The sequence below is a fragment of the Struthio camelus genome, chromosome 18, assembly GCF_040807025.1.
Source record: "Struthio camelus isolate bStrCam1 chromosome 18, bStrCam1.hap1, whole genome shotgun sequence".
NCBI lineage: Eukaryota > Metazoa > Chordata > Aves > Struthioniformes > Struthionidae > Struthio > Struthio camelus.
Genome location: NC_090959.1, coordinates 12,380,108 through 12,522,214, shown reverse-complemented (window position 1 = coordinate 12,522,214; position 142,107 = coordinate 12,380,108). Strand labels below are relative to the sequence as shown.

Genomic DNA, 142,107 nt, shown 5'->3' with positions numbered 1-142,107 from the left:
TTGAAATGTAAGATTAGAAGGTTGAAATATAAGATTAGAAGGACAGGTGGTAAAAAGTGCAGAGTAAGCAGAAAGTATAAGTAATGTTCTCAGCTGCAGGAGGAGTTGTCTACTCACTGACTGTTTTGAAACCCATGACAAAGTGTCCTATATACTACAGCATTGTCCATGTTATGCATCTCCAAAGCCTACAGTTAAACGTAACAAGAAAAAAGACTTAACCATAAGAAGCCACATAAACATTAAGAGCAGGTAGCACGTGTTTCAGAGTTAGCCCCTTGGCTCTCTAAAACAAGGATTTTCATAAATGCAGATTCCTAACGTTCAGGAAAAGACACAGCACTGCTTTGACAACTGTCCTCCCATGCCATCAGGCACAACACATCACAAAGGTGACGTGCTCACGTCCTGCTGCCAAATTTACCACTGGCAATGTAACTACTAACAAAGTAGTTTTTCAAAATAAAACAATATATGACAGGTTGGGTCATTTGCTTAGGAAATGTCACTATTCCCATTTGACAGCTGAGAACTGATCCCACATGCAAAGGGAAGCCAATTGCTCAACCAAGCACCCACTGTGGCAATTTCAGCATAATTAGCAGAATACATTTAGTCTTAACCTTCTTCTGATGAATTTGGTCACACCTGTTTATGTGAAATCAATTAAGACACCTTAATCTTCTTAGACAGTTTCCAACACTCCATCCACAGGTTCAGGCCTGTTTCTTGTATTGCAAAGTTTAAATTATATTTAAAAAGAAACAATTATCCTATAAACATGAAGAACTAAATTACGTTTTCATAATTAAAGCCAGTTACACTTAGTCTGCAGCCTTTTGGTGGCCAGATGCATATCAAACAGCGCTCTCTGCTTTGGTTTAAACAAGTGGAGGGGTGAACAGAATAACCCTAAAGAAAGGTCAGCACGAATGCGTCTATATACACTCCCTCTTGCAGTCCTATGCCCATAGGCACATGGTTCCTGTGCCAGGATCTACTGAGGATTTGTAGAGTGACGTAAGGATAAAGTCTGGTAATGGGATCATCTGAGCAAAGGGAGCCCAGACTGTCTCCCCACCGCTTCTAGAATCCCCCTTTCTTACAGGAGACCTTATGGGAAGGATTGAATTTCACCTTACCTCAGGCATGCCCCTTAAGGAGACATCTACAGCAAGTCAGATGAATCAAACTGAAGAGAAATGTAGATTTCTCCATTGATTGCAAAGGGAGCCTCTAAGAAGCTCAGCTGTAGGCACCTAGGGTTTGATGGGATGAATCCCACCATTAGTGGAGATGTACAAACAGCACTGAGATATAGTGAAATAACAAGATGTATTTATACTGCAGTTCACCTATGAGGTCAGAAGCTATCCTATTAAAACTGGAAAAAAAAAAAAAAGTGTTACTGGTCTCCATTGCTCCATTGGGCATGGTTTGTGGTTTACAGCATAAGAAGTCCTGGCAGTGTTTTGTGCCAAAGAAAAATTTGAATCTCACATCTGTGTTTGTTTCTTGGATCTACTATTCTGGCAAATGAGTCATCCTTAGAAACCTTAAATTACTTTTTAGTCATACATCAAACATCATAAAAAGCACTGAATTAGTTTAAACTGAAGTCAAAATCGGGTCTTAGGACTTTCACGAAACTATCTAGTGGGACATACATGAAACGTGCTAGCACCTTGGAGTTTTTGGAGCCAAATCTGTTTGATGTACAGAGCTGCACAAGACTCCACTGTGGTTAGACAAAAGCAATCAAAATCAGTGATATTAACTGAGAAATCCCTGCTATTTAGTATGCGTCAAGCATGGAAAATGATCCACTCCACAAGGCCTCCTTAGACATTAAGATCCTGGTCAACGTAGATAAGTATGACCAGTTCCAAATCTGCTAGCAGAGGAGGTGTGCAGGTTTCTTCTGTGGTAGCACACATGCAATCTTTAAAGCTGTACTCGTTATGTTCTTTTAAAAGGTAGATTGAAGGGGGCGGGGGGGACCACACACACACACACGTACACCATACAACACACTTTTCCCCCACAACCTCCAGAAATGGAAAATATCAAGTAGCAGCTAAAAAATCTATTTGAGATCAACTTTTGTTTTATAAACTTTCGGTTTCATTCTAATTGTTAGGGAGACACATAATAACTGGCTTTAATATGATTTTCTTCGGACTATCTCTCCAAAGCCACAATTAATATAAATACCAGCAATCTCGTTAGTAATTTCTTTTCATTGGTAAACACTGAAATGCAACGATCTGACCACAAATCACAAAGCAGATAAGCTAGCAGTGCTCTTTCAGTCTACACCGTTATTATCAACTCTGTAGAGTATGAACTGCATAAGGGAGATGTTCTGTGAAAAGGACTACTTGGAAAACTTTCATTATGTGAGAAAGCAGTAGATCTCTTATCCTTCCAAACACAGGAATACCTGTTTCTAGGGCCACTTACAGGCAAGCCTGCACTAAGGAGTGGAAGCAGAGCCAGCTCTCCTGAAGTCGGGAGAGCTGTGCCGTGAAGGGCATATCAGAGACCAAATTACAGTCATTGTCATTTATGTGCATGCACCAGAAAGGATTTAATCGAGCTCATGCATTTTTTCCAGTTGCTTTTGAGGAGCTTGCAGTGATGGGCTACACTTGCCCACAGCACGAGATGACTCCTACTTTTTATCTGCGATGTGCAGCAGGAGATGGATGGGTAAGGAGGAAGGACCCCCTCAGCACGCACAACTGACTCTCTAGTTTGCTATTGCTACGCATCTCCTACTCCAGCATTCACCTGCTGGTACGCAAAATACTGGAATTTCGTGTCCTATTTTCATTTTATAACTGCACATAGATTTGACAGCCAAAAATAGTATCTCCAGTCAAAGAAAAGAGTGAACATCCAAATAACTGAAATAGGCTTTGATGTCCCACCAGCCAAGAGCCCTCTTTGCCAAATCACCTCTCCTCTGCCACTCAGTCACAAACTCCATGCTCATCTAAGCATCACCTCCTGGGCTGTGCCAGACCCAGACTCCTTCCTGGGGAGGAGTGAAACACAAGCCAGAGGGCCTTCACCCATGCTCTTCTAGCAGAGGAGAGAGAAAGGGAGATAATGGGAAGGAGGGAAGAGAGAAGATGAACAGTGAGACAGTCTTACACAATGGTACAAGACAGCTTTACAGGGAAAAAATGAAAACCCTTGCTTGAAATACAATTGGCACACACATGCATGACCAGAGCACCAAATTCTGCAGCAGGACTATTCTCTGCAAAGGGCACCAGGGACAGAAAGGCTGGTTTGTGGACAGTTGCAGCTGATATTGCTTTGAGCAAGGAGAAATCTCAGCTTTTAGCCTTTTATAAAGGCAATAGTTCCATCCCTGTCCTTCCATGCACCTCTATCAATTGGTCTCTCAAGAGCGGCTACAGATCAGTGACTTACCAGTAAGCAGAGTTGTCATTCTCCCAACTGGGCCCCAGGATCCCATTCTCAGGCAGGACTGGTTGCCAGTAATAGCTGTGAGGAAGAAGATGGATGGATAATGAAACCAATCCCCTTGCCTTTCTAAGCAGAAGCAACTAAGTAACATCCTTCCATATCTGGGCATCTTGCAGTTCAGAGTGTGCCTCTTTTCAGGGCAACCGTGCAAGATGACATGATAACTTGTTTTCAATGATAAGAAATACAGATGCCAAAAGGAGGAATAACTTGCTCATGGACAGCAAGAAAACTGGACAAGAGGAAACAGGATGCGCAGAAGTATTGTAGATTACGATGTTCTGCTGAGATACCTTCTGCTTTCTGAACTCACTTGCGCAGGTCCCTGCATGGGTTAGCTTACTCTGCTGAGAGAGGGAAATTTGCTTCCAGTACCCCAGAAGTGCAGAGCCAAGTTACTTTGCCAAATAAGCTAGTCCCAACCAGCTCAGGTATCTCTGGGCTGCAGTACAGTCTGCAGTGTAGACATTCATCAGATCTTCTCAGGTCACAGATTAGCGCCTAATCTCTTGGCCACGTTTCCTTGTAGGAATTTAGCAGTACTGGGGCTTTGCTCATCTCTACAGTCAATGGTTTTGCAAGGCCCAAACTAGTTTGCAAGGATTGCAAAACTTGTTTGAACTCGTATATATTCCCAGTCACAAAGGGTTGCTCAGCCCCTCCCCCAGTCCCACAGCATGGCAGCGTAAGGTCTAGAAATTGAGCTGAAAAGATGACTGCCTTGGAAATCAATAATCCCAAAAATGGAGCAGACATGTCTGGATGTAGAAACAGTAGAAAGAATATATCATCCTTGTGAACTCTTACGTTCCTTCTCCATCTTTTTCCCTCTTGACTATTTCAGTATTCCAGCTCCCACCCCTGATTTCCATTCTCTGTTCAGGTTTTCATTACCCTCCTGGTTTAAAAGGTGCACATCCCTTTCCATCTTGTTCTTGCCATGTGGTTAGCAGTGCCTATAGATTATTTGCGAAGGCATGCAACCTCGCTGCAGTACATTTCTAAACATTAAGCTCCTCCAGCTCCCTGTTGATCCAAATCACTCCTTTTTTATTACCCTCCTTTATACTGCCCGACTCCCCAACCCTGTAGTTTATGGTTAGCCCAATCCTTGTCTTGCCATCAGAAGACACTTCTCAGCTAACGTTAGAATCAAGCCTTTCAGAGATGCTGATATAAGAGAAAGCCCTAAGAAATTCCAAAGGGTGGAACTGGGGGATATGAACAACACAGAAGCAATAAGCTTGTTCCCTAGCAAGCATGATCAAAATGATGGATCTTGCCAGAAGTGTCAGTTGCCCAATTTTTGTTCTTACTAAACCTATAGGGTTTCCTTCACACCCTATAATTACTCAAACCTTGCTTAAGGAGCGTGGTTCAAACAAACAAACATAAAAAAAAAAGTTACAACAACGTAGCATGATCTTGACATACAAGATGTCAGAACCATTATAAACCCCTTTATTCCAGAATGATGTCTTTTGTGCTTCGAGGCATGCTTGCTATTCATAGATCTACTGCTCAGCTGTTCCAGTTTTTAGTTCTGCATAAATGCCCACTCATTATGTCCAGAGGGTTTTGCCTGTAGCTTTGTGTTTGTAGCCTTGAGGCAAATGTCTTGATGGCTTAGGGAACTCGTAGCGAATGACCAAATAACATCGGATTTTCCACAGCAACGAAGCCATTATGGGACAGCATTTCTATGTAACAGCACCCTTCAGTGTGCAATCATTATAACTAAGGATTTAACCAGGCTCTGGGGACATAACAAAATCACTTTGAAGCCAAAAAATGCACAGTGAAATGTTAAGCATTAGATTTCTGAAATGCTTCTCAGAACTGCTTGAGTCAGGCAGCTTCATCAGTTACAGTAAAACCAAATGAGGGGAAAGGAGTTTTGTGAACATCTTAAGAATGAATCCAAGTATTCAGACCTGTGCACACAAATCTGCAGTTGCACACCATTACTGCATTTGCATATGGAGCCATCATAAACAATAGACACTAGAGCCCTATTTAGCTTTAATATTTTTAAATGCAAAATCTTAGCTTTTGCAGAATTTCTAAACATGTTGCTCAGAGTTTTGAGAAAATCCATAGTTAGGCTGTAGATTACAAAAGCCCATGGAAAGGTTCCGCACATATTTTATTACAAGAGCTACCAACCTCCTAGCTAAAGGATTTTACTATTCATTTTATAACATGCACCAAACCTGGCTCTTGTACCTACCTTCTTGTTGCAAAAATGACTCCTGGTTTCAAGAGTCATGAATGGCTGCTAAGATACACCCCAGCTTTCAAAGAATAAATCATTCATCGAGGAATCCTGATACTGCCTGAGCTACAACAATGCTGTATCCCTGTGCGTATATTATTACTTAGCAAATATTACTTTGTTACTATTACTACCTTACTGTATTAGTAGTAAATATTACTATTACAGGAATCCAGCAGGTGAACAAGCACCATCATACGCTGCTCATGAGCTAGCCACAAAGCTGAGAGCTTCGCAGTAGTATCTCCTGCTTCTCCATGAGACTCCTTGCTTGGGTTCGACATCTCAGATAGCTCAGAATTATAACGAGGGAGATGCATGTACCGAAGGGGTTTGTGAAAGGAGCTTCAAATACAGGGAGAATGTGCTGATGGAACCAAGAACTTATATATGCAATATCTATCGAATCCCCCATGTCTTCCACCATTAGGTTGTTGAATGGTAAGTTTGGCTGTGGAGGCACCTAGTCATTTTAACAACCTCCTGTCCTGGATACCAGGTTGCCTGGTCAAATCCCTGCTCTATCCATCTCCCTGATATACTTAAAATGGGATAAGATCTTCCCAGCTGTACAAGTAATGAACTGCCCAAGTGTTCCGTGACCTTCACGAGTAGAGCTGGGCAAACACTATAAGAAAGACCGTAAACAAATATTAGTTCATGATTTAGAATGAATCAATTTTTGTTGTGCTCACATCACTCTTCACCTTCACTTGCTGGTTTCCTCACCAAAGTAATTTTGCCAAAATACATGTACAGAACGTAGTTTTCAAAACATCCAAGCTTGTTTTGTGTATGTTTAAAAAAAAAAAAAAAAACAGGAAGAGACTATCTTTAAGTCCATGCACCCACCCGAAGTCACAGTTTGCCTGTCCATGGAGGTAACTGGAACACGATATGACTTTCAAACCATACATAGCTGAATAACACATTTCAAGTTTCAAAAACTTACAATTAAAACTATTCTTTTGGAATTGCATCTGAATGAAATCAGTGTGAATTATAGATGCTACACCCCACAAATACAGGATCTGCTCTACAGCTGCCTCTCAATCTACTCCTTTGGTCTCCTTTCTCACCATTAATAAATGTTCCGAGTGAGTTGTTTGCAGAATGTCAGCCTTTAGCAACCTGCCTCATTACCCAGAAGATGCAGGACCCCAAGCCTGGGCCATGGCAGCTGTGATAGTCCTCACCAGCAGTTTAGACAATTGCTCTAGTGAGCTTTCTGCTGAATTAAAGGTCTATGCAGACCATATCTGCAACAGAAGCAGAAGGAAGGTTTGCGATGAAAGAAAATAACAATAAACTGTAAGTGACGGGTAAAGAAATAAGGTCACGTAAAGTGAAAGACTGATTTTTGAGAAGCAATAAAGGAAGTCAGGGTCTCTCCAATGAAGGAATCTCTTAGACCGGAAGGGCAATGATGACATAGGAGAAGTAGAAACCTATCAAACCTTTTCCCCGCTATCTGCTCTGCAAGGATCAGATTTCACATACCGAGACATATATATGTACGATAGCTTGCACCAGGAGAGTCCTCCTGTGTTAACCTCTGTGCCTTGCCTTCCTTGCCATCCATCCAGGCTGCCCTTGGTGCTGAAAACTGGAAGAGGAGATCATCAGAAAGACAGGCTGTTTTGCTAGGAAGAGGGATGGAAATAATCATATGCAGGCCAATCTGTGCAAGGCGACCTGCACTCATCAGGCCCAGATTTCATATGGGGCCTTCGTTAATGAGCTCCCAGTCATGACATATGAGAAACTCCACCGGTGCTTCGAAGAGAGCGGGCAGGCTGGCAGGACACCTGCCTTCTGGACATATGGTCACTTTCTCCTAACAAAGACTGGAAATGCAATTCAGCTGTGGACAGAGCGTGGAACAGCATGGTTCAGACAGCACAATGCCCTCAACTCCACCAATACTTGGAGAGCAAGAAGAATAAGGCATGAGAACCTGGTTGGTTCCTTCCATCCTTCAAAATAAAGCATCCCAGATAAGCTATCATTTTACTCAGAGCAAACGTCTGCAGATGAGAAGCTGTGCTTTAATAAATCTGCAGAGTTGTTAAAGGTTTGATAAGAGAGAGTGGCGTTTATGAGGCAGAAAGTTGAAGCATCAGAAGTGCATTACTGCATGTGAAAAATTAGAGGTGAAAGATCTTTTGTACTGAAGCAAATGACCCTGTTGTATAACAAGGTAGTGCAGCCCAGCACACGATCACTATGGAAAAGGGGCTCCCAGTCACTTCTCTCCCCAGTTGGCAACCCTAACACACAAGAGCTATCTATTTTAACGCAGCTCAAAAAAATCTAACTTCAGAGCAGTGAATTAATCTGCCCGTCTTGCCCCAGATACAGCATGATTTTTACATCTCCAAGAAGGCTGAATTTATAGCAGCAGCCAGCAACATCACTGTCACACCAGGTTAGTGCTGCCAAGAGAAGTAGCAGGAAAAATAACCTCTGTACTACACAGCCTTACAAAATGGTTCAAGCCAGTGGCATTGCTGGACAGTATTTTGGTCCAGCAGTGACTCACCATAAATGCTCACATGCTCATCGCGTGCTGGAAAATACTGCAGAAGTCTGCCTTCGGTGAGGTCCTGCAATAGCCCTACTAAGGCCAGGCTGCTGTAGATGCAACCTAGAAGAGTAGTTCTACGTTTTACCCCAAGCTTCTTCCCTCCCAGGGGTGCAATTTCTTAGCTGCCCTGGTGACACTGGATTTTAACCTTGATGGAAGAAAGAGTCCTGGCCTCAGCTTTTCACGTACATATTTTTGAGGATGAAGTATGTTCTTTGGTACCTTTCCCTTGTATCATAAGGGTCAGCTAACACTGGCCAGAGAGAGCACTCTCTATTAGTAATGATTAAAAGAACAGAGAAAGAAGTTGAGTTGTTTTCATTATTTGCCTTATTCAAGGTTCATGAGTTTTCAGGTTTCTTCCTCAAAATACAGAGCTGATCTTTTGAGTAAAATAGGAATCACAGCTCCTACACGTTATCTACACAGCTCTATGTTATCTACAAAGTACATAGGACACAGTCCCAAAGTTGCCTGCATATGACTATCTTTTAAGCCTCAGAAATAAGTTCAGGACAGAAGTCAGCTAAGGGATTTGCAACAGCCAGACATCAAATGGTCACATCCAGGGATCAGCAATCATGCCCAGCAGAGCAGATTGGTTTGCTTGACTCATTACTGTAATGGGCTTATTAAACTCTCTCTCGAGAGGATATTCCACAACACCGAGGCTGCGATGCATCATATAATAAGCATTTCCACCTTTCTGAGTGAAGTTTTGTTGACAACTCTAAATACACACAGATCTAGGCTGTATTTACGGCTCAAGAAACTGCACGTAGGAATCACACAAGTAGGTAGCTTTTCCTGTGTCATCTCAACAACAGCAGTACAATCACACTGCCCATCCTGGATCTGCACAGGGAGACACCTTTAAAGGCAGGGTTAAAAACCCCAGAGAAGAAGGTAAGGGAAGAATGAGAGGAAAGAGGCAGAAAACATACAGCATTTTGGAAATTAAGTGAGCCACATTATACAGACTGGGAGCTGCTGTCTCCATGCAATCCTCTTTCATCAAGCCTGTGTATTTCCTCCTCCCCTCCCCCCACCCCATTTTTGAGCTTGCACCCTGGTGCAAGGCCAGGGAAGACTTTTATTTTTCCCCTCTGAGCCAGTAGTTTTTTGAGGCTTCTTTCAAAAGTGATGCAAGTGGGAAGGGAAGAGAAGAAATGCAATAAACACGCGGAAAAAAAAGTTACATTTTTTCACCAACTGCAAGTCCAGTTCCTTGTACAGTCAGTTTATATTATGCATGCTAAGCTGAAAGCATAGTTTTCCAACTGGGGACACTTTTCACCCCAGGACTGCAGCGTGGGACCATTTGCCTTCCTCTCAGCTCTCCTCTCCGTCCCTGTCAGAGGCATGCGCTTGAGGCACAGGAGGACCTTGTCCTTGATCTGCAAAGGCACCTAGGTACGTCACTGCTATTTATTTCAGCCACAGTTAGGGGCCCTAAACATGTGCGTGAGCCAGCCATAGGTGACATAGGATGGAAGTCAGTGTAGCAAAACACAAATTCATGCGTCTGATAGCCAGAACAAGCAGCTGCCATTGACTTTCCTGGTGCACAAATACACGAATACCCCGTGGGCATGAGCATACCCGTCACACAGTCACACATTGCCAGGCCCTGGGCAGAAGCAGAGGACCACAGCTGCAGGAGTCTTGCAGGGAGTGGTTCAGCGAGAGATTAACCAGACAAACCCTGTGAAAACAAAAACTCCCGGGAAATCCAGCACTGCCTCCCATCCAGGTCTCCTCATCACCTATGGCAACTCCAGAGCTGTGCTGGAAGCAGTTTGGTTGGTTCAGTTAAACCGGCTGTTAAAATCACGGTCAGTTCTTTAAGCAACAGCCGAAAACAACTTCCCAGCAGCTCTGCTGCCCACCACCACTCCCAGAGAGGGGGCTGAAGAACCTGACCCAGCACCGACCAGGGCCCCTTGTTCCCCAGAGCCTCTTTATGGGACAGCATGCATAAGACCACGCTTCCGCCCAGTCAGAAGGCGTATTTTGAAGCTCAACTTTGCCTCGTGCCCTTCCCGGAGCAGTGAATTGAATTTCTCCACTCTGTTTTCGGATGTGGCAGCTGTAGGTAACAAGGCCCACGGCTGGAGGTACACTTCAGGGCACTTAGGAAACGTTATCTAGGGTTTATGAAAGTCTGCTAATACATCAGAACAGAGACAATGTCCAAACTTTGCGGTTTCCTAGCATTTTTTTCCATCATCTCCACATATTTTCCCACTAACGAACTAGGTCCTACAGGAAGGAACGCTTCTGGTGCGGGATGCCCAGGCAGCTGGGCACCAAGTCACTCATGGATTAGCTCAATGTGGCCTTTGCACAAGTTTCAGTCACTTGTACTGGCTAAGCCTCAGAACAAGGTGAATTTCTAGGGCTCATAGGCCATTTTCTGACCTCCACATTGGCATCCAAGTCACCCGCTGTAATTAAGCAAAATAAGCACGCCTCGGTTTTGTGACTTGACAGGCTTTTGCAAACCACACAATACTATAGCCTTGCTGCAGAGAAAGGTTCTTCTCCAAAATGCAGCATCCAACTGGTTTGGGGAATGGAAAGGGCTCTTTCAAAAGGGATAATTTCCCACGACATCGGTCCGCTGTTCACTTTTTCTCTGTGGTCCCACTCACCTCTGGTTTTGTTTTGCCCGCGTGCTGCACCAATTTTCCAAACAAGATAAAAATCGACCTTGAAACAGTTTCAAGTCCAATTACAGACACTGTTACGTTGGAAGCCCAGGGTTTCCCGATATCCCATTTTGTAAAGATCTTTCACCTATTTTTCCCCTTTTATGAAGAAAGGGAAAAAAGAAAGGATTCCTCAGTTTTAATCTTGTAAAACACATTATGCAAATTTATGGGTTTTATGTAAGATTATGGCCTGTGGCCATATCACCCCTGGCCTTGGCTATGATCTTGTTAGATCTCCCAGTCGGAGCAGGCTGGGGCCTGTTGGGCCCTGGCTGGGAGACCTCCGACGGGAGCCAGGTGCTGCCGGCAGCCGAGCCGGTGAGGCGGTAGGTGCCCCTGTTCCTGTGAGTCAGCACCGACGCGGCGTTCGAGCACGACCGACGGCATCCGCGGTGCAGCGGCGCACGACGGAGGAGAGGTAAACCCCAGGTCCCAGCTCCTGCACGCCACGTACACTCTGCAGCTCCAAAACGCAAAGCGGCTCCAACAGAAAAATCTGGAGCTTTGTCTGAGGAGAGCATCTGGGATGCCCTGGACAAGCCAGGCAAACAGTGCTGTTTGGAGCAATCCAAACAGCTGACCGTGCTTCCTCGCTCTTATTTCGAGTGACGTGAGAAAAACAACAACCTTATAATTGATTCAACATATTTCACCCACTCTCAAACCCACCTTTTAACTAACACCCAGCAATTCATTCTCATCTTTACCTTCTCCTCCCTCTCTGGGGCAATTTACTTCCCCACACCTCGCCAGTAAATAATAAAGAAGTCTAGAGAAATCATCATTTCAGCTGCACCTCCATTGCTCTATAACACTGGTATCAGTCATGCAAGTCCTCAGAAACATCAAGTAGAGATCATTTTTACTTCAAACACTAACAAAGATCACTCCAGCCTTTTCACCTCACCCAATGATTTTTCTAGAGCGAATCTCTGGAAACACCCTCTTCAGCAAAGTTAAGAGGAGTTGTCTCAAAATGGCCCTCCTAGGATCTTATCACCTTTTATCTTCCACCAGATAAAGCCACTAAGTACAGGCATTTGTTTGCCGGGACAATACAAAGATTTCCTATTGTCAGAGTCAGAAAACAGTACTTGAGGCTCTGCAGGGGAGACCCCACCATTTACCTAGAAACATGCATAATTTTTCTCCTCCCTTAACGTCCTCACAAGCACTTCATACACATGTAGATGTGGCCTGTCTGCAGCACGAGCACCCACTGTAGGGCCGCCTACACCCCTGAGAAGCATTACCTGAGCCTGGGGAAGACACTAGCACGTCCCAGGGAAGGAGCTCAGCCGAGCAGTGCTCAGAAAGAAGCGTCTGAGGCAGGTGCCTATAGCACAGCTGATCTCAATCACCCAAAACCCAGCCGATCCCCCTCACTTAATCAGATGACCTCACAGCCTAATTCCTAAATGTGCTTCAGCCTGAGCTTCTAGGAACGTACCCATGAGGCAACTGCTGGAAAACCAGTAACCTCTGCAGCAAGAGAGAAATGGTGGCTCTAATTAATGCTTCTGTCTGCATTACCCTTGTACCTGAGTCATGTTACCTGGTTAGAGTCTAGTTAGCAGCTATAAAATTTTAACCTAATATGGTAAGACCTGAAGAGTCTAAGGGCGCTTCCTCTTATGCGGGCAGGGCAGTGTCATTCGGCGCTGACATTTCAGTAATATTCACACCAGAGTTTCTCATTCAGAGTTACTGTAAAGAACTTGAAACTTGTCCAATGCACTTCTGATTTAGAAATATTCAAGAGGTGAGTTTAAGTCATCCAGGCTGCTTAGTTTGAGTTCTCCAGTGCAATGCTCTGCTGCAAGGATTGGGAGTCATTACTTTCTAGAAAATGGGCCCTTACAAGACACCCAAGGATACAGGCCCAAATATCAGGCGATCGCTTCGGCAGTTTAGGCCCTGCCCTTGGTCTCACTGACGCAGTGAACCATCTGGCTTCCTTTGCACTTACGTGCACCTTTTTTCCTGAACGCCATCCCTGAACGTCCTCCAGCTTCTCTTGCGTTTTTGCTGTATTCCACCACATCTTAGCATCAAGTAGAGAGCACCATTTCGGGGTAATTAGAGATTCTTAATCAATTAGAGTTACAGGTTTAAGGATTCAAAGCTTGACAAATGAGCTCAAGTAAATTTTGCTGCAAGAACTGAAGAAAATTACTGGCCCCAGCAACCTGCCCTACCCCTGCTGGAGGTTAATTACCATTCCTACTGCACAGCCAAAAGCAGAGCACGTGCCTCCAGCCCAGCCGCTCCAGCTCATCGTCCAGCTCAGCCCCAGCGTCACCGGTGACCGAGGCGTGCGCTGCCACGTCCACGGCCTCCCGCGGCAGGGCTGCAGCACGCCGGCTTTTTCGTGACCGTTTCAGGTCTGCGTCCTTCGAGGCACAAGCAAAGATGCAAGAGCCTGACATAATCTCAAGGGCATCTTAGTATCTTACAGTAGGCAAAACCATGCATTTCACTCAAGAGGCCTCAAAGCCTGCATTTCTTTTTTTTTTTTTTTTAATTTGAGTTGATAAAAAGAGCGAAGGAGGGCACGAGGACTTGGCCGAGGTAGGTGTCATTCCCAAACGGGCACTGTCCTGCCAGAAGGCTGCAATTAAACCACTCCCCTTTTCCCTGCTGTAGTGTCCCACCTGCAATAAGGATGCCGGCAGCCTTTTAGGCCACTTTGAGTTCCGTTACTGAGAAATTCCTTCAATTAAGTAGGAATTAGTTCTGGGTTGCAGGTATCACCTGAAGAACTCGACCTTGCAGCTCCTCTTAGCTTTCAGTGATAGTCCTATCACATATGGGCACCCTGAATTACCACTTCTCCTTTAGTTTTATGCTGATTGACCTGAAAATATAAGCACGACTCTGAAATATAAGCTCTACAGCTCACCTAAAGGCATGGTCTGTTATTTCGGTGATCTCAGATCTCCGAACAGGCTGCTCTATTAGTAAACAAATGTCCGAGTTTCAAGGCAAAGGGAGTGCCTGTATGATTACATGGTTTGAATTTAAGAATACGGGCAAAAACGTAGATCAAATGGAATATTCAGAGAATGTGTCACGGAATAGCCTGCGAGCAAGGCCTTCACGCAAACCAGCTAAAAAGGGCTGTTTCGCCAACAGAGAGGAAAAATAGAATATTTGTGGCCAGACCTTACACAATAACGGCCCATGGAAAGCAGCTGGAACATCCTTGCAAGACATACAAGGACATCCAGTGAACGCGAAACGGCATCTGAGGCTGGGAGACAGCTTATTTTTATAATCCTACAAAAGCGAAAATGAAAGAGAGAGAAAGCAGCAAGCGATACCGAACGGGCTTTAACAATTTGCTAACAATACCGTTCCCGCGTCGGCCCCGTGTAATTTCTGGCGACGGTCACGCAGGCTGCTACGTGTATAGCGTGACACCACGTACCAGGCAGCAGAAACAGGCACCATAGAAACGTTACGACAGACCACGAGCGATCTGGATAGCATGCAGATTTTACAGAGACATGGCGTATCTGCTGCGGCCAAGGTTTAGGAGCAAATTCCCATTTACACGGCTCCCTGTGCGTTGCCCGCGGCTCACCGCCAGGTCGAGGTCAAATCCCCCCCGAGGCACCCCGAGGCACTTGCCGAAAGGGGCTCCAGGTTGTCCTTTGCAAGGACCTGTAAGCACTGATGAGCAGAAACATATTCCAGTGTGGGAACTTACTATTTTTCTTTTCCTGGGAGGGAAGCGTCTTTGTCCCCAACTTCCTAATGTCCTTTTAACAAACTTAAGTTTTGGACATAAATTTTAGGAGCGCCCTAAGAAAATAAGGAAGCAGTTACCACGGAGCGGGTCCCCGCATGCAGCCCAAGGCCCCTGCCAGGACCGGGACTCCACACCGTTAGGACAAAATATCTACTAAATATCTACTACATAAACAGCACTCGCAAGGAAAAAACAGGGAAGAAAGGGCTGCCACGAGCAAGCGGAGCAGGCTGAGGCACGGGTGCTCGCGCGCTGCAGCCCGCCGGGGAGCCGGGGAACGGGCAGCGGCGGCGGGAAGACGAACCAGCTGCAAACCGCAGCCGGCACGGCAGGCGCAAAGCAAAACTCCAGAGTGGAAACCAAAGGGACTTTAGCCTCACTTACTAAATTAAGCCACAGTTCTTATTTTTTCCCCCTCCTTCTCTCTGCTAGCTTGGTGTGATTTTTCCTCTTTGGAGCCTTGACAATCAGAAACGTTTCTTCTTGAAGCTACTGTTCACAAGGTCAGACGACTCCAGGAGCTGGGCCCTCGGGTATTAATCAGATTAGGAATTAACGATCAGGACTAATGGGGTTGCCAACAGCATGCCCCCAGCAGCTGCGGGGGCAACGGAGGCAGCAGCAGCTCGGGACAGGCCCCGACGCGGGGCTGCTGCTCTCGGCCAAGCCGGAGCTGGCCAAAATCGTTTTCACAAGCCATTTTTGTGTTAAGTAACACCAACAGCACATAAGCAAAGTATTTTGTGGGCATATATCAAATAACATACCTTGCCAAGAGGTTATTCTTTATAACGGTTCTTTTCAACTTCAGAATTTTTACTTTCAAACCCTTGGTAGTTTGAAATCCTATTTTCCCATGTCAACACCAAAAAAACACGTTTTTCTGAGTGAAAACAGGAATGAGATAGGGGTGCCTGAGTAATGGAGATATTTAATTTTTAAAGAAAACAAAACATGTAATTTCAGAACAGCCCCACAGAATTTATTTTATTTTAGCCAGCTCGTGGCTGTTCCATGTTTAGCAGCAACAAGCATAAAAGTTTGAGGAACAGAAAAAAAAAAAAAAGAAAAAAAAAAAAGATTTCCCTGCACGTTCAGATTGCCCCGTGCTGTTTGGTTTTCCCCAGAAGTCACTAACCTATCACATTTTCCTTAGATTAATCATTTCAGATGACAAATAAGCTCAGGTCGGAGTTTAACCGTTCTCTTCAGTGAAAGGAGCAGAAGACACTGTTCTTGTTTCATATTGCTAGGACAGCTTAGGAGGTAGCTAAGCCTCAAAATGAGGCATCTAAAATATGCAGTAGAGGAGAAGCATTAAGGTAATGGAAACTCAACATGTCTAATGTTCCAAATATACCACTAGAACCCGAGTCAGTACATTAGACAACTGACTGGCTTTGCTTGAACGCATGCAGGAATAAATGGAAACATCCCTACTTCCTATCCCAAGGGGCTACTATTTCAGAGCCTGGTTTCGTGCATTAATAAAAAGTAAGATTCCATTGTCTGGCAGCTAAAACATCTGACTATCGTACGCTGCAGAAGCGGCCCAGCAGCAGAAACAGCACCCGTCCCCAAAAAACTTCGGCATCTCATTCTCTGAGCAGCAATTGTTCTCATCATACCTACCGTTTTGCTGTACCCATATGATGTATTTTAACAAGTTCTGTTGGTCGTGACAAGTCCTGGCTGCGTTCGTGCCTACAGATGGTCCCAAATGCTTATTGCCCAAACGCTACAATGGGTCTAACAAATGCAAAGACTGGAATTTCACACCTCTCCAGGGGAGGACAGGGACTGGAGGGCAAATCAAAAACCAGGTTTGTTCCAGCTCACCACTGGAATAGCAATTTCATTTGTGTCTTTGAACTTCCCTTTCGTCTCCCTGCACACCTTCAGCAGGTTTGCCTTTATTTTAGGGGAAAAACAATGAAAACAAAAAGAATTTATAAATCAAGTTTTCAGAAATTGTACATATTACTCCATCCCCACATCTCTCAACAAAGCAGCACACCACAGTAATGCTAACCAAACGCTTACTTGTAGCTATGCACGTCCAGCTGATCGTTTGTAACTTTTGCCCTCGCCACAGCCTAGGCAGAGATTTAACGGACGTGGAAATGCCAGCTGCAGAATAACGCCCAGGTTAGTGTCACCGCTGGTTTGTGAAGTGCTTAGAAAAAGTTTCTTTGCAGGAACGCTTGTTCGGCTATTTAGCATCCGGGACACTGAACGCCACTGAAGGCCTCAAATCCATTGTCACCACCACAGCACAAGATGTTTCTGTGCAGTAAATTAGCACAAAAAGCTGTAAATTTCCACAACTCAGTAAAATGAGGCTAAAACCAGATGGGAGATACATTAGCTTTCATATACCAGGATTTTGCAAAGATTAATCATTACAGATGCAGATTCTAATATAGTCAGATTCACTACAGAACAAAGCGGGCAGGATTAATTTTTATTAAAAGGAAGCCTTGAAATTTGTCTTGAGCTGCCTATTTAAACAGGCAGCTAGCATGATAATGACATCTGAGGGGGAAAAAAAAAAGATTCTTGGAGATACATAGCAAGTTTAATTGAAACCATTAGTTTTACTGGCAAACAGCTTCATATTTCTGTTCTGTTAATCTGAACAAAGTGCTGCAATTATGACTCAATACATAATGTCCTCTAGTGCTACTCACCCTACATTCCTCAAGTATAGAAAGAAAACAAAACCGTTTTCGCTTAACAAAACATTCCATGCTTCTATCCAGAATACTTTTATTATATGGTTATCATATACATCAGAATTATAGTGGGAACATTTACAAATATGTAAAGATAGGTCAAAACCTCCATTATTCACATACACACTAACTCACACACTCGTTTCGCATGTCTAGTCAGTTATCAGGTGAATGATGCACAAAATTATTGCTTTGTGAACATACACCTCAGATTAAATCTAATCTTCAGTGGCAAGAATCGAGATTTAAAAAAAAAAAAACAAAAAAAACAAGTCTTAAATACCCTGTATAACATACCTGTGCATAAATCTAAAGATATGTTTAGCTTACCCATTACCTTTGAAATACTTACCAAAATTAAAATTTGAAACCCATTTATAAAAAAAAGTATTAAAAAGTTCACCATTATTTACAAATCCGATTAAATTACACATAAATAAATATTTACATTCAACATACTGCTTCCCTTAATACACATAAAGCCTCCCTGGAAATATTTTTTGGCCTTAATAGGCAAAAACAAAAGTTTAAAAAAAAAAAGTTATGTGCCTATTCTTTCAAGTCCCACCCCCCCAATTTAAAAAACAAGACACAATATAAATATGTGAATAAAGCTGCAATATCCTTAGACACAAAAAAATTCATTTTCTAAAAGCATTTTCATTTTGAACTATTCCTTGTTAAAAAAATATCAAGATAACATCCCACTGCAGCCACCATTACTGCAGTTTTTGAAAGCCTGAATATTTCCATAAAAATAAGCATGTCAAATGCCATCAGATAACTTTTTATCTACCAGGATTTTAGTACTCTCCTATGGTAATTTGAAAATAAAGCAAAGAACAGAATAATCTTACTATTTTCAGGCGTTCATAAAAAAATTTGTAACGTACATAAATCTATATACCATTGTTTAATACTGCTTTATTGTTACTGCTGCATTTAGAGAGAACAAAACCCTGAAATTTTGTCAGATATCAAATAGGCTCCCATCTAAAATCTGCATTTTAAAAACTATACGTGAAGTTGGTCACCACCGGGTACTTAGATGTGGAAAAATCTAAATATATCTCTTTGTATATTTCCATCAAAACCCTCATATAGCACCACTTTTACAGCAAAAGATCTCAATACACTTGTACCAAGTACTTATCTTCTGGTAATTGCTTCCACAGATAAGGGATACTGCAGCTTTTAGAAAGACTTGTCTCATGAATCCAGGGGGAGTGAAGATCCTGAATAAGATGGGGTTTTTGTTCCTCTTTTTCCTCCTTTCTTTAAAAAAAAAAAAAAAAAAAAACAAATTTCTACATTCCCCCCGGCAAGAAGATCCCAGTCTGTGTTTAGGAGGAAGAGTTTGAAGTCTGGTTTCTCTCCTTTTACTTCCTGTGCTTATCCATTTTATCCATGGTTTTGTTGGTTTCTGCGGGGCTCTGGTCGCCAGCGTTCATGTACGTTTTGTCTGCTATTTTTAATGCTTCATTTAGGTAGTTCTGGACGGATGTCATGGCAGCACAGATGGCAGCGCTCCCAAAGCCATGTGTGATCAGGCTAAAATGAGTCAAACAGCCCTGGATGCCAGGGTCCAAGATGGGGCTGGGGCGCGTGTTCCCGAGAGGGGTTCTGTCCTGAGTGAGGAGGTCGGTGAATTCCTTGCAGATCTGCCTGCAAGACACAGAGCCGGCACGCTTTACACCGCCGTGGGCTTTCATGCACACGCAGGCGAGAAACCTCGCAGAAAATCATTTAACACTCAAAAAGAAGAAGGGAAAAAAAGTCCCCAGTATCAAACATTTGGCAGTTCAATACATGGGAACTGCTGAGAGTTTTCAGAAATTCATTACTCCAGCAAAAGCAATAGAGCGGTGTCCTTCATAGTCCAATTTTAAACTTAAAGCTTATTTATTAGTATCAGCTTCTGACAAGCCTTCTGTTTGATCTGCACGTCACACAAACACATCCGCACTCTGCAGAATCGTCTCCCCTTCTCTGGTGTCTGGCTAGCGCTGCATCGTTTGCTCCAGATTTTAAGGAGGGGAGCTGGGGATTTAGGGCTAGTTTCTATGAGAACTTCCACAGCTGCAGTTCAGTGATTTAGAAAGAAATAAGCAGCTGAATAGGAGACTCAGTTCAGCTGTGCGTATTATATGTATGTGCCCTCTTTAACAGAGACCGGGGCCCTGATCCTGCAAACACCAACACATGTGCCTGGCAAAACACGGACGGTTAATAACGCCCAAGCATATGTTGTTTGCGGCTTGCAAACCTGTCCCCTCGATGTGGCTTCGCGTGAGCCGAGCAATCCCAACCGAATCATCGCTTTAGCGGGATTTCTCAGTCACAAACATCTTCTAAAGAGAACGTGACTGGTACTGAGCGCTGATAGCGCTAACCGCGTCAGTGCCGCACCAGAGGTACAGGGTTCAAGTTATGGGGAGGACAGATGGCGTTATGTCTAAGAGACATATTCCTATAAAGTAAGATCTCTTTGCAGGGAGAGCAGGATGCTTGAGCGGGGCAGAGCAGCTGCCGCACGCCTCGTCCGAGCCCGCCCGGGTCAGGGCAACGCTTCCTGCCCCTTTCAAGAGCCCTTCTTTCCTCAGCCCCTCTGCAGAGGGACGGACGGTGCCTTCAGCAGTGAGGAATCGGCCCAACCTCAGCCCCAGCCATCGCGGACCAGAGGCCCAGTTAAACTTGGCTTGGGGAGGCTGGGCAGCAGCAAGCACATCAGCCACCCCTTTAAGGCAAGCAACTGAAAACATGGATTTCCTCCCATGGCCACGGTTTATTTGCACGTACAAGGGTCTGCGGCACAGCGACCCCAAAGCTTCCCCTCTACCTCTCCATCAGCATTTGCAGAAGGCGTTCAATGAAGCACAGGGACTTCTCCTATCTGCCACGGGCTACCCTGAACTGCAGCGATGCTCTTCAGGTATCAGCGCAAAGGGACTATGCGCGCCTCGGGGCTCCTGCTCTGCCCCGGCCGAGGACCGGGCGCTGCTCCTGTCCCCAACAGGGACACGGTGGCGGAGCTCCCCTCGCGCCCAGCGCGCCCGCCAGCAGCGCTCCGGGGCCACCCGCGCGCCGCACCAGGCCTGGGGACGTCCTCCGCTGCTTAGAGATCTCGTTGCCCTGGCACGCGACTTCTTCTTTAGTCTCCCCCCCCCCCCCATGTGAATCGGTTCAGACTGGTTTAGAGTTATCTTACTATTATTATTGGTTCAAACTAAAATAATTGCTGTCATAACTGAATTAAAACCAGAACCGGATCAAAAGAGTAGCTTCACCTCCCCAGTTCAAGTTGCACAAGAAAACGCACGCGACTCTGTACACAACCACAGATACGCAGGGTCAAAACAAAAGCATCTTTGAAAAGAAAAAAAGAAAAAGGGAAAAGAAAAATGCAACCCTCAAAACTTACTTTGCTGCAAGAAGCATATTCTTCCTGTTGGCCATTTCGTTGCGGCCCATGTGCGGTCTAGTTAAATATTCGGCCACTGCTTTGGACGGAAACTCTGTCTCACATACGTAGCCAAAGTCACGAGCAAGATGTACAGCTTCACCTGGCACAGGGAAAAGGGAATGCTTATTAAACGTAATTACATCTATTTATTATAAGGACACCAGGGAATTACACAAGGTACTTTGAATTCTTGAAGTATGCTCTTATTTTTAATATAAACAAACACTGGTATTTTTCCATCATACTATTTGTTACTGGTTTCTAATCAGTAGATATACAGTCTTTCTTTGTAAATTTACATCAAGAAAAAAAAAAATCACTCCTACAAAATATATCTAATTTTCCTTTGTCCTTATACTGGAAATAAAAAAATCTTGCCTCTCTCCAGACAAACTGCACAATGAAGGCTATAACTTATAACTTAGTCTCAAAAAAAAAAAAAAAAGCACTGATATTTTAAAAATTGGTAACTAAACTCCACCCATGTAATAAAGGACTTTTTTTGTTTAATTTATTAATTTATTTTCTAACAACTTTTCCAATAATCTTACAGAAATAACACAGAAAGATGTATAGTTAGGCCACTCTTTCAGCCTGAAAACACTGCCGCGATGAAGAACTGCCAGGCACGATCAGTCCGTGCGCTCCTCTACCATGCGCGTGTCCACGTGCACGCACACAGGCACTCTTCCCTTTCACGTTACTTCTACTCTTTTAACACTAACTTCCAAAAAAGGTTTCTAGTGGAAGTTGGTGTTTTAAGAGACAATGCAGAAGTGCAATAGAAATACAGTATCGTACCATTTTCCCACGTTTAAATTGTTGCTTCTTGTCCTATTAAATTGTACCACTACCAGGAGCTGCCTTAAACAGAACCACATAGCGTAACCACACACAGGCATAAATACACCGATACCCACATCTGTCAAGCTCAGCTAAACTGAGAGAGGGTCTACACAACATGCTGCAGATTAAAGGGGCTCCAGTTTCCTATCAGGAAGTCAAGAGCTATAAATCTCACTTTATATGCTCATTTATTAGGAAAGCTGCTGCGGAGGCCGCTGAGGTAGGGCCAGGCACCGGGGCCGCCTGCCCCCGGACCCGAGCGCTTCCCGGGAGGGAACCCAACCCGCCGACAGGCCGAGTTTCACCCCTTCTGCCTGCCCTGCCGGCACCTTTCCGAAAGGCGGCCGGGAGGAGGAGGGTGCCCAACGGCCGGGCGGAGGGGAGCCGCTCGGGGCTGCCCGAGGCCGAGGGCTGCGACAGCCCGCTGCAAGGGGGAAGGAGGAGCCCCGACCCGCAACGCGGCAGTTACGAGCTGCAGTGTCGCCAACGCGCCCGTTTTTAAAAGAAATAAAATAAAAATGGTGCCTGCTGATGTGCCAGCCTTCCTGTGCTTTGCCTGCAGTATATAAGCTGTACACAAGGAGGGGAAAGCAAAAAAGTTTATTTTTAAGAGACATTCAAGACTGACCTTCCACCAAAGATGTCAATAACGTCACATTTGCAGCTTTCCTTCTACCAGCTGGAAGATTCAAGCCAATTTTATCCAGTTTTTCCCTTAATGATCTGCCACCATTTTTAGATTTGGCTCTGTAATTAGAGGAAAAAAAGGGGCCTTATTTATCTTCAAGGGGACTTTTTTTTTTTTTTTTAAAAGATGAGAAATTCCAGTTGCTGACATTCAGTAAGGTTCTACTGGGGGAAAGATGAAAAACAGGCTCCCTTTTCAAGCGACCTACATTTGAAATAATCTACTACAAACCAGCCAGCATGAAACACAACAGAGGTCAAAAATCAAAAACATTTAAAATTGCAACATCGAAACCAACAGTTGTACAATGATAGCAACCTAAATTAAAATTGTATGCAAAAAGGGATATAGAAAGCATCCTTTTAAATGCTGAGTCAAAAATCAGGAGATTTAATCTAAAATCACTTCCTGGGGAGACAACTTGTCATGGGAACAAGAAAGCTCCATAAGCAACGCTTAGAGCCAGAAAAATCAGACTTTTAGACAGAGTACGAGAGCTGCTGTCAGAACTGTTAATAGCACTTCTCTTGGAAAAGTGGCAGAAGTGCAAAGAAGTTTTATTTCCAAAGCCTATTAGGATTCAGTGTTGTTGGGCTTAAAAAAAATAAAATAAATTAAAAAAATCAGCAGTTGGATAAAAGACTTTGGATCCGCTATTTCTTAGCTCCTCGTTGTGCTAAAATCTGGCGCACACAGGCACGGAGGGGAAAAAATAATAAAACTAGAGATCAGTACCAGTAGACGCACGGAGCGTGGCTGCGGGCCGTAGCCTACCTTCGGAGCACTCCTCCCAGCAGGGAGGCGTTGAGGCATTCGGGGGGCGAAAGCCTTCTCTGAACCTCTGCTACTGTCACTTTGTATTTGGACGTGGAGCTCAGGAGGGAAAGTCTTCCCGGAACAGAGCAAAATACTTCATTGGGGTTTATGACCACTCCGATTAATCCATCTTTCTGGCAGGGCAGACTGAGAGCACTGTTTTTCGTTAAAGAAATGGGACCTGCAGGAGGAAGAGGGAGAGCAGGTATTTTATAAAAGACAAAAATAAATAGGAAGTGGCAAGTGATTTTCCTTTGTGCAAATAAAGAGCAGGAGAGGGGATTTCATTTTGTGCTACATGCTCAGCACTGACTCTCAACCGCTCTGCAGCGCGGCGCTAACTGCAGAGGGAAGGTCCCCACAACTGGCCCTGAACAATAGCTATCTTTTGTCACACTCACTTTCAAGGAGTTGCTGACTGTAATTAAGAATACTCTTAAAAAATAAAATGCACCCCCCTCCAAAAAAAAAGCCATTCTGCATACAGCCCAGTGAAACAGTATGCCACAAGTTAACAAATTCTTACTTATAAGCAGCCTGATACAACTACCGAGTACAAATTAGCATCCCTCAGCTACTGCCAAAACCTCTTCTCGCGCAGGGAGAGGTCTCCTAGCCTCCCACGAGCGCAAGAGGCGGCTTCCAGCTACCACTGCGCCTCACCTCCCTCCCACCCTTGCCAACACGGACACTCGGGAAACCGCCCTGGGAATTGGATCCCAACAAACTCGGATCAGAAAGCGCAACAGAGACAACTGAAGCCCAGAAAAGAACTGAAAGTAAAACTTCAGGTTTAGGTGAACGGGGACAACAAAAGCTTTGCAAAGAAACCAACCACACATCCAGCTTTTCCACCCTTTGTAAATCCACCCAGTCCGGTCGGAAAGGGTTAAGGAGCGAGGCTGGCCTCGCTTCCCGGAGGGGGGAAGACTTTTCAGTGGTGCATCTGACAGCAAAATAATTCTCCCATGAGCTAAATGCAGCAATCAGTGCTCTGACAACACTCCTGCTTTTCCTCAGCTAGCTTATTTGTTTGAAGTCTTTAGAGGAAACTTCCACCGATTTTTTTTTGAAGCACAAATTTGTTTAAAAACAAAAGCAGAAAAAAAAAAACCCTGAACGACTGTACTCTCAAATTGAGTCAATACGCCTCTTGCCTTCCGTAAAGCCTCAACTGCAAAACCATTTCGATTAGGATAACGCCAAACAGGCTTACGCCAGGGAGCTCATTCACTCCTCAAGTGTTTCTTGTAAAGAAGTTGAAGGAAAAAGCAAACTGCCTTCGAGTGCTAGCAACAAAACCAGAAGAGCCCTGTGTCACTCGGCATGCATGAATTCCAGGGCAGCATTAAATTCGGCCCGAGATCCCGGTTTCGATTAAAGGCACACAGAACAGCAAGGGCACCCCTGCGGGGGCCGTCGGAAACGCCCCCCAGGCTTCCCCGTCCAGGATGCCCTGCCATCGGCACCGTTTGCAAACCCAAGGACTTCTCCCACCCAGCACACGATGGGGACGGGGACAGAGGGTCTGGTGCGGGTCTTCCCCTCCGCCCTCCCAATCCTAAAGGATCTTTCTCCTAAGGATTATAAGGCATCAATCCACCTCCGGGCACCACGCACAAATTAAAATTTAACTACTGACAAGGGAAAGTAAACCGTAATGCCAGCTTACTGACCTTTTCTAATGACTGTCTGGTCATGCATTAATAAGTGTTGATCTTCCACGTTCTGGAAAGAGAAAGGGGAGAGAGTTTCGCACCTTGTAAAGTTTTTAGAGGACACGACTCAGGTGGCTCTCGCTAAACCCAGCCCTACCCGTGCTGCCGGGGAGAGCGTCGGTCGATGCAAAGGGAGGGTTTTGCCCCAAGGCTGGGGCGAGCCGAGCGCTTACCTGCACCTCCTCCATCTGGTGAGCCATGTCGTGCAGCCCCAGGTTGTCGGCCAGCGCCGAGGCGTCCAGCCCGTGGCCGTGGGGCAGCAGGAGCTCGGAGCGGCGGTAGGTGTCGCGGCGGCCGCCGGCCGAGCCGCTCTCCAGCGCCGAGAGGTGCGGGACGAGGCCGGGCCGGGCGTGGGGGGCGAGTCCGGCCGCCTCCTGGCTCTGCCGGCCGGGCCAGGCGCTCTGCTGCTGGCTGGGCGGCGGCGGCGGCGGCTGGTGCAGCGGGTTGATGGAGAAGGGGTCGCCCAGGTGGGAGTAGGGGTCGCTGGACTGGGAGTAAGGCAGAGGCTGGTAGGGCGGCGGGAAGTAGGGCGGCTGGAAGTCGGAGGCGCCCGAGTGCGAGAGCGGAGGAGCCGGGCTGTAGAGGTGCTGGCTGACCGCCGAGAGGTGCGGCAGCCGCGGGTTGCCGTTGCTGCTCCCATCGTGCCGGTCCTGCAAGCACAGGGGTGGGGGGAGAGGGCCGGCCGGTCAGCGCGGGCCCCCGCGACGGGGCGGCCCGGCCGGGCTGAGCGAGAGGCGGCGGCGCGGAGGGGCTGGACCGGACGGGGCCGCCCCGCTCCGCGCCCCACCGCCGGGCTCTCTCCGCAGGCGCGGAACTGAGGAAGGCAGCCCCCAAGCGCAGGGAAAGGGCTTACAAACCAGTGCCCGCTCGTCTCGTCCTCCTCACAAATACAACGGCATTACCCGCAGGCTTGCATTAAAAAGTTCTTGGAAGACTCAAAAAAAAAAAAAAGTCACCGACGCAGCCGGGTTTCACCCAAACCTGGGCTGCCGCGGCCGGGAGCGGGAGGCAGGGCGGGCGGAGGGCACCCGGGGGCCGGCGGGGTGCGCGGCTGCCGCCGCGGCCCGGCAGCGAAGGACCGCGTTTCTCCAGCCACGCCGTCCTCGTCCTCCCAAAACTCCGCAGGCAACACTTAAAACGTCTACACCGAGCTGATCCAGGGATTTAGCGAGCTTCTGGCTTCACGGTCATTAAAATAACAAGGCTGGTTAATAAGAGGTGAATGGGGTCCCAATGGAGCGTGAAGCGGGGGCTGCAGCTCATCTGCAGCAGCCAAACACGCAGACCGCGACCGGCGGCGCCCGGCGCGGGGGGAGCGAGAAGCGGGGCGCAGCCCGCGGGGCGGGGGGAGACGTGCCAAGGGCCGCTAGCGGCGGCGCCGAGCACGGGCCGGCTCATCGCAGCGGTGGGCTGCTCCGCGGCCCTCTCCCCGGCGCGCAGGGCCGGCGGCCGGACCGGTCCGACAGGCTGGGCCGCTCGGCACCGCGCTGCGCCCCCGCGCTCGCCCCCCGCCCGGCCGCTCAGCCGCGCTCTTACTCTTCCCACCCGCTCCGCGGGGGCATCCCTCTGCCGTACGGCCGCGGGGGGGGGCACCGGCGTTTGCACTCCGGCTCTTCCTTAAGGAGTTATCGAGAGACTAAAAAAAAAGTGAATTAATAATAATAATAAAAATCGCACCTCCAAAAAAAACGGAGGGGGGGAAGCGGGGTGTTTTCGGGCGGGCGCGGGGGGGGGAGCCGGTGCCGGCTGGCCGCGGCCAGGAGCGGGCAAGGCCGGGCGGCCCCCTCGGCGGCCCCCCACCCCTCCGGCCGCGGCCCCGCCGCTCACCTCGCAGTCCTCTTCGTACTTGACATTATCGGCTAGTTTCCACAACATGGCGTCCAGCGTCCAGACCAGGTGCGCGGGCGGGCGCGGAGAGCGGCGCAGGTCCTCGCCCCGCCACGGGCGGTAAATCCACGTCGGCGCGGGGGAGAGGAGCTGCCGCGCACGGGCCTCAGCGGGCAGGCATGAAGGCTGCGGACGGACTCGTCTCCGCGCTCACTGGTCACTCGGGTTTTTCCCTGCCTAGACGCCCTTAATGGCAATAGTATTATCATAACTCCTCCCCAGGGACGGCTCGGCAGCCGCGGCGCTCCTCACGGGCGGCTCCGCGCCAGCCACTCAGGAGGCAGCGCGCAGCCCCCAAGCCCCTCCTTCCGCGCCGCTCTCCGCGCCCGCGGAGGGGAGGGCGCGGCCTCCTCCCCCCCGCCGCCGCGCTCCTGCGGCCGCGGGGAGTGGGGTCTCGCGTGGGTGCTGCTCCTCTGCCCAGTGCAAAGCAAACGGGTCGAGGCCGCCCCGAAAATTCCCCCCTCCCCCGGCTTGGGGGGGGGGGGCGGCTCGGGGAGCTCGCTCCCCACGCGCGGAGGGGCTGCGCGGCCCCCACCGGCACCGAAACGCACCGCTGCGGCTGCTGCCCGCCCGCGCCGAACAGCCGCACCGCTCCGCGTTGCAAAAGCGAGAAAGTATGAGCGCCAGTATGAAATCAATTTGCATAATTGTCGGGAGTTTGAATTACTGATTACAACTTGTAAGCTACCAATGTTTAAGGTATAATTTACTTAATTATCCGACAAGATTATTGCAGTTGTGTCGAATCCGTCTTAGGTAAAGCAGACGTGATTGAGCGTCCCGATTCGAGGCGGTGTGAATTGTGCCACTGGTTCATCGTGTTAGGGCTTTTTTTTTTTTTTTTTAAACGAAAATCCAATCGGTCTAATCTTTTTCGCGCGAATTTGGCGCTGGGGAAGCAGGTGGGAAGTGAGACAGGCGTTTGTGGACGCTGTAAGCACACTTTCATCTAAGCTTAGAAAATACTGCCCTGCAAAATTGCTACCTTTCTGCAGGCATTTGATCTATGCAGTTACGTGCGTCAGACAAAATGAACATCGTTTTCAAAAGCAACGACTTCTCCCAGTGTTTTAAGGTGCATCCGGATCACTGCTCATTTACATGAGAGGAGCAAGTGTTTGTTTATTGTGGCAGGGACAAAAGATGACCCTGGACAGTGCTGGCTGCGGAGATCTCCACGGCTATCTCTGAGCCCGCGGACGAGCCGCTCGGGAGCTGTTACTGAAGGCCCGAGATAGACCCACGTCTCAAGATTTAAACCAGTTCACAGCTTCCCTTACTTTTTTCCTAAGGATCAGGGAAGGAGGAGAGGGGGGAAAAAAAAAACCCTCAAGCCGAATAAATGAAGGATCTAAAAATAAAAACGAGGAGGATAGTGGTGCTGGAACTAACTGTTGGAGGTGTTATCTGCCTTATCTAACATGCAGGTGCTGATGTGCAGCACTTGCATTAAGCCCCATCAGCAGGGACTCCGCATTATCATTTTTGGTGGAGTCTCTATTTATTTTTTTAAACGACGGTGTTTTTCTTCCAGGGATGTTTCTTTGAAATGCAGTTCGCGACGATTAATAGCAAGTGTGCTCGCGCTGCTCCTGGCGTCATTAAGACTAGGAATCTAAATAATAAAAGACAGGGGGAGCTTAAAGTTCATTTGTATTAAAGGGACAAGATGGATTTAAAAAGAAACGAGGAAAGGAACCGTCGAGCTTCTCAGGTTTGGGATCAGTTCACCTTCTTTCAAGGGACCCTGCATCGTAGTAATTCTGGTCATTTTTATCATAACCTCAGAAGCCTGATTTTCTTTTTACTCAGAAACGTCACACTAAAGGATGATCCTGATTTTTTCATTCTTTAGAATTTTTCAAGGTCTCAACATCTTCATTTTGTTTATTTTGGTGGCCAAAAGCAAAAAGTTGAATTCAGTTCCCTCCTATTTATTTGATAAATTAACCAAAAAAAGTGGAAGAGGATGAAGCATTTAGAAGAAATTATCCAAACAAGAGGCTCGAAATAGCCGCTTATCTTCCTAGAAAACAAACCAATCTCTGCAAGCAGAGAAAAGGCTAGTTAGGGCGAAGTCTAAGGCAAGCTTTCTAAAACATCCACTTGCTCCTCGATCTCTATACTCGCAGAACCGACGGTTCCCAGGGAAAGGCGCTCGCGCTTGGACTCCGCGGGGCGCTGCGTAAGGAAGCGGCTGCCGGGGTTTGCCGTGCCCCGGCCCCCGAGCGGAGCTGCCTGCGCGCCCCGGCCGCCGCCGCGCAGGTGCCGCCGCCCGGGGCCGCCCCGACGGCCTGCGCCGGGCCGCGGAGGAGCGAGGCTGCTGCCCGCCGCGGCGCTCCCCTGCCATCCCCAGGGCCACTGCAGAGCCGTCGAGGGATGCTTTGACTAAACGCCAACGCAAACGGCCAGAGAACTGGGCAAATCCTCACCTTCTCGGGCCTTTCCGAGGTGGGGGCGGGGGGTAACGCTTTCTGAAATTCTCTCCGAGGCGCGGCTTTCTGCAGTCCTGCACATCCATAACGCGACCACAACTCTGCCAGACCTCGGCCAGGCAGGTCCAGGTAGCCGGCCAGGCGTCGCCACCACCTGCAGCAGGACCCGGGTGTCCCCCTCCTGCGCTTGGCCAAACTCTCCCGATCGAAACTCTCCCTTTGCAGGAGATCCCGGGCTCAGGAAAGGCGAAGGAGCAGGTAACAAGGGCTTGGCAAGGGCACGGCCCCTTCCAGGACATCCCACCAGAGAGCCGGTCGGAGCTGTGCAGGAACCGAGTAGCAGCCAGGGGGGTGGCTGCTGACAGGTGGCAGCTTTATTCACTTACGTTTTTTTAAAATTGGCGCCCGTACTTTGGGGGCATCACCTGCTTCCAAGAGAAACGCTTGCTTCCCGCAAGTTTCGTGCCCCCCGCACGCACGTCTCTTTTTACGAGGATGCAGTTTCCTATATGGGGCTGTAAAGCATCCCCAGGTGTGAACGCTCTCCTAGGAGGGGAGCCAAAGCCTACTGCTGAGCCTCTGTCACATTCAGTAGTTTTCCTATTTGGCAGCAATTAAAAGAGAGCTTGGGGATGCTAATTTGTTACATCCCTCTTCCTCTTAAAATTATTTAAACATATACATATCTGTATCAGTAATGAGACGGCAGCAACCTGTCTGGATTTTCGCCTCGGCTCCTGCAGAGCTTTGCAAAGGGAGCTGCTGGCCCCGCTGCCTGGCAGCCCCGGGACACTTTCCGTGCAACTTCCACACCAAGCACGCGACGAGGAGCGGGAAAGCGGGGTGCCCTCCCCTAGCTCGCCGCCTCCCCGCGACGGGCAGCAGAGCCAGCCGGGGCGGCGGCGGGGCGCGCGGAGCCCCCGCGGGCCGGGGCCGGGGCCGCTCCCCGTGCCCGGGTACCTACTTGCCAGTCGATCCTGCCCAGCAGAGCCATGAGCCGCGCGGAGCCGGCAGCTCCCGCCGCCTCCGCCTCGGCCGCCGCGTACACCTGGGCGCGGGAGGAGCGCGCCTGCGCGCCGGCCCCCGGCGCGGCCCCGCTGCGCGCACGGCGGAGCGCTACCAGGCTTAAAGGAGAGAAAAAAAAATCCGCTCCCGAGGGCCGCGCGGGGTTTTCCGCGCCGGGCTGCCAGCACTGATTTTTTTTATTCTCTTTTACGGCCTTTTTTTGTTGTTGTTTCCCGCTGCTGGATGCGGATTCCGCCGGGGCGTAGCCGAGCGGGGACGTTTTAAGGAAGTTTTGCCGCCGAGCGGCCGCTTTACCGCGCCCGCGGCGGGGCGGGGGGGGGGGTGTTATTCGCCGTGGCAGCTCGCACCGCTGCCCGCTGGAAGGGGAGAGCATCCCTGACCCACGGGGCGTCCCGGGGAGCCTCTTCCTCGCCCCCCCGCCCCGGGGGAGGGCAGCGGCCGTCCCAGGGAGGCGCTTGGCTTAATTGCACCGTCCCGGCGGCGGCCCGCACTCTCCCTCCTCCTCCCGCACCCCCGGGGTGGGGGCGGCCCTGGCACCTCCCGCCGCCCCTCGAGGCCCCGGACTGCCGGCCGGGGAGGTGAAGCCACCGAGGAGCCAGCGGCGACGCGCCGTCGAGCGCTGCTCGCCAGCCCCGCTCCCGGTATCGCTCCCGGCCCCGCTTCTGCAGGAGGCGAGGGGGAAGTGTGCCTGCAACCCGTGTACTTTTTTCCCTAGCCTATTAATTTTCTTAATAAATACAACTCTAGCTATGTTTCCTTGCTGCTCGTTCCTGATGGAGACGGAGAGACAGTGTCCCCTGGCAGTAGCGTGCGGTGAGCCCGCAGCAGAAAGGGTGTGTTGTTTAGCAGTTCACGGGAATGAGCACAAGACTTTGACACGGGGCTCTCTCAGGCCCTAGGTCAGATGCTTCATGGCAGGAGGCAGAGGCTCAGCAGCGACGTGCAGCTGCCTCGGGCTCCAGCAAGGAGCATCTCTGGCTTTCGCTCACAACGTCCGCTGGGCTGGATGGTCGTGGCAGGAGAGCGATACCTGTGAGGGAGCTAGCCCAAGCTCTCCTGCAGCCACAGTACAGGACAGGAGTTGGAAAGACCTGAATTTTCAGCCTGTCTGCCTCTTAGGACAGGGGTTGACCATGTGGCACTGCATCTGTATTTATCTCAGTCTCCTCATCCATAACATGATGGTAGTAATCCCTGTGCTGGGTAGGGCTGGGCTCTGTTGGGTGAGACCAAGGAAGAGGTGGGTGGCATGGTCCCCTAGACCCCTGTAGCTCTACCTGATGATCCCGAGACACCTCCTCAGCGCTGTGACACTGTGCCCGCAGTGATCCTCTGATTTTTATATTCCCTCCATTTCATTTCCAGTGGGAGCAGCAATGGGATGAACTTCATTGCTATTAGCCAGAATTTTGCTTCAAAGGAAGCTGTTGCTGGACTATGTGTCTAATAAAACCCAGTTCATTAGCACAGGAAGCAGACTCCGCATCAAAAAACACAATCAAAAACCAAAAACACAGTCAAAACACCACAACGCTAAATGTGAAATCAGAATTCATGTATTCAGTTAGGCTCTTTTCTGAAAGCAAAAAGATAAACTCTTGGCACAAATTCATACTTTAAAAAATATAGCCTTGATGGATCACACAGGCTATGGATGTATCCTACATGGATCTTACAGCTAGTTCCATATACTACAATCAGAGTAAAAGCTGCAGTACCAAAAAAGGGAGAAATCCACAGGCTAAAATGACAGAAAAGCAAATATTTCATATGCAGGCATAGAAGTGAGCTCTAAAAACATTGCTCAGCCCAGTTCAGGCTGAAGCTAATATAAGTCTTTCAGCATCAGCCTCCTAATTCTTTTGCTCTTTTAGAAGAAGAAGAGTGCACCATCCCTATATTGAGCTGCACTTGTACTGTAGCAACATCTTTCATTAGAAACTCTTTTTATCCATTCCTCTGCTTTCATAGCACATACAGCCAAATGGTAACTTAAACAATGCACCATGTTTTAAGAAAAAAACTGCCGGGGAACTACCATGGCTGCTTCGGGAAGGTTTCTCCACTGACAGAGTGATGGGTCCAGGAACAGTCTTTTCCACCTCAGCCTTGAGAAGTCCTGCAGTGTGCTCACCTTCAGGGAATCTTATCCAACAAGTGTTTTTTTTTTTTTAAACTATCTTCTTCTGCATGCATGCATATGCACACACACACACACACACACACACACACACACGCACGCACACACACACACACATATACATGCATCAGGTTTAAAATCCTAACAAAGAAATTATCTGAACATTTACTTTCAAAGATGATTTTGAACATAATGTAAAGGAATTTAGAAGAGATGCAGATAGTACCTATAGAATAACAAAGAAACCTACAGAACGGTGAGATACCTTTTTTCTAATCACCTTTCATTCTTCAGTCATGTCAAAGGCATGATGAAATCAGAAAACTGACCTCAATGTCAAGAAAATGGGTCATGTGCATTGAAGTTGAGGATTTTCCCTGTAGGCAACTGAAGTAAATAAAGAAAATAAAATCACTTACTCTTTTACTTCCATAGTCCAGTTTCTTGAAAACTTGTAATCTCTCTAAATAGCCAATCTTCCTTAGAGTCTTCCATCAAACCTTTGCTGGACAAAATCTGAAAGGTATCACATATGGGGGAAAAAGCTTGGAAGAAAAAAAAAACATTTAGCGATAAATACAAAATCCCCAAACTCTTTGACCTTTTTATCACTTAGCAAGCAAAGACGAGCACAAGAACATTGTTTTTCCTTGCATGGTACCTTTAATAGATTACCACAGATGTTTGCTTAATTGCGATGCATTGGAAAAACACAGTTTTTGGTGGCACCGTTCTTCTTCCTTTGTAATCTTGCTCCATTAGTGATACACTGGTGAGCTGCAATGCTCTTAAATGGCAAGAAGAAGCAGAGCTGTATGAAAAAAATAATGTTTTGCACTGCTGGCAAAAATTACATCAGTCAAAACTCTACACCTAATGCACTCTGTCATTTATAATCACACTAATAAGGCAACAGTGAATGGCTGTCAGCATTATAAAATATCAGGTGCTAGCAAAATCCTCCAAATTCTTCCAAACCTGCTCCAAGCCGCATTCTCAAGAACCTGATTTTGCAGGTGTATCTGCAGAGACAGAGGTCCATTGATAACGTTGCACAGTTATGCTAACAAATATATTTAAGATCTGGGTTTTTTTATAACTCCATTTTTCCATGCAAAATTATTTGCCTAGCTTGATGAAGCACTGTTGCTGCAAAGGCACAGAGGAGATTCTCAGGAGTGCAAGAATTCACACTACTTAGAAATCTACTATCTACGATCCCTGAATTGCATGCAAATGAGATCACAGAAGGGCACAGACTTGGGATGCTCAGATGATTCTCCCTGCACTGATAACCTGCACTCTTTAATATTCAGTAATAAACTGGAGGCAATACATTCCAGGGTGCTTCAGTTCAAATCTGAATTCAGGCATTCCTTCAGATATCCTCGTTTCTAGGCTTAAAACTTTTTTTCTGTCACTCTCCTTTCCTCTCCATCTGCACACACGCTCACATGCTCCGGGATTTCCCAGCATTGCTATTATCAACACAGGTGTGCACAGGAACATTACCGCAGTCAGGTGTACATGGTATGGCTCGCCCTGCCTGACCCCTCACTCTCTATTTGCCTATGTTAAATTTTCATCTGCTGCAGCAGTGAAAACTGCCCAGAAAAATCAGCCTCGAGAAGCTTAAGTACAGAGGTATTTGCAGCCTTCAATATAGCAGCTTCAGGAAAGAGCTGAGTGTTGCCATCTTGTTGGGATTTAGGAGCCATAGTGCAGCCGCCGCTGGACAATACAGTAAATCTAGCTTTAAATGTCATACTACTAGTACAAAAATGCATTACTGGAAAGCGCTAAAGTGCTATAAAGTCATATCTAGCATTTATACATTCTAGCATAAATATATCAAAGAAGAGGCTGACACGTTAACTTGGTACCACTGGTTTTACGCTGCATAAGCCGCCATTTGCCCTCACCATTGCCAGACGCTGTTGATCACCCTGTAGCCAACACAAACTCACAGCAAAGGTGATTCCAAAGCTGAACGTAACTACGTACTTTGGCTAATTCAGCAGAAAGGCTCACACCTGATCTAAATCATATTTGTACTGTTGGATGACCCTGGAAGCACGGCCTCGGAGAGCCACTGAGGGAAGCCTACAAGGGACCGTGCGTGGGCAGCAGAGCTGCGTCCTGTCTCCAGGGACAGGAAAGTTTTGCTTCAGGGAATCATGGGGCAAGGGTCCATCGAGGAACAAGGAGGAGCTCTGAGAGCAGCAAAGATGGTTCTCATAACCGAGAGTCATATCAGCACAAGGTGGATGGTTGCTTTTCAAAGCCAGGTCTGATGCTTAGAGGAGGAGAGCAAGGCCACCACTTCCTTGTGCTGCATCACATTAGAACTGAAAACAATCAGAGCAGTGAAACGAAACCAGCTCAGCTGAATGGATGCAAATCGAGCATCAGACATGGGCTCAAACCAGGTCACGCTGCACCCATGCAAATTGTGGGTTACCCCACAGCACACCGCGTCGACACGTAGGGTGTGTGCTGGTGCACTGCCAGAATGACCTGAACCTCCAGATTCAGTCCATGCTGCTAGGCACTGCCTGCTCCAAACAGGAGGCTGACAAACTCTCCCGTGCAGGCGCGGCTAGGCTATCCAGGAGTCCCCCCACCGACTGCCAAATGTGTCTCTGTTTGGAGACTTTGCCCATGCAGCTAAACGACAGTCACAGGGAGAAGAGTAGCCCAAGGGGAGATTTGCCAATATAGCGAGACCGATAAAGCACTCTTCTTGTGTAAACACAGAATACACCAGCTAAAGTGCTCTTCTGTCAGCATAGCTTATCCCAACATAACTTTGCCAAAGGAAGCCTTGCTTGTGTTTCAACAGGACCGTAAATCTGCTTGTAGCGTGGTTAGTAGCAGCTCAGAGCAACATCGCCGCAAACAGCACAAATCTCTTCACTAGTTCAAGTTTGCTCCAGTGTTTCTAAGGCACTGCTTTGCTCTGGCTAGGCAGGTATTGCATGTCCTTTGCTAGCCAGCCATGAAGCCAATGTAGCTACCACAGCACTCAGACAAACACAGCCATGAGACCAGAGCACACCAGAGACCCCAGCTCCCTGGGATGACCTGGACTCCTGCTCGTGCCCAGAGAACCAGCTGCCACTTATGCCTGTGCCTTTTTCCAGCAAAGAAAGCCAAACCTCATCAGCCTCGCTGTGCCTTCCAAAGTCTGAACCTGGCCTTGCTTGATAATGGTGGCATGTAAATAGTCACAGGGAGGCTTTGCAATGGATAGGAGGGAAGGATGAGTTCACACTTCTGCTATCGCAGCTGATGGCTTTCTGGGCCCGTGGGTGAAAGAGTCACAATTCATTGACTTGTCTATATTGAACTCTGCAGTGACTGGGGTGGGGAAGGGTCTATGTATTTACTTTCCTAAATCTCCAGCCCTCCTTTCCTAAAAGCCGTATTTTCTCTGGAGAGCATGTTGCCAATAACGAGGGTTGCACCTGCACACAAGCAAGGGAGAATTTGCATCTCTAGGAGCAGGTGTCAAACCAGCTCAATATCTGACTGTCCCTCTGCTAGCTTTCTTGGTCTTCATCAGCCTCGCATTACCCAAGCGTGTCTTCCATCTTCTTGCCCCTAAAGTTTGGGGATGGTAATATTGTTTATCTTTGGGAAGCCGGAAACATAAAGAGATGTAAAGCATATCTGCAAGCTGCAAAACATCTCCAGCTTGCTCTGCCCCTGCCCTAAGCTGGCTAGATGTGGTGTAGGAGCTGCACAAGCCCTCACTGCACCTGAGAAACTAATTCCCCACAGGGGCAGGCCTATTGGCTCCAGTAGAACTGGCTGGCAGCCTCCCAAACCCTGCTGACACATCTAGCCAGCTCAGGCTGGATGAAAAAGAGAAAGCTCAGGTCTTTGCAGACATGCCCAAAGGGTCTTGCTCAACACAGGAAGTCTGTGATGGCAGCGAGGCGATATTCGCTCTGCTGAAAGCCACCACCACGTCGTGTCCTGCTCTTGGCATTAGCCATCCGTCTAAAATGGAAAGTCCCTGGGCACGCGCTGTTGGCCCTCATGCCCTGTTTAAGTTTGGAAAGAGGGTTGTGGACATGGCTCACAACACACACGCCTCGTTGGCAGGGTTGGACCGTGCCCGAGACCTTCAGGCTCCAGTCTCAGGACAGTCTACCTGAGGCATGCGATTGATGCTCCTTGTAATTTTACCAGAGCTGGTGCCATTGCAAATGCCATTCTCTTATCTGCCTGAGTACAGATCCTCTCTTGAATTGTTAACAGTGCGATGTAGCAATTTGTTACATAAGCTCATTAGGTTGTATAATGTATCTATGTTAATAGGAACATAAATATGGAAATGTTAATTTCAAACCTGTTTCCAAAAGCATTAGCTGGGAAACTAGTCTGAGAAAAAGCAAACATGACCTGAGAATACCCAGGGATTTATTCTGGCGTTAGGTATAGGATGGATAGAGCAGGAACAGGGACATTAGGATGCCCAGTTTACATTCCTGGCTGATTAGCTTTGAGAACTTTTTAAAGGACACTGCTAGCATAAAAACTTCTGTTACCTCACACAGTTCTTTCAGTCCTTAGACCTCCTACAGTGACAATCTAATTTTATTTCTACTTCCCCCCTTTACTGCGGATAGGTGACTTAACAAATAAAAGGATTCTGGCTACGCAAAGGAAACAGTGACATTGACTGAAGCCCAAGTGTCCGCAATGAACAAATTAAAATTGCAAAATGTATTTAAAAACAGTCCATTTGTATTTAATTCATTTTCATTTTCAGCATCGTTTACAGTAGTAAATGCTTTTCAGGAGTATTTGTTTTTGGCTTGATCCCCTTAACATTGTGGTGTAATACGGGAGACATTTTCACACCCTGTTACTCGTTCCTGAAAGGACTTGGCCGGTTGCTGAGCTCTTAGGCCAGTGGCTCATCTGCTTTGGTCGCTCCACAATAGCTTTAACAGGAGCAGCGGTGTAAGCTACATTTATTACACAGCATGTGCAACACATTTGTATAGCTATACAGACACATCACCACAACACTTTTAGTGCCCACAGATGGAAGTTAACGTTAAATTACAAGGGTATTGAAGTTAGGTGCTCCATATTAATTCTCTGTGTAAGGCTGCGCTTCCAGAAGATGCCAAATCCAGTTTTAAGGCATCTGGGTGCCAGATGAACAATTTCATGTTCACACTGGCATCAATCCCCTCTGCTGGTTCAATAGATATGTATTTTTTTAAGGGATGAATTGGCCACGGCACCGGTGGACTCGGTCCTGCAGCAGGACAAAGCACCACACTGGTATACGTGCTACCACTTGTGCACCATCTCAGTAGGGATAACTGCGACCTTGCACTGCTGGAGCCCGTCAGATGTGCGCTGCTGGGTGCTGCGGCAGTGCCCAGACTCACTTATAGTGAACACGGCCTAAGGCTGCATTTCCATGGGCAGCTGAACCAACTCATGGCTCGCTAGTGCCAAAAGGGGAGGGGATTTTTCTCATTTCCTCTACTCCTTGCCCTTTTTGTGCTCCCAGCAGCATGACGCAGCCCCTGGCGCTTGTTGGACCCTTCCATACATTGATTCCGTTGCATGAACTTTCTGCCAGATTAGTGACTTGAAGTGGCCCATGGAGGATTCGCACAGAGGCTGGACACTGAGGTGCTAGCTCGAGCCTTTGCTCCCACTTACGCCACAGCAAGGTCTCCGCTGTTTTCACCTTAGCCAACCAGGCTGTTAACGTGTATTTCCCTCTCCCATTACCTTCCTCTTCAGTTAGAAGGGGAGGCTGTTCCTAAAACTTGCCTTTTTTAACAAACCTGTCAATTTGCGACAAGCCTTGCTGTAAAATCCCTTGGACAGGGACTGCTCCTCGTGAAAAATCTGAGAATTGCTGAGAATTGCTCCTGCTCCCTGGCAGCCCCTGCGAGGCCACCGGCGCCGGGGGCTCTGCCCGGCCTGCTGCGGGCTCAAGCCATCGTCCCACGAGAGCCCGTAAAAGGGAGAGAATGGGCCCTTCTGAGCCGATATCGTTATTCCTCGTTTTTAGAATCCGTTTCTGATGTCGTGGCATTGGCTGGAAATAGCTGGCCTTAAGAACAGTCATTTCTAAGTTTCTGCATTTGTGAAAACTCTTCCCGGTGCAAGTCTGGGCCAGAAGCAGCACTCGGAGCCTGGAGCCCAGACAGAGGGAGACATTAGCGACAGTTGAGGCGCCCGCTCAGCCCTCTGCATCTCACTGGGGGGCTTTTAAATGCAAATGCCGCCAAGTGATGGCAGCCCCCACCCCTCGGAATGGCCATCTTGTGTCATTGACATTTATTGTGAAATATTTCGAGCTGTTAATTAGGCAATAATGACCAATGGGAAGGGCATTTCCTGGCTGTTAACTGGAGTCTCCTGACCTCAAGGTCAGTATCAGTCACCCAGGAATTATTAAAACGTGGAGGAGGAGGACAAAAGCAGGCCGAGCAGAGCAAAACCCTTCCCTTTTAAGGTGGCAAGTGATTTTCCATTGCACAAGGCCTGCAAGGAAAGGCAGGTTCCTGGGCCTTACCTGGGCCCAGGCTCCAAGCGGCTCCTTGCTTTAGCTCTCTGCTCCTCTCTTTCAGTTACTTACATTTCCCAATTAATCTCTGTGATCATGAAGAAATGGGACATTAAATATTCAAGGACTATCTTTTCTTATATGGTTAAAATGTGAACACGCAATTAGCAATAAACCGGGCTCCTGCTGGGCCTGTATGCACTAATCCCTCCCCACTTCTAAGGGGAAGGTTTACACCTACTCCTCTGGTTTAAAATTGGAACCTTTCTGCCGTTTCGCCCCGTGCGTGCTCTGCTCTCCCTCACAGGTGGCTGCATTTCAGTACAATGGACTCTCTGGGTTAATTAAACTAATGTGAATTACTGAATTTCCTAAGGGGTGACCATATGAAACACCGTGTTTGTTTTTCTACAGAGAGAAGCACCCAAGAGCAAACTACCTATGGTTAGAGTATTGCCAGCAATACATTAACCTCTTCAGTTTGGCCTTGGGCCAGAACTCTCTGGCCTTGTCTGAAGGACAAGTAGCAACAAAAATCAACATCCCCATGCCCTACTTATCCACACAGAATTTGGCAAATAAACACCACTTCAAATGTTACTTAAAAGTGTCTCCAAGTGAACAAGGAGCGAGAAGAGAGCCCAGAACCAGTCAAACTGAGAGGGGGTGGGAACTCCCCTTGCTTCTCCTTGCAGGGATGTTGCTATTGCTTTCTGGGTGGTGGCCCAGGCACCTTTATTGATCCCTGAGTCACCAGCTCATCCACCACCAAAAGGCCAGAAGCCTGACCCTGTGACTAGTAATTTCACTCTCTCCCTCCTCCAAATCCTGCATATATTTCTTCCAGACTTTTCCAGGCAAATCCTTTTATGATTGCTCCTTTGTAAATGCAGAAATTGCAAATAAAATAAATAAGAAATGCTTATGAGAATGCACGCAATTGTTAAAGGTAGAGACGCTGTAGCTGCTATACAGTTTGCTCAGGTATGATGTTATCCAGAAAGAAGATTTATCATTTCCTGAAGGACTCCATAAATGACCACTGTGATTCCCCTTCATATCTGTTTTTCTGCTAAGTGATCATGCCTAGGTTATTAAGGACTAGATACGGTGCTTCGTTTCACATCCTTAATCCAAAGTAACTTGCATGGCTAAGATCAGCTTTTGGCTAAAGAAATAGTGGTGAGAAATGCTGACACGGAGGAGAACGCCAGCTTGAGAGCTCCGAATGTTCATCCTTTTGGAAAAGCTCTGCTCAAAAATTGCAGTCTTTTTGGCTGCCCTGTCCTTGGCAGATCTGCAAGCAGACGAGAATTACTGTGCCCTTCTAGAAGGAGGTAGAGCAAGGCCACACGGAAAGCAGAGTCAGCCCAGTGCGGGCCTCTAGCTGTGCTTTCACGTTCAGCTGACAGGCAGCGTACCGGCCGACTTGAGCGAAGCTCTGAACAGCGCTGTTTAATACCATATCCAAATGATCCGTCAGAGCGTTAAACCCGGATCCAGGCGCGAGTCAGGGTGTTCCTCTCCTTTCCTGTCCAGCTTCATCTCCCTTTCTCAGAAAGAGCAGGTAAGTCCTGTTATCCTGTCTGGTAAACTCTGATTATTTATTGTGATTTTTCAAGCTGATCATGATACGTTGGCCCCAGAAGCAGTCGAATATGAGTGGTTTTTCTAGAACACTTCTTGGAGATCAAAATTCACTTGCTTTTTTTTCCCTAGGTGATATTATTCCCTTGGGTGGGTGTGTTAAACCAGCAGCACCAGCAGGGGAATGAAAAGACCTGTTAAATTTTGTTGCAAGGAGGCTTTCCCATTCTTCAAGTGAAGCATAAAGCTCTTGAAACATATTAGGACTCATACAAAGCAGGGTTTATTTGCAGCCTAGATTGATGAGCTATGTTATGCTACCTTTTAAAAAAAATCACAGAGTGATCCACACCCAGCACAAATCAGAGAGGAATAAAGGCTTTTAACAGACAGTTGCTGCTTGTGAATTCTTTAAAAAATATTCCATCCTGTCTCTACAAAAGGTTGGTGAGGAATTTACAAACGTCTTAATCCCCCTCTAATCCCTTAAAATGCTGAGCTGTGATCGCACATGCTGTTTTGTGATTATATGTCTTCAAGGGCTTGTTTGGATACTTATTAAGAGATACCAACTCACTTTTGTCATAGAAAGCCAAAATTGCTTGATATGTTTTGGTTGCATTTTACATTCTTCCGGAAATAAACCTCAGTTCAGTTTGAGGCTTGGAAACGCAACCCACCCTGTCTCATGCCAGCGGCACAGCTTTCTGGGGCAACCAGAGCTCTTTCCCATGGATGAGGCGAGATACTTTGCGTTTTTGGAGACGCAAGCAGGGACAAAATGTTATCAACAGTAGGAAGCAGTGTTACAGCTCTGGGGCGATGTGAAATAATTTGGAAGGGGGGAACACCCCACAGGCCGATGGGCAATGACTACACAAGGCAGTAGGAGTCGGGGTCCCCAGGTCTGCTCCTGGTGCCCAATCGTAGAAACTTTGGCAAAACGCTCCTCTCCTTTCTGCCTCAGTTTCTTCTCCTTTATAGGTGGGGGTAGCGATGGCTCATCTAATTTTTGAAAACATTTTAGAAACCCCTATATGAAAAGCTCTATAGAAATGCACAGCATATTACCTTGTTTGGTGGTGTCTTTAGCGAGCACTTAATGGAGACTCTGGCTGTTTTAAGTTGTGTGTGATATTTCTATGTGCACAGATAACCAGGGCAGAGCCAGCTCTTAACTGCTCATATGTGTTTAATTAGAGCTGTATTTTTAATCCTTTTAATTTGTATCTTTCTTAATAACCTCAGCTTGGCAAAGGTTGAAAAGGAATAAGTTTCATTTGAATATTGGGTAAAACTCGGTAACAGCAGAGCAGATTGTTTAGCGAAAAGGTTACAGCATGTTCTTTAAAGACTATGGGTAACAGTTTGGCTCCATTAAACTCTGTAGCAAGCTAAGTCTAGGTTTTTACCCTTTGAAAATCATCTCAGAGAAGCTTAATAAAAATACATTGGAGTACAGTATATCATACAAGCTTGCTATGGGAAGTTTAAATACATTAGCGGGGTGTTCATTTGCCTACAATATCAAGACAAGTGAGATCACAGCAATATCAGTTAAATTTTTGGCAGCACACGTCTTAGTGCGTTAATCATGATACAAATTTATGTTTAAGTTTTGCCTGTAAGGAGCAAAAGTCACTGCAAACTACAGCAGCACCTACTGATGAAAGGCGAAGTCCTCAGAGATTAAAAAAACCTACAGGAGTGCTCCAAGCTGAATTAACCAAAATAGTTTCAATAATCTCCAGATCTTGAATCTAGAGCTAATAGCGAGGAATGAACCTATTTCTCAAGCACTTGCTGCTTTGTTTCAGATAAATTTGAAACTTCATTTCTGAATAAGAGCTCTCATTGAATACTGCATAACTTCAGAAGATAAGCAGAAAAAAACCCCAGTAGATGCTAGCTGTAAATATTGTTATGAATTTTACCTAGCGTACAAGTGGACCTCACCCCCAAAGAATATAATAGCAAGAGACAATAAATTTCACAGCCAGACGGCTTCTGATTTGGAAGAAACAAAGCAAAGAGATCACATAAAAATATGGTGATTTTCAAAACAGTATTTGAGATGTACCCTGTGGCACAACCTGCTTCTTGAAAGTTTTGCTCTGCCACCAAAATCCAATATTTTTGTATTAAAAATGACCACACTGGAGAACTGTCTGTGGCCCTCAGAAGATAACCATTCAAACTCCATTTAGAAGACAAAATCAGGTGCTTGCTGATTTTGGTGTATCCAACTAACTATTAGTGGAAATCACTTGTTTTCAGCCTGTTGAATATGGGGGCTCTCTAGACACTTTTCAGTGGAATCACTGTAGAGTGAACATAAGTTTGTTGCTTTTCCTTGTTATCATTCACAGGTTGCTTGGCCATTGCCCATGAATCCCCGGGGCTGCTGTAACTGGCTGAAAGCAGCAGTGTAGATTAAAAAAAAAAAGGTCAGGTGTAAAAGGAATGACTTAATTTGTGCTCTGGCAAATCATAGCATCCTTATCCTCAGGACAGCTCTCTTGCAGACAGCAAAATGCAAGTGTACAGACAACCTCATTTTCCTTTTCTGGAGGTGTAAGAAGGCAGCCCAATTCATGATTATTCCTCAACTTCTGCTGTTACTACCCAAGTCGCTGCAATGAAGATACCTATTAGGCTGCTCGCAGCCTCTTCACTTTTGATACGATTTAGTATGAATTCTGGTTCCAGCTGCAGAAGGTTTGATATGACTTTCAGACAGCATTCCTTCCCCTTGCGAGTGCCGATTCCTACGCTTAAATTAAATATGAAGGCATGTCTCCGCAAGAAACTTGTTGCAGCTGTTGCATATCTGCATTAAGTGATCTTCAACAGAAGTTGTGTGAGCAGCGTGTCTACCCTACTTTGATTCTTTCTGACTACTCCAATTTTGTCTCAGATTGTTGTGGCCACATAACACTGGGATGTTTTGAAATCAATAATCGGTGCTCTGGTCAAACTTCTTGCTCAATATTGCTCCATGTCTGTGCTGTCCGTGTTTGATGGGATATTTCATGCTGTGTATTATATACTACTTCCCAGAAGGCATCAGAGTTCTCGGACCAAATTATATAGTTTTCATAACTCCTTTTGTTCATCCCATCACTCAGCTGTTTTCATATGGATCATTTTCTAACATCACTGAAGAGAGTAATCCTTGTGATCATGAAATGCCACCATCCCAGAAAAGCACACAAAGCTTACCACACCAGCAAAAAATGGCAATGTCTCGGTGCAGATGGACATCAGGCTCTTGATAGTTGCAAATATATGGCTTCCAGTTCTGCCAGACAATCGCTAACTAATGCAATACTGAGAGTTTAGCTTTGAAGGAGAATCTGTTGTTGAAGAGCTGCTGCTCCACAGGGCCCAGGAGGGCAAACAGCTAAAAAGTTCGAATTTCTACAATGGGGCTTCTTAATTTGTATTAGGGCCCCTGATAAGACCCATGACTATTTTTTCACCAGGTACCAGGTGTCATCATTCTTCAGGTGTGAGGAACAGACCTGTTTGGTCACAGAAGGTCTAACTGACCAGGGACGAGATACGTCAGCAGTAACACGGGAAGTGGAGGAGAGTCCGTAACGCCAAGACAGTTAAAGACTCGGAGAAGGTTTTTCCACAATGAGACATACAACTACACGTGGGTAGGGACTGGGCCAAAGAACATGCTTTTTTAGAAGGAATTAACGCATGTGGTGTAAACCTATCTGATGTATGTGCAGCAGTGCAAAATACTGTGCAATGAACACAGTACCTTCAAGGTTACACACTCGCATGTGCAGGGAGCTCCAAATTATTTAGTGCCTTTCAAGGCACAGATGGTGGCAGACTTTCTGATCCTTCTGGAGTGAAAGAATGACAGGAATTGCCTGGATTTTCCTGGTCTGGTTGTTCCACAGTGAGAAGAAATCCATCTCAGGCACAGTTGTAATGAGGAACACATCGCAGAGTGAGGCAGTATCTGGTGCAGAGCTGAAACCAACAGCACTGTGGGCCGACTCTCTGCCATACCAAGCGGTCACACACACCTGACTATCATTACACTCTTTCTGCTGCTCTTCTCTTTGGCTGTATTTCCAAAATCTTTATTGCAACTGTCTATCCTTGTTAGTGATGCAGATAATTCGTTTGACTACATCCCTGCCTTTTCTAGCAATATTGATTGGATGAGCATTCAAGTCACCTTATTGACTACCTGAGTCAGAGCACTATAGCAGCTATTAGGGAAGAAATATAAGAGGATGGCATCTACTCACTGGTCCTGCCAATAGTGACAAAACTTTGTCTTGTCTTAGTTTTTGAGTATTCACCCACCCCTCCAAAAGAACAAAAAACCCCACCAACAGTAACCCAGCGCTGAGTGCTGGAATACTTCACAGGCACAGGCCAGATTCTCTTGGTAACAGCAAATTCTGCAAACTTCCCCAAGATTTGACCAGGAACTGTAAAGAGCTGCACCTGACCGTGCACCACCTCTACCTGGAGCGGTGGCATTGCCTCAGGACCGCCCCAGCGCAGGGGAAGGCACACAGAGCACACCCAGACCCTCCAGCAAACTGGGGCAGAACCAACACAGGAAGGGATCTGCAAGCGCTCCTCAGCTCTAAGATATACACACACTCCTATTTTACTGCCAAGTCAACCCAACTGAAGCCTATTTCCAAAACAGGTTAAATAACACACACTGAAATACCAGAGAGTTCACGAAAAGTACTGCTTGCAGATACAAATGTCTTCAGAGAACACAGATTAACCTACAGTGACGTGAGTAGAGGTAGTCCTGGCCAAACTACGATCTGCTTTCAATGGCAGCATGACTTCCACCAGGACAGCACGCTCCTAGAAACGACCGACCTGCCAGCACTACTCTAGGCAGCTGGTCGCCCACCAGAAGGCTGCTTGTTGGGACCTCTTAACGCCAACAGCAGACAGGAGCAAAATTTACCTGGCTGTACCGTGACCAGCTGTGTTACCTGCACTCAGCATGAAGGAGCATGGGAAAAGACAGATCAAGTGCCTCTCTAACGCCCTACTGCCTGGAAAAGTCCGAAATCCTGCTCTGATGCCAACATTGCCAGGATGCCAGCCTTGCAAGTATTGTGCCATCTTCTCAAAAAATCCTTCTATGCCTTTGATATGTTAATTCCGTATAAGGCAAATTCTGCCATTAGAATATAGTCCATTCTGGTCTGCATGCAATCTGCACTATCCAGTTCAAAGTTAAATTAAAAATCCTGACCTGTGAGAATGTTGCAATCACATTATGAAATCTGTAAATCTATTTTTAATGTCTTAATGCTGAGTTGAACAAGGCGAATAGACTTGTTGCATTGCATTTGCTTTACACTTTTTTAGATTCTCATGCACTAGTTAAATATTCACTCTGCAGTGTTTGCATTTCCAGTAGTGCAGGACCCTAAAATAGAAGACGAGTTTTTCTTTTCCTCTTTTCTTTGTAAAATTCCAACTACAGGCAACTTGACTTGCGGATCTCTCTAAATCAAACATGAGGTACTAAACATTGCAAAGAGAGTTGCTGAAAACTTTTCAATGAAATAGAAGTGGCAGAAAATAGGATTTAAATCCCAAATGCACTATTTACAGCATTTTTAGGTAATGAAGGGACAACATATTTTATTTCATTTCAACTCTGAGATACACTAAAATGCTAGTTCCATCAGTAGCTCATTTTTATGAGAGAGAATATTTGAATATAGTTGGAATGACTCAAGCAAGGAGCCCAGCCCAGCTAGTCCAAATCAGCATTTTACTGACCATTACTTTAGGGGGTAGTTTGTGCTTTTCTTTTTGATTTGGACTGGAAACAAGTTCTGAAGCACTGGAATTTTCTGTGGAACAAATATTCTATTTTCTAACTAATTTGCTTTGAAAAATCAGTGTATTAAACAGACAAATCCTGCTGTTTTCACTTGAGAGTCATCCTATTAAAAGATAGGCACTGTTTTTCCGCTGTCTTCTCCCACTAGGGATATTTTTCCCCTTTTTGAAGTCCATCTCTTTATTACTACTGCCATTTCTCCCCTTATAATTAACACACATTCCCTGTTATTAAGAGCTTACCAACTGCATACACATGAAAACAACTGAAAAAGAGGGAAAGAACAACAAGAGACAGTGGATTTATCCTGTAGCCAGTCTTCAGGGCAGGCATCATAGCAAACTTCTGTTGTACCCAGCTTGCATGCAGTAGCACTTTCTGCATTCTGGACCCTTATGTAATGCTATAACAACATCTATTTATTATTATATGGAGTTACAGGAGATTAGTTCACATTTTTGTAGGTGACAGAAAGGAAAGCTTTAGCAATGCTGTTGTTATCTAGAGCCAGTTATGAAGCTTGAAAAATTGCAACGACTTACATACAGCTTGGTTAGGGAGTTTCAGAAACTGTGGGCAGCAGAGAAAGCAAACGAGAGGGTTTAGAAGGGAAAAAGTTCAGCTTTGGATTTGCGAAGCTATCACACTGCGATGTGCAGAGCAGCGGGGAGAGGGACAACGCAGTCACTGCTTTACAAATAGTCACCATCCAACTGGGAACATGCAGCATCCATTGGGCAGTGCACATCTACTCCGTGAGCACACGCTTTGAGTGCGTCCTGATGCTCCGCTCAATTCCTTCACTACTCGACTAGGGAAGGGTTCCCTCTATTTTTATGTGCTTCTCTCCTGCTCTTGTAACTTAATAATTACCAGCTATCAGCCGCAACCTTCCTGGGCTGTACTTTTGGTGCCACCACATGGATAATGTGACCAAGTGCAGCTTGTATGTATTCATTGCAATATTTTGGCACAAAGCTGAAGAGTTAAAAAAAAAAAAAAGTACTAAGGAATAGATATGGTTTAGTGACCCAATGTACGGAGTTTTTGGCTCAGGGAGCCGTATCTCAGTTTGGAGCAGATGCCTGCTCCAGCACCCACCGGTGACGTTGCAGATGCACCTCTGCCCAGTTCCTGCCTTGGAAACTTCAGGCACTGGGAATACACCCTTGTGCACATTTTTGGGTACTAGATCAAAAGTACTTGGTATGTGTGACTAAATCTTCACCCATTCAGTCAAAATTCCAATTCTCTTTTGCAATTTTTAAACATGGCAATGCTAAGATGGTTCTGACTATCGACCTTAGTCTTTGCAGCTGGCTGCAGATGCTGCAGCTAGTCCAACAAGTATGCTTGAGACTGTTTAAAGATTCCTTAAAGAATGGAAACATGCAAATAGAATGAGCAAGGAGTAGCATAAATCTCAATGGGGAGGTAAATGGCTACACCTTAAGAGATCCAACCGGCCCAGCATGCAGGCTGCTGATGGCAATTCAAAGGCAAGCAGATTCTATTTCACTGAATTAAACAAGAGTGCTTGTTCAATATTAGGAAAGTAAAGGAAAAATATTCTTGTAGAAACAAATCTTGCTGTGCTGGATCAGTTCCATGGACTAACTGATCCAGGATTGTCTCAGGAATCTCCAGCATCAAATATCTCAAAGAAAGGTGCAAGATAGAGAAATCCCATTGCATGTCCGAATTAGAGATGTTAAGGGAAACATTAGCAATAAGGCTACCTAGCTCTTATATATCCAAGTAGACACTATGCAAGATTAGAGTTCAACTTTATAAGCTTGAACAGACAATGCAGTTTTAATGACTTGGTTCTCATCTTTGTTAGTATAATTTATTGATCTCAATCAGATCCCAGCAGGGAATAGGAGGGCCAGCTTCAAAGAGCAGTTACGGGCATACTGACACTGCATGTGATCGTATTAGGAATACCATGTTCTCATAAGTAATGTATAAAGCAAAGCCTGACAGCTGCAGCTCATGCAAGACTGCAGCGCTCGAACCAGCAGGATGGGAGCTAGGAGATGGCACTCACAAAACTGGACGTAAAAGGGGAGTTGTTGAAGGGGGGTGAGAAGAGCATATGCATGTATTGTGGTTGGCCTCAGTCAGTGCTAATAATCTTTTCCATTCACAAGCATAAAAGAGTCAAGTATTCCCACCCCCCATTGCCATTTAAAAAAAAGTATCTGACCTAATTATTACTATCCCTGTTGTGTAAATTCAGCACTTTGTCAGTCTGAATAAATGTACATTAGCCTTAACATGAGTTAAACAAGTTTAAACAATGAAGCGAGCTTTATAAAGCTCCCTTGCTTTTAAACTTATTTGACACCACACTAAAGAGCCCGTTTAGACTAAAGAGTTCAGCACATTTTGGGACCCATTAAATATCCAGGTTGAGACTAGATATTCTCTTTTTCTTTTTTTAATTTGTCCTACTGAGTTTGCTAAAGTCAGCAGAATTGAGCAATAAGCTGCTTTGCATTTCTTTAGCGTTGTAGGCAAGTTGAAGAAAGCTACACCCATCCTGTTCAATGCTGCCTTTTCAAAGCTAATGACAAAAACCACTTATCACTGCAAACTGGATGTGAAGTGATTCCACAGAATTACTTTCAATTAAAAAAAAAAAAAAAAAGGAAACTCATGGCATAAAAATGTGACATTAGGAAAACTTGCACTGTTAAATTGTTTCTATTTTAAGCTTAATCTAACAACATATTCCATTCCAGAGTCAACATTCAACAGCCCACGGAAAAGCATTCCTCCTCGTGACTTCTGTTTACAAATTATACGGTACACTAATATGGTTATCTTGTGTCCGCCAAACATTATAAGATTAAGTCTTCAGACATTCTCATACAGTGGGGAAATATTTACATGGGAGAGAAGGGACCGAAAGACTGAACCATCTGTGCAAGGTCACAGGAGGAAGAGGGAAACATGTTCTTCACAGTAACATGGAAAAGAAACATACAGCTTGAGCGCTTTATGATCTCTGCTGTGGATAAAGCTCTTCTCTTTACCAGCTGCCCCATAGGTAGCAAAATAGCAATCCACTCACCTACAAGCTGAGGCTCCCGAGTCCATCCTGACTCACGCTGCCACCAGATGCTGGACTTGGCCTGGAAGACGAGGAAGGGTCAGTCAGGCGAGCCGGCCTGACGTAGCCCACGCAAACGACCTCAAAACCGGCACAGAGCAAGAGGACTGCAAAACCAGAGCGCTGGTCACCCTGATCATTCGGTGCTCTCTGCTATCCTGCTAATCGTTAGGTAACGTACTGACAGATTTCCATAAGCAGCAGAAATGAAGGAGACAAATGAGAGGGAATAAGGGAAAAAATTGAAAAAAAGTTGTGGTGAAGCCTGACAGATGAATGCTTCAGCATGGAAAGCATGTTTTTCAGCACGTTTTTCACTAACTTATGTACTTAACTTTCGAGAAAAGCCTCTTAGAGAGGTCATGCTAACAAGCATTACACAAAGGTTGAATGGATGCTGGATCTGCTATGAAGAGCTGAATAGAAATGCTAGGGCAAAACTTTGAAAAGAGAATATCATTTTATGCAATGTCATGGGGAAATCGGTTCGTCCCTGAAAAAAATCTGTGGTCAATTTGCAAATTGAATTCTGTCACTGACCTGTAAGAGATATTTGAATCCACGTGAAGTTAAAAGCTTGACAAAACCACAGCTATGAAGTTGCTGGCAGTACCTCCGCAGTAACTGGGCAGGTGGATGGGTTTTTAGATTAAAATCCTGGCTTACAGACAAAATTCCCATCAACTACAGACGGATTGCAACTCGATCCTTTTGCTCATTTTGAAAGTTGGTCAAGTCGAAAACAGATAAAAACCCAACCCAATTCTAATTTCTAGCCGTCAGGAAGGAATTACATCAGCTCCATCTTACAGAAGGAAATCCGCGCTGCTAGCAGTAATCAGTTCCATGTTTGTGAAGCCTTCCAACAAAACATTTTTTGTCTGTGATTCGTATTCATCTTAGGACACACTGATTTCAGACCCTCTGTGGATTGTAATGTATAAACAGCCCTTTTATTTTTAGATGCAGCTAAGAAACTATTTGGCAGGGTCACCACAGTTCTGAATCTTGAGCAAAATATACCAACTGCAACTGGCGTCTAGGCTGCAAAGCAAGCAGGACAAGAGGACGCTTAAAGACAATGTTGTTCGTTCAGTTTTGCTAAGAATAGGACATTAATAAGAGATTTTTAATCTAACAAACATCATTTTTTAAAGGGAAAAACACTTTAAGCTTTTTTTGGTCAATCTGATAGGCATGTGATGATCTCACGGCATGGAAGTGGGAGACTGAAGCAGAGAAGTCGGGAAATTCCAATAAAATCTCCTAATCTTTTTAGCAAACCGGATGTATTTTCCCACTGTATGCCTCTCAAACTTTATTGCCGTTAGAGAGAAGTTGATTCTATGATGAGTGCTGAAAAGGCTGAGGGAGATGAAAACCTAAAACACCCTTACAGAATGAATTGTGTCCCTTGAAGTTTATTATTCACTCATTGAGTTTTACCAGCCAGCACGTTGTTAAATTCTAATCTCCCCAAAACAGAGACTGGTTCCTCTTGTTCACCTCTGCCTTCCCCTGGATGCTGGATGCGCTTCATCTTCTCTGAAGGATTTTATTCTCATATGCTAAAACATCAGGGCTGCTACCCCACCACGTGTCTCAGCAACGTTACAAGCCATTGTCTAATTTCAACCAAGATTCAGAGACGTAGAAGTCTTGAAGACACAACATTTTTAGAGAACTTGTGCCAAAAAAAAATGGCCAGGGATGAGACCTCCAACAGCAATGCCATTACAGAAGGATAGGTTGCTTCTCGAGTTCTGCAGCTACCTGCCAGCCGGCTGATCAGCACACACCTGCAGCTCAGCTCCTAGTTAAAAGACTCAGGAAGGAGCTGACAGTACCAGGAATGAGGTGAGTCAGGAGATGTGTAATAAAAGGAGATACTGGGAGGGACTAGGCATTAAAGCAGAGAGGTCACCTTTACTGCAATGCGTGGGAACCAAGAGAGAAATCCACCCCAAACTCACCTTTGCTAGCTCCAGGACTCCTGAGTATTCGGTGTGCAAGGTTCATTGTCCACCAGGAAGGGAAAAGCCATACAGTGTCAGCACCTCCAGTCATCTTCCCACTGAAGATGGCACAGGCCACCACCAATTGGTTTATCAGCTGCAGCAGTGCATCATAGCTGCTCGACAAGATCAGAGGCTAGGCAGCCTCACCAGGTCACCATGCCACATGCATCACCACAGGGGACAAGGAGAAAGCAAGAGCTTTCAGGATCTCCTATGAGGTTGCCTGAAATATCCTAAGTCTGTTTTGGTGTGATCAAGGAGTAAAACTGTAGTACTGACAACCAATACCAGGCTCACGTCCACTAAGTTTTAATGTATGGACATCCTGAATTTTTCAGTTTTACAGGTACAAATATTGAAAGTACTGAAAGCTGTGCAAGCGTGCAAAAGGACAAAAAGACAGATAATCTGCAGGACTGTAAAACAAAGTATATGGCTTTGCAATCCCTTTTCACTGGTGCATATCTGGGCCAGGTTTCATGACCAGCATCTGATTATTGGGCTAGGCGAAGGAAGCTGTTGAATTTCAGTCCAGTTCCCAGTGGGCAGGTTCCACATCACAAAAAAAATCTCACTATTATACAACTGACATTAATTGGATCCTTTTTATACTCTTCAGAAGAGAAGCCAAGGCTTCAGCTTCATGGAAACAGAACTAACTGTTCTGTGAACTCCTCAGACAGACACATGGATAACATGCTGTGGAGACTTATGGGGCATCTCAGAAATACAGAAACTTCTGTAACTTCTGCAGTCTTCAACTTTCACCAGCATTCAAATTCACCTACATTAAAATAAAATTGCTCTCCCCCACAAAAAGAAAACCACAACAAAGCAAGCATCCTCAAGCAAACTATTGCTTGAATCTATTAAAACTCGCCAAGTCAACGTTCCAGTCTCAACTGCCTAACCCAGGCTGCCAACAACAGAAGCGTCATTTTTTTGCTCTTCTATTTTACCCTAACAAAAGCCAATTGTGGTGCTGAATTGCATCACATGCCAACAGTATATCACATTCCTTCACAGCTGTTTTTTGCAAAGGGAAGGAAAAGACCTCATCCGCACTGACAACACTTCTATAAACCATAAACATTTTAAGAAATCCATCCACAAAGTCAGGATGGTAAACTGCCAAACAAAACCTTTCCTAACGAAGTGGCGTAGCAGAAACTATCAATTCCAGATAAAAACGTTACGTGTATATGAAGAATCAGTTCGCTAATAAAATCACAACAGTCATGAACTGATTTTAAAGGTCAAAAAAAGAGGCGCTACTGTGCACCAGTGACCAGGAAAGGCTGTTACCAAGTGAGCAAACTGGATTTTACCTAACATATTATCAAGGAAAGGGAAGTAATATTGTGTATTATATTTCCTCATATTCTTTAGTAAAGTAACAACTGAGCCAAAAGCATTAAGTTAATTCCCCTTAAGATTTATAAGTGATCTAAATAAAAGAAAAATGCACTCCTACAAAATACTATTAGAAATTTAACATGTACTGTCAAAACAGAATTACACTTCAAATAAAGGCACTGCCACTGTATATCTTTTATTGCAGTAATTCATTATCTGTAACTAACAAATAATAAAGAATAATAATAAAGAAAAAAGAAATACAAGACAGGGAGAACAAAGCCGATTACTAGACATGCATATAAAATGTGACTAAGTGCTTCCTGGAAGCTCAAGTAAACCTCAAACTGTTTGATGTGATGTGTAGGTGCATTCACATCTTTGGAAAACAAAAATGCTTACCACCACATAAATTCTACAACAAGCCAATTTTTAATTATATCTATCAAAATAATAATAAAATCCCCACAGTTTCATTCAACATTTGAATCATGAAGACCACCCACGCAAGTATAAACACATTTGAATTTCCAATTAACTATTGCCAATTATAAATTGGGACACTTTTTTAAAAATAAATTATGAGGATAATTAATCATTTTCACACAAAAAAGTAACAATGTAACATCATGCAGTGGTTTTGAAAGCCTCCTTTTTTTGCCCTTCTATTCTGGTTAGTTTGAATCAAGATTATAAAAGCAGATTTTAATTTAAAAAGAGGAAGAAAGGAAGGTGAAAAGCTCCCAGCCTCCCCTCTGATCATGTCATGCAGATATTACTGGATTCAAATATTATTAGCCTCAAAACTATTGCAATGCAACACTAACACTTTAAAAGGATTTCTGTGTTTGAAAAAGTCTAAGAACAAAAGGGCCAAAAAAAGTCCACGATAACACATGATGACTAAAATTAAGAAGTTATTCTGTTCTAATACTGGCAAAATGAACATTTGTATATCTGTTCAGCTTAACATGAAGTGTTATGGTTATATGACAACAGTAAATTTTATGCAACTCAAAGTTGCAAGGATAACAGGCATCAATATAGAAGCAAAACTGGTACTGTAGGAAAATATAACACACTTTGCATCTTTCTGTAACAAGAAATTAAGTCAAATAGTTGTTTTCTGTTAAGAATTTTATGTCAGAAAATAAAAAAATGTGTACTACAGATGTTCTGAAAGCAGCACATTTCAGTTGCCTGCAGAATGAGAGAAACGTTCACAGAAGCTAATTTCAGCCTTGAAGGGTTCCCTCCATCAGCTGCCAGTGGGTTTCTGACTCCTGTGACACTCATGCCAAATCCTTTCTCCTTAAGAAGCCAGTTCAGATCTGCCTGCCATTCTGTTCTGTTACAAGACATAATTTTCCCTCCCCCGTGCAAATGTTCATACTCTTCATTTAAGCTGAAAAGCCTGAATTCAGGTCAGAATGGCAAATTCCTCCTCTGACATGCACACAGAACCTCACTGTTTCAGCAGAAGAGGAAGGAAGCTCATGCTTTTGTTCTTCTCTATTATGAACCTCTAACAAAAGTAGGACAGCTTAGACCTGATGCTTTCAACTTTAAAACAAACAAATATCACTAACAACAAAATCCCTAAGCTTTTTGGGGAAAAATAGCCATGTAATTATGGACCCATATTTATATATAATGATCTACAAGTATATATCCTGTTAGTAAAAGCAAACTACAATAATATGTACAATAAGAATATTTTACAAACATTTCGAAGATGGCTACGCTTTCCTATATTCCATCAAGAGGTACATTACTTGAAAATGTACCTCCAGAACGTTTAAGAAATGCATACTCGTTCTATTGAGGGCCCAGGTAGCTAGCAAAACAAACAAAGTATTATTGCTCTTCTTATTGTCAGAAAGTTTCAAAAAGTTTAGATTTCTGGACTACCAGAATGAAAACTGCAATTACAGCTTCAGCAAATATCAATAGCAGGTAACATTAGGCAGATCCTCCTAGCCTCTCTCTCCACTACTGAGGACACTGTCTAGTGTCCTCACTAGAGTGACAGCATCAACCCAGGGGAGAAAAAAAAAAAATCAATTTTATGTAAATAATCTCTCATTTTACAATGAGGTTTCCTCATAGAACACAGATTTTGATCATCTATCTCTTATTTAATAGAAGCTGCAACTGACACAAGCTCATTAGCTATTCACAGGTTTATAAACAACTTGCAAACTGAATAATTCCAGATAACATCAGATTACAACAGATGTTCTTTATCAGAGTTGTACAGAAAAAGCCTTGGGGAAGGAAAGTAGTAATGAACGTTACAATCAGGCACATCATTGTTTCAGAAATAGTATGCTGTGTGAGTAATCCAGTTGGAACACTCTTCCTTTGAGCGTTTTGCTGAGCTGTGTGATGTAAAAATAGATTTGTACGCCTCAGATTTCTCCTCACTGTCTGCAATGGATCTCTTCGTGGTACTGGAAGAACCTTTACTGACTTTTCCTGGTACAGATGAACTTCCATTATCTGCTAAAGAAAAAGCAATAAAATGAAGCATGCATAACAACCTACAATTGACAAATGCATTTAAATCAAAATTGATAAATCAAAGTAGTTAAAAAATAATGTGTACAGGAATGAAGTATATAAATTTATTCAAGACTGACTCTCACAAACATTTCTCATAATGGAACTAAAAAGAAAACATGTTCCTAGCTTAGAGAATTTGCTCTCAAAATGCATTATGGAAATCTTGGCGAGATTCTTTCCTGCTTGTGGAAACTCCTTGCACTGCAATTCAGTACTGACAACATTTATTCCTTTATGTCAGAAATGGCTCCGAACTCCAGTCTTAAGAAAGAAACATGAAAGCATTCCACCACCCTGAACTATTGTTTGAAAATTAGCTAGCAAATGACAAAAGCTAAACTTGTGACATGCTATCCTCAGGGAATCTATCTACTCCCTTTATTCTTTGCAAAGTCATTTATAAGCAATAACAATGGTCTCCATCATTTTATATTTGGGACAGGAAAATGCCCATCCCATTGTTTCTGATGCCATCTCTCTCAGTGTTTTTATCTACTGCTATATAAAAAAGAAACCCTGTTTCTTACCAACTACTTAATCTTCTCCAAAGTAAAAGGACAGTATTTTTAAAAGTACATGCCATGTCTCTTGAGCAAAGACACAAATACACAGAAGTCTGCAGAAACTCTATACATTTAGCATAATTCAGGCACAACTGCATGGAAATAGCTAGTAGGGGGCCTGTCTGAAAATGCACTTAACTGATTTGTGCACGCAGTCATGGGAATTGCATGCATAATCGTTAAGTCATAAAGAATCATAACCTTTTTTATCTTTGGAGAATGTTGTTCTTAATGCCACTTATCTGTGTCTGTAAAGAATTATCAAACTTTGGATTAGAAAGAATTAATATGTGTACTGGAAGCCCAGAAACCTTAGGGTGCCATGTTCACAAATTAATTCCTATGCTACTTGCATTCCACTGCCCATCTCCTCCTCTCTCCATGGATTTTTCTTTATTTCCCCTCTCTCCTCCTTTTTCCCTGCCAGTTTAGCAACACAACAGCTGTCAGAAACATAAGCCAATGACCTGACATGTCAAAAGGGATATTTTTTCCTTCACATAACACTCTTGTAAAAGAAAAATGTCAAGCATTACTAGAATCACTATGTTCCTAAGCACCTATAAGCAATTATAATAATCTTGAATGAAATATTTTTAAAATAAAAAGACAGACAAGTTTTATTGTATTTTTTAAATAAAACCAGACAGTAGGTGGAAGGTAAGACATTTCTAATGGAAATTCTCTCAGCTTCTCAGATAGTTTATAGGAAGTTTATCATTTTACTATTCTTAAACTCTTCAAATAAATTGTATAGCCTTTTTCTGTGCTTATAACGCACACAATTGAGTACTTCACCATGAAACTCTGACTGACCTTAAAAAACTATTTTTACTGCTCTGGACGAAAGCGTCAGTAGGAATTGGAGACACGCAGATATTACGTAATATGTATTACCTAAAGAGATGGCACCATCATTAGACTAAAAGACAGCCATGTTTAATCATAGTTGCATGACTACTGTAGATATATCAGCACATCCTGCAGTTATATTCCACTGCTAACAGTGACACACAGCACATCAGTAGCTAAAATGGTGCACTAAAAATAAAGTCATTAGCTTGGGACGTTTTAACGCACTTCATTGAACTAGACTGCCAAAAAAGATTTTTTGCCCATCCTCATTTGTACTTAAAAGAAACTACTAATTCTCCTAATCTACCTTCTTACCAATAAAACAAATACACCAACCCCCTGACTATCGGTACCAGTAAAAATCTCTTTCCCCATCAACTTAAAGCACAGCAGTACTGGAATGACAGATAAACAAGTCTGCCTTGTCTCACAGTGGAAGAAAATGCTGTACTGAGAAGTGTCTATGGTTTTTATTAGTTTTCTCTGATACTGCAGCATTTGCAAGTTATAAACAGGAGCAAATATCCTGTTTTAAGTGTTTTATGAAAGGAAAACAAAAAGGCAGTCCCTACTCTGTGCAGCATTTAATCAAAGTATAGGACAAAGGATACCAGCTGGGACACAGGCAAACAGGGGGAGAATATGGAATATCTGACAAAAAGTATTCCTTGCACACTTCCAGCATAATCAATTTTGTTGATTTTGGAGATACTAAAGCAAAGCTCTTTTTTTAAGAGAAAGTTAAAGCTGAAAGGATACACTAAAAGCAAAAGAATACACAAGGAACAGTAATGTGGTTAAAATGAAAAGCAGCCTTTAACTTCTTTTTTAAGTGGGAGAGACTAAAGCAAATAATTTAAAAAAAACTCTTAAATGTTAGTGTTCTCCAGACCCAATTCATGGTGTTTAATCAGTTTCAGAATGAAGTTATGTAAGTCAGTAAATAAGAATCAAAAAGGAAATTCCTTCTGTGTTCTCATAGCTGTGCTCATGTGTACAAAGATTACACTCAAAACATACCTATGCATTTGCAAAGTTCTAGCCTGAGAAGTTCTTCACGCAAACTGTGGTACCATAACACAATTTTGGTCATAAAGAGAGAGAGTGATAGGGTAGCTTCTGAAAATTCTAGTATACAGTAGCCAGAAAAGGATCTTTCTTACAATATTTTTCAAAGCAGAACCATTTGTTAACTTTTTCACAGTTAGATCGAAGTATAAACACCAACCTGAGCTTTTGGTGAATATAATCTGCCTCTTTTCTCTAGAAGTGGAATTGATACAATCTTTTCCATTCTTAACCTTTGATGGACCTGGAGACTCTATAAGAGAAAAAAGTGAAATCATGAATCTGTTTAATGACTCAGAAGGGCACACATAATTTGCAGCTGTGAAATTACCTTCACTGGTATCTTGCTGAGAAGTTGATTCTGCTGACTTGCATTTCTTTGATTTCTGAAACAATACAAGCAGAAAACTGGTAATATACTGAAAAGATACACAATGCCAAAATTGGAGCTGCGTGTCTATCAAATACATTTGCTGCTTTTTGTTTTTTATGCAGTGGAACTATATCTTCCATAATACTTCTCCACACATTTGAAACTATTTCCCTGTGGAAAGATAATAACCTTGGAAACAATGAAGACACCTTAAAGACAAGCGCCCAGGCTGAAATTAAGCTGTCTGAACGCGATATTTTGGTCTGTACCCCTCTTTTTTTTTTTTAATCGTTAAGATAATCTGATATTCTGAACTGACGTGGCAGGACACTAAACTGTAAGACATTAAACAGGACACAGATACCTGTAGTCAATAAAGACAGTTTAAAATAAAAATCTTTTGCTTGCTTGCTTGTGAAGAAAAGGTGCATAGAATAGTTAATGTGGATTTTTTAAAACCATCTGCGGACCAGATTTTCCAAGTCCATTTATGTGTGTCCAAGTTAAAACAAACAAACACACACACACACACACACACACACATATATATATATATATAAAATAACCAGCAGCAACAACAGGAATCCCATTACTGCCCTTGATTATGTAAAACACCTTATTGAAAAAGATGTATTAAAACAGCCACTGGCATTATCATCACAAAAGCTGATTCAGTACACATGCAGAATGGTGTACATATTTCAAAAAGGCTGCACAAATTCAATGAAAATAAATATCTTAAATATCTTTTATGAACTAGAGGAATCCATGCTGTCAAGAGTATGATTAATCCTGAGGAAACAAATGCTATATCATGTTATTGCAGAGCTTAGCCAGAAGATGGTGGTAGAGGGTTACTAGTCTAAAAGCAGACTTGGCTCTCCTGGTGTTCTTGAGCGTATATGAAAAACCTGTTGGTACCATGGACAGGTTTGTTAAGAAAAGTTACCTTCTAGCATCTAGTATCTGAATTATGAGGCATTTGCAGACACATATATATATATATGTATGTATGCATGCATATATTATATCTATTTAACTACATGGAATATATAACACATTTGAACTTGAATAATTTTTTTATGCTAGTGATGGCTATACCGTCCTTATGCTTTGTCTCATGGTCATAAAGAAAAGGAATTTGCATTTCCTGCTCCAGCTACAGTAGGTCCACTTAGACTGTTCCCCTAGTTGAAAGGGGAAGATGAGGAAGAAGTCTGAACAGCAGCACCAGCAGAGCCAAAACCAGAGATTGTCCTCTGGTACGGGGGCTGGAGCTGACAGATCTCAGATTAGAACAAATCGTGGCACTGACAGCAGTGAAGACTGGTTCTAGTTGCACAAAGATCACTTGGTGCAGCAAGGGAAGGCAGTACTGCAAAAGGCACCAGAACTTGAGGACAAAATACACAAGTCCTGCTAAGAGATTAACCAAAAAAAGGTTCCCCCCCCCCCCCCCCCCAATAAAGGCAGATAAAAGTCCAAAGACCAGAGCATAATCTCCTCTGGTGTGCCACCACAAACAACTGTGCTGTCACATTAAGACGCAGAAGTGCTCAGCAATCTTTGGTACTTCTTCTCTATCTTGTAGATAGAGAAGGAGCTGGGAACTAAATCACCTTTCAGACTATTCCAGATCATTCTAGCCAAAGCCACAGGCAGACCTAATCTACAGCAAGGGCTACCTTCCTAACAAAAATGGAGTGCAGTGATCACTATTTTTGGGGTTGATTACTCATCTCCTGGGATCTGCAGTATTTTATCTCCAAATCATCTTTAAAGCCCTTTTACATATTCAGTTACAAAGTACTGAAAAGAAGAATGAGAAAACCATCTGAAAAGACAGCATAAGATTTACAGTATTGTCCTCCCATTCTTAAACCAGAAGTAGCAGGGCAATCTTGTGAGAGTGAATTTTACTTTTAAAACTAGCACTGAAGGACAGTGCAGGTTACTGAGTAAATCCTGCAGTCTATATGTAAAGGTTAGCAAAAAAGGCTATGTGATCTAATAGAAGTTTTCATTACAGATAAGAAGTACTGCAATTGTTTTCAAACAATATAAAAAGATTACCTTTTCTAGTTTACTTTTAAGTCTTCTATCCTCCATCCTTTTCTTCAATATTTCCACATCTTCTTTATTACCATTAAGGATAATCACATCTTCCTCTTGAAAAGGAACCCCACACTTCAAGGCAAAAAAAGACAAAATCAGTAATTTTTCAAGATCTTTATGTTGGTGAACCTTTGTTAAAAGTAATCCTGTGTTTAAAATCTCCAAGGAGTTCTCCATACCTTCCCTTTGCCCTTTTCTTCATCTTTTTCAACAGTAGTTCTTTTTTAATACAGTCTAATACAGCTGCTCACTTAAAATATCAGGGGGAAAATCTCAGTAGTTTTTATCACTGAGCACAGTAATTCCGAATGATAGTATTCCTCTTCGAGGAAAGGAGAAACACTTATTTTAGTAATGAATCGTGAGCTTTGGTAACCACATTTACAAGCAGCTCACATATCCATCTGCATAGCACAGTCTAAAAGAAGTTCAGAAGCATTCCGGGCAAAAAGGCTATGGAAATTGCATATTTATTTCACACAGTCCTTCGTGAATGACATTCTTAACTGATTCTTTTTCTTTAGGCTCTTCAGGTTCCACTGTATATTTTCTGCTCATGGGTTCTTAATTCTTCTAGCATAAGAAGTACAGTGATGAGATCAAAAAAAGTAGTCCTAACTAGGAACTACTCAAGTTTGCTGAGTAGTTCCCTAGCTGAAAACTGAAACTAAAAAAACTAAATAAAGTATTTTGTCTTTTTTTTTTTAATTTATGAATGCATGTGATTAAAATGCAAACATTATGCTACTGTGTTCTAGAATTTGTCTTTCAGCTTGGTAATAGCCATAGAAGAAACAACACCTGAAAGCAGTAATTCCTTTATATTGACTAGGAACAAGACTAAAGATGTCATTTCGCTAAGTGTAAAATAGGCAGAACTAAAAAAAAATGTTCCCCTCAACAATTAAACAGGCAAACTTAATATTTTTAGAAGATGACTGTGGGAATAAAAGTGAGTCACAAAAGTAGTATTCAGAGGGCCTTAATCCAGCCTGACCATCTCACTCTCCTTCATCTGATTTATTAAACACTATACACAATTTTACAATTTCAAAGTACATTCATTTAATTAATCTGGATTATATATGTACTCTTTTAATGTAATTTCATATTTGTTTGTTGGTTGAATACCCAGAGGCTTCACTGCACATATTTTCAATTATCTGGTAAACCCAGCAAATTGAGTATGATGATATTTTCTTATCTAAGATCTCAACTTCCCTTTTTCTAGTTCTTTTAGTAAATCCAAAAGCTTTCTGTTAATCTGCAAAATAAGATTATGCTGCCTGTGTTGCTACTCTTCCGTTTTCTAAACGAAGGTTTAGAAAGGTTGTAGTTTATTTATTTGTACATTTATTTGTAGCAGGAATTAAACAAATAAAAGGATATGTGTATGAATACAAGTGGTCAGAGATGCTATGAAAGAAAAGCAGTGGTTATAGAGATTAAAATACTAAATAAATCGGGCAAAATAGTAAGTTTTACACAAAACAGGAGAGTAGACCAAATTTTTCTATTACTACCCAATAGGCTACTGTTAGAAATACCAACCTTGCGAGCAAGAAGACTAGAAAATCAAGACAATTAGTCTTCAAGCAAAAGTAGGACTGACTGGTAGTCTTCTTGATTCTAAAGAAGCCCTAGGCTTTCATTTCTAATTGGATGTTTTCTGAATACAGATTCAAACACAGACATCCTCCTATGGGCCACTGACTTAAAGTCAATATTTGCAATAGTTTTTTAAAACCTATTCTGTCAGGCACTTGAAAATAAGTGGACATTTCCTGCAAGTAAAAGTTTATGTAAGAGGACTTGAACAAATATTACATGTAAAACAAACAAACAAACAACTTGTCTTAATTTATGCTTTTAGATGAAAACCACCCAGGGTTGCCATCTGGAAAACACAGGTGGAACAGTTCTGAAATGGAAAGTATTTAGAAGAAAGGAGGAAATGAAGACAGTGTCCTATTTTCATTCACTGGAACAGATAATTTCTTGCCATGACAACAGCCAAATTATGTTACAGGGAATGACCAAGCCCTTCCAAACATTTTAATTATAGCAAATTATACACACAGAACCCACTCCATTTTCCCATGTTTCACTAACTGCAGTAGGTACTATTTATTATTTGGATGAACATCAAATATTTTTTAATTATCAGCACTGTTGAATGCAAAGTTTTAATTCCGATTTAAAAAAACCCAACTTTCCCTTTATGCAAAAAAGGGATTTTATCTCAACATTTTGGAATGCTGAGATAAAAAGCAAAAAGTAATTCAAGTTTTGCAAACTGAGAAAGGTTGCATTTTCAGATGAAGTTCTTCTGGGGCAGATGTTTGTCTTAAGATATCACGCGGTCTTCTTTTCTGTACCTAGTTTATACTGCGCAGTAGTTCTTGTCTTTGCAGCGTCTTCACCAGAAGACATCCCTATATCAGACTACATTTGAACACTATTTGCAATGGATAAAAGCACTAAAACAGCAGCTGGCAAATCTTTATGCACGATTCAAGCTGTAACTGTAGAAAAGTAGGATGCTGACTGAAGCAGACAATGGAAAAACTGTATAATTTTTGTGCAAAAGCCTTTTCAAGATCCAATTATAAAAGCCTATTCAAAATGGCTTAACATACTTGCATCAAGGAATTAAAGGGTGTGCATGCATAGGAGGATTAATCAAAAAGTCTTCAAAATCTGATAATCATACGTTTACGTATCCTACATATAGGTATCAACTTTACAGAAGAAAAAACAGCAAACTCTTCTAATGGTTTAAGAGCTGTAAAAGGCATATTAGCTTAGGCACAGATGACATCTTTCGCAGTTAAACTAGTAAAAGTAATAGAGAAATTACTTTTTAGAATAATTACAATCTTTTAAATTTCAAGTCATTTTAACACGGGGAAGAGTTTTTCTCTTTCTTAGAGGATAAAATACTTTTAGTAATAATGAAATTTTACTTTATGAAGATTTCTCTGATTCTAAAACTTTTTTTCTACTCTAAATTTCAGCAACATAAGACAAAGTCTGTACCTTATTTCTTACCGCAAACTACTTTTTACAGACAATAGATTTGTGTGTATAGCGTCTAAGATGATGTAGTCCCATCCATGACTACTGAAGTTCTAACACAAATAAATAACAGCTAAATTATGCTTTCATATCTAGGTTTTTACCTCCTTACTGTTTAATGTCCTACAAGAAACGTGAAATCCTATTCCCAAATCATAAATAGTAAGCTAATTCCTCCAGGCCTCTTAAATATGAGCATTACTAGGAAATGCATAAAAACACAAATAATTTTCCAAAACAGCTCCCACCAGATTACAGAACATATATCACGACAACCTGATTGTCCTTCTTTAAACAGGGCAGTATTTAGAAAGGCAAATTGAACAGATGCCCTATTCAATCAGGGACCAAATCGCTGTTCATTTGCCAGCCCATCCACCACAAGCTGATATATTAACAGGGAGATACAAAACACAACAATCTTTAACTAAACATATGTTCTGGGAGAGATGCTTTTCCAGTTTGCTCATTGGAAGTTCGGTAGCGTAAGCTTTGATGAGCATCATTTTCTACGTCTGAGTAGGGTGGCAATGGGGCAAAGGGGGAATGATGACTTCGGAAGAGGAGAAAAAGTCTTCTCTGTACTAGTTCACAGAACGTTAACTTTTCACTCAAAAGTTAGAGCATCCATATAAAAATACTGCTTAAGATGAGGAATGATTTACAGAACTTCCTTTGAAGTCAATGGTAATTTTGCATCTGCAGTACCTGCAGTTGTGCCTTAATTCACTTCTAGGTTCTCTCTGTATTTTTTTCTGACCAGCTTTCTATTTCTATCTGTGAAGGTACAAAACATACCAACTTTCTTACTAGCATTTCTAGCACCCCAAAGCTTCATAAATCCAGTAAATTTAAACTGTTAACTTTTCACTTACTACCCCTCCCAAACCTTTATCAGAGTAATAACGTAGTAAACAGTCAGTCTAAGACGACTTGTTCATTCGTTTTCTTCTTAGATTCCAGACACCAGAAAGGCCCCGAGGCAATTCTTTGCTATACTTATTTGCAGCAAGTTGGAAAGTTTCAGCAGGCAAAGAGTTAAGAAGAATGGGAGGAGGAGGAGGAGAGAGGGTTAGTTTCCTTTCCAGTTCTCAGCATCTAGCACACTCTCTTAGCAGCACAGAGGTTAAAGCCTCTGAGGTAAAGCAATACTATTTATAATCACAGCAATGTACTCCCTACATATTTGAAAGACTGATTTCAGTCCTTTAAAGGCTGTCTCAGAACAGTGGCTACAAAAATTTGGAGAAGCTCAAGTTTTCTCTCATTATTGTGAAGCAGAGGACATTTCTTCTGAGGCTAAACAGCATTACTGCAGAATAAATATGCTAAGCATTGCGGGAAGCCAGATGAAGCCTTAAATGAAAACATTCATGTTAATATTTAACCCCTTTCACTTATGCGAGATCTCTACACAAGCAACAGAATGAAGAATGCTGTCTGAATTTTGCTGAAGGACAATGGGCTTTTTATTTATTAAATTATGCTGCCTTCTCCTGGCTAATTTTGTGCAAGGTAAGATCGACTAAATTAGATTTCAGAACTGCAAATTTCGGGCATTTGCTTTTTCTTTATTAAAGCTCAATATGTTCTAACTTTTGTAGAGCAACAAATATTTTCTCTTCCGATATTTTCACTTTTGAAAATATCTGAATTTGTAGTAAGGCTAATAACCATATTTTTTCACTTTGTAGGTCTGCGGTAGTCATATTACTACAAGTGTTATTAGTGTCATAAAAATCACAGTACTTACAAATACCTGTTATGCTCTTTTGCAAGGAACTTAATTTTTTTACAAAGCTATAAGTTAATATAACTTAACTGTTTAAATAGCTATCATAGTACTTGTTTTAAATTCTTATGAGGTCAATATGCCATACAGCAAAGAAAAAACTGCAAACAGAAACGAAGAAAAAGAAGAAAGCACATGAAAAGGTACACCTTCATAAATTTGCTTCACATTTATGCGTAAATGTTGATCCAGTATTTTTTAAGTAAGAATGATTTCAAATTTCTATGGCAGTATTAATTGGGTTTAACGAATAAATTTTTTTCTTTTACTCAATGGTCGTCATAACACAGAAGGAGACTCAGCAGACTTACCCAGGCAGAAGGAAAAAGCAAATCAAAGTAAAAAGCAGCAAAAAGTGCCAATTTTAACACGTAAGTTTTTAGAGGACTGAATTAGTATTCACTTAATTATAAAATGTCTACCCTAAGCCCTGCATGAATATTTTGTCATCCTTAGATTAAAAACAGACTTATAAAAATATATGGAAATACAGGAGCTAATGCCTTCTAACCATTTAATTATTAGAAGATGAAGTATTCTTAAGCCATTTGTTTCACTGAATTATGAAGTCATTTGAACTGAGGTTTATCTGAACATTAATATTAAGCAAATACAAAGACTGTAGACAAAATAGAAGATTTAGAGATGCAATGATACAGTACAAAATTCAATGGTAGGAACAAACAGTGAACTGTAAAATGATTTGCTGCAAATTACAAAACACACTGCAAGCTAATGGGGTCTTGATGAACTAACTTGATTATTTCACAGGCATATTTGCAGGCATAAACATAATTCCGCTTTTCTTTTGAGTTCACCTTTTTAATTGAGATGGAGCAGCTTAGGTTTAAGCCAACAATTTTCCATTACATAATACTCACAAAAGCTGTTATAAAGATGCTTGAAAATCCCTACAAACGGGCTATTTTTTGAAGAATGTCTAACGCTAATCTCTGCATTTCTGTAAATTAAGACAACTTCCTACTCTAGATTTAGAGCACCTATCCATACCATAGAAAAGGTTCTTTGAGTTTCAAAGACATATTTTATTACCACTAAATACCTACAGGGGCGCTCTAGCAAAATAATAACAATTTAAATATAGTCATAGACTAGGTTATGCCTGGACAGAGGACCATCTTAACAGTAAGATCTTCAAGGGCAGGAGAAAATATGGCAGCACGGTCCTCAACATCAGAAAACAGTGTAGTGTATTATATAACCCCAGGCTGAAAGATGTGTAACACTGTTCTTGAAGGCAAGTCTTCATCATTCAGTCATTTCCCCCCAAATATTTTAACACTGAGGAAGGACATGTTTCTTCCTACCTGATGGTGGAGCGCTTGCATACATTTACACTGCTATATAGAACACGCCAACTAGATGCTATGGAGTTCAAGAGGAAAAATCCACAGCAAATACTTCACCTGAAACATCCCTGGCAGCTATTATTTGATGGATAATAAAAAAGTAATTGTAACACACAAACAGGTTATAGCTGGGTTCCCTAGGGGACTATCCTTTGCAAGCTATCCGCAGAGATGTTTTTAATGAAAAAACAAGAGACAGCATTCATCCTGCACAGATGCTCTATTTTCTAAGCAGTCTAAAGCCCCAAATATTTTTTATAACTGCCCGCGGTCTTCAGTGTAATTTGTATGCAAAGAATGAACTTTCCATGTGATATGGACCATAAAGATCTCATCACATTCACTAATTCAGAGTGACCTCAATGCCTTTCTGTAATTATTCACTCACAATAAAATAGTTTTGCTGGCTCCAGCTCCACAAAAATCAGTGCTTCCCTAACAGACACTCCCTCTTCCTAACCTCTGCCATTGGGCACATAACAGCCATTATGCTAATCTATTCTGGGCTCTGTTAGTCAGCTGGTAGCAGGCTACAGCACTGGCGAATTTCATTTTTACTGTGGAAATCCTTGCTTCCACCTTTCAAAGGCATTTTTTTTTCTCCTGCTTTCTGCACAATATTGAAAGGTTGATGTGGATGCGAGTGCTTAAGTTTTTAGTTAAAATGGATGAAAGACTCAAAATCAAGCTTGTTTACAAAGTAAATGTATCCCTTAGGAGCTGCTAAGAAAAAAATATTCTTCTGGGACCTGATTTCATAATGTTTTTCTTTGGCCTATGCATTCAATGCAGACTGAAGAGCGCTGTTGACAGGACATAGAAGCAAAATGGATGAATCTTCCACCTAACATACAAATCCACCTTCTGGAACGCTAAGTGGAAAAGAGGCATTCTTCTAGCATGAAATCCAGTGCATACCAGTAAGGACAGTAAGATAAATATATTTTTTCCCAACAGCCTAATAAGTTCTTAAAATTTTAGTATTACAGAGTATCTGGTCTCCTGGTTCAAATTTTCTACTTTCAAACTTTTTAAATTCTGTGTCTCAGAATTTAAATGTCTTCTTTATTTTCAAGCTTCTAAATCAGGCATACACTGAATTTTCATTTAAAAAAAAGAAAGAAAGAAAAAAGTATCTTTGCTTCTTTCTAGCCTTCAAACCACAGTAGTATTCATATAAAGAAACAAGCTTTATAAGAATTTGGTTGTTTTCTGTTCCTAGCCAATACCAAATATGTTGTGATGTTGACAGCTGCAAAGCACAAAATATTTACAAGTGAAATACAATTTTTTCTACTAACAGTTAACTTGTATAAAGTACAAGAGAACATGAATACTCTCTAAAACTACAAATAAAAGCTTTCTTAACGTAACTATTAAGTATACTGACAGCTGATGGAATCTTTTCTCTCCCCTTTCCAGGAATTTTGTCTAGGAAGTTCTACATCAAATGCTTCAAGGAAAAGACTTCATGTAATAGCTCCAGGATTCAGGACTTCTGTGTTGTCATGCTTCTGACTTTTCAACAAGAAAGGTATTTGTAAGAAAAAGATAATCATGAAAAAACAAAATTGAACCCTCCAATGCTGATACCGACATAAATTATACACTTCTCTGTGAATGTTAATGCTGGTAGTAGCATACTTTCTATCTCAGGATATGCAAGTCTGATAAAAATAAGGAATGAGTGTTGTCCACATGGTTTGTTTTCAAAATCACTAATATAAAGATGCTGGAGACTAAAAAATATCTCAAGTGAGTTAGAAAGCGGTGCTGACTTTATAATGATAACAAAGGACGTATTTTGTGAATTACAATTTCGCCTTTTCAGTTTGTTTATTCAATAATTTTTCTGCTGCTAAGTACCAGCTGGTCATAGTGAACTGGAACATAATGTTGCCAAACATTTACCATTATACCATTTAATGTTGCCAAACATTTACCATTAATATTTACCATTCCTGAACCAACACTAGAGAACAAGGTAAAAAAATAACATGCACGTAATCTTCCAAACCTGTGGATGCTACAGCTGCAGCTGACAGCAGTAAGGCTGAGGCTAATAAGAATAACCCTTATCTGGGAACATCACTTGTATTAGCTCCTCCCCCAAGTATCTGCTTCTGTAGAACCTCTTTGTGCTTGCAAGCAGTATGGGAAGTACATTGGCTCTGAATACACGTAAAGCACATACTCAGTATATGACTAATGCAGCAAGTCAAAATGCTTTTATTTTTATATATAGGCAGATATACAATATACCTAAACATATAGATATACAAATGTATATGCCTCACTTATCTAGAAACCAGATACACTCTACAGTCCAACTCAAGGACCGTGGAATGTACGGAGCAACTACGTTCTTCAGATGAGGATCCCAAAAACAGAGATTTAGTATACTAAAATGTGCTCCTCTGGCAGAATCTTATGTTTTCCAGGCCTCAAACAAGTCTCAGCAGTGGCTGTCCTTTAGCTGTGTACTGCTCACACATCTTCCCTAATCCGAGAGCTGGACCTTGGCCAACATATGACACTGGACTTACCTATTGGAGCACACATTGACTCAAGATAGAATAAGTTTTATCTGATGGGCTAGGCACCACTTGCTCAAGCAGTGAAGTAGACAAGGCCATGCCTGGTTCTTTGGCTAATTAGTTCATCTTACGAAAGTTGCTTTATTGTCTTGCAAGTACCATTTCCAGTGGTTGAGTATACTACAGCATAAGCATGCATATGGGCACACAGTCCCTCCTAGTAACTGGAAAGAGGGTACCTGCAACATTTATAGATGCATCACTGTCATATTCTTTTTTTTTTTTTTTTTTTTTTAAAGTCAAGAAGGTTCTCTTCCTCTCTTTACCTCACTTTTCCTTTCAGATAATCTCCATGCTTAATTAAACTATGACCAAAAGACAGTATCTGGAAAATAAAAAATGAGCCCACTTGATGCAACAAAATCAGGATTTTTAGTGTGCATTGCCATCTGCATGTTCATCTACACTTTTATCTATCTAAAGAACACACTTTCTGAAGAGCCACATGAACAAAAATTTACTGCAGATACAGCAGAGTGTGGCTTTTACCCAGATGAACTTTGTTCAGCTCTTTTTGTGGGGAAAAATGTTGCCTCTCAAATTGGAAACTTTTGTCAGAACACCTACCAACCGGAAACACTCAGCTGCATTCAGACTTCTTGCAACTGCTCCACGGTTTTGAAGAGTCTGCATTTTATAACAAGACCACTGTCTGAAGAGGAAGGAAATTTCTCATTGGCGTACATTATCACAATTCACAAGGAGCTGCAAATGTTTGTAAAGCTACTAAGAGCTATTTATATGCCTCAGAATATTTACTGCATACACATTGATGAAAAGTCACCAAAAGATTACAAAGCTGCTGTACAAAACATTGTTAACTGCTTTGAAAATATTTTTATTTCCTCAAAAAGAGAAAATGTTGTTTATGCAGGATTTTCAAGATTACAAGCTGATATTAATTGCATGAGAGATCTAGTCCATTCCAAAGTTCAGTGGAATTATGTTATTAATTTATGTGGTCAAGATTATCCCATCAAAACAAACAAAGACATTATACAATACATCAAAAGCAAATGGAACGGTAAAAACATGACTCCTGGGGTAGTCCAACCACTTCACATGAAACACAGGACACAGGTTAGTTACAGAGAATATGTACATTCTGGAATGTCATACGTGTATCCAACAAAGAATATAAAAGCCAAACCACCCTATAATTTGACCATATATTTTGGTAGTGCCTATTACATACTCACTAAACAATTTGTAGAGTTTACATTGACTGATGCACGTGCAAAAGAATTGCTTGACTGGTCAAGAGACACATACAGTCCGGATGAACACTACTGGGTCACACTGAATCGTTTAAATGGTAAGATGTATCTTATTTATACTATGAATAATCCCCCAGAACAACAGTATTGGAAGGTCTATGATATGGAGATCTAGTGACTTCTGTTTTAGAGCCTAACAACACCCTTAAGGGGATGCATTGCATAGATAAAGTCATTTCTTCAGCCTTGATGCTGACCCTTCAACAGTCAGGTCTCGTGATGGTTTAAGAAAGGCTTGATTCCAGTAAAGTAATATTATGGTGCAGACGATTAGCTACAAGGCTAACAAAAATGTTGATTAAACAGAGTAAATATTTAGCTACATGAAAGCTCACGCTCTCAAAAATAATAATAAAAAGCAATAAAACTGAGAATTATATCTGTTCTTATGATTTAAATATCTGAATAAATACTTAACATGGCTACACTTAAAAAAAAAAAAAAAATCTTCAGCCACTGAAAATTATCCCTGTAATAAACAGAAACAAATCTTATCAGAATCTTATGTTTTTAAAGATGCTCCAGGTGCTACACCAAACGCAGACTGGGAAGGAAACATACGAGCCATTAAATGGAAAGATCAAGAAGGAACCACACACAAAGGCTGCAAAGGTAAGGCAAATTTTGATCATGAAACTAGAATTTGATTAACTGACTAGCATTCACTGCAAATTACATATTATGCTTTAAACCACCCATTACGTGTGCCTCCACAGTCATGCATATTTTATTTTGAAAATATGAAATAAAACAGCAAGCAATTCTACTAAATTACTCCACTGTATCAAATCCAAAAATCTTCTGACATATTCTTGCCAAGATCATCACAGTATCCACACACTGACAACAATATTTTCAGGGACTTAAGGATTTGTAAGTTTCTGTACATTTGCTTATTTTCCTCTATTACATTAACCAGTGCATTAACTTGACTAGTCATTTTTCAGTGAAAAGAAGGGGATTTATTTGAAGAGCATGTTTATCAGATACTTCGGTCTATTTTAAAATGATTCAATTCAGCTTTCTGCTGCTTTCATATACCCTCAATTTGTCTTTGCAGGTCATTACATCAGAGACATTTGTGTTTATGGACTAGGGGATTTACAGTGGATCATTGAATCACCTCACCTATTTGCCAACAAATTTGAACCTGCAACATATCCACTTGTTATGGACTGTCTAGAGAGACGCTACAGGCTTAAGGTACTGCAGCAAGCAGAAGTCTCAATTGAAGATCACTGGCGTTTTCAGGAAAATAACTACTTTAATATGAAACTGAATGTTTGAGCTTAAGTAACATTTAACCAGTGCTCAAAATATTGAAAGAAATCATCAAGATTTTTAGCCATAGTCTTCACTCTGTGCATTATATCATAAGGATATGCACAATACTGTACTACTCTTCACCAGTGAAATAAGCAATCAATTTTACTTATTATAGTAAAATAAAGAACAACAACTGTTAATGGGTTAACTCTAAAAATAAAAAGGAAAACGACACGGTCAATATGTCAATAGTCCAGTAGCTCTATAATCTACTAAAGACAAGGGCGGAGTTCTTACTCCTCCTTTAAGTGAATTAATTAATTACTTCGGAAAAAAAAACCATGTTCCTTATTGCCTGCAGCTGCAGAAAGAACTAACTGGAATAAAAGTAATAAAGCAGAAGCACAGACTGGACATATTAAGAAGAAATATTAAGAGCACAAGTTAAAGTGGTGTCTACTGTATGCCTTATGAGTAGCTTATTTTGAATAACGAAATTTACACTACAATTTCAGAGCTGGTAGAGAAGCAAGTGACAGCCGGTTGCAAACACAGTCCATTTCACTGTTTAGGCTCATGGCCAGTTGCACCTCTAACTTAATTGTGTAGCATGGTAACATCACTCGTGCACTGCCTACGCTTTGCTCCTGATAAAAAGGGTGTCTGCAACAATAACAGTAATAGAGATCCTGCTAGGCAAATAGTCAAGATCCCCATTTTCTGGGTGTTTGCGTAAGTTTAGCACAAGAAAACACGAGAAATGTGCTGGGGAACAAATGGAAACTACACGAGAAGCCACCTTTCAACCCTAGCATACCTAGCCTGAGGAAAATGAACTTCCCTGAACCTGGCAACCATCTGCACAGATTGGAGATAACACCTAGCAGCAGCCAGGACACGTATCTCATTTTCCAGACCCTCTGTAGACCAAACACAGCACTAGCGCGCTGTAAGAAAGTGGCTTTCCACACAGTGCATGAGCAAAACCAGGGAACAGCACAGCAGTAAAAAAGAACTAGGATCTAGCCCTCTTCTAGGCAAGAGTTGGTCTTTCCTCTTCAGCACGCACAAATTAATCTCTTCAGTTGTACGACTGAAAAGACTGGGGCAACACGGGGAAACAAACAGGATACAGGCGGTGGCGTTTTCTGTAGCATGGCAACCCTTCCGGTGTCACTGGATTAGAAGTCTTACAAGATCACTCTTACACCCTTTCCCCAAACGCGGATGGAAAGCAAAGACAGAAAAAGACTAGGCGAAAGCTGAATTTTGCTAAGTCATTTCAAGCTACTGGTCTTCTCGTACTAACTTTTGGCAGGAGTACAGCCAAAAATTTTATTCCAGTAAATCCACATAAACTCCCATTTTTGGGGATGAACTTTGATGGGACCTAATAAAATGCATGTTGTTACATGATTAGAAACTACAAATTATAAAGAAATGTCTATGAGCAGTTTAGATGTAAACTTCAGTATGAACCTAGCATTCCCTTTCTACAGGAAAACTGACTTACAGATTAAGCATCTTTCCAAAAATCAAAACAAATCAGTGAATGAGTCAGCAGTAGAACCCAAAAAGTCTAGTTTTTTATTCCAAACTTATTCCCAGGTTCTTCAAACTGTAGTGTGTATTTTCCCACACAAGTTTCCTGGAAGCATAATTTATTTTAAATGAACTTTCACCTAAGGAAAGACCATCTGGTCCCTATTTATTTACAGAAATTCACAAACTCAGTCCAAAGGCCTGTACTCAGTCTCATGTATATTCTATGACTTATTTTGTAGCCAATTACTGCTGAATATGCTTTTTCACAGAGAAAAAAAAACCATGCAGCCCGTTCACACTGGGCTTGTTGAGAGTTCCTCTGAAAGCCATTACTGAAGCTAATGTGTTTCTAGCAGGTATTAACGATGACAATATTAGCAATGAATCTCTCCTTAAGCCACACTCAACCCACTGTAAGGCACTGCCAGCTTCCACTTTGTGTTGTTTTAATGTTCATCTTCTTATTCTCTTTGTAGCAAACCCAATATTTAGTTTACACCTTTTGTTGCTATCATACAGAACAATTGTTGCATATCTTTGTTCTGAATTGAATCAAAAGAATAAAGGCACAATAAAACCATGGGCTTGATTTGCAGAATCAGACTAGTCAAACTAGAAAAACCCTTCTTAAAATATAATTTAGGTATGACTTTACACCTGTCAATCCAGGAAATTCACTGGAGTGTGATCCGACTTCTTTACATAATTTTATATTTTAACAGAAAATGTCTACTGGTGCAAAAACTCCAAAAACTCCTAATTTAACCACCCCGTTCTCAAACATTAAGAAACAATATTTCTCTCATTAATCTAACTACCATAGTCTCATTAAATTCTTAAAGTATTACTTCCTTCTAGCAGCAGTTAGAGAAAGTCATAATGCAACTGTGATAGCTGACCAGAGCATTAAATATACTTCAAACTTTTAAACCTTTAATCACTTTTTTTTTTTTAAACAGGTAGATTACTCAAAACTCTTAGATCTTAGCAACCTATGTTTACTAACTTTTGATAACTGCTGATCTAAGAGCATATAGTGTCAACGTGACCTTGTTCAAGGAAACAATTTGCCCTATAACATATTGTAAACGCACAAACTCTGCATCTGTAAGATGCATGCATAGTTTCTGTTTCAGAAAACCTGAGGCACACGTACAAGAGTTCTATATCTAAGTTAAACCTTTGAGTATGTGTTTTGTATAGCACAAAGTATTAGCCTGTTGAATTTGAAAACATTTCTAAAATAAATTTGAAAGATATGCAAGAGATCACATTTTAAAAAGCAGGTAAAAAAGGCAGGGTTCATGATGATCGTAAGCAAGGTATTAATTGTATGAACTACAGATTAGAAAAGAACCATAACAGGCTTGGAAATTGAATTTGCAAATCACTACTGTTTAAAGCACTAAATCAATGAAACTGAAGAGTACTGCCTAATGGACATATGAATTACTACAGCAACATCACAATTGTATTGACTACAACAGTCTGTAGTCAACTACAGCCTAACGCCTGTTAGCACTAGCACAAAGCTTGACTTGGTCAAGATACCATCAAACGCATAAAAGAGATTAGAAACTTTCTTGCTGTTCTTTTTAACTTTAGTACTCTACTGAAGAATTAAAAATTAAAATTAAAAACAACAGTAGGTAAAAACTTTCCATTTACAAGTGCAAATTTTAAAAGGAGAGCCTCCATTTCACATACAATTCTTCCCAAAGATCAGCAAACAGGAAGCAGGGGACAGCAGAAAGATGGCTGTTCCTCAGGGCTTCCTGCTATGGAAGCATCTTGTGACACAAAGCAAAGTCGTTTCTCTTCCTGCCTACTGAAGTCATATCCTGTACATTTCAGCTTATGGCTTCCCACTGGCAGTTTCAATTTTCTCCCTTCGCTGTACAAAACTTCAAACACATAGCTCAAGCAAACACATTTCCATGTAAAAAGATACTGTAAGTTTTATTTGTGTGCATAAGTTGCTCTGTTTTAGACGAAGCCCCTTTTCAACCCTTTTTAGTGGAAATGGCTAGAATGTTCAAAATTTGCACCCGACCCTTCATCTAATGAGCTCTCTCCTCAGTATAAACCACAACAAAAATTCTCATTGCTCTTCCAAAAATTTTTGGCCAGGAAGAGTTTTAGCAAGATAGTTCAGAACATTTACTACTGAGGTCATAAAAGACAATCTCACTCTCTTTCAACACTGCTACTCAGACTCTGACTAATCATTTGCCCTAGAGCGCTCACATTTTTATACTATTTTTAATTCGGATGCTCCAGTATATTGCAACTTGGATGCGAAATCCTCACACATCAGTTAGAGTTTCTTCACTAGACGTCCTCCAACCATGACAATTCATCCTACCTTTTTGCATCTTTGCCTTGCACCAATATAGTCTTCTTAACATTTCCAGTAAGAGTAGATAAATACATACGTTTAATATTGCCAGCTCTTCGTGTAAACTTTCTCTCAAGAAAAAAGAAATGTCTTTTTTTTTCAGAGAATTCAAACTGATCCACCTTCCATGTACAGAGACCCTAACCCTACAAAGCCTTTCAGGTCTAGCCCAACAGTAAGCATGACCGAGATAAGTTGAGGGAGGCTGAATTCTTATCTCAGGTTTTTCCCATTTGCTTGAGTTAGTCCAAATCTCAATAGCTATTCCATTTTTCTGAACGGATTGCTCTTTTCCTTGTATGAGCTGATGAGCTGCCCAAGGGGGAGAAAAAAAAAAAAAAAGAAGAAAAATGAGCAGTGAGACAACTGTGGGAATTTCCACAGAGTGGTGAGCATTCCTATGAGCCAAGCCAGGAGGCGGGAAAAGAGGTAACCCCCTCCTGCTCTGACCAGAGGAAAATCACTTCCTATAGCTTTATGAAGCACAACGCTTTGTGATGTGTATTTTGTAGCATGTAAATATATGCCAATTACCTAGTTTGGATGATCTAGTTCAAAGTATATTAGTATGAAGGTGAGGACTGCAGAAGTATTGTTTGGGCTGCCGGATATCTGTGTTCTGTAGTGAATGTTTTTTAATGCATCATTAGAGCATCTGTTTGACAAAGTCCTTTGGGAAACCATCACTGTTTACAAATTAGCAGACTAACAGGACTGCTCTGCTCTGTAAGCTCATAGATTAAGGCATAGAATAGTTTTTTTTGAATGCACTTTTTTGGATTTTACAGGAGTGGGAAAAGAATTGCCATACAGTTCCCAGATTGACAGTTCCCAGCATGGTATATCCATGCTATATACCTTGTCCCCTGGGATAAAGAGAAAATACAGCTTCCACTAACTGAAAAAGAAAGACTGGATACTAAGAATACACAAGAGAAAACAAGATTATTCTTCTTGAACTACTTTCATGTGTAACTCTCCAAAGCTACTTCCTGACGAATCCTTATCATACGCAGATGGGGCAGTGGCTTACAAAGCAAGGCATCTGGGCGTATACAGACAGACCAAAAAGTTGGCAAGGCCATGAAAGAAAAAGTTGTGGCCCACATGGATTCCATAGGTTGGATTTTGGTTCAGAAAGCCTGTTATCACCCTTAAAATAGCAGTTAGCACAAGCCCAGATAATGTATGTGCCAATTTATAACATGCAAACATTCAGTACTTCAGAAGATTTTTGCGCTTTGAAAGAACATGTAAAAAAGGATTTTATCTGTTAATAAGAAATTCCTAATCATAGAATATATACAATACACACATTTTCATTTTTTGCATAAAGACAGCATGTGCTGGGGGAACGCAGCAAAGCAGTGCTTTGGATAAAAAAGGTAGCTGCTAAAAAAGACAGAAACCAGCTCCCCATGATCCTGTTTTGAAAAATTCTATTTCCCCTTCTTGATTATGAATATAGAATGAGAATTACTCTTTAATCTTAATCAAAGAGAATGGAGACTAAAACATTATATGCTCACAGAGCAATAATCTCCAACATGCTCAGGTCACCAGCATAAATTTTCTTGAAAATTAAAAATACATGTTTTTTGCAAGATACCAAAAAATAGTATTTTTTCAAAGCTTGACTCAGTAGAGCTAGCTAATATAATCTGCTTCTTAATCTTGAATTTTTGAAATTTTGGCTAGAGACATCTATATTGCATATCATTGACACTGTACTGTAGAATGTATAATTCTAGATGTTGAAAATGCTTTAAAAACCTTAATGTATGATGTCTAGCAACTATAGGAAGTCACATAACTTTCTGAATAAAAAAATAAGTAACAAAAATCATATAAAAACACTGTCTTGTTCTCTGCGCTGACAACTCTGTTACGCTTTAACTAAAGGGAAAAGTGCAAAGGACAGGGAGTCGAGATTCTGTCTCAGAGTTGTCTAACTAGTGCTAATTTCAGACAGAACCAGCAGAAAACTTATTAACTGCTGACAGAAGTTAAAATATAGGCATAAGGATACTTAGCATGATACGGAAACGGGTAAAAGTCCTTTTTAGGGCATAAGGCATACCGCTGACACTGCTGAAGTAGCTGGGTGACTCAGGTACAGCACTAACAGGCATAACTAACAGCTGTCACACTTTGTTTCCTTGTACTTCTACCCTAAAGAGCGAGCATGAAGTCCCAGTCTCACTTTATTGTAGCCCAGCAAGATTTCAAGATAGAGATATTTCTGTGCACTAACCCAGGCAGTGTTAGTCAAACCCCACAGAAGTCCATTTTCTAGGACCAGTCCCTGAAATCCTGCTGCGCATAGAAAATTATCTGTTGCTGGAAGCAATAGTCCAGAAAGAATGTGCTTCCAGAGAGGTATTTGCCTTTGTGCAAAGTCCAATAACAAAAGAATAGATTACATTATTCCTATTTAAATATTTCTAGAAGCATCTCTCTGAATATTGTGAAGAATTCATACGCTCATACAAATGCTTGCATTCAAATATGAGATTGTGATCAACAGTTTCTGATTACTAAAAAAAACCCCAGAAAACATAAAGAAATCATTTTTTAAAAAATTACTACACTGGACAAACTGTGACTAAAACGTCTAATATCTATATTTACTAATCACACAACATCCATCTATCAACAGCAAAGTTAGAAACAAACAAAAACCTCACTACAACTAAAGTGGTATCTGGCAACAGGAAAGCAGAGAGCTGTTACCAGGACTAAACCAGCCTTGAATAGTAATATGAGACTAAACTTAATTAACAACATTCCACATCATCTGCAACAATTTACCAAGAAAACATTTGTTTCACAGTTCTTTTTTGTTTAGTACAAATACAACGTACACGGTATCAAATACCAGGATGTTTGCTGAAAAGTAACTCCCCTTATAAGTGGCAACCATAGTCACCATAGTCAAATATCACTGACTACAAAAGTAGTGATGTGAAAAAGAATATTTGCAACTTACATCATTGCCCCTAGCTAAAGAAATCTATGAGATCCAATTAGCACCATAAAATGAAATGCAGTCAATATTGTCTACAGTAATCCATATACCTCTCAAAAATAGGAAGAGCTGCTCCCCAAAAGGCAATGGCAAACTTCCTTTAAAAATATACGGACCAAAACATAACTTGAAAGTGTAATCAGTTCCAACACAAAGCAGACAGTGATCAGCACAAACCAGAAGTATTCAGTAATAAAAACAATTGCTCCAAAGCCTTTAAACTGAAATTAATGATTAAACCTTTGAAAAATAGAACAAAAAGTGTTAATTTGAAAGTAGTTATTGTAAAATCAAACTCTCTTGAGAACAAAAATGTTTATTGTGACAGTTATTTATTTATTATTAAATTATTCATTTATCATCATTATTAGTCAATTATTAATTATTTACAAACACGTTTCCATTATGCAAGGCCATACATACAGAATTATTTCGGGCCACCAGAAAATAGAACTTTACGAGTTTTATTTCAATCTGGATATTCAGATTAAGGAAAAAAATAACACTTTAAAATAAAATAGGAGGTGTGAACGCAATTGTATGTATTTATCACTTTGGGTCATATGTGACCTTACTGTTACTAAATCTGAAGAAAAACTTACCCGGTGGCAAACTTCTGTTTTAATTTCTTTGAGTGCACGTTCAGAGAATACACAGCCACAGTTCCGCAAGAAGCAAAACCTTTAAAGAAAAGAAGACAAGTCATACAGTTATCTTAAGAAATTTTATGTATCTACAATATAGATCTGCAGTGCTGATTTAACATGAAACTAATATTACAATAGGCTAATAGTAAACAGCTAACTTTCACTTTAGACATTCTTATGGCTAACCAAGATATCAGCACCTTAAATACATTAAATGACAATATGTATTTTGTTATCTCATTCTATGTATATGACAATCTCCTAAAGAGATCTTAGAAAAAAGAATTCTCTTGAGATGTTTTCACACATTTGCTACTGAACTACGTAGGTTCCCCGTGAATCCTCATAGCGTGGTTACCTACTGCTTACTGCCCTAATGAGCGACAGACCATCTCCACCATGGCTCTTACTGTGTCTGATCATAGAACTTCACTAAATATTCATTTTTGGAAGTTGATAAACGATAAGCAGATTAAAAACTGCCTTAAAAAGATCAAAATATTGAATTTAGAGGTTTGACTACAACTAATTCTGTATAAATTAATAACCGGTTTGATATAAAAATAGGTGATAATTGTTTTGCTTTCTATAAAGTTATACCTTTTAAGTGGTTCCACCATTTAAGCATATACCATAGCTGTAGATATTACTAATGACTAAATGAGCAAGACAGAGAAAGGAAGCTTTTCAACACAGTTGTGGTGGTATTGAGTGCTGGTGTACATCCTTACGCCTATATCTGGACAATAAATTAAATATCCAAAGAAAAGAAAGGGAAAAGAGAAAAAGAAACATGTGGTGAAACAATTCACAATTCCAAGTACCATTTACAGGCTTGGGGATACAACTATCTCTTCAAATACAAAACAGAGCAAAATATTTTTCTAGAGTTTTTAAGCATTTACCTTTTCCCCTCCTCTAGTGTAACGTCTGCCGTTATTAAAAAGAAAGGTGCCAGAGGAAAGCTGAGCACTTAAGCATTCTTGTCTGATAATTTTGAAAAGTAACATGATACTCTGTTCATCCCCTTTAAGTACAGGGACGAAGAGACTTCACGCCTGAGCTGAAATATTTCAAGGGTTGCTTCACAAATTTGCCAGTACTCTACTTCCCTGCAATCAGTCACACTGCCATGCAGCGCTCCACGTGCGTTCTGCCACACTTTAAGCCTGCTGGTTTCACTCGCTCTCAGACTCCAGCCCTCTAGTGAAGCTGTAACGAGTGACCCTAGCCAATGACCTGCTCCCCGAGGTCTGTCCTGTCTACATAAAAGATTCATTCAAGAAAATCTAAAGCAATTAAGCATGTGGTTCCTGTCATCTTCCTTTCCTTTTCACACCAAATTCTTTGATGAGAGCTACCGTTACTCCCCTCTTCTTCAACCTCATTTCAGTCCATCATCCTCCTCTGATTAAAAAAATTAAGAGGGCTTTGGTGAAAGTGGTTTCACTCTTCAGGGTGTCTCTTTAATTCCATTTGAATATCTACAGACTAACTGACCACTGAAGGAAGAAACACTTGTCAACTATCAAGTGTGAACCTGACCTCCCTTACCCACTAGGGTTAACGCAGAAAAAGAAATTGCTTATTTACCCAAACTAGGATGCAAGGGAAGCATCCTTCCTCAGCCCAGTAAAAAACAGATACTAGCACAATGTTAGAATAGATACACAGTCCATCTCCATTCTGATCCTAACATAAGGACAGGTGGGAATACCAGATCTCATGCAAAGGAAGGTCTCATCCAACCTTCCTCCACTTGTTCACACAAACCTCCCATAGCTTGACCTTCAAACAACTGTACACCACTTTTCTCTGCAAACATTGCCCTCTGCTCCTTTCATTTATATATATAATCTGATTTGGGAAAAGGAGTACATTTCCTCTCTCCCTCTTGAACTGGGAGTGAAAAAAGGACAGATATTTTTTTCTTGATTTTTTTCTGAACTCCCTTCTCCTGACAGGAAGGCAAAGATTCTCCAAAAAGGCTGGGTAAGTACATGAGTTTCTACGTTATTGATTTAAATACTCCATACTCAGTTCTGAATAACTCATTTTTGAAAACTAAATCCAGAAACATAAATACTGACCTATGTCTTCCGTTCATTTCCAAACCCACCACAGGGCATATAAAGCGTGCACACTGGATGTCATCATATTTATCACCTTTTATACTCTCTTTGTCACCACTCCAAGCTGGATTATCTGCAAGGTTTAGCTCTGTAACATTCTGCAAGATACAAATGCAAACCTTAAGTTGTTTACTGATGATTTCTGAACCATCACATTTCTGAAGATACTTTTTTCTTAGTGGTTTACTGTATTACAGCTTTTTTTTGATAGCAGACTTATAAATGTGTTGTTTCTAGTTACTTAAAAGGTTTTTTCTTTCTGTTCTGTTAGAGATTATTTAATACAGGTTCAACAACAGAGAATGTTTGTATATTTACAAATACGTAACTGCACATTTGAAAGACATTTGAAAATACATGTTTGAGTTCTACTTCTGACTGCCACCATGGTAAATGATCAACTTGCATTCAGAAAGAAAATTTACTAGTTTGCTCAACGTTAATTAGACTCTTTCCTGATTCAAACCGTCAATGCCTCACTTTTATTTACTCAAAAAAAAAAACCCCTCATTATGTCCATGACACAGTGCATTTTCCACACTTGTGTCTTCAGAGCAAAACCAAATAACTAAAATCTACTAGCACAAACTTTGCCGCCCAGAAAATTAAGAAAGCTATGCCAAGATACTGTCTGTGGTTACTCCTGCCGTACGGTATATACAGCAGGCAGCTTTCAGCCTATCACGTTTGCTCCTCTAGCACTGGAAAGCAAACACATCCTGCATGTTAATTTAAAAAAGAGATACTGGATTTAATACTGTTTTACAACTGTATTTTTTAAATTTTAGTACAAACTGAAAACACAAACTGAATTATCATAGGATGTTTTAACTTTTATGTTGCTCTTTAAAATCAGACACAACCTTTTTACCTTAATGCTCCTGATATGCGACGCAGCTTCCACAAGAGCTTTATCAGATGACTTGTCCAACAGAAACTCAATGACGGCATCTTTATTATACATCCTACAACAATAAATTTGTAGAAATAATATTTGATTCCTGTAACATTCTTTTATTTAGCAATTGGTATCTTTTAACAAGGAACTCTACATGGAAACATTCGTACCTGCCTAGCTCACAGGCTACAATGGGTCGACATAATTTCTCTTGACTCAGAGTACAGTAGTACCATCGTGCCACCAATTCGGCAATTTTGTCAACCTGAAAAAAAGATTTTTGATTTTGAAATAATTTTTTGTTATGCAAATTATTTCAATATAAATCCGAATAATAACTGAAGTATTAATCAAATCCCCAGCCACCTCACCAATCCTACTTTCCGCATTCAAAGGTATTCCACAAAATATTTATCGAAAACCTTATCGTGCAAGTCAAACTCAGTTTCAAGGATCCACCTCTGTATATAACTCTACCAAATACCTTTCTGCGTCTGACCTAGGACCTATCTTCCTCACTCTAACTCACTTTTCTTACTCTTTGCCCTTGCTGTCCTCTTCTCTTTTTTTTTTTTGGCCCGTCATATGTTCTCCAGTACCCTCTTCTCCTTTGTCTTACTCTCGATCCTACATCTCAGATCTGCTAGGGCTAGTTACCAGTACTACTCATGGTTTATGTATGTTTACATAAACAGGTCGGGCTTTTCCGGGGATGTCAGGATGTCACCTGAAGTTCCAGCATGAAAAGGCCAAAGCTGTATGGCTCATTACGCCATAAATGAAAGGAAAAATTGAAAGCTACTGAATTGTCCCGTGTGGCAGTACAGCCGCAGTGGGGTGTGGGGATGAAACGCATTTTATTTATTTATTTTACATCAATAAACGCGAACTCGCACGAGTTTTTTTTCGCCTCCTCAGTGATTTTTTCCCCCTGAACTTCACCTCCTACAGAGAGCTCTGCTGGCGCCGGCAGGCCCCGCGCCAGGCAGCACCGGCGGCGCCCGGCCTCCCAGCCCCAGCGCGGCCCCGCCGCCCTCCCGCGGCCCCCTCCGACCTTCTCGGCCTTCCGCGGCCCCTTCACCAGCTCGTGCCGCTTGGGGATGGTGCCGCCATCGCAACCCATCGCGGGCGCCGCTCGCCGCCCCGCTTCCGCGTTCGCCCTCCCGCAGGCAACGCACTTGCGCGGCGGGGAGCACCACTTCCGGCGGGCACTGATGGCGTCATCGCCGTGCCATGGCAACCGCCCGGCTGGGGGCGGGGCTAGCAGCAAAGCAACGGCCGGAGGGGCGGGGCTGCGGGTGCGGCGAGAGAGTCCATTCGGAAGAGGCTGGGGGGGGGGAGGTGTAGGACGTACCACGATGCCCCGGCGGGCCCCGGGGACTGACGGGCGCCGCCCCCTCTCACGCCTCTCTCCGAGGCGTCGGGCCGCATTTAGCCCTTTCATGTGAGAAACCATCCTCAGAAACCACAGTTTGCACATCTGAGGTGCCCGAGCTCCCCCCACTGACAGGAGCCGGGTTGGGACCTCCCCTCCCCCCCGCCCCCACGAGCGGGCTGCCGCCGCCGCCGTTGGGGTGAGGAAAGTCAGTGAGGCTCGGGAGTGAGTTTAATAGAAAACGTGCAAAGACAGCGTAAACTGCGCCTAGGCATTGCCCTGTTGGACCGCAGTACTATTTACGTGTGCCTACATTTAAATACATATAACATGGCGACTAAAAAATGAAAATAAAACTGATAAGAGGATAAAATTAATCCGCCTGTCGGCCCCCCGCCCGCCCTCGGCACCAATTGCATGTGTCTGTTTTGGCATTACAAAGTAGCTGTAGCTGCACGTAGTAGCAAAACTAATTGTCCGTTTTTGGAGAGAGAAAAGAAGAAAACCGGTACAACTTTGCCAAGAAAGGCCAGACTTCAGATACAACTGTTAAATAAATTAATGAGAAAGATACAAACAACACCCACATACCACCTACCCAATGTTTACCGGGCCTTCATCATTGTTCTAGCTCAGATCCTGCAAATTTTAGGATAAAATTAATGAAATATGGGAATTAGCCCACTAAATATACAGTTGCAAAGCCCGTGGGAGTGGTGTTCCCCCCCTCCCTCGTGAGCGCTGTTGCTGTAGGTGTCAAGGGAGAAATCATGTCATACTTCCAGTCTGTAGGAATAACTTTTCCAAAGTCGCTGTGTTTTTAGTGACTGCAGTTAATGCTTTTTTTTTTTCCTTCACTTCTTTGAAATGCTTCAGCCTGTAAATGAAGACCCCAGAGGCACTTTCCTCACGTATTTATCTTTATCGGGAGTCACAACTCCTTCAAGTCTGTTTCCTTCTGTGCTCAGCTGGAGCATTTCTGATTAATATCTCTTCTTTGCCTAGTACCTGCCAGATTTTGTCCTGTAATACACTCATTGCATTTATACATTAAACAGCTGCAAAGTGGTTTTTTTAAGCATAATTACAAAATTTGAGTACAGTGCGCTAGAACTCACCATCAGTTGATGATGGTTTCACACATCAACGTGTCATAACTTATGGATCAATATGCCGCAAAGTTTAAAGAGATCTTACATACACAAATACGAAAAGAAAAGAAAAGAAGAGAAAAGAAAAGAAAAGAAAAGAAAAGAAAAGAAAAGAAAAGAAAAGAAAAGAAAAGAAAAGAGAAAAGAAAAGAGAAAAGAAAAGAGAAAAGAAAAGAGAAAAGAAAAGAGAAAAGAAAAGATTTATCTGCTGTTTTTGGAAATTTTAAAGAATCAGCGAGATGATAGTAAAATAAATTTGCTCTAATACATGGCAAATATTCTTGTCAGGACACTAAGAAGAAGAGGTTTCCAGGCAGCGTCTGAAGTACAGAAGAGAAGAAAGTACAGATTTAATTGTACAAATCCTCTTCTGGGGCACAGAATCTGCTGCCCCAGGGGTCTTCACCTGCTGAAAGTGCATCAGTACCCGAGAAAGCTGCCCAACAGCCCAATGCCAAAGGACTGAAGAGAGAATCCTAACAATGGAGAAATTCAAGTTGTCACCAATATATTTCTAAAAATAGTGACGTTTCTTTCATTCCATCATTGCTCTGAACTGCTGCGCGTATTTAGAGAGCTCATCAGTTTGGTTCTGAAGTTCCCGCATTGCGTCTGCATTTGGATATTGTATTGCAGCATTTTTGGTGGCAAGAGCCAGATTCTTCAGTAGGCTACAAAATTGGCTGCTGCTGTGGAGAATGTCATTACGAGCATCTTTTTCTTGAGTTTCCTGGCAGAGAGAATCTACTAACTTCTGTCCCACCATAATGATCAATTTGCTGTGTGATATGAAGATTTCAGGCGGCTGGTTATTACTGAGACTATTTGTAAAGACACCAATTGCCTTGTGAAGTGCACCAAAACACAGCCTACAGTGTTCTGAAAGAGTGATTTTCTTTGCAGAGTCCTGCTTGCTTTGAATTATATTCCTTTTTGCAGATGGCAAAACCTAGAAAAAGGAGAAAAAAAAAAAGATTCAGCTTGGTAGCACCCTAATTGTTTCTTTATTTGCTCTACCCTATATTCTTCACCTTCCTTTACTTCCATGGAGTTTTGTTAGTTAAGAGACTCCAAAGTGCCACAGCCCAGAGGCCTTTTGCAATTGTTTCTCTTTTGTTAAAGTACTCAACTTCAAAATAGTATTTTCCCCCAATTACCTTTTCCCCAAACAGGTTTCACTAATAACACAATTTTAATAAGGGATAGCACACGAAGTGCTGTAGTTAAACATCAATCCTTTATACATTTGGGACTTCCAACTAGCAGATAATACAAATACGTCGACTTGACTTTTAATGGTACTGACTTCATGAGGGTAATCGATGATGAAAAATATAGAAAAATGTAGAAAACCAAGATAGTCCTTAACGAGTGCATTATAAGATATTTTGAAATATTAACTCCCATCATTATGTTTATTACATATGAGGAAAATAAACCTTTTGCACAGGTTTTCAGCAGTAATTCTGAGAACTAGTCCTAGGAAAATAATCAAAGAGAAAACAAATAGCTCTCTATGCATCAATATAGGTGTCCAAACCCAAGCTATTTTGAATTTTAACAAGCACAGAAACCAGGGACAACGAGTCCTTATAAACGATAGTTTTCAAAATCAAGAAAACCTATACCTTTGTTTTTGAATCTGTATTCTTCTTTGCTACCTCTGTAGTTGAAAGGATTTTCTGTGCCTGTTATAAATCAAAATGAAAACAAAGTTGAAATGGTTTACAGAAGATATTCCAACATAGATTTGGTTTTCCCTTATTTCGGGGAAAATGTCTGCTTGCTTTGCAGCCTTTATGTGCTACGATGATATGCAGCCTACATGGACTACAATGGCGCTTTTATTAGAAGCAGCTGTAGCTTTTTTCTACTAAAAATGTAGTGTCTGATCCTGCAAGATCTAAGACTGAAACCAACATCGACATAACGTAACTTATCCTAAACACTAAGGACAAGCTACCATTTCTTTGCGAAATCAATTACAAGAGTTAGATGCTTAGCAGGCAGTTTGGTACTTCTAAGGAGAACCATTCCTCTGACAATCTTCCAGAAACTTTCTAACAAATAAATTTGATACAGCCTAAGTCAGAAAGTTACATTTCCTGTATCATGGTGTCAGAGTCAACACACAAAATATACTGGCAAGAAAAGAAAATCTACAGAGAGGAAATATACAGCTTAAATCCCAGCTAAAAAACTAGGTATCAAATAAATTCAAATGGGTAAGCTAAAATGTTTTCTCAGTGTTGTCTGGCTACCTCACTAAATTCTGTGACTCCGGTTCTCTTTATAGTTACTGATTATAGTTACTCTTTATAGTACCTGCGCCCTCTAGCACTCTAATAAAATCCTGAGTTCGCATAGAGTTCGGAAGAAAAGTTTGTACTAATGCGCAGTTAAAACAATGCTAATAGTTTAATATCTGCAAACAATCAAGAAGAATATAGGTATTATACTAACCTGTAGCTGAACATAATCACAGTCCTCAATGGCTATTTCTTTTGATTTGTCAGAAGAGACTTGACTGTGGTTTGGTTTATCAGGAACATTTCTTTGAAGTGAGTCTAATTCTATTCTTCTGGGCGCTGTGATTTGGTCTGCCATTTTATATGCTATGTTCATTTTTGATTGCTTCATTTCTTGTTCCTTGTCACTCTTTCTGAAGAGAAGCTTTCCGTTGGCAATGATGATGGATACAAATCTCTTAATATCATCTGGAATTGTGCGAGCTACCATAACAAAGCGATCAAGATCATCTGGGTTGTTCTGAGGTTTCTTAATAACCAACACCTCTAGCAACCACTTGCAGTTGTTTAAAGCTTCTCTTGTTTCTTTTAAGATTTGGAATGAGTTCACAAGAATTTCTAACTGTTTTTTAATTCTGGTCTGAAGGTTATTATCAGTGAGGTAAGAGGCATTTACTTTTATGGCTTGAGCAAAGGCCAAGAATTCTCCCAGTGATACTTTTATGTGATCGACTGCTCTATGGATTTCTTCAATGTTTTTCTCTAGGTGTTCTTGTAATCTCCATTTACTACTCACAAAGATCATTAAACTCGCCACTGAGCTAGAAACACTGTGCTGCAATCTAGTCAGTGTCTCTATGGCTACGTCAAGGTCCAGTTTAATTTCTTTGCCAGCCTCTTCTGGTACTGACACAGAAAAGGCCTCTGCAAAAGAGTCTGAGGATGTAGAGGTGGTGCTGGTTCTGCTGTCCACACTAGAAAGAGATGATCTGTCTCGTTCTAATTTTACATCTCTTGAGAGCTGTGGAGGAACATGGTATGCTTGGTCTCCAGAGCTGCTGTTGTTTTTTCCCACCTCCTTTCTGCACTGCAAAGCAGTGGGCATACCTTTCGGAATATCATAAACATTCACTTCGGAAGTCTGATTCTCAACCTTTGGAGCCAGCAGACTTGGGGGTACATCGTGGCTACTGTTTTGTCGCAAAAGGAGCATGTCCCGTGAGGATGGAACGTCATAAAGAGGGACATCTGGAAACGTAGCTTTGTTCTGTAGTGGTGGAATATCATATAATTGTGGATTTACAACTTTGGCTTCAGTATTTGTTGTCGGTGCCCTGTACCTGGTGGGTGGTATATCATACAACACCTGGTTCTCCCAGGAATGGCCAGGAGGGCTCTGTTTTAATCCTTTTTTTTCTGGTGACACTGGAATATCATAAATCCATTCTGACTTTCGAGGATTTGGCAAGGTATTGTAATGGCCCCAGCACTTTTTCTGAGATCCATTTTCTGAAACATCACGTTCTCTTTTGGGAGGGACGTCATATAACTGCAAGAGAGCACACAGGATTTATAAGCAGTGTTTATAAACAAGAGAAATGAGAAACAAGGCTGAGTTCTCAGAGGGTAAATGTATACATCTCCAGTAATATCAATGGAACTGTACCTCTGAAAAGTATAGCTCATAATTCTCATTTTGTTTTCTTTATAAAAAGTACAAGCTGCACAGATGAAGAATAAAATAGTTTGAGCACAGGTAATGAAATCATACAGCATTGTTCCCAACCAATGACATCTGTGGGATCTTTCCTGGCTCCTTTGGGGTGGGAAGCGGTCATAATTCTCTGAAATGGCTACCCCCCAAAAAAGTGGAATGCCAATTTATTACCAGATAAAACCCTCAGTTTTACAAAATCTTACTTGCTTCATTCTGTAAGTCTCTCAATAAGAGGAAAGCACTTGATTTTCCAGTATCTCCCCCACCTCACATTCATATGCATACACTCACAGCATAAATCACAAAAAGGCACAACGGACCATTCTTAAATAGTTGCGATGAATTTACATTTTTACATAACACAGGTTTGCTAAGACGAATATAGATCTTATTTAGTGCCTTAAAATAAATGCTTGTGCACAGCTGAAATCTGTAAGCTGGAAAATGTGCGTGCAAGAATTCTTCTTGCATAAGAAAATCTAGAGTAATAGTAATAGGCACTTTGGGACAGATCACACCTGGATGCCTCACAAGCATGAGCAGGAGAGAGTGCAAGGAACTACGGGAGTGTTCAGCCACAAGAAACTACTGGAGAGACTGCTGCCTGACAGAAATTGTAGAGAGACTTGGTAAAGTCAAGCTTCACAATCTGCAGAAAATGAGACTGAGACGAGTGTTTGAGACCACAGCCAGAATTTTCTGAATTTCCCATGAATAAAGAATTTTAAGAAAATTTGATTTTGGAAGCAACGATAGACCGTGTCTCCAAAAGCAAATCTGCTCCCAGGCTGTTGCAGCTGGCCAGTATAATCGTTAACAGCCGTGCAGCTACCAAGAATGCCAGCTTCAATGGGCGCTTGCCTAATACGCCAGGTGCCAGGTTGGGGGTAGAGCCAATCCTACTGGTGCCTCTGAAGCCACACTTAATGCACGACTAGTCATGGGGCAGCTGTGAACCTGTGGCAGTTCTCTTCAAAGCCACAAAACCAGAAGGCACCAGACTCCCTGTGCAGGGAGGGTCAGCCCTGGGATCAAGGACCACCACCTGCAAAGGAGGCTGTCAGAATCCTCTTGGATCCTAAAACTGTTCAGGAAACCTGAGATGTTTCACACTCAGCTAAGTGTGTTTCACACACACTAATCAGGAGTTCCCATCCAGACATTTGTTTGTCATGAAATTTCAGACCAGTCATTTTCTCCAAGGATGGCGCTTCTCACACAGTGGGAAACAGCTGGGAAGGCTGATTCCTCCCTCATGGTTGTTGCCCAGAGCCAGGTATGCTGCACTTCCAAAGGAGGCAGCAGGAGACTGCCTGCACAAAGTGGTGGAGAAACAGACCCCTTGACTCCCCTCCGGCTTTATCCCGGGATGATGCAGCTTCACATTGCACTTCTGGGTCTATGAGCCTTTGCTGCCCTGACAATGCTTCACAAATTCAAACGCCCTTTCACAAATATTAATGGGGAAGGATAGCATTCATCTCAGGAAAGCTAATACCCCGGTGTTTGGGAAACCACTGTGGCATGGAGGACGGCAAACTGAAGCAAGCAAAGCAAGGATTTAAGCCTGAATCATTTATCTTCCAGGTAGTCTAGTGTGAGTCTTTGTTATATCCTGATATGGTACAGTAATGCATTTCAAATCTCAAAAAGGATTAATGAGATGGGAGAACTGTGTTCAGCCAAACTATAGGTTGAGTACACATTTTCTGCTCTATAGTTATAATAATAATAATGCTATTTTAAAGCAGGCAAACTGGAAGTGAGTTTCTTGTCTGAATTTTTGCAGCGACTCAGTGGCAGATCATGGTACAATTGAGTTATAGCTCACCATTGGAATGTGAACAGTTTGCTTCTGTCTGCTTAAATATTACAAACAGTCAGACATGCAAGAATGTAGGACACTGAATTTGCTTTTCACATTGTCATAGAAAGATAACAAGGCAAGAATTTTTTTTCCTAAAAAGCAAATACAAATACAGTAGTAGTCCTAGTCCTGCTAGGTTCCCTGACTACCAGAAGCCAGATAGTATTTGTTCCTTTAATACGAAGTACGAAGTACTGTGCTGAAGACGTGCTGGTCCTATCACTGGCATCCTCACCTACAAACACACCTCAAGGGAGGTAATACACCCAACATTACAGTACTAGAGCGTTATTATTCTCTGATGTCCGATGATTCTTACTTACGTTGCTCACTGGAGAGTCTTTCTGGATAACGGTCCCTGCCTTTTCTGGGCTGGATGGGATGTCGTAAAGCTGGTTTGGCTCTTCCCGGAAACACTCAGTGGACCCCAGCAGCGCAGACCGCTTTCTTCTTGTGGGTGGAGTGGCACCAGTCTAGTCAAAGGAAAATACAGAGGTTGGCTTCAGTGGTTTTTAGAGCCCACTGAAGACTTTAATGGTATCAAAGGCTTTCTGGCCATATGCTGCGTAGCTCCTGGTTCCTACAGCTTGGGTCAGGATACAATGTGCTGGAGAGCGGCTGAGGTGCTTTGGCACACTGCTGTATGGGAGGGAGATGGGCGCTAGGTGGTGCAAGGAACCTGGCACCAACACGCCTGGCTTTCCATCTGAACAGAGCTCACCCCACTTAAACAGAGTGGGCAAAACAAGACATCTGCTGATAACCTGACAATAAGTCAATCAAATTGGTCTGAATCCTGCGCTGCCGGGTGCTGTCAGGGAGCGTCGGGTGCGCGGGGAGGCTCTGTAGACTTGCTCCGCTGCTGCACGCGCATCTTCCCATCACGGGCAGGAGGGAGCTGGGCTGCGGGGCCTGGCGACCCTGACACACTGCAGAGGGGAGGTGGGGGAACTGTGGTGACATTCAGTCTCCCCAGGGAAGCACGGGCTCAGGAAAAAGATCATATGACAGGTTGCTTCAAGACGTAGATGCTAAAGGCATGTTGTCCTTCTTACCCTGAATGTATCAGGGTTACGTAATCTAATCCCTTGCATTTTGTTGCCCAGAGAGGGTGGTGTGGGTGACCTTTTAGTTTCCATTTGTACATGCGCTAGCACCTCTTCTGTAAACATGTCATTTCAGTTTATAGAAAACACTCTAATCTTCCCAGTCAACACAGGAGACAAAGAGACAAGTCCCACTTCCTGACAGGGCAAACCAAGCAGCTGGCCACTCTGTCTGACGCTGGGAATTCATCTGCGAAAAAGTGCCTTATGCCTGAATTAAGGCAGAACTAAAAGTGCTCGTTAGAAGCATAACCAGATTTAAGACTTATCTAACAAATTCAAAAGAGAACTGCAGATTTAAGACTAATCTAACAAATTCAAAAGAGAACTGCTTTAGGTTTTGAACTTCCTTAAAAAAAGCATAGGTTTCTGACAAATTTTACAGAAGAATTCAAAACAAATAGGAAAATGGTAGAATTTACTTCAAAATGTGTTCTAAGGTCTCCTGAGAGGGACACGGGACGTGGCTCCCGCTGCCCCAGGGGTACCATGACAGGACTCACCTGTGGGCATAAGGACTCTCGGCGCTGCGTTGATGGAACATCATATACCTCGCGTCTGATATTTGGGACTGAAGCCCGGCACGCTCTTGGAAGAGTAAGCAGGTGCTTAGAGGGGAAAAAAAATCATGAGTGAGCTCAGGACCTCTTTTAAAACTGGATTAGTTAAATAAGTGATTTAGAGGAAACTCTCCTAAGTGACTAAAAACCTTTCAGCTGTTCACTGATGCTAGTAGACAGGAACGAACTTTAAAAGTAGGTCTAGTATTTTTTCCTTTAATTCCCCTTTGCCAGTATTTCTACTTTATTTCAGATAGGAATTGACACATACAAATTAAGGGCAATCTGCCTTATTAAGCAAGGGAGGGAAAAGATTCAGAGAAAATCCAGCTTTAGATATCGTCTAAATCTTTTGACTACCCAAAAGCAGAACCGCTAAAAAAAGAAATCAGGGGAATTTCTACTTCTCCAGTCTCACAGAGCCATTAGTTCAAGCCACATTTATTGGGAGCAGGAGCAGCGAGAAGGTCTAGGCTGAGATGCGTTATTTTCTGGTAACGAAAGATTTACTCTCTCAGAAGGAGCATACTTAGTTATTTCAATGTCCTGTCCAGCTCCATAACCAGAGAAGTCTGATAAAGCAATTCCATTGTCTAGGTCAGTTACAGATTAAGTTTCTTATTTGCCTTATACATCCTTTTAAGAGCTACAATCAGATATGTAGGACAATTAGTTAAGATGCCAAAATATGAGTGTTGGAAAAGGACTTTTTATTGACCCCCCAAACCATTATGAGTTACGTTCATTCAGCATGGGTTCAGCCTGGCTCTCTGTAGCTGGTTTATAAGTGGACTGTAGCAACACCAAACTACTGACCCACGGCAACGCCATTGGAGATGAGATGTTACAGTAAACTATTTAAAAATTGGAGGAAGTGTTCTCCATCACGTAAGAGTGGTAGCCACTAAGTTTAGGGGAAATGTGGTAGAGGAACAGGACTCTGACTTATGTCTGCTTGCCTCTTATTCATGAAAGCACTCAGCTTTTCTCTGAAGAAAGGAAATGAAAAATTAACACAAATCCCCTCTGTGCTCTGCAGTAGGAGCCATCCTGTTTGCAAAACAGCACTAACAGGCACAAAAGAGACTTTCCTGAGAAGGCAGGATAAAAGATAAACGGTATCCTTAGCCCAAGCCTATTTTCCGGTGGACGAACCTTATTCAGTGTGTAACAAAAAGGAAACTCACTAAATATCACATCTGAGGCGAATAAATTATTTTAAAGTACTTTCAGTCACAATAGAGCAAGAAACTGCACTGCATGTCAGGCGACAAGTAAAGAAGTGACAACACTTTTAGGTAGGCTGAAAGCGGCATTTTGTTTTGCTTTCTTGCTTTCAATCAGCTCCCTCAAAGACCTACAGGAGCTTTACCCAGCTGCTCAGAGGACAGCTGAGTATGTCAGGAGCTTCGCCAGTTGTCCCGTAGGATCTGCGTGGGGCGATCCAGAGCGCCTCGGTTTGCGTCCTGCGCTCGCGTAGGCTGCTCGCCTCTTGTGCCTTCGCCTGCATCTGTGCGCGGCTTCTGACCGCGCCGGTGCAGTTGTTGTAGTAACAGCTGTGACGTTGTGCAAGGGGCAGCTCAGGCAAATCCGAACTTCTAAATAGTAAAAGCAGGCTAGGATATTCTTTGTTGTTGTTGTTCTTTGTTAAAGAAAACATCCGTATAAGGTCATGAAATGACAGAGGGACAGAAAAGGCCAATTACCTTGTACCACTCATTCTGATAAAAAATAAATAGATGACAATTTCAGGGTCTGATTTGCTGACACAACATGGAAAATGTGCATCAATATCCCATTCTATTTGTGAATGCCTTCTTTCGGGTTAGGAACGAGGAGAAATCAGATCACACCAAGTGCAAAAGGCTTTTTTGCCGATGACACCCAATTTGAGCTTGAAGTTATGGCAATTGCACATGGAGTTTGGATGTGCAACTGAAACACTGAAAATGTAGATTTTGGTCACCAAAAATACACTGAATTCTCTGCTTTCTAGCACCCATTTGCCACTTAAACAGGGAGCCAGCACCTCAGCTGCTGTAACTTGCCTTTTGACACTGTAGAATGAAAGCTGGCTAAATAAGTTCCATAAATGCAATGATCATTAAATCATTAAATCAACTCCAAAGGCCTGATTCAGGGCTGAATTTCTTTTCTTTGCCCTACTGTCAACTAGCATTTATAACATGATTTTCATACAGAGAATAGTTAGTTTAAAAGAGCTAGTGAGAGCTGAAGAGCTCATGGGACTGAACATGGGACTCCCTCCCCACCTGACACATTATTCTCCTATTATAAAAGATTCCCCATGATTTTTTTTTGCTGAATAAATCACAATTAATGTTAAGATACTTGATGATCCATTTAATCAAATTATGTTTTCCACTTACGTGTTTCATTTGAATGCCAAACGCAAGGAATAGGGAGGAAAAAAAGGTCCAGGTCAGGTCAGGCCAGGCCAGGAAGCTGGAGGATTGGGGCTTGCAACATCCCCTGCAGCTGAGGGGGCTGGTGACTACTGATGACTGCTGGTAACTGCTCTCATCCCGTGCAAACACAGACTGGCGGAGCAACTTGCGTGTGCTGTTGAGCAATCAATCCCTGTCTCTTCCAGCGTGTCTAAAACAGGTAGCTCTCTATTTTATGCAAGTCTAATGATAACCTTGAATAGCAGGAGAAGAGAGAGACAGCAGCAGCACTCTGAGCTTGCTGAGGAGCTGGAAATAGGAGAAACTAGCTCAAAGACAGCTATCTCAGCAAAGGGTGATTTATTTATTACAAACCATCTTCCTGCGTGGATGATTGCAAAGACCCCACATCTGCCCAGAGGACTCTATGCTGTAGACCATCAGAGGAGAAAGTTCTGTATCTTGCTACTTTAAATTTGGGAATGTGCTTGTAAACTGTTTCTAGATTTCCCCAAAGAAATGGTATATTCTTTACTTACTATCCTATTCTACAGCTGCTCTAAACTGTCAAAAAATGTGAGGGACTACAGAATAACGGAGACTATCGTATGTTGCCCAGAGCAGCACTTCTTACATAACACTATGCACTGCAATAGAATTTATAGGAATTTTCTGAACATCATTTATTTGAATAACTTTGCTGCAAATTTAGCTGAATTTTTCAGACCAATAGCCTTTATTATTTTCCATCTCCCAATAATTGTTTTATTTATAGCACTTGTTATTTTGTTATCCGTGCATATTCTTACCTGATTGGTTGAGCTCTGGGTCCTTTCACTGAGCAGCTGTGCAGCCAAGGCTGGTACCTGATACATTCCGTGGGCAGGTAGAGTAGAGGTCCTACCTGGTGATTTAACCCACCCGTCCATCTTTTCATATGTAGACGACAATGTGGCAGACTTGGGAATGGAAGGAACTTGGTAAATGTTTTGTTGGCCAGCTGGCAGTTCGGTGGCGGCGTCGCTCTGCGTGGAAGAAGGTGGCAGGTCTGCCTGAGAGCCATCAAGGAGCTGGAGGCGATTAGCAGGAGCCAGGCCCTGCCTGCCGTGAAGGGAACATTTCCACCAACCCTCACTGCCAATGACATTTTGGTCAAGAACCGTCAGGATGTCTCCTTTGCGGAAGGCCAGCTCATCTGAACACTCCGCTTTGTTGTCATATAGTGCTTTCGCCAGAGTGTTCTGGAGAGAAAAAATCAAAATGTGGGCATTGCATTGTTCATAGCAATAGAAATGCTACACTAGTTGCCAGTTTAGCATTTATCTCCACCTTAATTTCAATGTAATTCAGACTCACCAGTTTTTATACTAAAGAACATCTCTCAAAGTGTTGGTTTCATAGTGTTAAGCATTTTCAGCATGCATCTGCCATGTTCAGTGCAGTACAGAAATAAATCATATAATACTGTTATATATTTCCTCATCCTCTTTCCCCCGAGATTCTTGAAGAGCACTGCTAACATTCATTACTTTGACCTTATTAACATCCCTATATGAAAAATAGGTACTTTTTTTCCAATGGTATTCTAAAAATTATTTGTCAGAGCTCACACAGGAAATGTATCACCAAGCCAAAAAAAACCTCACACCTCTCTGACTGCTAACTAATTTATCTGAGGGCTTCAGCTGCACATAAACAAGGCTAATTGTTTCTTATTTGAAAAAAACATTGCTTACTTTCCCTTAACATTCTTTCTTTTCTCAAAACCTTGTGAAGACAGACCTCTCAGTAATGTCAACCCTAAAGAATTTAATAAGTGTCCAGTGGTAACTCCAGTGGCAGAAATACTAGAAAAGAGCAGTATTTGGTGTTTTGAATGCTGCATCTTCTAACCCTTTATCATGGCTCCTAACCCTAGAAGCCATTATAAGGAGAATATGTTTTGAATTACCTACAGAAACATTTCCATGATTCCCAGCACTGGGAGACTAACAGAGCTCACACAACAAAGTGATATTTACTTCCTTAACATCTTTGCTGTAGTGTCACATTCTGCAAATGACACAGGCAAAGTGCCCGTGATCGATGGTGTCCACGCAAGGCATCTTCGAGTTGCCACAGGACTTGTGAAGACACAGACTTCAGCTAGCTGTGCCCACGCAGCCCCGAACAGGACAGCTGGATAGATACTACCTACTACAGAGAATCCCACACTAATCACTTATGTGACACATCAGCTCAGGGACAAATCTAAATATATTTGTGCATTGTGATGCCAAACCAATTAGCTCGGCTAGCAGCTGCCTGGCATGGCAGTGCACTCACTGGCTTATCTTCAAGCAAACACACCTGAAGCAGTGTCTGTGTTTCTCTCCACAATACAGATACCACCGATATCCGAATATGTTGATCTTTAATATATCATTCAGCATCCTCATGCAGTGCTGTTATTGTCATTTTTTAGACAGAAAACCAAGGAAGAAGAGAGTAAGTGACTTTCCTAAAGTTGCAGAAAATCTGTGAGATAACAAATATTCGTATTTCCCAAGGATCTAATGAGCAACTTCGACCACAGAGCAGCCCTACCTGCCTCACCTGAAGCCTATAAATTTATGGCAATTACAAGTGTGTGGATAACCGTTTTCCATTTTTTAGCATATTTAGGATCTTGGTATTTGCTTAATCATTACAAGACGACAGTTAAAAGAAGGAAAAGTAGTAGCAGAAGGCAACCTTACTCATCTGAGGCGTTTGTACAAAGGGTAGAAAGAACTGTGGACATAGTGTTTTTCAGTACAACAACATCATATTTGCCTTCAGCTTTAAAATGAAACTGACTGCTTCCCACTGGATGTGTTCTAGCATTAATTTGTTATCAGAAGGAGCAAGCAATGTCCAAAGAGATAGCGCCCAAACAGGAAACATGATGCCTCATATTTGTGTCCAGAGCATTTGCTGTAAAGCAACAGCTGGCTTGAATTAACAGCAGAAGAAAATCAATTTGTCTGCTCAGCTGATGAAAGTGGCTTGTTGTTAGTAGCATACATTTCTTCGTAAGAATGACCGTGAACAATGGCCTTTTTATGATACATGGATTTGTCCATCAGCAGCTGTCCGAGATGGACAACAACAGTCCCTTTTACCTTACGCCACAGTTTGATTAAAACAATCTTCTTGCCTTAGACATGGTAGCCCACTTTCTAATTGGACAGCGGCAAATGCTCTGAACCACTGATGTTTAAGTCAGGTCTTCAGGAGTCTCATCACAGAGTGCAGCCTGGGGTGGGTTTGGGCTTCATATATTGTTGCAATTGTGATTAAAATGAAAAAGAGAGAAAGATAACTTTTCCTATTGTTAATCAGCAACACTTCTAGATTTGGCTTACAATTTGAGACCTTTTTATTGAGCACTAAACAAAACACACTGAAAGATAGTCCCTCTTCTTAAGATCTGAAGAGGACAGGCAGGCGAAGGGAGGAGCACTCTCCCCCTTTTGCGAACAGGCAACTGAAATATTAAGAGCCTTATCCAAGCTCGCACAGGAAACTAGTGGCAGAACCAGGAAGTCTGAACACAGAGGAACTGAGCCCCTGCCTTAGACAACAAGGCCATCCTTCCTAGTTACACCACTACAAATAAGAGAAAAATTGCTTCACAGTATAGTTTTAAAAGACATCTAGCTGTCAACATTTTCCCAGTTAATTCTTTCTTGTGGAAATAGCAAACTGAACACATCGTAGGGCCAAACTTTTCAGTTAGTCAATGTATAAAACTACACACGTCTAATTTTAAGTCTCAGTTGTTTTAGAGTAAATATGCTGACTTTTGCTAAGACAAAATTTGGCCTCTATGCATCAGTGAGAATTTCTGCAAATGGTAACTGTACACTACAGCCTCAGTTTACAGAGTGAGGAGGTGCTCTTCCCATCAGCAACACTTCAGCAACAATCAAATATGACTGCAGCAAGTATGAGGAGGAGAAAACATTTCAGCTCTTCTCTCATCTCTTTTCCTGGACAAACTAGATCTGTTTCTACTGCAAAACAAATAAAGTGAGAGAACAGCCAGGTCAGTGTAAGCAACAGAGGAGTCCATTCAGCAGCAAAGGTATTCCGCAAGAATGTGGTCAAAACTCAACTGACCAACATTTCATTTGGTAGTGTCAGGTGAGTATATTCAGGGGTGCCCACAGTGAACAAAAGTTAAATTTTAAGCTTACAGTCTGAAAGTCACAAACTTTTTCAGTATAGGGGTCTCTTCTTTGCATGAAGCACAGCACATATCCCTTTGGTTTTATCAATAAAAGCTGTGCAAACATCCAAGGGCAAGTAGCCCACAGTGAGATATCAAGTCAAAGCATATCACAGTGGTTCAAGTTTTTAAAGGGGGTCTCTAGTTTGTGGAGCTCAAATTAGGACATTTGGGCTCACATCAGGAGGCAACATGAATTCCCAGGAAGCTTTGAAGTCATCTCAGTTGCAAGCTGATGCAATCAGCTGATGCAATTGCAAGCTCCTTGCAATGCCAGTTGCAAGGAGGTGTACAGAATCACTGGACACTGGAAAATCTGACCTTGCTGGAACAACAAATCTGTTGTTCTCACAGATCATCTCAGATCATCTGTAAGGCTGGAACCTTAACAATTTCATTGTTAAATAGAGAAGTGGTGGAGACAGGCCCCAAACTCTAGACTGCAGAGTGCAAATGAACTGGAAGACTGTCAGGCCTTAGCTGAGCTATCAACAGGAAAAAGAGAAATGCGAAGGTTCTTCCATCTAAGGCAATGTTAAATTACATTTCAAGATTCAGGACACATGATCGGTACTGTAGACTTTGACAGCAAGTCTTTTCCACCCATCCTCAATTTCAGCATTGCATAAATGCACAGCAATATCATTCAACTTTTCATGATTTTCCTTCTGGACTACCAGCTCCGTCACTGGAGTAATACTGCTAGAAAAATGATTCCAGACAATAGTGAGAAAAAGCATTACTGATCTTACTGCCTGAAAAATCTTGAATTTCAGGCCCTTGCAGCCTGCTCATTTTTCAGTGCATTTTAAAAGGGACAGAGAAACGCAGGGAGGCATTTTGATGGAGATTTCTTACCCGTTTGGAACTAGCTTCTGAATAAGTTTTATAAGAAGGTACGTACACCTGTAACACAGAAATTACTAGTAACCTGTAACCACCAAACTACAGGAGCGTGCCAGGCAAAGCTCTTTTAAAAGACACCTCTTAAAATTGTTTGTTTTACCACGGGGCAAACTGGCACAAATACAAAACTACGTGTGGCAGTTCTTCTAGGATATGCTGTAAGACTATTTACACAGGCCTCAAAATTTATTCGTTGTTTCATTTATTCTTGTTCTTTTTCGGCCTCACAACACCCATGTCAGTCATATTCTGAAACATGTTGCAGTGAGATATGAGGATGCAAAAAAAAAAAAAAAGCCTAACCGAACCACAAAAACCCCACCACTACCAAAGAAAAAAACTAAACCCCAACCTCTTTCCCTGAATAGACACGTCTATATATAAATTTTCAGTGCCCACCCACAACCTGACAGAAAGTTGCATCGCTATGTTGTAAAACCAATACAAGCAACGCGACGGTAGCTCCAGTGATTCACTTTCTCCTGAATTCTGATCCCCCCCCCGAAAACACAGAAGGACGAACTTTTTCCCAAGGCATAAGAACTAAGAGGTTGAGCTGCTCTGCCTTTGTATTTTGTTCTTTATCCTTCTTTGCTCCTCTATTTACAGGACTAGTGACCCTCCCTTTTTTTTTCTTATTTCCTTTCTGAGTGTTGTGGTTACTTTCTCACCTAGCTTCTCAGGACCGGATAGTAGTAGGGGCTGGTGCGAAAGAGACCTAGGACGCGTTGCTTGTACGCACTATTATCATCAGAGGGATGTAGGCGGTTTAGCAACTGTTAGCAAAGCTCCGGTAGTTTTTAGGAGTCGCAGCTGTGGAATGAGTCCGTATTAGCACAGGAGGCCACAGCACACCTTGAAGATCAGCCTAGCGCTGGTAAAACACACCCTGTCACAAACTAACAGTAATGCCTAACGTCAGGCAGTGCCGCTGTGTTTAACTATTGAACAGGAGATCCGTGCAGGCAAGTAGTGACCGAGCTAGCCCAGGTCCTGGGAAGCCCTGTGGCTTTGGCAGCAAAGAGCTTGTTATAGGTTAGCTGCTCTTCCAGTGGCATTTGAGGTGGCACTGACCCCCTCGCGGTGCTAGCCAAATCTGCTGCAGCAGCAGAGCTAGATCAGTTATTAAAGCTACGTTCATCATGCTTGCGTTTCACTGAAGTCAAACCCTTAGCGATACGTTCAGAAAGGGAGTATGGTCATACTGAGTAAACCGCAGCGCGGAGAGGTTGAGTAAACTACCGTCATTCCCCTGTCTGTGCCCTGTCTTGCCACCAGCACCCAGCCCACACCAGCTCTGCAGGCTGTAGCCTACGTTCTCCATCTGCTTCTCACCTTAGGAAATAGAGTGAATTACTGAGAAGCCACTGGATGCCAAAACTGTTCCAATTTGCTTTCCAAAGAAATCTTACTTTCTGAAGCATTTTCAGACGAACTCAACCCAGCCACTTGATTTTTGCGATCACCGTAACATCGGGGCCAGTTTTGTAGAAAAAAATTACAAGCTATTTATGATAGGTGAGTTGCTGGATCTAACAAAACAGATAGATAGCTAAGGTGTATCAGTTGTATCTGCAGTTATGTGGAGTCAGGTTATTTGTAGTACAGGATCTGGCTTGTCTAATTTGAGGATATTTGTCAGAAATCAGGCCCTATCTACACTTTCAGCTGTCCAGGACATATGTAAAGAATCACTGTGGCAGCCCCTTTCTATCATGTAAGCAGAAGCATCTCTGACCTGCCATTAAATATAAACAAGTTCTGCATTCCCAGGATCGCAGAGACCTTATGGGTTGCTTGGATAGGAGGAAGCTGTGCTTTGGGGCCAATGGGACCTGCATTTTTTCTTTATTACCAGAGAAGCGGAAACTGGCTGTCTAACACTATCATCCACAAAATGCCATCTAGGCCAGCTGTGTATAGCTCCTTGTTATTTTATGTGATCTCTTTAATGTGTCCTTACACTAACCAACACGTTATAAGTACTAAAGCAATGTAGAAGAGATCAAAGTGTTTTTCTTCTTTGACGTTTGTTGCTTCTTCCCTGTCAGCCCTTCGGCAGCCCAGAAAAAATATTCTAAGATGAAGAACATCTTCAAGCCAGTCCACCGGCCCTTGAGAAGGCACCTTGGCAGGCAGCGCTGCTACTCTTCTCTCTCACTAAGCAGATTTTGACAAGTCGATGACAGAGCACAGACCCAGAAGGCAGAGCCTGCATCCTCTGTGGCCTCTTTTCGAGACGTTTTTCTTCCCCACACTGGGGTCCACGACCTCGTTGCAGCAATGCAAATGAGTCTGTGCCTGTTGAGCCAACTGTGCTCAATAGCTTTACAGCGTAAGACCTCTGGTAACATGGTTCAGTTAACTCAGGCCTGAGGAAAAGTCCTTGTGTACCTGGAAGTGGATCTTTCTTTTTTTTTTTTTTGGACTTTAGATCAGTTGATCTAATACAAGATAGCAAATCTCCCTACAAGTTTGCTTTTAAAACCTTTATTGTTTGTATATCCTTATCCAGCAACACTTCCACCAAAAAACGTAAGCAGCCCTTGGGAGTCTTCAGAATGAAAGCTGCTAACTCATGTGTCTTAACGAAGAGAGGACAAATTTTAGTTAAGGCTGATAATTGTGCCTTTCTGTACAATTCTATAAAAGATAGATCTATAACCTCAAAATGGGAATACTCACATAGAGTGACATGTGCACTCTGTATACATGATAAATATTTGTGCCAATGCAAAACAAAAAATACCTTACAACTTCATACACCATTTAATATTACTAAGATCTCCTGATCCCTTTCCTATCCAGATCCTGATGCTGAGCCTATAACACTATTCACAGATAATACAATCTCATATAAAATATATGCAAATGTCCCTAGAAAACTTATCCACATAATGATAATTTGAGCAGCTTCCCTGCGAGTCTGCCAAAATCATTTCTGCACTCCGGCAGTTTGTGTCTGGAAACTCCAAATCACTGTTATGCACTATTTCATCTGATCTGTGTGCGTGCTAATACTTCACAGCATCTTCATTTCCAAATTAAAAAAGCAAATATTTTATCTTCTATTGTCTTATCTTTGCATCTTTAAAAACCTATTGAAATAATCTAAACAAGAGATAGTTTTAATCATAGGAGTTTCTTTTGTGGGTGAAGCACTTTTATTGCAGGAAAATTAGACTTAAAATATTTGAGGAGAAGGAAGAGATACAATTAAGGGCAGTGGGCTGTGTTTGCAAAACAGTTATGCTGATGCCTCAGCGATACCCTTTGACATGTTTACATAACTGTTTGCAGTTAATCTCTTCACTTCCGAACAAAGCTGAAGAAATAAACATTCTCCATTGCCCTGTTAGCTGGGAACAAGTTTCCCAAAGAAGTCCCTGTTAAATAGAACCCAGATTCAGTCAGTTCAACTTTTACCCAATTCAATTAATTGTAGATAGAGCTAACATCTTTCAACACATGCAGAAGAAAGAAGAATTTACCATAAATGCTCTGATCTTTCTCCACATGCATGTGAGCTCCTCCTAGGTGAGCGCTGTTGTATGTCCTGCTTGATGTGCTTCATTTTCTGTGACTTGCAGAAGCTCCTTATACTTTATTGTTTGGTTTGCGTATTTTGTCTGATTATACAAAAGTTCCATATCTTTTTCTCCGGACGTTTTAAAGAGCTGAGTTTAAGCAAGGATTGACAAGGACTTGCTTTTATTTTCTATTCAAAGGCTTAATTAATTTCTGGAGGGTGGAACCAGGTTCTAATGATCAGGTTTGAAGTTCTGAATTGTCAAATTAGTCTTTGATAAAATAAAGAACAATTAGTTTTCAAGCTTCAGATGGAATCGCTTAGTGAGAACTTGTGTGGAATCACATTTAGCCAATGATACAGCGATGAGGATTATAAAACAGTTTTGTTAATTTTCTTCAGTTCCCTTTTCTCCAGAAGTGGAGTTCATCAAATTATAGCCGTACTAAAACGAACAGAAAAATCCCACTGTTTTCAGTGCCACTCTCTTTTTGTTCCCACTCCCCATATTTTCACATGTGCTGTTTCGTGCCTAAATTCTAGGAAAAACAAACTGCCATTTCTGGGTATTTAAGAAATACATATATATGTATCTCTGGGTTTTGGCTCCTTCTGTCATACCAAAGTTCTTTACTCATATGCTCCAAAATAATTACTTTTTTGACTTTTCTGAACCTTCTTAGTATCTTCATTGTATTCTACCACAAAATATATATATTTGTGGTAAAATATATCCATGTGTGGATATATGTTATATCCACACATGGATTTAAAAATGCAGAAAGAAAGCTCTGATGAGTATTAATTTTCTCTTTCTGGCTTCTAAGTAGTAGATGCTTAATACAGATTCTTTAGAATTGGGTCTTTGCTCGTCTTCCTCTACCTGCCTCAGGAATCGGCAAGAAATTCCTAGAATAGGTCATGGGAGCAAAACAGGTAAGCTGCCCATCTTGCCCTGGCTCATACAATAGGTTTTGTTTGGAAGCAAACCATTTTCTAGGTTCTCCCTCCAGCTGAAAAGTACCAGTTACAGAGAAATTTAGCAGAGAACAGAACCAATCAATCGTGCTCTAATTTATCTCCTGTACTTCTCTGGTAGACAAGAAAATGGGCTTCCCTCGTGACCACTGAAATCACCGTTCCAAGAATAAATAGCATGTGGCCATGTCCCTAATTGCAAAATTTTGTTTGTAGCGACTGCTGTATGCTCTTCCTCCTCGGCGCGTAGGTGTGACAGGACGCTGTTCCTTGATCTCATATTACTGGCAGTGGGATTGCTACAGATTGCGTGAACGTTGTAGAAATAACTGAATAACTGAATAATACCTGACCAATAACTGAAGGAGCAGATGGTCAAGAGAGGCTGCTCCCATGGACTCATAATGAATCAGTGGCAACACCGCGACTCCTAAATGCGCCAGCATCCCCCACCTCCCTCATTTCCATTATCTGCCTCAAGATGTTAATTTTTTAAGACAACCTGTTAGGGCAAGGTTTCGTTTATCTGAAATTTCAGCTTTTTTTTTTTTTTTCTGGGAGAAGAGGTGGATGGTTTTTCACCATCACTAATATATGCAGCCGCCCCGTCGGCATTAACATACCGCACAGGGCAACCACAGAGCTCCCTGCTCCGGGTTACAGCTGCCAGAGATCAGCTGCAATGTTAGCCTGCAAGACTCACTCACTTCCACAGCCAGAGAAATTCTGTCTTCTACCTACCGCAGACTAACGCTAGGCATCTGCATGTGCACTGTCCTGGAAGTCTGGAAGCCAAATATTAACAAATAATTATAAAAGAGATTTGATGCACTGCATAAAGGTATCGCTCTCCTCCCAGAACAGAAGAGTTTTCCCTAAAAATGAACCCTGTCACCGGTCGTTTCCTCTTTTGAGCTTCAGTTCTCTTTGCAGAAGAGCTCTCGCAATAGGATGGGGGGTCAATCATTATCCTAGAGTGCAAAAGCTTTCCCAGCCTCACATAACTCATTTTCAAATTACTTGGCATTTCTATATTAAAGAGTGACTCCAGTTCTTAACATATTTCCATTAGCTATTTCCTAGTAGTCAAAACTACTACGGCAAAAATACATGTGTGTGGCTCCTCTTTTGGATGAAGTATAAATGCAAGACAAGCTTTAATCATTTATGCTCATTAGTCCCAGGAAAATGAAAAAAGGGAGGGGTTTCTAAGGGGCAGCCGGTATCATTCAGTGTATTTCTATAGTAAAGTGTATCATTGCCTATTATTAATGGTATAAAACCTCACCCTTCTTAGCCACACTATTGTTCTTTTTGATAAAACATTTTTACACCTAAGTATAGATTTTGTTTTAAAAATTAAGACCATGTGTTCTTTCAGTAACTTGTAAAGAGGATCAACAGCACCCTTTGAAAAGCAACCCTGACAGATACAGATATTTACAGTATATAAACTTTCATTAGAAATCTGATAAACAACGCAGCTAATTGCAAGACAAATAAAATTATCTCGTACTTACATTGACCTTCATTTTGCTGCCTTCTACTTCCCTGTTACTCCATCCCCTAAAGGAGGCGAATGCAATCTCTCCCAGCCCAGTTCTTCAGATTAGGCAGGAATGCGCGAGGGTCTGGCTGGACGCCTGCAGAGCGAACGTCCAGCCTCCTTCCCCCTGCGCCACGTTTGCTGGGAGCCCCAGAGGACAACAGCTATTGGGACCGAACGGAGCTAATTACGCAGCACAATCATCCCCGCGGTGCAACTGGCCTGCAGCTGCCGATGCAAACGAGGGCCTGGCACAGGGACGCACAGATGTCCCCGGAGCCGAGAGCCATGGGGGATGCCGTCTGTGTTTTATAGCTACATCTCAGCATGGAAAATACGGCGCCAAGAACATGGTTTTCTTGGATTTTGAGGCATATTCACAGCCTTTGCGGCATCATTTTTTGCTCCTCACTTTTCCTCCCTAAAAGTGGTTTGGTCTTATGCTTTGACCTTTTTATATTAAATTCTCTAGAAAATAACAGGTCTTCTTTGTAGTTGCATAAACCACTGCAAAAGACTCCCCTAGTTTAAAGGCACAGAACCTGAGAGGAAAGCTAAACATTAACTGCAGGTAATGGATTTTGTTTTTAAATTATTTAATTAAAAAAAATTGTTTAATACTATCAAACAATAATATTGTTTAATATTATTGTTGTTTTTGTTGCTATCTGCTCAACAACAGCTCTGCCAAGGTTGTGCTTATATAAATGGGCAGATTATACTGCTTCTTTACTTTTTAATATCTTTGCTTTTGCACACTGTCACTGGCAGGTTTTGCCCTACTCATCCCGCCTTTTCTCTAGCTACAGTGTTTTCCTTCCTCTTTCTGTAGTAGCTTCAGGATGAAATTAGGCATGCTCCCAAACCCACAATCAAGTAAGCAGAAAAGGAATGTATCTTGAATAGAAAATATTGAATTGAAAATGCTTTCTCAACAAAGTCTGCACAACTGGACAGGCTAGGAACAGACAAACAGCTAATACATTTGTCCAAACGCAGAAAACTACCTGGCACTAGGCAATTCATTTGAATGCCTTCTGATGTTGTTTGTTTTCTTTTTTCTTATGATTACAGCCAGCACTTTTACTAGTGTGAACACTCCACATCATGCAATGGATAAAGAACAACCGTTAATTTACTACCCTGAAATCTGTAAGGTGCTACCAGCATTTGTAACAGTCTAGAAATACAAGTAGCAAGGCTGCAACTAGAGGTCACAAGACGGTCACAAGACCGCTTTTGGGTGATCCATCAAATTGGTGACAGCTAGGCATTGCAATGTGGCGAAGCGAATGCCCCTCGCCACCCGGGGTTGCAGCACTCGTCCTTGCAGCCATGGATCCACCCGACCCCACTGCCAGCCCCATCAAAGCACCATGGCCATAGCTCAGAGACATTGCACCGCAGAAGATGGAGAGCGTCTGGCCTTCGGCACACCTAGGAGATAAAGGCGAGCAGGTACCAGCCCAAATTCTAAATACTACAGTCCAAATCCCTACCACTCCCCCTAAATTTAGGCAGCTAGTCCAAGAGTATAACCCTCAAAGTCTTTGGAGCTTGAATTGGGTATAAATTGCAGGGCTTCCAGCATGCATGCATGAATGCCCCATTAGTTCATGCTGAGCACCCAACTAATTCAAGCATGAGCACCCAAGCAGTACATGCACAGGTACAGAGCCGGGCACATGTGGCAGGACTTGGCAACCAAGGGCCTGCAGTGGTGCCATCGCGCGCCAGAACGTCAGCCAGGCGAGTAAGCATGGGACATCTCTGCTCAAACACATTAAAGAAAGAGTGGAAGGCTCAGTGGGAGAGGACATGTGAGGAGACATGCAAGGAGACACGTGGGAGATGCTGGAAGAGACACATGGAGGCAGAGATGGTTGAGGACATGCTTCACAGGAGACACGCTCATGCCAGGAGGTGCTCCATGCCTCAGGGATGCATTGCCCTGGAGGGACTGCGGCCCACGGGTGACCCTCCACGGGATGGGGACACCAGCAGCAAGCTGCAGCCCATGAAGGAACCATGCTGGAGCAGCGACAGTAAGAAGCATGAAGGAGGGGAGGAAAAGCAGTATGAATCCCAGGAGGGTGGCAGACCATTACATGCTGATCCCAACCTCCTGCGCCATCCATCGCCTCCCTGGAGGAATTGGGGTGGACTGAGCGTAACGTGGTGAAAATAAAGCAAACTGAGACTAGGAATGGGGAAGGAGAAGCATTTGCCTTAAGCTGAGCCAGGGCAAGGGAGAGGAAAGGTGTTTATTTAAGTGTTTGCTTATTGTTTATGTTTTCTTTTTTTCTCAATACCCAAATCAGCAATTGTAAGTTTGTATTAACTGACAATAAATGAAATTAAGAAAAAATTCCCTGAGCCAAGTCTGTTTTGCCCATGACAGAGCTGAAGTTTTACCTCTCAGATTTCCCCAGGGAAAGATGGGCACTGAGTTCACTTCCAGCTGACTTCCCTGGGAATATTCCCAAATTAAATATTTGAGGCCCAGAAAGACGGAAACTTCGCTATTCTCTCCAGCATTTCCTGTTGGCTATTTAAGTACCTCCTTGCTCAATACATTAACTGTTGCAAATCCTATTTTGAGACACCCTGCTCCCAGGTATTTGAGGTGGAGTCTGGGTGCACAGCTGTAGGCATTTTGAGTCAACTAGCTCCAGGCGGACATATTCCCAAGGGCAGACAGGGCTCACAGAAACAAATCTCACATCTCGCATCTGCTTATTGTTATCCTTGCTCTTTCTCCAGTCATCTAAGCTGAATCGCTTTTGCTGTAATTTAAATTCTATTTCTTCTTACCCTGTCACACAGTGAACAACCTGCTCCTTTCATATTCTACAGCAGCTGTTTATGTGTTTGAACACTGTGACTCCCTCCAATCTTCTCTTCTCTAGGCTGTGAAATCCCAGTCCTTTCACTCTTTCCCTGTAAGCCCTGTTTTTCATTTCTCTGACTATTCTCATTGCCCTGATCTTGACTTCCTCCAACATGTCCGTATCTTTTCTGGAGACGTGGCAAACTTCACACAATAGTCCACCAGAAGCCTTTACCAATGCTGAATACTGGAAGACTGTGTGGAAAGACTGTTGTTCATGCACTTGTGCATGGACAAGACCAGAATATGTAAGCTGGGCATTTGGGAAAAAGAGACAAATTTCAGACCAACTTAATCTGTAGTTAAGACATGCTCCTGTTTTTCTTTTGGTAACAGCACAGTCAAACAGTAAGAGAAGTGTTTCCCGCGCATGTTCTGTAACCGTGCTTTAAATTGCACCCAGACATGCAATATTTCCTGTGCAGACTTTGTCACTGGCTCATACACAATAACGAAGAAATAATGTCATTTTTCTGGGTGCAATCATACACTGAATTCATTTTCAGAAAGAATTTATCTTGCAAAGATGGAACAGTTGGAGCACAGCAAGAATTGCAAAGTGTTACTTGTCATAGCAAAGCTACTGATGGTTGGTACACGGTGCTTCAAGAAGTCCAGATACTACAAAAAAACACATCCTTAGTATTTGTGTATTAAGTACAGCATTCAGCTATTACGATAAACAGTAATGTACTGATACTAGGATAGTGGGAACCTTATAAACAGCTCATGAATGATATAGCAGAAAGAAACTTGACTTTTCCAGTTGTTATTTCCCCTGTGTGCTGTGGCTGTGCCTAAGGATCTCAGAGCAGGACTGGAGATCAGGTTGCTACCATTACATTTATTTAAACGTCAGCAAGCCACTTAAGAAAACTGAAAAAATACTCTGTTCTCTGGAATAGAGGTGAAAAATGTTTTCCATCAGTTTCTGCTGACTTAACATGAAAAATTGTCCTCTTATCTTTACAAACCTCAGTGGAAAATGTTAAATGGCTCATCAAGCTGAGACTAACCTTTTTTCCACTATATTTTGTTTCAAATTTCCAGCCAGCAGTTTATTTACAGTAAATATTGAGATGATAATCCAAGATGAAAAAAATAATTCTATTACGCTGCTTACGAAGCTTGCAGACAGCAGGAGAAACAAAGCAGTGAATTAGGAGACAAGACTTCAGCATTCTCTGGCCCTTACAGCTCCAGCAAGTTAATTTATCCATATATGTATATGAAATTATATTAGATGCAATAAGAATAAATGAATAAATTCAAAAAACTTATAAACCAGTTGCAGTCTTTTGAAACAAACAAAACAGTACTTTCTACTGTTTGATTTCTTATGTAAGAAAGTTCTCTGCAAATAGGTCACCTGAACTACTGCTGTAAGTCTCTGACAATATAATCACATATCAAATGTTACTACTGGATGGCAGTAAGGCAGATGGAACCTTGGAAGTATATGTTTATTATTTCACAAATTTGTTTATTCACAGGTGTTTACTATTTGAGAATCCTACTTTATTCAGAGTCCTTTCCAAAAAGGCATTTCCTGTAGTTAACGATTTTGTCACAACAAAAAGCACAGAGGTACATCAGGCGCATTAGCATCCTAACAAACCTTCCTTCCACTTCAGGATTAGAATACCAAACATTTCCAATACCACCAAGCATCATTTTGAATTCAAAACATCAAACCTACACTAGGACTTTTTTTTAATCGTTTATGTGCTGTACTTGAAAACTAGACATACCTTTGCAGTTCTGTCGATTCTTCTGGTTTTGTCCATTGTTGTCTTTCACCAGCAGTGTCACTTTGAGCAATGCAGATTACTACTACTGGGTAAAGAGGGCTCAGTTTTGTACAGTCACAGTGTGTCAGGAACTATTTCTCAAGAAAACACATCTGACAGCTATACCCTTAAAAGCATTTAGGAAGTTGTACAAAAGACTCTCATGAAAGACAGTTTCTGCGACAACAGATAAGATTAAAAAGAAAATAAACCAGAAAAACCCTAATGGTGTCTAGCACTGAGAAGAAAGTCTGCCTGCAAGCGGAATCTTCCTTGATCTCTCTGTCACCAACTTGTCGCAATTAACCACACTCAGAAGTCTCACCCTTCTGTTTTGCTACATGTTCCTGTATTTCCTATTTTAGAAATGTAGTGACTGCAGGAATACTACGTACCACAAGAGGCTGCACAATGCTTGATAGAAATAAGACTGCCACAATCATATTAATTCAGGATTTCTAAGGCAAAATTTTTAATGTCTTTCAAAGCTGTCTCACCATCTAAAACACCCTATACAATTTTTTGTTATGGAAAGAAGGGGCTTTGTGAAATGACAGAAATTTTACGTTTTACCCTGTATATCTGGGGCTGCATTCACTACAAAAGACTCCCTCAAGCTGCATCAAGGCTTAAACACACACAAACTAGGTGTGGGCTGTAAATGCAGTTTGCAGCACTATGCTCGTTAGGTGGAGCAATTGCGGTGCAGCTCGCTTGGAGGGTCCATCACAGCCACATGCCAGAACTTCCTAACCTGGACGACGATCACCTGGTTTATTGCATTTCATTTTTTTTTATCAGGATTCACAGTATCCCAGGGCAGCTCTGGTGGACAGATGACCTCTGTGTCCAGGAAATGAGAAAAACGTATGTCCCAGACCAGTACCCTTCTTAGGTAGAAAGTTTGAAATTTCTTTCTGTTGGTGGTAAACAAGTCTAATTGCACAAGTGCCCTTTTAGGAAAGACCTTCCCTAGATCTGTGTGCCAGTTACAAGGCTGTCAAGTCACTGTGTCAAAGAATCCCAAAGGCCAAAAAGATACAAAACCGTGATTATGATTTGTCCTCAAAGGTGTTTTGCTTTTAGATAGGCATGGTTTGCTGAGCTAACGCTTTAGCTGTCAAACGACCTCAACGCTTTTCCATGACAGTCTCTTCTGAGTAGTGGCAAGAAGAGTTTACATGTTAGATGGATACATCTGACAGGTTAAGGAAACGTTCCTGAGCAGATAATAAATCCTGAATGCGAACGTGCTTCCCTGAGCGGAGGAGCTTGCTAGGGTACCAAGAGGTACAGATGACAAAACTGATGACGGGCAAGCAGGTGCACTGGAATTTTATTTGATCAGTAGAAACTAATTTCAAACCACCCCTGCGCGAAGAACAGGTAAAATCCAGGGGATGTTTCTCTGTCTACTTTCAAGCCAGCGGTCCAAGAAGGCAAACAGATAGGCATTTTGAAGTCTTGAAAAAGCCCATCATCAGAACATGAGCAAGCCTTGTTTCCTAGTTTCCTCAGCTGGGTGGCTACAATTACTAATCAGCAATTGCCTTCCATAGTGCAGAAGGACTAAAGAGATGAGAACCTGAATGGCTGGCCAGATGTTTCTTTGTAAAATGAAGGCGTGTCAAAACTAAGAAAAAGATGGAAGAGCGATGTTTATCATTCAACTAGCACCCTCACAGGGGAGTCAAAGCTGTTGCCTAATAGAAGATCACTCTTTCTTCGAAGGGCAATGGGTTACTACTGTCTTTATCAGATGCTCAAAGCCCTTGACAGCTGATGGCCTTGGGCAAGAGGTCTGTTTTACAAAGGCTTGCTTACACATTTGCTTCCTCTTTAACCGGGAAGCAGAGCTGACCTTAAGCTTTGAGGAACAAAGAGCTTAAAACAGTAGAATTGAAAAGTTATTGGCCTCAAAAGAAAGACTCTGGAAGGATATAACAACAGAACATCTGAAAATCAAAGGTACAGGGCTAGCGACTAAGTATATTTAATATACACATACATCTCATAGCTTGAGGAGACAGCTGGCTCCATCCTATAACGCTCTTCATTCTCTTAAGAGTACTGAGGAACATTTATTAGTGACAGGATAAATCTTTCCTACAACCCCCGAATCCCTTCCTCCCCTATCTTGTGGAACCCTCTTTAGAATGCCACTGAACTGCTCAGGGAGGAAATGCAGATTTGGGAACAGGACACGCTTCTAAAACATCCAGAAAAAGATGCTTCATCTGAAGAGGTTTACCAGGTTTGCTCTCTATTATCACAGAAGTCAGTGGCAAAGATGCTCTCTTCACCAGCTATATTATTCCAAAAGGTTGAGGCTTGCTTAACGCTACTCAGAGTATTTCAAGGAAGAGCAATTCCAATACAGACCACCTGAAAGGTCAGTACTGTAGTTGCAAGGTTTGGCTGTTCTTGTTTTTGTTCAGATAAACAGAGCTGTTCTGAGGCTGTTAGTAAGATCCATGATCCAAAGACACTATCAAAGCTGCTTCACAGCAGTGATGAGTTCAGCAGACACTTGTACTATCCTACAAAGACTAGAAAGAGCACTAGAAACAGTTGTCATCGTTTGATCTTTCCAAAACTCACTCTAAGACCAATCCAAATTTTGGAGCAGGTTTTTGTTTGTTTTTGTTCGTTTTTTTAGGGGCTATTTTAATAGATGCTTATAGCACAAGGGTAACAACAAATAGTGTAACAACAAATAGTGTTTCTGAAAAGGTGCAGGTCAGTTTGTCTGGACTTTACCTCTGAGTGTGTTTGTTCAAAGGCAGGATGGGAAGTATTTTTTGAACTACCTGCCTAAGCTATGGAGCAAGGTAACAAGCTTGGCCAATCTCTTATTCTTACTGTGAAAAGCAAAGCACATTATTGCAATTACCTACATTTTGATCAATCAATACAAATATCTTGCAGCTAAACGCACTTCATTTTTCCTCCTCTGCAGCAGCTAACACGCAATTACAATAGTATTGCTTAAAGATGGAATCATACCCATGCTAAGGATTGTAGAAGTGTAACTCTCTACTGTAAGCAAAGTAAGTAAAGTCCCCCTGAAAGAGGTATCTTAACAAGAACAACCTACACCAAACCTTAGGCCTTCTGGTGGGAATTGGAAATATACCATCTCATTCTGCCTTCCCTTTATAAAAGCATCCAGTATGAGAAAAAGGACACTAACCACCAAAAGTGGTTAAACACACACACACAACTGTACACTCTGCTTTCTCTTGACTTCATACATGGCTTCAGTCTTCTAGTCCCCTTATAGTCGGGAAGATAAGATATGAGAAGGAAAACAGCAGCCCCTTCTTGCTCCCATTCATCAGCCCCTTCTTGCTCCCATTCATCTCAGATTTCTGCATCCCTCTCTTCCCTAACCACTGGTGACACCTGTAGCCATCTACATGCCAAGAGCATCAAATATAGCTTCTAGGTGTGAAGCCTCTCTGACCAGTAAGTCTTATCTATCACATAAAGAACATGTATGTAGATTCCTCCAGATTTGTACACTGAAAGACAAGTTCCCCTTCAATCAAGTGCAGATCTAACAAAAAGACTAGGTGTGTTCTTCAAGATGCAGCTGTAGCTCCGCTTCACAGTACTTCCAAAGCATGCTTGCTCTGAACACTGTCTTTTTATATAGCAAACTTGTCTTCTCATTCTCATCCCAGATCAATCACCTCCAGGCATCACATAACGCCACCGGGATTTTGCGCTCCGAAAGTATTTTACTCTGTGATTGCATTATCAACTTACTTATCCCATGTAAGTATTTTCCTGTCTTTATTTCCTTGAACAATTCCCTCCCCAGACCGAAGCCCCTGGCCTCAACCAACACGATACACAATATGAAAAGAAAAGGGTTCACTTCAGTATGTTTTTGCTTTAAGGAACAAGCTTCTACTTTTATGTTACAAGTTAAAAGACCGTAGACCTAAGAAAGCACGAGGTGAAAGCTAGTAGGTTGCTATCTTATCAGTTACAGCAGTCATTTAATAAATAAACCTCCAAGTTATATTTTAAAAATAAACAAGTCCAGGTAACAGTAGCAAATGAGTTACCTATGGGCAGCGTCTTTAACAGAATTAAAGAAGAAAAGAAGGCAGGAGCCTAGTAAAAACTACCACTGCTATCAATTTAGCAGGCTGACTCTACTAGAGGTCTGGGATTACTGAGCTAATTCACCAGGCATTAATAACCGTGTTGCAGGACTTCCCTTTTCCCTCCCACAAAGCCCTGCCTCTCCCTGCTCTCCTTCCTTCTCTACCAGAAAAGCCACATAAACCACTATCTCTTCTCTCCCACACTTCTAAAAATTTGGCGGGCAGGGAAACAACAGGGGAAGGGAGGGAGGCAGGGAAGAAGATTTCTAAGGAAAAGTTATTGCTGTGCAGAACAAATTAAGAGAAAATTAAACTGCATTCTCTACCTGAAAAAAACAAAACAAGAACATTTACATTCCAAACCGTAACTCTAGTTATTTCAGGTTCACATGCAATGCAACAGACCGACTCATCAAGCTATAACACATTCCCAAAAGAGATCCTTCCGATATTTAATTCGCTTGCCTTTTGTTATATAGAAAACTAATACAATTCCTTCTTTGTATATTAAATAACTTTTTAAAAGGTAATTTTATTTAAATACAGACAAAACCTTACCCTTTTCAGCCCTTGACAAGATACTTCATCAGTGACAATGGAAAGTTAATTCATCAGTAAGAACAATCTAATATTTGAAAATACTAACGAAAGCAAGTGCTGAGCTTGTGACCGAAGAAAGTCTCCCAACTGTGAAGCCCAGGAGTACTGTATCACTGGAGCCACAGACCGAATGCTTGAAAGAACATATTTGAAGCCTAGCACAGGCAAGATAATCTGTGAGCAGTAGTGAATTTTCAAATTTACAGAAGGCTTAAGCACAGAGGATCTTAATCTGTACATCTGCTGAATATGATGTCTGGGAAACTTGGACTATTACAAATAAATAGAACTGTTTTGGATTTTTGAATCAAAAAAAGAATGTCATTCAAGTGCTCTTGAATACAGAGCAACTACAGAATAAAAATTTCTAAATAAAATGAAATGACATTGCTGAGGTACATACACAAAAATCAAAACGCGCAACAATTTATTTCTTTGCGGGGATACTGTAGGTCTCTATGGCAAAACTATTCTTGTCATCTTCACACGGCGCGGCACTGCCACACCAGCCTTTTACAGTTGCAGTGTGGCTATTCCTTGAAAATACCGTGAGCTTCCTTTGAAGTTGCACTTGTTAAGATAAATTCAAATGAAAGACAAGATTTCAGGTCTGAGCTTTAATATCAGAACTAGAACACCATTTCTGGAATTCATCTAAACCATTTAAAATTGTGTTTCAAATTCTTGTGGCACAAGACTGGCTCAGAATTGAAGGTCCACTTAGCCAATTAAAAAACAAAACAAAAAACAAAAACCCCACCAAAAAACAGACTAAAAAGATACAAAATAGAGCTTTACAAAGCATGAATCAGAACTGAAGGCAGCTTAAGGCTTCATTAAAGTATTTGCCAAGTTCTGCTGTTACTTGTGTAATCCATTCTTTAAACAGACCTCAGTGGGATTGCACAGATACAATGCAGAGCAAAACTGGCTCATTCTGCCCAGTTTGAGCAAGATTCAGTCACATTATCTTTCACAGGATTTAGAGATAGGAGAACAAGTTTAATCCTTCTTGCAAGGATCATTTTATTCCCCCTTCCCCTCCCTTGAGTACAACTAGAGATGACTTAAAAAAAATTAATGCCATACGCACACTAATAAAAAAAATTAGTGTGGGGCGAAAACTCAAGTCTCAGTATTCTGGCATTTTTCTGTCGCATTTGACAGAATTAAAAAACAGACACAGCATGGCTCTCATCTAGGCATCTGTTGGCAGTACAATCAATACAAGATGATATAATGAATCTGGATAATCACTGTTTCATAAAGGTGTCTTTAGTCTGTGGTTGACCTTCTGTACCAAAATCTAGCTCTGTAGTCATCACTGCAGGTCATGAAACCAGGGTTGGTAGGAGAGTGAACAATACAACGGACGATGCTGTTGTGCCCAAGAGAAAGAAGATTTCTCCGTTCAGCAGTTCTTGAATCCCAGCAGCAGAGACTTATGGTCCTTTCATCTGGAAGCAGCACATAGTCCTCTGTATGGTTGAAGACAGCCTGTGTCCTATGTACTTGTCGTCCACTCAAACCAGCTCCTGTGAAAAGGATGCAAAAATTCATTAAATGTATGCAGTAAAATATGATCCCAAATAGGGTCAGTTTTAAGAAATTTTCAAAGACCTAAAAGTAAACCTCCCATAGATACCATTGCTACATTCTAAAGAGACTTATTTTCTCAGTTAGAATTGTGCACAGAACAGTCAAGTCAACTAGAAATACTGTTCTGTAGTTATATACACACACAGTATACTCTAGAATTTCCTAGAGGACAGGACAGATTCAACCACTCCAGCTGTGCAGATCAAGGCACACCATTCACAGTTTGAGTACAAACAGTTAGCTGGAAGAGCAGTTTTACATTCATTTTTTGTACAAGGCTCGCAGCCAAAACTAACGTGAAGGACCACTGTTAGTAGAACATATGGATTCTCATGATCAATGACAACACTGGTTCGTGTGTGTGTGTGTGTCACATTGTATGACCTAGCTTGGTCATACCTCCACTCTGCACCCTTCAAATTTTAGCATTTGTGTTTCATATGTAGCTATGTCTTTGGCAAGGAACATAGCAGCGTCCTACCTGGTATTTTGCAAGGTTTATTAAGGAGCTGCTGCACCCTGCTGGTTGAGAGCAAAACACAGCTAGCATACATAGAGTACCCTACACACTGGTCCCAAAAGATGAGATACAAATTTTCAACATATTCTCATCTTATCTACTACCACTATGTCTAGTAATATTTAAGCACATTACTGTTCAATCCAATAGCTTTTTCATTCACACAGCTGCTGTTACGTGCAAAGTTTTCATAACCCTCATCAGTTGCTAAGTCTTGCTGAGGCCAAAGCATCATACGGTCAGCATGCTCTAAGTACGCTTACCGTGCACACAATCGCATCCTTCAAAAAAGTACAGATGTAGCCATTTTTCAGAATGTTTCCATGGCTTACTGGACCCATCTTTTGAACTCTAGACTAACGGTTAAAACAACTCTTTGAAGGCATGTTCAATTCCCCCTTAGTCTGGGGTACCTCCCAGGCAAGTGGCCTACTCTAGCCAGAAGCGTATGAGGCCACTTTTGACCCTTTCAGTTGAAGCTGTGCCCCACAGCCTAGCCATGAATAGGACGACAACAAAAATCAAAACGAATGATCACAAGCAAGGAAAGTGATGCTGCTAAAGAACAAATCCCTTTGCACAGATGTCCTGATCATTATAGGCTATTCATATTCCTTTTTTACTTTTCATATTTTTAAAGGTAAGTTTCCTTTGAAAACAACGAAGTAAATCCACCTAGACTAAATAGTTTATGACACTGGCTGACATACAACAATCATTGCTTCTCTTCCAGATGTAATTTACTTTTCAGCAGTTACAGACTTAATTCTTCTGACAATACCATCCCTTCATTGGTTGGTATCTGGCAAAGAAGGTACTTGGAAGGTCACCTGTCACATACCTGTATATTTGACCAGGGTTCGACCAGTGGATATCTCCCACAGTTTAGCTACAGAGTCTTTTCCACTTGACAAGATATATTTTGAATTTTTGGAAAAAATAGCAGAACAGACTTCAGCTCCATCATGTGCCTTCTCAAAAGTAGTGATACAGCGATTTGAAACACCATCCCACAGTTTGATGCATCCATCCTTGCTTCCTGTCACGTACATGTTCGCACTTGCGTTGTAGTTTACTGAACATATAGCATCAGTATGCTGATCTTGAGGATTGCAAGACACAAAACACTGAAAAGTATTGATATCATAAAGGCGTAAGGTAGGGTGCTGGGTACCAACAAGTATGAAATCTCCAGAAGGATGAAAAGAGATTGAGCGTAACATCTCTGCCTCCTGTTGGGTCAAAAAACACATAGTCAGCATCAGTAAGAAAAAAAACTGTGAAGAAATGTCAGTTCTGATGAAGTTAAGGGCTAAACCATGAGTTAAGTTACCCATTAGCATAATGTTTTATGTTTTGCACAAAATAAAAAATACTTCCTATAGGATCAAACTGAGAGAAAACATTTAAGAGCATCATAGTTTTTGTCTTTGAGCAGCTTGCAGTGCCCACTCATTTTAGGGATAATACAACAGTGAGAGGAGGTTCTGTCAGCCAGTCACATTCCTCAGCCCCCCTCCCTCCCCCACATAATTCCAAACCCTCCTCCAAAACCAAGATAATATAACTGACTTAAAATTATCAATATCACATTAGGTCTAGAGTAACAAAAAACAAACAGGCACTAGATTTTTAAAGACTATAAGTTATCTACTATGCACAAACTCTTAACATGCAATTACCACAATGCCTGCAAGTTCCGTAATCGCATACTCCCGCTTACCTAACCATATATAAAAATCAGACACAGTTTGGCCACTGATACCTCAGTGTTTACAGATTTAAGCTTCAGTTGTTCTGAACAGGACTATTATATCTAACCTGTATGTATTTGAAGGCTCTTTTGGCAGAAGGCTTTGAATAGTCAAACAATTTAAGCGTGTAGTCCCTTGAACCAGATGCTAGAATCTGTTCTGTTGGATGAAAAGCTAAACACGTAACTTCATCCACATGATCATATAGAGTTCGAATAACAGGGTGATTTTCCATGTTCTGCTGTGCTGTCTCGTTCATCATGACCTACAAACAACATTCAACAAGTTAGTCCTAGAAGGCAGAACATACTTCTGACAGGAAATGCAGGTTTAGTATATGCTTGAGTGGCCAAACCCAGCTATCTTTCTGACATATAAGCAGGCAAACAATCTGTAGTGATTGTCTTAATTATTTGAAGACCCACGACCCACTGTAAAGACACAGGGATGTTATTTGATAACAAAGATTGACTTGTCCAAACTAGCGTCAGTAACAAAGAACTGACACAAGAAAACACAGTTCAAGGGTACCAAACATCACCCTCATCCTCAACAGTCCAAATCAAAGCACTGTATTGCTGTGAAAATTAAGGGAAGCTGTAACAAGTGGGAAAACTGCAACTTTTATTCACATGGGATACTGCTGATCATTTGGTATGTATCTAAGCCAAAAAACCTCACCTTCTAAATTGCTACCTGATAACTTTATTAGAAAAAAGTGAACATGAATAAATATGAATTCTGTGAAACAGTAAGCTGCGAAACACACAGCCACTGGAGGCTGTAAAGGTCAAAAATGTAAGTGGGTTCAAAAATAAACTGTGTTCACACAAGACAGCAATTATCAACAAGTATTAGAAGAAGTGTCTAGAAGCAATTTCTGGCTCAATTCTCTAGACAGCTGCCAGAAATCACACAAGTATACTTGCCCTATTTCTTGGTCCTTTTCTTCAAGGATACTTTATGAGCTGCTGTTGGAATAGGAAATATGGTGAGCACACATTTGGTCCAACCCACTGGGCCAACCATAAGTCACAACACTTCAAAAATTCACCAAGTAGCTATGATTCAAGTGATATTTTACCTCAATAGGCATAGCACTTTTGGCCAACATTCTCTCTGTATCAAGAATTTTTATTGAGGCATCAGCTGATCCTGTAGCTATTAACTGTCCATCTCTGCTATATGTAGCTACACGACATGGTCCTTTATGAGACGTGACATAACAAGTTTCGTATTCAGAAGCCTCAGGAGACATGGTCTGTACATCTGCATCAAATTCTAAGTCAATTCCTGTGCCTGGAGCTACTGTATCGGACCGCCCAATTGCATATTGAACAGCACTGTCATCGTTCTCCATTCCTGAAAAGAGAGAAGTTGATGTACTTAAAATATGCTAACTTTCCCCATAGATGGATAGGCTGTGGCCAGATCTGTGCTACAGATTTCTCTAACATGTATACGAGGCAGGTGTTAGAAGAGATAAGCCCCTACTCAACAAAGCCAGGCTAGCAGAACACATTATACAGCAACACTTCTCACGAGAAATGAGAGCTAACTTGGCTACACTAGAGCACAACACGCTCTAGCAATTTTAGCTTTGTAATTTTAACCCTGGAAATACAACCAGCAAATATAATATTATAGTAAGTACTGATAAATGCACTAATAATCACTTTGGGAAGCCCTGGACAGACCTATTGCAAGCTTTTCTACAGAACGGAGAATCAAATCTCAACACTCTTACATGAGATTTAAAGTTAAAAACGGCAGCATTTACTAAGCCTTTTAGATTTTTGTTTTACTGGATCGAGGGGAAAAAAACCCATCCCACAAACCACCTCAGCATTGCTAATAAAAATCATTACTTCTGTTCGCACCCACCCTTCAGATTTAACTTTTTGATTTCCATCATGCATCTACAGGATAAAGACAGTTCAGCACTGGAACTCGTAATAAGGCAGGATGCAAGAATTTTCAGCTATGTGCCTAACTGTGCTCATCAACCTATCACAGGTGATAGAAAAGTTTTCATTGCTTTCATCTACAAAATGACTCTTGTATTCTTATTCCAGACAGATATAAAGCTTCATATATTTAAACCCTTGGAGCTCAACTAGTTCAGGCAGCAGAACCAGTTCAATTACAATACACAGAACACATGCAGCTATGTCCAGGCCTCTTGTTTTAACAGCAGCTCAGGTATTTTGACTATATACTATGGCACAGATGTACTCTCAGAGAGAGAGAGAGAGAGAGAGAGAGAAAATAGGCTGTACCCTTGCTGAGGCCCTAGAACATGAAGCTCATTTTTAATGAGACCAGTATATAAAGGCTAATGAACATGGCCTATGGAAGGGCTTAGTTCCTTTCCTACGCTTTCAGTGAGAATGATATTGAAAATTTTTCTACCATTGACAGAGAACTGTGAGGCTCACCCTACTTCTATTACTTCTGCAGACTCAATGATCCTGTTTACTGAAGCACATTTTTAGAAAGTTGTCAGTCACCCAGGACCCTGGACAGGTAATCTCACACGCTACAGAAGTTCAAACAAACAGATTTTGCCAACAGTCACTGATCTGTTTTGCATCCAGTGCATATCAAGAGAACAAATACACATGAAAACGTTATGGTACCGCTAAACTTAAGCTTTGCATTACCCAAGTACTCTCAGTAACATTAAACTCCTACCCCAAACGGATTTAACTACAGATCTAGAAACTGAACTTTTTATGATTTTTTTTATTCTAGCTTACCTAATTTAATTAGGTGCAGCAGTTGCTCAGATGGTGCACAGACTGATTGCGGTTTTATCTCATTTATCAAGCCATTGGCAATATTTATGTACCCATCATATAGCAGCTGACTAATGATTAGTTTATAAAGTTGCTGACGATCTTTCAAGCTGACTTTTGTTCTATACATTGTTAGCAAGGAATGCCTTGGAGGGGCCTGAAATAAACAAATACAAGAGAAAAATCACATACAAGAGCATTACATATAACAACTATGACCGTTGCATAAAGTACCTCCTGCTGAGCTTCACAGTAGGAGATCATAGCTAATGCTATCATGTTTCAGGTAAGATTCAGTATTAAATAGACAAAATTAAAAAATATAGGAAAACATAAGAAATCTGTTGCACTTATTTGCTGCAGAAATGAAAACATTGCCATTAAGTAAACGTTAACCATATTAAAGAGCAATAAAGAAAATGATGCGGTGAAAAAAAATCACAGCATTAGTTAGCAAAACTATCCTGTCAGTGTCTTTCATTTAGCCTCGCTAACACCAGCAGACAGGGGGACCTGGGCACGCAGAGCTAGGAAGATGATTAACAGAGAGCATTTTGACTTCCCTGCACATTAGCCACCCTAACACATACGTTCCCCCCTTTCATCCGAGGCTTTCACATCCTCTCCACACCTCCTCCCAGCCAGCACACGCTTCTCTTCGCCCTCTACACCCTCTCCCAGCCTCGAGTAATAAGACCAATAACCAATTTCGGGGACCAATAACCAGACAGGGAGGGGGCGTGGGGGAAAGGGACTGAATGAGGGCGGGGAGAGTGCTCAGCCGGAGCACAGCGGTCACAGGGAGCAGGCTTCAGACACCGGGGGCGGACAGGCAGCTTCGGGTGGGAGCTGCAGAGGACGAAACCCGGCCAAGGCAGCGGAGACGAAAGCAAGGGAGCGCCCAGAGCAGCGCCGGTACCTACCGACCCTTCCTTCTGCCTCCCTCGCTCTCCCCCTAAAATGGCGACCGGAGCCCTGAGCGCATCGATTGGCGGCGGCGGCGGCAGGGGAGGAGGTGGCGGCGGCGGCCGAGAGCGAAGAATGCTCCTCCGCGAAGGCTGCTGCATCGAGCGCCCGCAAATCGATTGGAGGCGACTCTTGAAGGAGAGAATTGCAGCATCACGTGACAGTGACACCACGCGCGCGCCCGGGCACTGGCAGGTCCCTCCGTCACGTGAGCGGTGACGCGCCAAGCGCGCCCCGAGCGCCCTCGGTGGGGGGGGGGACGGGGGGGAGAATGGGGGGCAGCGATGGGGCGGCCGGGGGGCCCCTCGGCGGCGTCTAGCGCGACCCGCCCCGCGGAGGGCAGCGCCCCGCCGGGAGAAGGCGCAGCAGTGTTCCCGGGTGGGATGCGGGAGGCAGGCCTAGGTGACCTGCGTGGGGGAGCCCCCTGGAGCTCAGGGCCGGGTCTTAGCAGGAGGGTGCCTCGTCTCAGGAGACCCGGGGCCAGGATTCTTTAGCGTCCCAGCTGCACAGCTCTGAAACGCTGCTTCTGCTGGGACACCAGTATCCCAAGCACGGGGACATCCACAGGGGCTAAAATAACAAAGTTTCTGGCATTGCTGCTCTGTGCTGCAGGCCTCTCTGATGAGTTCGACAACTTGGGCAGCACAGTAACAAGCACCTCACGCTGCCACACTTCACGGGCTCTCAGCAGGCTGAGAGCCTGTCCCAAGCGTACAAACACCACCCTCCCAAAAGTCCTACTCACGTCAGCCTCAAGAAACGGAAGTCGAAGTGGACGCGGGTCAAGGAGGGGGGATGCCATGCTACCCATGCCCCGTGGGAGCTGTCGTCTATCACATGCTGCAGCAACGCGACGACCTGACATCTTCTTTTTACCTATCCTGTATCACTTGTAAGAGCCGACACACCAGACTCGCCTTTGCGCTTGTTCTCAACGCTGCACAGCCAGTAAGAGTTGTCTTCAATCACGCTTCTTCAGAGGCTCAACGGACTCAAACTGGTTTTGGCTGTCGCTTGCCACTCAGTGGCCTGGGTCCTCCTCACAGGTGTGAGTAGGACCACTTGGGCAGCTGGCCACTGAGACAACACAACAGCCCCAAGCTCCTGTTACGCTTGCGCTCACAAACTGCACTGATCCTCCACTGTCACCGCTGTACCGCTGCCGCTCTGTGTCTCTTCAATACCTGCCGGGCTTTGGAAGCTGCCAGCAACCGCACGTCACCACTGGTGTAACACGACGGTCTGCTTTCCCCTTCACGCGTGTCTGCTGGCTGGTGAGGGTACCTCTGGCCAGGCGTCACCTCGCGGGCTGTGCGGTGGCGAGTGTCCCCTTCGCGCTCGTCCTCAAGAGCTCACGGCACGTGGAGCGCTGCCCTGGGCCGCACGTCCGGGCAACGCGAGGCAGAGGCCTGCTTCGCCCCTCTGCCTGTCCTGCGGGTCCGCCGGGCTAGGCAGCTGCCACCCGTGGCACCTTCCTCGCTGGCAGGACACAATGGCCCCGAGCCCCACTCACGCTCGGCTTCACGCGAGGTGGCAGCACAGCCTCTCCCTCAGCCCGAGCCGGAGGGTGCGTGTGTGGAGGAGGTGAGGGAAGCGGGTTCGTGCCTCACAGGATGCAGGACTAACCTGAAGCCCTTCCCCCCACAGCCGGCTGCACGCTCTGAGGCCTCAATGGCTGTGAGGAAGGGATGGTAGTTGTAGCGTTGCCACAGGTGGGTGGTCTGGACATACGCGATTTGCGTAACGGAAGACCCGGCCAAGCAGAGACTTGCGGAGAAAAGTGTGTAAACGGGGCGCCGATCCACGCACTTGGAGTACGGAAGGAGCCAGCGGCGGAGAGACGGTACGTAAAATACGCATGTAGCGCAAACACCGCCCTGGGGGCGGGCGAGTTGGCCCTACGCGGGATACGCAGCAGGCTGCCGTTGCGCATGCGCCCCAGAGGCTCACCACGACGAAGCGCAGCCTCGCAACGAGCGGAGCGTTTGGCGAGCCAATGGACGGGCGGGTCGGTGAAGAAGGAGCCAATCAGCGGGCGCGGACGGCGGGAGACGGGCCAATGGAAAGAGGCGGTAGTTTAAAGGGTATTTAAGGGAGGGCGGTTTGAATTCAAACAGCGTTGGCGGCCGGAGGGAGCCGAGGCCGGGGGTGAGCGGGCGCCCGGAGCCCGCGGCGGGGATGGGGCCCGGGGCCGTGTCGCGGAGGGCCGAGCCCGCGGGCGGTGCTGCCGGGAAGCGCAGGCTGGGAGCCGGGGGCAGGGTGCTGCGGCGCGGGAGCGCAGGCCCGGCCGCAGAGGCCGCCCGGCCCGCGAGGGAGCGGAGGGGCGCAGGCGGGGAGCGTCGGAGGGGAAGATGCGAGGCGCAGCGCTGCCCGAGGAGCTGGTCTGTGCTAACTGTGCCTCACGTGTAGGCTAACCTATATGTGCCCTTCTCCTCAGGCATCATGGACAAGAATACTAAAGAGAACCATTCTGGACACCATAGCTATGCTGCTAAGGTAAATAACTTGCTAGGTTGATTGTTCTGCTTTCTGTGATCATACAAGAGCTATAGACTTAAAACTGTGGTGACTACCACAGTTCTAAATAGTAAAAAAGGAAATTTGTCTTGAAGTAGCATTTCCTGTTTGCCAGAAACAAATTCCTATCTTTATCTTTCAGCTTCTCTTTTGGAGAGAACATTGCTCAAGGCTTGTTTGCCTTCTTGCTAGTATTGATATGTCATTCTCTAATTAAAACACTTTCCTGGTATCTTGCATATAATCTAATAGCCTTTAACTGAACAGCAAGTGCATGTGGGTAACTTATTCCAGATATGGTTTCCAAAAGCAAGTATTGTGTTAATGTCACTATTAGTATATCCATGTGGAGAGTGCTCAAGATAATCCTGACTGCATTATCTTTGCATACAGATACTTTCTCATTCTTTTAATTTAGAAACATGAGGCTTCAAAACTAGCATGAGTAAAACATATATATATATATATATGTTAATCAGGCTGTCAGTACACTTTCACTGAACTGAACCAGAAGATTAAGTAATGTCTAGGGGGAAAAAGAAGTAAAAATTATTACATAGGTATCATTAGAGGGTTTAAAATAAATGTGAGAAGCTAATTAGCAATATTTGAACTGAATTTTAGGCAAAGTATCCTAGAACAGCTAAGAATGGCTGAAGTATAAGCCTTAACTACCTGTAGCTTTCACTCCTTGGAAGGAAAAGATTAAAACCGGTTAACTAAAAATTACAGAATAAACTTTGTTCTGCTGAAATCTTCTTATGTTGCAAGGCAAATTAAGATGCATTCAAGAGAGCAGTGATTCAAAACAAAGCACAGTAGGCAAGTGGTAGGATTTGGAAGCAGGGGTCTGTCAGTCTTGCTACTGTTGACTGATACTCTTCAGACTTATGTGGAGTTCTTCCACTTGCTATAAGTGAATATGCTGTCCACAAGAAAATGTCAGCAGAGTAGTCTATAAATCAAATTTATCCTTAAAGCCTATGATCAGAATATCCTAACACCTCCCATTAGTGTGTCACATTCCCCTTTTACCCTGTCCCTAACTCATATATATGTTGTTTGAATGAGGCCATAAAGATTGTAGTATGCTCTTCCATAATTAGAATATCATGTTTTCTTTTTGAAGACTGTAAATCCCATCGGGGATGGCCCAAAACGTGTCCCTGTGCCTCAGCATTCTGCTCACAGCCGGTTACTAAGCAGTGGAGTCCAAGCACAACGTGTTCTATGTCCTTCGAACTTGGCCCAGCGAGTTCCTGTACAAACGCAAAAATCTGCACTGTCAAACCAAAAACTGTCCAACAACCAGACAGGGCAGCAGCCACGACCAAAATCTCTGGTCCAGCCAACTGCTAGGCCTCAAGTTCCAAGCAAGAACAATGAAAAACCTCAGCAGGCTCCAGGATCTGGTAATTAAGATGATGCATATGTGGTCAAATAGTTGTGACACTTGGGATGCTTCCATTCTATGAAGCAGAGTGCAGTACAAGAATTTTGAAGCTGATCTTAATGATATGTGGGAGTCTTGTACGGAAATATCTGGCTGCACCCAGAAACAGAATTGTAACGCTTGATCTTGGATGTTACTGCCAGGATTGCATGTTTAGAACTAATATGGGTGTTTCTTTGCTCTTGAAAAACTTCCAGCTACTTATTAGTCAACTGTGAATTAAAGAAATTGGCACTAATTCATCATGATCTTTATTACCAAAGATATTAAAATGAATAATAAAGTGCTGTATTGATGGTGGTGGGGAGGCGGGAAGCTTCTAAACATTTCTCTTGACTTAAAAAAGCTTTCTTGGAATTACATCTTGATAGCAGTGTAACTCAACTGCTATGCTGCCTTGCAATAGTAAGTTTATTTTTTAAAATATCACTGGATGGAATCTAAGAACTGTTGCTGATACTACACTGAGATTGTACTTGTTCCCCACATGCATTTTTTTGTACTGTGCTCATGGATTCGGTTCATAAGTTTCCCCTTATTCATATATAGCAAAAAATACTGAAGCAGAAAGCACATCTAAACAGAAAAATGAAGAGACCACTAAAAAGAAAAATGAAGAGACAAAGAAGTAAGTTGTTGTGTTCCTAAATGCTCCTAAATGCTAACAGAGCCCCATTTAATTAGGCTTTCTTTTAACTTCTAGGACTACATGCTACAACTAAGGAAATTAGCTGTAGATAAGTTCTAGTTAAGTACTCCAGCCCCTTGATTGAGAACAGTGTCCCAACACTTCATAGCTATAACATTTCTTAATGAAACTCTGGGAAAGCTTACTTGGACCTGAAAATTCTCAGGAACTGGAACTCCCTGTCATCTAAAGAAAAGCTTTTTGCTAAAAGATAACTCCCATAAGATAACTCTGATAAACACTAATCTAGTCACAGGATGTACAATTGAAAAATATGCCTCCTTCGTATGTGCAAGAGGTTGGAATCTGATTAGGGATGAATGAGACTCTTAGTATGGCTAGCTCTAAAACACAGTTCTGACATGCATTAGTAAGTGCGTGTGTATTAACTGTACTGAAATGTGCCTGGCTTGGTACATGCAGTTTTGACTTTTTTGCAGTAACACGTGGCTGATGTTAGCATCTCTACATGTAAGCTTTAAGAAGGAAGAGCCCAGCTTTCAGGCTTCTCTTCTGAAGTCTCAATGCATGTTTTGTTCTCTTGGTGGTGTTCCCTTAAGTACTACAATCTAGCTCAGGTCAGGAAGTAGTCTATTGAACATAAATGCTATTAATGTAAACCCAGAATACAAAAACTGGATACTTTGTGTGACTTTTGATACTTTAACCATATCTTTTTACAGAAGGCAGTGGTCTCTTGATGACTTTGAAATTGGTCGACCTTTGGGGAAAGGAAAATTTGGAAATGTATACCTGGCACGTGAAAAGCAGAGTAAATTTATTCTTGCATTGAAAGTGCTATTTAAAACGCAGTTGGAGGAAGCTGGAGTAGAACATCAGCTACGCAGAGAAGTTGAAATACAGTCTCATCTTAGGTAAAGTTCAGTAAACAATTATGGTTTTGGCCTAGCTTGTGGCCAAAGCAAAAAAACATAAAATAAGTTTGTTTCTGGTAACGTACAGTGACCTTTTGAAGACGAGGGCTATTTAAAAAAAAAAAATTCTCCCACCCTTGATATTGTTGTTAAGATTCTTGCCTGTCTGCACAAGAGTATAAATATTACCTTTGTCTAGTTTGCTGTGAAGCAACTACAGTAATAAAAATCTATCTTTCCCTGTTCCTGTTGGATTTATAGGGGTAACTCTGCAACTTCTCAGGCATCTAAGCTTGATTCTAGTGTTTAGCTTCCTGGAAAATAGGCCTAACTTGCCGAACAAATTGTGTTCCACAAAATCATTTCAAGCCTTTGAACTTGAATTCCAAAACAAAAGGAATAGGCACTTTCTAAATAGTAATCTAATCTTCCAGGTGCTGTAGAAAGATATGCTCAGGAAAACGTGCATTAGCTTAACTCTTGGCCAGCCTTCCTCCAAGACGGAGCCTAAACTGTTCCTATGATAATTAGCGCTTACCTGCTATTTAAGGTCTCATAATGGATATGTGAGGGTGAAATAATTCATGCTCCCACTAACACAAATGCTAGGGTTCCCACAGTATTGGGTTTGTTTCCCACGTTTAGCAATAGTGGCGCATAAACACATGATCATATAGCATGCCAAGAAAACCCTAGATTGCTGAGGAATACTTGCAAGATGCTGAAGACCAATGCTGACCTTTCCTGAAAGCGGTGGGAGGGGAAGCAGGAAAGGGAAATGAAGTTCATTATCTTGCCAGCCTGTAGTATGCACAGCAAAAATGCTGAGCATACACAGTAACATGAGTTTTTTTTTCTTATAGCGAAACTAAAAAAAAAACTACCATAGTTCTATAACTAAGAATCAAGTAATACACAAATACTTTGTTTAGAGGAATGTTTATATCTTCTTGCAGGCATCCCAACATTCTCAGACTATATGGCTACTTCCATGATGTTACGAGAGTCTACCTTATTCTAGAGTATGCACCTCGTGGAGAAGTCTACAAAGAGCTTCAGAAGCTTACCAAGTTTGATGAGCAAAGAACTGCTACTGTAGGTTGTTCTAGCTTCTTGAACATCATCTGCTCTTCCTGTTCAGAATACCTGCAGCACTGAGCTAACTCTTTGGATGAAATTCTGTCCTTATTTGTATGAAGCTGAGATTCCCTAAGTGCTAACTTGCTCATGCACTTGTCTTCCCAACTTATTCCTAAATGTATTACAAGTTACTGTGCAGCATTAATATAACTAAATGTTCAGTGTTGCCTAGAACTTCAACCGCTTGGTCACTTCAAGCGGATTCTGTATTGTTAAGTCTGAAAAGGGCTTAAGATGATTACTCTAATTCAAATTAATAGTACCAGTTACATAATACCTAGAAAATGCTATGCTGTAGCCAACAAAGCTAGAGTAACAGTGCCTTCATACTTGAAAGATGTGCTTTCTTTTTAAATACAGTACATCACAGAACTAGCAGATGCCCTATCATACTGTCATTCAAAGAGTGTGATTCACCGAGACATCAAACCAGAAAACTTGCTGCTTGGCTCAAATGGAGAATTAAAGATTGCTGACTTTGGATGGTCAGTGCATGCTCCATCTTCTAGGTAAGAATGCAGTGCATAAAAACGTTATGCAGGGAAATACTTCTGTGGCTAGTGTTAGCTTGCTTGTCACATCTATAGCTGTGGAACAGAGGTCAATGTGAATTTGTAAAAATACTGGAAAACTTCCATCCTTTACTTTCTAAAACAGTTCCACTGCAGTAAGGAACCTAACATTTAATTTGCCTAGTAGGGAGGGAGCCGCCTTATCCCATTTTTCTAGTTGTGTATTTCAAAGCTTGCTGAACCTGAAACAAGGAACAAAGGCTGATGCACCAGCATAGTGGTTACAGTAGTCTCTGGCATGGGAGACCAGAGCTTCTATTCAAATATCAGGCCCTAGCAATGTATCTAGGATGATTCCTCAAAGATAAGTCTGAATTGCATCTGTCAGAAAGGAAGCCTGTGTCGCACCTAGCCAGTGGGATGAAAAGGGGAAGGGTAGGAATGTGATTGCCATGGCGAGGACATGGATTTAAAAAAAAAAGGGGGGGGGGGGGGGAGAGGGGATAGGGTGGGAAGAAAAATTACTGCTGGGATTTCTTTACTGGATATTATAGTGGTGCTGCATCTATTTGGAGCAGACTGCACAGAAGTACCGGTGGCTGCCAGCATTAGCTTCTATCTGGCTCTTGAAATGAATCTTAATTGCCATAGAGAACAAATGATGACAAACTGAAACATACATTTTTCTTCAGGAGAACAACTCTGTGTGGGACACTTGACTATCTGCCTCCTGAAATGATTGAGGGAAGAACACATGATGAAAAGGTGGATATTTGGAGCTTGGGGGTTCTATGCTATGAATTCCTGGTAGGGAAACCACCTTTTGAAGCAGAAACATACCAGGAAACCTACAGAGCTATTTCCAAGGTATGTGCCATAGCTTACTTGAACTAGCTGAGTTTTGTGGCCCTTCAGCTCCCTTGTATCACACAAGCTTAACAAATGGTAATTTAACTAGAATTGTAGCAAGGCTTAATGAGATACTGATAAAACTAAATCCCTAAGGCTGATTTTAGTTGCCCTATGGAATGACTGTAAAAGACCTCAAGATACCTTGCTTGACTTCCTTGATTTCCTCTGTTTATACCTGTGTTGAAACTCTTCTCTCTTTCATAAAGCAATAGGTCTTCTCCATGTAGGCTCTCTACCTCTTTCGTTTTCTTGTTTATAAAATGAGTATTTAACACCCAGGCTGTTACTAAAAAATGTAAGCTTAACTTTTCTGTTCTATATCGTAGAAAGGCTCCAGCAAACTAGTCTTTTTAAAAAGTACACAAAAAAAATATACTAGCAAGCTTTCTGGTGCTTGTGGAAGTTAAGCCTCCTTAGGATAATGCCAAAGTTACCTTATCTCAATAGGTTTAAGGTGCATAACCTGCAAGACTGACATAACTTTTTCTTCCTAGCTGTACTTGGGATGGTATGGCTGTTCAGTTCTCTAGTTTAGTCATTACCAAAGAAATTCTGTATCTTCAGTGTTGTTTCCTTTTCTTAGGTGGAATTCAAATTTCCTCCATTTGTAACAGAAGGTGCAAGAGATTTAATTTCAAAGCTTCTAAAGCATAACCCATTCCATCGACTGCCCCTGAAGGATGTACTTGTTCATCCCTGGCTTACAGCAAACTCTACAAAGATGCCTAACAGCAGAAAGAGTGATGTTGTTGCCACATCCAGAACATAGTCTTAACAGGGGTAACCTCACTGAATCAACAAGGAGGAAGTCTTGTAATGTGACTACTGTAATGCTTACAAGGGAAAGAGCAGGCCTTGGAATCCAAGGGTGGTTGAAAGCAAACATAAATCTTTGAGCTGGTTGTCATTTTAAACTCCAAATAGCAATGTAAAATTGTTTGACTTTTTAGCTGGAGGTTGTGAAATTCTTAATATACTTGAAATTGATTGACATGTGGGCCAGGTATGTTGATAAAGTATAAAGCTAAATATTAAGCTGTCTAAGGCCCTTAAGATGTGGTCTGTCTTAATTATTGGTTCATTCTTCCAATAGTAAGAGGCAGTTGTGGTTTTAGCTTACTGAACAGTGCAATAACAAATCCCACAGATACCTGCTTCCTAACTTTTTGGGCTGCTAGGGGTATCACAACTGTGGTGTAATCTGAAACTGAGTGAGGTGAATGCATTTCTCTTAAGTGTCCTAAAATGATGTGTATGTTATTTTTTGTCTCTATTAATCCTTTGTCTTACATGTGAGCACTCGACTCCTTAAATAAAGACTTGTTACATACTGTCACTAGTATTGCAAGAGTCACTAGTGTACTTGTATCAGTTCATCTGCCTGCCTCTAGGCACTTATGTCAGACTACAGTACAGTCTGAGACTCTGTGATCACAAAATAACAGTATGCTTCACCTACCTCTGTGTTGAGAAGTCAGTCAGTGGAAGAAGAATGGAAGAAAGGGACTTTTCCCTCAAAGTGTGGGTGTTGCTGAAGTAGATTCACATTTAGATTTGAGAGTGACCAAATCTAACTGAAACACAGGAGAGTGAGAGAAGTACCACCACCCCAGTCACTTAGCTAGTGGGTTCTCTGCAAGCATGTCAAACCTGGGCTCAATTCTTCCTTCATATTTTTTTAATGCAGTTATTCCTGCATAACAGCTACCATACAGGACTTGGAAGCACAAGAAAGGTCTGGAAAGCATTGTTATCAAACAAGCTGTATTTTATGCTACTAGAACTAATAATTATACCTAGTGTTATAAGACTCTTGCTCTGGCCATACAACTTGCAAAGAGGCTATTCCCTAAAATATAGCAAGGCCCCAGCTGCTCTCTAAGGGAAGGCTTGCATTGGTATTTTGGTGTCAGTGCCACAACTAGAAACTTAACTGATCAGGCCTATCTACACACTACTTGATCTACCCTTTCAGGGGCTTGAAGGGGGAGAGGGGGGTAAAAAAAACCCCAAAATTTTTTCAATCCTCAAACAAGTACCACAATAGTTATACTCTAGACACCCCCCCTTTATCAAAATAGTATCAGCTAATTAAACTTGATAAGAAACAGGGTAAGTAGTTTTGGTTTTTGGTTTTAAGGATTATCCAGGCTGTGTGGCAATAAACAGCACAGCATGAAGAGAAGCTTTGTTCTGGTATCACTAACGATAAAGCTCTTAGCTGCAAGGCTATTCAGTTTAAAAAAGGATATTCAAAAAGTTCACTCTTAAAGCTAAAGACTAGCATAAGCATGACTTGTTTGTAGCTTCTTGTATAGTACCCCCTTGCCCCCCACTTACAGGAAGAAAAGTTTAAAACATGCAAATCAAATATTTTTCAGTAAAACATTTCAAGCAAACACTTTGTAAGAGAAAGCTATTTATTGTATTTTCATTATTATAAGAGCTTTAAGGCCTTCTCCACTATTTTACAAATAATTTTAAAAAGTGATCCTTTACATATGAAGATTCTGAAATTCAAAATATATTCTCAAATTAATTTAAAATAAACTTTTTGCAAAGTATATCTAAACACACACAGCCAGTAGTTTATACAACCAAATTTACCTAATTTACAGGTAATCTGAAGTCTGATCATAATTTAAATGAAACTCAGTTTCTTTAAATCTCTAGTTAGTGCTGGTGACTTTTAGTAACCTAGATGCATTTACTTTAAATCATGTCTGCTTTACAGAAAGTTACTTTTGGAAAGAGTGAGAAGGATTTTTTTTTTTTTTTAAACCAGCTTTAGTAATAAACATTCTTGTTAGGAAATGATTGGTCAAATAAGGAAAACAAGGATGATATCATCTGATTATTTTGGAATTCATTTGTTATCCTTAGGTAACAGAATGTGCCCCTAAACACATACAGAACACAGAAGGCCACAGAAAAAGTTCTTCTGAATAGAAAAAAAAAGCCAAAGTAAAATTCACTCTTTTGAGGAAAAACTGACAGCTCAGCTGAAGCTTAAAAACAAAAAAAACCCCTCCAGGCACTCTAGAAAGTGATATATCACAGGATACTACAGAAGTTTGTTGCATGTTATCACAGCCTCCTACCCCTTCAACAGCTGTGTATGAACACACTGCTACTTTTACCTAATAAACACCCCATTATCATCAGAGAGCAAAAAACTTCCATCTGAGTAGCAGACATAATTAATAGTCTTGCAGCTAAATCGAGGGTAAAAAGGCAGAGGTTCCCTGACAGGGAAGCTGATTTCAAAAAGCTTTTTTTCTCTCAAGGGATGAACAGCTCAAATCACAAGCAGGCTCAGACAGCAGCAAGGTGACGGCTAGCACTCTAAAGAGGCTGCTGGCTTCAGCCACCATAATGCAAAAGAGGCACTACATGGGACAAAATTCGTTTGTTTTTCTGAACACAAGCTACTTAAAATGAACCTGACAGCTACTCCTCCTGTGCACACTGGCACACAATGTGAGCATTAGTTTCACACTCTAATGAGCAAACCAAGCAGCTGTGCACGACATAAGCTCTGTTAGAGGAATGACACAGCTTACTGTTCTCATGGAAGTAGACTCGACTGCAATGCTGACTCTCAGTATAGCTCCTGTCCTACTCCTAAGGCTGGGACTTTGAAAGGTGTTTAAACTATATAATGTATCTCTAGATATATGCCACGTATGGCTACCTTTACATGGTACATCAGCCCTTAGCCTGAGTACCTGCTCACTGCTGCAGTTGTTTCTGTAAGACTTAAATCTCATCTGGGCTAACAGCACAGCACAACAAGGATGAAGCCACTGTCAAGGGGTTCTCTGTGTTTTTAGGAGGCAGGCTCAGGTAGCAGCTTGCTTCCCAAAGGACAAAGAGAAAGGAAACAAGATGTCACTTCAGTTTTAACCCTTTTGTCCTATAGAAAAAACCTCTGGTAAACCAAGCAATAGCAATAAAACAGAAGTCCAACAAGAGATGTGGCTATGACTTGTCTTCCTAGAGTGCAAACTAGGTTTCTTCACTTGTGATCCTAAGGATTTGCAGAGCCTTCAAACCTGTCCATGGTTTGGACTAGTTTTGAATGGAAGAGGAGTTAGGGTTTAACATTAGGGCTAAGCTAAATTAATAGCTTGCTGATAACAAAATGAAATGACTTGCTTTTCCTTCCCTCCCACAAGCAGCTCTCATCCTAACTACATGACTCCCTCAATTTATGAACCTAGCAAAAAAGAAAAAAAAAGAGTTATTTTGACCACCAGGGTAATTTTCTGAAGTTTTAGTTGAATCAGGTTCCTGTATGAACAGACCTGTGTCATAGCCACTCTGGGGTAGGTGACAGAAGCATGAAGATGGACAAAGATAAGGTAAAAAGAACAGAGCTGGAGGGAGGTGCAGATCCAAAAGACTGTTAAATCTGATTTCAGTCATCTTGCAGAAGCACATTCCTGTCTGAAAGCCACATTACTAAACAATGTGAAGTAGACTACCCAGTTTTGGGATCCAATCCTTAGGTCAACTGAAGAAAAAAAGATCTGAAAAAAATTACTGAAAAATGGTATGGGAATACGTGCATGCACGACTGCACTCTGATAGGAATACTGTCAAAATAAAAAAAATGAAAACCATCTCTGATCGGTACGTTCAACACACTGTCAGACAAAAGCACAGGAATTGTTTGAGAAGTTATGAATTGTAATATCTGGACTTCAGTGCAGGTCTGAGTTTCAGCCACAGGAGCAGAAAGCTGCTATGATTAGTTTTCATATAAAAATGTGTCCCCAGTACAAAAATCAGATCTCAGCACATTAAAGCCCATAGACACCTTGCCTCTGACTTGATGATCTTTGGAATATGTTTACATAGGAGGTAATTCTGGTTACACTGATTTAACTCAAGATTTCCTCAGAGTCTATAGCATACGCATATTAAAAAAAAAGAAAATAGACTTCAGTAAGAAGTCTTTACACTTTCAAACAACAAAATCTTAAAATATGGAAGCACCACAAGTGAGCTACAGTTTCAGAGGACTGCATCATCTATTCTGGCAAAAACAATTATCACTGTGCAGTAATTAAGCATATGCATACTCCCACTGAAGTTAGTTAGGCATGTGTGTTAATATTGCAGGACTGCGGTATAGCATGTGCCTTTTATAACAAAAGTCCCATGTACAAATTTGGATCCGAATATTTATATTTACCCAAAGAAATATTCATATAGTAAGATACTGTTTGTTCCACCAAACTATTAAGGAGAAACTTAATCTTATTTTAATTCCCAACTATACAGTAAACAAGTGCTGAACTGCAGCAACTGTTTCAACAAGAGAAAAGTTTAGGCCCAGAAAGCTAGATTATAAAGACACAGAACTATATGTTCTAAAGAGACTGCTCATTGTCAAGCATTTGTATTACCACTTGCAGGGAACACCTGATGCTATTTTTTAGCAGGTTTTTCTAATAAAGAGGCTGCAAAACGGAAAGAGGATAAAGACAGCACTTTTCACAGTGTCACATTTACCTGAAAGAATGAATAAGAAATGCAAGAGGAGGTCAGCATTAACATGATCCAAATAAGTTTTCTAAAGAAATCTGGTAAACTGAAAAGCTACATGGATATAGAGCATTTAAAAACAGCAAAAACCAACACAAAAATCATCATGACTTTGGGGCAGGAGGTTTGAAGAACCCAATCTTCCGGAAGTATCGGACAATAAATGGCACAGAAACTACAGTAATGCTGATTCGTACTGGAGCAAACAGTTTGTGAACAGCATATGCCAACACAAACGTGCTTGTACCAGCAGCCATTTTAGATTGCAACGATGATTCACTGAAACCAAGTTTGAAGAGAACTGCAGTCATATCCACACCACTGTGGAAGAAAAAAACAAGACTTTTTAGTTTATTTTTGAAATTACACACTAAAGAACATGAATTAAAAATGTTATTTGTTCAGGGAATTTAACAGAAAGCAACTACTCTTCCAACTCTGGAAATTCAGTTTGAATCTAAGTGCTAAGTACATAAGGAACAAACACAACAAATTCATTCAGCAGTAACTGCCCAAGTTGCTTCCGTAATAGCAGCATATAAAATACTTCCAGAAGAGTATTTTTTTTTCTTAAATTGAAGCGAAATATCTTCTTTGTTTTGCAACTCTATAGTTGCAGTGCATGCATGGAGAATACTCAGACACATGCTCAGCTTCCTCAAAAAACAAAAAAAACCCATTTCTCTGCTTTTGAGTTTTAAAAATTTAGAAATATGTGAATTCGTGTTAGAAATTCACCTTCTCAATATTTAAAATAAAATGTAGCCTTGTATCTTGACGAAACTTATCAGCTAAACGTGCTTGATCCAAACCAAGACACCTGCTATTAAGCTTCAGACTTTTTTTTAACAGAAGAGTACAAAGCTGTTTGAATGCTAAGTATCCTATCTAAAATGTAGTAAGTGAAGAAAGTATTATGGACACTAAATAACTGTTATCCACCAACTCCATAAACATTTTCACTGTCTACAGACACAGCACAGCACCTTTTGTCACGGTCCCCATATTCAGGATAATTTTCCAAAATAAGTTGTTACTGCAGTTTTCCCCCCTTCACTTGCCAGTGCAATATTATGTCACTAAGATTTAAATAGTACCTGAAGGAGAAAAATTTCAATGTCACCATCAGCCCTGATGCATAAATGACAGAAATCAAGTGTTCTCATATTCCTACTGAGGTCGAGAGTTAGGCAAAAACATAGTTTCTCAAAACATTTGCTGCTTGTCTCCTCAGAGGAAGTATCTCATGCTCCACTGGCATTTCTCCAACTAATTCAACCCCACCAGAAGCCACGTAAATAATTTCCCGCTTGTCCCCTGTAAGGTTATCTGGCATTTTCCTTTTTAACCCAAGCCTTTGTTTTAGTGTCTGTTGCTTCTGTAGTTTGAACTGAGTTCACACCCAGAAAAGTAAGTTCATCTGTAAGCTCCAGCACTTTCGTGCAGCTCTATCTCTACAGACCATATTGCTCTTTGATAACAAAAGGCATCTCCACAGAACAAGAATAAATTCTCTTGCCTGGCTAGTACTCTGGTGCAGTCTCTATTCTGTTGTCTTCCCCAGCCAACCCATGGGCCATGAAATTGTGTGGAAAGACAAAAGTGCATCTATCTTTACTCGTGCCTCCTCATGCCCACGTCTCCTTCTAGAAGCATGCGCAATGGTAAGACTTTTTTCCTGGCTAAACTATCATCTAGAGGCTACAGACAACTGTACAAACCACACCTTGACACAGCCAGGTAGAAGATTCCTAGAGATATTAATGAAATTCCAACATGAAATGAAACCCCTACAGCGCCATATTCTTTGAAAACTTGTTTGAGCTGTTGCGATTTGTTGGGTTTCTTGTTTTCACCACCGGGATCTGTGGCTGCCTTTTCAGGGGGTCCTCTTGCATCCTAAAAAGAAAACAATTTAAAGCATTTGTTAGTGTTGAGCATGGTATCATATTCCAGTCAGTTGGACCAGCTCAGTTGAATGAAAAAAGTGGGTTGTGTGCAGTTTGGAATGCTTTAGAAAAGCTAATAACATGCTTTTGGTTTTTCACATCAGCACAGCACTTTCCCTGTGGCAAAGTCCATGCAAGCTGACTTTTTCCACCTAATCACATCGAAGGGATGCATTAAGCTTGGTGCAAGTTTTCACACAATCCACGTTTCATCATTATTATGGTCACAATCCTGTAGCTGACCTAAATGGGTGCCAAGACACACCACAAAGTTACCTGAAACATGGAACTGAGATGCCAAAATATTTTTTACTTGCACTTGCTCAGCTTTATACAGTGTTTTCTTGAAATGTAACTTCTTGTTCAAGGGCTAAGCAGTTGATGGCACTGGAAGCCTATATGTTATCACACAGATGTGGGCTTACTAATAACTGGCAGAAGAGGTCCTATACGTAAAGTTCCTGCAAATCACACACACAAATCAGGGAATTGCTACTGTTGACAGCTACAGCAATACTATTGCCACAGCGTAGACTGTGGCCACGCAGACATGCCAGTGCTGGTTTACGCAGCCTAATCTCACCTAAAAAAATGTTGTCATAGCAGAATTTACTGACACTTCTTTACCTGTGTAAATTTAAAGTGTAGAATTTTATACTAACATATACCCAAAGCAATTTGATATTGCAATGCAGACAAACAAGGGCATATACGTCCACAATACTAATACAGCCCTTGGATACGTCCTCAGACTTGCCATAGAAGAAACACTAGCTGGAAAAAGAGAACGTTCCCACATGGATCTTTCCCTAATTAGTGGAAGGTCATCAGGAAAGATTGGAAGTGTTCTTTTTTCAGCTGAATTCAGCAGCAGTTGTGACAATGTGGCAGCTGGACTAAAGAACACTTGCTCACAGGACAGGTACAGCTAGGGACTGCCTGGCACCTCTTTGTACTGCTAATTTGTTTGTCTTGAAACTGTGATCTACAGAAGAAAAACACACTGATTCATCCTTAGACTTGGCAAGACTGTCAATCAGAACGCAAGTTAGGCTGCTCTTTTGATGCTCCTAGTAGCATCACTTGTTCAGTCGGTGATTTTAATCATACCAAAAAGTCGTCTGCTGCTTCTTTCTAACTGTAATTTGTTTTAGTTTCTATTTCTTCTTACTGAGAGAATACTGATTCATAAAAATGTATTTATGGAATTGTGCAGCTTAATAGGTATTTATTATGATTTGCATTTAAAAAAATGTTTAAACATAACAAACGATGCTAGATGATTTTTTGGGGCTCAGGATTTGTACCATGCAACATTTGGACAGAAATTGAAACTTGATTAAAAAAGAAAAATGTTCAGTAGAAAAAGAATAATTTTCCTTTATGGCTTAAACCAAACAGGGTTACTACTAAAAAGTAAATAAAGAGAATATGTTAAAATATATTTTAAAGCAAAGTCTTTAGGCAAAAGAAAGGATTAATATTTAGTCAGATTACTTCAATCACCATGTACTACAGAGCTCATCCTCTCATTCTTCAGTTTTATTTTCGGGAAGGGGGAAAAGAACGGGAGTTAAAATAGGTGTTTCCACATTCTTTAAGTTTTAAATGACTGAGTTATCAAATAGAACCAGTTGCATAAACTGAACAGTTTCCTCACAATGCCTTCTGCAAAAAGCTGCCCTAACAATTCAGCCAGCAGTGGTTCCACATGCTCAGACAGGAACGTTTGTTTATTCAACAGTATGCATTTCTCAAAAGTCAAGCACGGTTTGAATGGTATTTTAAAGTTCAATAGCTCATAATGACTTTTTCAACCTAACAAAGATGATCACAATGTATTTAAGGGGTCAAATATGAGGACCTTCTTCAGAGAGCTGTTGACACTCTACAGCCATACCTGAGCCTCTGAGGTGCAGCAGGGTCATTGTATTACAGTTTGCAGAAGGGAATCGTAAGGACTAAAAAACAGCTCGTTCCCATCACCCAAGTAGTTTTGAATTCACTCATGCTCTCAGGCTCATATGCCAGGCAACGTCTGGATATACGGATATTCGAGCAAGATGTTAAACAAGCACCACTTCAGCAGATACTGACTACTCAGTATGGTCACGTCCTGAACAACGTAAAGAAAGTAGCAGAAAAAGCTATACTGTTTTTAGTACAACTCTGTTATAATATTTCTTCTAGCAAACCAATTCTGTTCCTATCATTCAGGAAAAAAAAATCAACATTAGGAAGAACTAAGGTAGGAAAACAAGTCTGAGCCAGTGATTTTTATGTTTTGCCACGGGGCTCTAAAAATTAGCCTGAAAACTAAGCTACAGAAGTCCAGCTGTAAGCGAAGCTTTACATGCAAAGCTCACACGGACTACCTGGGCACAGGCCGGTCAAGCAAACACAGCCGCCTCCTCCTCCTCCTCCTCCTCCTCCTGCTGCCAGGGGAGAGCGCCGCAGAGCCGCGGGCCGGACGAGGCGGCTCGGTGCCAGGCCTCCCCCGCGCCTCTCCGTGCGCCAGCTGACTTCGGGAACCGCCGCAAGCCGCGAGGCCGGAGATTTTCCCCGCCGGGGGCAGCCAAGCCCCCGCCGGGAGAGCGCCCCAGCCCGGACAACGCTTCCGAGCGGCGGCGACTTAGGCCGGGAGGCCGCCGCCGCCCACCAAGCGGGACCGGCCGGGCCGGGCCGGGCCGGGCGGCGGCAGGCAGGCGGCAGGACCCCAGCTCACCCCGCTCACCTACCTGGGCGGCGCTGCCGGCCGCGCACCGCGGCGCTACCCGGGGCGGCGGAGGGCCGAGGCGCGGCCCGGCGGCGCCCCCGCAGCCCCCCGGCGGCGGCAGCAGGGGGCGGGCGGCCAGGGCGGCCAGGCGCGCGGGGCCCGGGCGCACCAGCCGCAGCATAGCAACGGTGCGGCGCGAGCGGCTCTGCACGCCGAGCTGGGACCCGGGGGGCGGGGGGGAGGGCAGACCCGACCAGCCGAGCGCCGGTCCCGCCCTCTTTCTTAAAGGGGCGGCGCGCAGGGCGCCGCTTGTGGGGGGCGCTGGCCCTTTAAGGAGGCGTCGCTGCCGGCCTGAGGGGAGCCGCTGCCGGCGGCCTGAGGTAAAGCAGCCCCCGGCGGCCGCACCCGGGGCGGCTCCGCCGTCCGGCCCCGCGCCCGCCCCCCTGGACCTCTTGTGAGGTTTCAGCCATTC

At 42.3% G+C, this 142,107-nt stretch overlaps 7 protein-coding genes across 13 annotated transcripts; 2 read left to right on the top strand and 5 right to left on the bottom strand.

The window, feature by feature from the left end:
• Positions 1-17,271: 17,271 nt before the first annotated feature.
• On the bottom strand, positions 17,272-27,259 carry TFAP2C (transcription factor AP-2 gamma). Its single transcript, XM_068912372.1, has 7 exons — positions 26,925-27,259; positions 25,271-25,747; positions 25,056-25,107; positions 23,338-23,560; positions 22,504-22,622; positions 20,988-21,129; positions 17,272-19,231 (listed from the first exon to the last, which is right to left on the bottom strand). The coding sequence occupies exons 1-7, from the start codon at positions 26,970-26,972 to the stop codon at positions 18,946-18,948; spliced, it is 1,347 nt and encodes a 448-aa protein (XP_068768473.1). The 5' UTR covers positions 26,973-27,259; the 3' UTR covers positions 17,272-18,945.
• A 25,986-nt stretch (positions 27,260-53,245) lies between these two features.
• Positions 53,246-83,874, bottom strand: RTF2 (replication termination factor 2). 2 transcript variants are annotated; one of them, XM_068912842.1, is made up of 9 exons: positions 83,696-83,874; positions 82,812-82,906; positions 82,615-82,708; positions 81,702-81,841; positions 79,567-79,645; positions 60,572-60,685; positions 58,457-58,511; positions 58,286-58,378; positions 53,246-55,576 (listed from the first exon to the last, which is right to left on the bottom strand). In XM_068912842.1, exons 1-9 carry the CDS (start codon positions 83,762-83,764, stop codon positions 55,392-55,394), a joined length of 924 nt encoding a protein of 307 aa, XP_068768943.1. In that variant the 5' UTR covers positions 83,765-83,874; the 3' UTR covers positions 53,246-55,391. The 2 variants fall into 2 exon arrangements, with proteins under 2 accessions (XP_068768943.1, XP_068768942.1); XM_068912841.1 differs by having other exon boundaries at positions 53,246-55,579; positions 83,696-83,871.
• On the top strand, positions 64,770-74,118 carry LOC104150020 (beta-1,3-galactosyl-O-glycosyl-glycoprotein beta-1,6-N-acetylglucosaminyltransferase 7). The gene is made up of 7 exons (XM_009683996.2): positions 64,770-65,206; positions 65,774-65,854; positions 67,646-67,773; positions 68,276-68,387; positions 69,734-70,765; positions 71,244-71,339; positions 71,788-74,118. Exons 5-7 carry the CDS (start codon positions 69,790-69,792, stop codon positions 72,012-72,014), a joined length of 1,299 nt encoding a protein of 432 aa, XP_009682291.2. The 5' UTR covers positions 64,770-65,206; positions 65,774-65,854; positions 67,646-67,773; positions 68,276-68,387; positions 69,734-69,789; the 3' UTR covers positions 72,015-74,118.
• A 241-nt stretch (positions 83,875-84,115) lies between the features above and the next one.
• On the bottom strand, positions 84,116-111,249 carry CASS4 (Cas scaffold protein family member 4). Of its 4 annotated transcripts, none has more exons than XM_068912838.1 (7): positions 106,260-106,609; positions 95,884-96,315; positions 92,610-92,714; positions 91,324-91,473; positions 87,631-88,965; positions 86,796-86,855; positions 84,116-86,116 (listed from the first exon to the last, which is right to left on the bottom strand). In XM_068912838.1, exons 1-7 carry the CDS (start codon positions 106,269-106,271, stop codon positions 85,703-85,705), a joined length of 2,508 nt encoding a protein of 835 aa, XP_068768939.1. In that variant the 5' UTR covers positions 106,272-106,609; the 3' UTR covers positions 84,116-85,702. The 4 variants fall into 4 exon arrangements, with proteins under 4 accessions (XP_068768939.1, XP_068768938.1, XP_009682295.2 ...); XM_068912837.1 differs by lacking the exon at positions 106,260-106,609 and adding an exon at positions 110,927-111,249 and having other exon boundaries at positions 84,231-86,116; XM_009684000.2 differs by lacking the exon at positions 86,796-86,855 and having other exon boundaries at positions 84,231-86,116.
• Positions 111,250-115,432: 4,183 nt separating this feature from the next.
• Positions 115,433-125,151, bottom strand: CSTF1 (cleavage stimulation factor subunit 1). Of its 2 annotated transcripts, XM_009684001.2 has the most exons (7): positions 124,066-125,145; positions 123,278-123,451; positions 122,316-122,511; positions 120,641-120,918; positions 119,624-119,821; positions 118,644-119,034; positions 115,433-117,218 (listed from the first exon to the last, which is right to left on the bottom strand). In XM_009684001.2, exons 1-7 carry the CDS (start codon positions 124,183-124,185, stop codon positions 116,959-116,961), a joined length of 1,617 nt encoding a protein of 538 aa, XP_009682296.1. In that variant the 5' UTR covers positions 124,186-125,145; the 3' UTR covers positions 115,433-116,958. The 2 variants fall into 2 exon arrangements, with proteins under 2 accessions (XP_009682296.1, XP_009682298.1); XM_009684003.2 differs by lacking the exon at positions 123,278-123,451 and having other exon boundaries at positions 124,066-125,151.
• On the top strand, positions 125,028-133,813 carry AURKA (aurora kinase A). Of its 2 annotated transcripts, none has more exons than XM_009684004.2 (9): positions 125,028-125,163; positions 125,758-125,816; positions 126,967-127,249; positions 127,840-127,918; positions 128,662-128,853; positions 129,810-129,948; positions 130,354-130,502; positions 131,198-131,372; positions 132,001-132,770. In XM_009684004.2, the coding sequence occupies exons 2-9, from the start codon at positions 125,763-125,765 to the stop codon at positions 132,184-132,186; spliced, it is 1,257 nt and encodes a 418-aa protein (XP_009682299.1). In that variant the 5' UTR covers positions 125,028-125,163; positions 125,758-125,762; the 3' UTR covers positions 132,187-132,770. The 2 variants fall into 2 exon arrangements, with proteins under 2 accessions (XP_009682299.1, XP_068768941.1); XM_068912840.1 differs by lacking the exon at positions 125,028-125,163 and adding an exon at positions 125,374-125,468 and having other exon boundaries at positions 132,001-133,813.
• Positions 133,814-133,819: 6 nt separating this feature from the next.
• On the bottom strand, positions 133,820-141,816 carry FAM210B (family with sequence similarity 210 member B). Its single transcript, XM_068912953.1, has 3 exons — positions 141,658-141,816; positions 138,697-138,869; positions 133,820-137,291 (listed from the first exon to the last, which is right to left on the bottom strand). Exons 1-3 carry the CDS (start codon positions 141,814-141,816, stop codon positions 137,075-137,077), a joined length of 549 nt encoding a protein of 182 aa, XP_068769054.1. The 3' UTR covers positions 133,820-137,074.
• Between the last annotated feature and the right edge of the window lie 291 nt (positions 141,817-142,107).

Bases quoted from the DNA above. Each gene is read 5' to 3' on its own strand.
- TFAP2C (XM_068912372.1), bottom strand. From the start codon at position 26,972: ATGTTGTGGAAACTAGCCGATAATGTCAAGTACGAAGAGGACTGCGAG. The intron at 25,748-26,924 runs GTGAGCGGCGGG...CTGTGCTTGCAG, and splicing joins AGTACGAAGAGGACTGCGAG to GACCGGCACGATGGGAGCAG. The intron at 21,130-22,503 runs GTCAGTCTTGAA...TCCCTGTGCCAG, and splicing joins ATTGACATCTTTGGTGGAAG to GTGAAGCTGTACATCTTGCT.
- LOC104150020 (XM_009683996.2), top strand. From the start codon at position 69,790: ATGAGCCCACTTGATGCAACAAAATCAGGATTTTTAGTGTGCATTGCC. The intron at 70,766-71,243 runs GTAAGATGTATC...ATGTTTTTAAAG, and splicing joins CACACTGAATCGTTTAAATG to ATGCTCCAGGTGCTACACCA. The intron at 71,340-71,787 runs GTAAGGCAAATT...TTGTCTTTGCAG, and splicing joins CACACACAAAGGCTGCAAAG to GTCATTACATCAGAGACATT.
- RTF2 (XM_068912841.1), bottom strand. From the start codon at position 83,764: ATGGGTTGCGATGGCGGCACCATCCCCAAGCGGCACGAGCTGGTGAAG. The intron at 82,907-83,695 runs GTCGGAGGGGGC...TCTTTTTTTCAG, and splicing joins GGCCGCGGAAGGCCGAGAAG to GTTGACAAAATTGCCGAATT. The intron at 55,580-58,285 runs GTTGGTGTTTAT...CTTTTTCTTTAG, and splicing joins TATATTCACCAAAAGCTCAG to CAGATAATGGAAGTTCATCT.
- CASS4 (XM_068912837.1), bottom strand. From the start codon at position 110,962: ATGGACAAAACCAGAAGAATCGACAGAACTGCAAAG. The intron at 96,316-110,926 runs GTATGTCTAGTT...TTTTCTCTCCAG, and splicing joins GAATCGACAGAACTGCAAAG to AACACTCTGGCGAAAGCACT. The intron at 92,715-95,883 runs GTAAGAATATGC...TTCCCCTCTAAG, and splicing joins CCCAGAGCTCAACCAATCAG to CACCTGCTTACTCTTCCAAG.
- CSTF1 (XM_009684001.2), bottom strand. From the start codon at position 124,185: ATGTCAGGTCGTCGCGTTGCTGCAGCATGTGATAGACGACAGCTCCCA. The intron at 123,452-124,065 runs GTGAGTAGGACT...CTCTCCTTCAAG, and splicing joins TTCCGTTTCTTGAGGCTGAC to AGTCGCCTCCAATCGATTTG. The intron at 119,822-120,640 runs GTAAAATATCAC...TGTTGTTTGTAG, and splicing joins AAAGTGCTATGCCTATTGAG to GTCATGATGAACGAGACAGC.
- AURKA (XM_068912840.1), top strand. From the start codon at position 125,763: ATGGACAAGAATACTAAAGAGAACCATTCTGGACACCATAGCTATGCT. The intron at 125,817-126,966 runs GTAAATAACTTG...TTCTTTTTGAAG, and splicing joins ACCATAGCTATGCTGCTAAG to ACTGTAAATCCCATCGGGGA. The intron at 127,919-128,661 runs GTAAGTTGTTGT...ATCTTTTTACAG, and splicing joins AAAAATGAAGAGACAAAGAA to AAGGCAGTGGTCTCTTGATG.
- FAM210B (XM_068912953.1), bottom strand. From the start codon at position 141,816: ATGCTGCGGCTGGTGCGCCCGGGCCCCGCGCGCCTGGCCGCCCTGGCC. The intron at 138,870-141,657 runs GTAGGTGAGCGG...TTTTCTTTTTAG, and splicing joins CGGCCGGCAGCGCCGCCCAG to GATGCAAGAGGACCCCCTGA. The intron at 137,292-138,696 runs GTGTGGTTTGTA...TTTCTTCCACAG, and splicing joins TTCTACCTGGCTGTGTCAAG to TGGTGTGGATATGACTGCAG.